The 144,179-nt window shown below is 34.9% G+C and overlaps 7 protein-coding genes, 1 long non-coding RNA gene and 1 pseudogene across 17 annotated transcripts in view; 4 read left to right on the forward strand and 5 right to left on the reverse strand.

Annotated features, from left to right (window-relative positions):
- Nucleotides 1-3,027: 3,027 nt before the first annotated feature.
- LOC128240757 (membrane progestin receptor gamma-like) lies at nucleotides 3,028-24,236 on the reverse strand. Of its 5 annotated transcripts, none has more exons than XM_052957581.1 (2): nucleotides 24,213-24,236; nucleotides 3,028-13,232 (listed from the first exon to the last, which is right to left on the reverse strand). In XM_052957581.1, exon 2 carries the CDS (start codon nucleotides 13,226-13,228, stop codon nucleotides 12,197-12,199), a length of 1,032 nt encoding a protein of 343 aa, XP_052813541.1. In that variant the 5' UTR covers nucleotides 13,229-13,232; nucleotides 24,213-24,236; the 3' UTR covers nucleotides 3,028-12,196. The 5 variants fall into 5 exon arrangements, with proteins under 5 accessions (XP_052813541.1, XP_052813542.1, XP_052813540.1 ...); XM_052957582.1 differs by having other exon boundaries at nucleotides 24,118-24,226; XM_052957580.1 differs by lacking the exon at nucleotides 24,213-24,236 and adding an exon at nucleotides 18,803-19,002.
- A 187-nt stretch (nucleotides 24,237-24,423) lies between these two features.
- LOC128240457 (FYVE and coiled-coil domain-containing protein 1-like) lies at nucleotides 24,424-57,542 on the reverse strand. 4 transcript variants are annotated; one of them, XM_052957100.1, is made up of 25 exons: nucleotides 57,436-57,542; nucleotides 56,209-56,400; nucleotides 55,801-55,920; nucleotides 54,936-55,048; nucleotides 53,898-54,004; nucleotides 53,086-53,229; nucleotides 51,792-51,870; nucleotides 50,719-50,829; nucleotides 49,137-49,288; nucleotides 47,811-48,012; nucleotides 47,081-47,197; nucleotides 46,121-46,285; nucleotides 40,717-45,186; nucleotides 40,342-40,476; nucleotides 39,247-39,318; nucleotides 38,432-38,479; nucleotides 37,724-37,842; nucleotides 36,712-36,850; nucleotides 34,236-34,309; nucleotides 33,600-33,799; nucleotides 32,003-32,195; nucleotides 30,727-30,849; nucleotides 30,039-30,198; nucleotides 29,329-29,498; nucleotides 24,424-28,314 (listed from the first exon to the last, which is right to left on the reverse strand). In XM_052957100.1, exons 2-25 carry the CDS (start codon nucleotides 56,375-56,377, stop codon nucleotides 28,251-28,253), a joined length of 7,446 nt encoding a protein of 2,481 aa, XP_052813060.1. In that variant the 5' UTR covers nucleotides 56,378-56,400; nucleotides 57,436-57,542; the 3' UTR covers nucleotides 24,424-28,250. The 4 variants fall into 4 exon arrangements, with proteins under 4 accessions (XP_052813060.1, XP_052813061.1, XP_052813063.1 ...); XM_052957101.1 differs by having other exon boundaries at nucleotides 57,459-57,535; XM_052957103.1 differs by lacking the exons at nucleotides 51,792-51,870; nucleotides 53,086-53,229; nucleotides 53,898-54,004; ... (2 more) ...; nucleotides 56,209-56,400; nucleotides 57,436-57,542 and adding an exon at nucleotides 51,216-51,231.
- Nucleotides 57,543-60,306: 2,764 nt separating this feature from the next.
- On the forward strand, nucleotides 60,307-85,937 carry LOC128241532 (major facilitator superfamily domain-containing protein 6-like). The gene is made up of 10 exons (XM_052958503.1): nucleotides 60,307-60,533; nucleotides 66,346-67,637; nucleotides 68,835-68,937; nucleotides 73,702-73,809; nucleotides 74,088-74,249; nucleotides 81,293-81,508; nucleotides 81,779-81,835; nucleotides 82,029-82,449; nucleotides 83,803-83,923; nucleotides 84,427-85,937. The coding sequence occupies exons 2-10, from the start codon at nucleotides 66,435-66,437 to the stop codon at nucleotides 84,556-84,558; spliced, it is 2,523 nt and encodes an 840-aa protein (XP_052814463.1). The 5' UTR covers nucleotides 60,307-60,533; nucleotides 66,346-66,434; the 3' UTR covers nucleotides 84,559-85,937.
- Nucleotides 85,697-90,418, forward strand: LOC128241151 (toll-like receptor 4). Its single transcript, XM_052958120.1, has 4 exons — nucleotides 85,697-85,722; nucleotides 86,679-86,696; nucleotides 88,303-89,008; nucleotides 90,080-90,418. Exons 1-4 carry the CDS (start codon nucleotides 85,697-85,699, stop codon nucleotides 90,416-90,418), a joined length of 1,089 nt encoding a protein of 362 aa, XP_052814080.1.
- Nucleotides 90,419-97,750: 7,332 nt separating this feature from the next.
- Nucleotides 97,751-100,789, forward strand: LOC128240582 (toll-like receptor 4). The gene has a single exon (XM_052957273.1). The coding sequence runs from the start codon at nucleotides 97,779-97,781 to the stop codon at nucleotides 100,401-100,403; it is 2,625 nt and encodes an 874-aa protein (XP_052813233.1). The 5' UTR covers nucleotides 97,751-97,778; the 3' UTR covers nucleotides 100,404-100,789.
- A 3,230-nt stretch (nucleotides 100,790-104,019) lies between these two features.
- LOC128240583 (toll-like receptor 4) lies at nucleotides 104,020-107,169 on the forward strand. Its single transcript, XM_052957274.1, has one exon. The coding sequence runs from the start codon at nucleotides 104,142-104,144 to the stop codon at nucleotides 106,764-106,766; it is 2,625 nt and encodes an 874-aa protein (XP_052813234.1). The 5' UTR covers nucleotides 104,020-104,141; the 3' UTR covers nucleotides 106,767-107,169.
- A 3,237-nt stretch (nucleotides 107,170-110,406) lies between these two features.
- Nucleotides 110,407-113,401, reverse strand: LOC128240584 (uncharacterized). Of its 2 annotated transcripts, XR_008262204.1 has the most exons (5): nucleotides 113,305-113,401; nucleotides 112,348-112,477; nucleotides 111,942-112,117; nucleotides 111,602-111,683; nucleotides 110,407-111,146 (listed from the first exon to the last, which is right to left on the reverse strand). It is a non-coding gene; the product is annotated as an uncharacterized LOC128240584 (long non-coding RNA). The 2 variants fall into 2 exon arrangements; XR_008262203.1 differs by having other exon boundaries at nucleotides 111,942-112,477.
- Nucleotides 113,402-127,851: 14,450 nt separating this feature from the next.
- Nucleotides 127,852-138,748, reverse strand: LOC128241152 (uncharacterized; annotated as a pseudogene).
- Nucleotides 138,749-142,607: 3,859 nt separating this feature from the next.
- Nucleotides 142,608-144,179, reverse strand: part of LOC128241888 (transient receptor potential cation channel subfamily M member 2-like) — a 16,688-nt gene continuing 15,116 nt past the window's right edge. For both annotated transcript variants that reach the window (XR_008262502.1, XM_052959009.1), the window contains exon 13: nucleotides 142,608-144,179. This exon is cut by the window's right edge and continues 1,312 nt beyond it. The gene's annotated coding sequence lies outside the window, so the exon portion shown is untranslated.

Consider the following 144,179-nt stretch of genomic DNA (forward strand, 5'->3'; position numbering starts at 1 on the left):
TTATGTCCTTATATACAGCATTCCATTGGGAATAAACACAAAGTGTATCTTTCACCTTAGAGGTAGGGACATGGGTCTTGCACGTGACACATCGTCTTGGTATGTCGAACACATGTGGCAAGTAATTTTAAAATCTGTCCATACAAGAAAAAGTTACAGCCCGGACATAACAACCAATACTCTGTATCCTTATATGCAGCACTCCATTGTGAATAAACACCTAAGTGTGACCTTGACCTTAGAGGTAGGGACACGGTTCTTGCATGCGACACGTTGTCTTGGTATGTCAAACACATGTGGCAAGTTATTTTAAATTCTGTCCATACAAGGGAAAGTTACAGCCCGGACATGACAACCTATACTCTATGTCGTTATATGCAGCATTCCATTGTGAATAAACACTAAGTGTGACCTTGACCTAAGAAATAGGGACACGGATCTTGCACCCGCCACGTCGTCTTGGTATGCCGAACACATGTGGCAAGTTATTTTAAAATCTGTCCATACAAGGGAAAGTTACAGCCCGGACACGACAATCTATACTCTATGTCATTATATGCAGCATTCCATTGTGAATAAACACCTAAGTGTGACCTTGACCTTAGAGGGAGGGACACGGTTCTTGCACGCGACACGTCATCTTGATATGTTGAACACATGTGGTAAGTTATTTTAAAATCTGTCCATACAAGGGAAAGTTACAGCCCGGACACGACAACCTATACTCTATGTCCTTATATGCAGCATTCCATTGTGAATAAACACTAAGTGTGACCTTGACCTAAGAGGTAGGGACACGGGTCTTGCACCCGACACATCGTCTTGGTAATTCAAACACATGTGCCAAGTTATTTTATAATCTGTCCATACAAGGGAAAGTAACAGCCCGGACACGACAACCTATACTCTATGTCATTATATGCAGCATTCCATTGTGAATAAACACTAAGTGTGACCTTGACCTAAGAAATAGGGACACGGATCTTGCACGCGACACGTTGTCTTGGTATGCCGAACACATGTGGCAAGTAATTTTAAAATCTGTCCATACAAGGAAAATGTACAGCCCGGACATGACAATCTATACTCTATGTCATTAAATGCAGCATTCCATTGTGAATAAACTCTTAAGTGTGACCTTAAACTTAGAGGTAGGGACACGGTTCTTGCATGCGACACGTCGTCTTGGTATGTCGAACACATGTGGGAAGTTATTTTAAAATATGTCCATACAAGGGAAAGTTACAGCCCGGACACGACAACCTATACTCTATGTCCTTATATGCAGCATTCCATTGTGAATAAACACTAAGTGTGACCTTGACCTAAGAGGTAGGGACACAAGTTTTGCACACGACACGTCTTCTTGATATGCCAAACACATGTGGCAAGTTATTTTAAAATCTGTCCATACAAGGGAAAGTTACAGCCCGGACACGACAACCTATACTCTATGTCCTTATATTCAGCATTCCATTGTGAATAAACACCTCAGTGTGACCTTGACCTTAGAGGTAGGAACACGGTTCTTGCACGGGACACGTCGTCTTGGTATGCCGAACACATGTGGTGGTCTAATTGTAACACACTTGACTGTCAATACATGGCTCACAGGTTTGTTTTCCCGCTGCACCACTAAATAAATACTAATCGTCTTCCAGGAGGGACTTTAAATGGGGGTCTTGTGTGACAGTGCTATACACTAGCTCAAATTAATTCAATCACAGGAATGGTAACAGATGCTAGGATGACCATAATTGTGAACTTTAAAGCATGCTACTGGTTGACTCTCATAACTGAAACCGAGCATTCTCATACAGTTGCAAGAAGGTTGGACAGAAACTGTGGCCTTAAGAGTCTTAACAAGATTTTCAAGCATTTGACCTTATGACCTACTTTTGAGCCATATTTAGAACTTTACCTGGATTTAATTAAAATTCATTATCTTGACCAAGATTTTATGACACTCCTCATTCTCACTAAATTTTAGAAAGATGGGTTGAAAATGTGGTATTGAGTATATTTACAAGATTTTCTTACATTTGATATAATTGCCTTTTTTATATCGAAAATGACTGCTCTCAGCCTTATATAAAAGAAAAGGCTGGGAAAACTGCCTGGAGTGTCACAACAGGCAAAGATCAACAGTCAACAATAACAAAGCATTACACGTCAACAGCCAACAACCAAATGTCAACCAGAACCTGGTGCACAACGGGCAATGAGCAAGTGTCAACAAGAACCATGCACAACGGGCAATGAGCAAGTGTCAACAAGAACCATGCACAACGGGCAATGAGCAAGTGTCAACAAGAACCATGCACAACGGGCAATGGCCATGCGTCAACAAGAACCATGCACAACGGGCGATGACCAAGTGTCAACAAGAACCATGCACAACGGGCGATGACCAAGTGTCAACAAGAACCATGCACAACGGGCAATGGCCATGCATCAACAAGAACCATGCACAACGGGCGATGACCAAGCATCAACAAGAGCAATGCATGAATACAAGATGCAGACATGAACACAGAAAGAAATACCTTTGATCACAATCATTCGTTCTCATGGAAAAGTACAGTGCCTTCCAGGATAGGCTTCACACAATACAATTTGTAATGACGTAATGATCAAATTAAGTCAACATCCACAATAATCGATTATGGTCATCAATGAATGTTACACTTGACTATTTACTTATTCAAATTGGTGTTGTGAAGAAGTAGTATTTTGCCATTCAATATTTTGCGCTAATTAAACACAAGCTATAAGCCCTATACTTGTAAAATGTATCATACACTCGTTGTCAAGTAAAAATAAAAGTATTTAAATTGTTCATCCAAAAGTCTTATTTCGATGACTAATATGAAAAAGATATTTTTAGATAAACATGAATGCTCTTTTAATACAAATATTTAGAATGGCCCTACACTTTCAACGATGTCAATTTCCACAACAGATTAAGGTTGTCCATCTCAATCTGGTTATTGAAATTTTTCCGATTATCCAACACTATAAACAACATAATTTTCAACTTTATTTCATATATATATTGTGCTATATTAGCTTTTAAGAATACAGATGGTAAACACCTTCATAATAGTACCAGTAACAAAACAATGGCTGTACAGTATATTGTTTAAATTTTGTGAGGGTTTAAATTCTGCTTTATATTGCAAATCAATTAGGGACGCAAATTTAAAATGTAGCGAAATATTAATTTACACCAGCCAATCGTATATGAGGTTTATTCATTGGTTTGGTCAAAATAAGCTGAAAAATTCATTGATTGGTCAATTTTTATCTAATAATAACTAATAACCAATCAAATCATTTAAATTTAAAAATTAACATAAAGATAACTTAACCAAGATTAATACAGTTGTCTGCTGATGTTTACTGTGATCACCAATCATTATACTTAAACTTGCAAAACAAGCCAAAACGAAAAAAAACAACTTGAAATTTCCTTCACAAAATTAAAACAATCAACAGAATACATACTCTCGAGGGCTCAGCACAAGATGAAGATGACTCTTATTCTTAATTATACAATGAAAACTACCAGTACTGGGACAAGCAAAGTTGCCAAAAATTCAAAAATAAACCCTGTTTGGAAGTACAAGCCAAGGGCCCATACAACAATGAACAAGAGACACAAACATATAAAAAACATATATATTTATATAATACAACCACAACAAATAAACACACACTTATCAAGATACATGTATTTTTACCGATAAATGATTGGATTGCTGCCTTGGAATGGTCAGTTAAACATCAATTCGCTGGAACCTGAGGCCCTAATTTCTTGAAACTTTATCATTTAAAAAGGTTTAAGTAGCTTATTTCAATTTGCCAAATAAATACTTAAAATTGATTATGATAAAAGAATCTTTTATTGTGATAAGCATCAAGATATTTCCTATTAAAAGTCTAAAATCTCTTAAAGGAGTAAATATTACGCAACTTATAGAAGATAAAAAAATAGTCAGCTTAGCTTTATCCTGTTATAGGGGAAGTTTCACAAAATTGTGGCCTGAGTCTACTGTGGGCGTTAACTAGATAGAGGTCATAACCTCTCTTGTGCTGAACCCTCAATACACAAATAAATACAAAGTGTAACAAAACAGTAAAAGGCGATTTTATCTATATAATCTAACAAAATGATACAAAACACTAAACAATGCACCAAATAAGTAGTCAGCTGCATAAAGTAGTCAGCTGCATAATGATATAACAAAGATATGATGGCACCAAATAAGTAGTCAGCTGCAAAATGATGTAACAAAGATACGATGGCACCATAAAAAGTAGTCAGCTGCATAATGATATAACAATAATATGATGGCACCATAAAAAGTAGTCAGCTGCATAATGATTTAACAATGATTTGATGTCACCAAAAAAAAAAGTAGTCAGCTGCACAATGATGTAACAATGATATGATGGCACCATAAAAAGTAGTCAGCTGCACAATGATGTATTAATGATATGATGGCACCAACAAAAGTAGTCAGCTGCATAATGATGTAACAAAGATATGACGGCACCAACAAAAGTAGTCAGCTGCATAACGATCTAACAAAGATATGATATCACCAACAAAAGTAGTCAGCTGCATAATGATGTAGCAAAGATATGATGGCACCAACAAACTTAAGGTAGTCAGCTGCACAATGATTAAACAATGATATGATGGCATATAAAAGGAAGGATTCACTTAAAAATCTGAACAATATTATCACAGGGCAAAATTGTATACACACAGGTAAACGGCAATAAGCATAATGATTATGGAATTGAATGAACAAACTATGGCCGAAATGGACACAAGCAAAATTCACCTTATTTGCTGAATACTTGCACTTAAACAATGGATTTTCATTTATTATGAAGTTAATTTCTAACTCAAACTCGGTATCAAAAAATAAATTATTTACCTTATAGTGTTTTGTAACTGAGTGCATAATAAATACAAATAAACTTCAGTTTCATTTCAACAAAAAATTTCCCCAGACAAATCTAAAATAATCATAATAATTAAAACTATAACTATCACACTCATGGCCAAGTATTGTTTCCTTTTCTAATTAATTATCCTTAAATCTCTCCAATACCAATTGCCTTAAATATTTGATAATGCAATTACCAGATAGCTGAAACAATATCTCCTGAACCTATCAGCTAAATACAAAGTTGAGAACAATATTAAATGCACGTCTATTCTACATGAAAGCTAATATCATCCAAACATGATTATTGTTCACATTATTTCTAGAAAATCTATACAAATCAATGCAAAGTAAACATTCATCTACAATAATGCTAATCATCAATGGTGAAATTATTCATTTTTTGTCCTTTGTAATCATTAAATCTATCCAATAACAGCAATAATGATTTAAATTAATAATAATAATAATAATAATATATATATATATTAAAACAATAATAATAATAATTATTATTATTATAATAAAAATAATAACAATAAAATCTGATATACAATATTCAATGAGTGTTTGACAAGCTCTTGATGATAAAAATATCATGAACTTTGCGTAGAATATAAGATGGCAGTGAAATTCTATAACCAGAAATTATCTATGGCAACAACTAAACAATGAATGATAATCAAGAGGCAGTGAAACACTACTGGTATGTGTATGTGTGGACTACTTTTTGTGCACTATGTAATCCTGGGGGTGAATTCAATAACACTACTGGTACATGTATGTGTGGACTACTTTTTGTGCACTATATCATCCTGGGATGAATTCAATAACACTACTGGTACATGTATGTGTGGACTACTTTTTGTGCACTATATCATCTTTGGGCTGAATTCAATAACACTTCTGGTACATGTATGTGTGGACTACTTTTTGTGCACTATATCATCCTGGGGGTGAATTGAATAACACTACTGGTACATGTATGTGTGGACTACTTCATTGCACTATATCATCCTGGGCTGAATTCAATAACACTTCTGGTACATGTATGTGTGGACTACTTTTTGTGAACTATATCATCCTTGGGCTGAATTCAATAACACTACTGATAGGTGTATGTGTGGACGACTTTTTGAGCACTATGTCATCCTGGGACTGAGTTCCATACCCTTATTCCAAGATCTAACTTAAGTTTAAGAGTAGAATCTGTGTGTTTTGATTGAACTGTAAAAATATCTGACAAATAAACTGAATTGAATCACTGGGGCATAGAATAATGATAAGAATACAACTGAATAATGCTCCAGGTATGTGTACATTGTACAATTTCAGAAGGATGTGTACTAACTATTGTAAGCACGAGGAAAATCATTTATGTGAGTATCAGCGAACAGCGAGCCTACAAGTCAGGCATGAGATTGGTTAATTTCAGTTACATATAGCTACAGATACATGTACACATCAAGTGTTGTATCCTCTTTAATTTCTAAAAATGATCTATTCATACAAGTTTTATTGCATAATTTTGCTGGCTATAGCACCCTTCTACTGGTCCCCGTAATTCAGAATGAAATAATTCATCAGATAGTAAATATATACAGAATAACAAGTTTTAAAGCAACACAATTGAACACAATTGTGTACCGGTAAATATATATACCCTTTTTGATATAAAATTTCTATGAATTGAAAAATGACATTCAGAAAGTAGTTCCTGACATACTTTCTAAGACCATAAAGAAGTTCCTGTTATACTTTCTAAGACCATAAAGTAGTTCCTGGTATACTTTCTAAGACCATAAAGTAGTTCCTGGCATACTTTCTAAGACCATAAAGAAGTTCCTGTTATACTTTCTAAGACCATAAAGTAGTTCCTGGCATACTTTCTAAGACCATAAAGCAGTTCCTGGCATACTTTCTAAGACCAAAAAGTAGTTCCTGGCATACTTTCTAAGACCATAAAGTAGTTCCTGGCATACTTTATAAGACCATAAAGCAGTTCCTGGCATACTTTAAAAGACCATAAAGTAGTTCCTGGCATACTTTATAAGACCATAAAGTAGTTCCTGGCATACTTTATAAGACCATAAAGTAGTTCCTGGCATACTTTATAAGACCATAATGTACTTCCTGGCATACTTTCTAAGGCCATAAAGTAGTTCCTGGCATACTTTCTAAGACCATAAAGTAGTTCCTGGCATACTTTATAAGACCATAAAGTACTTCCTGGCATACTTTCTAAGACCATAAAGTAGTTTCTGGCATACTTTATAAGACCATAAAGTAGTTCCTGGCATATTTTATAAGACCAACTAGAACTCCGCGAGTCGGATGTGTCGCCTGACAAATTATTTACTGTCGACATTATAGCTGTTAGATTGGCATTTTATTCATTCATAGAAAATGATGTTGCCATTTAACTTTCAAGTGTAGGTGGCATTTCATTGAATTTGGAGTGGTAGTTTCAGAGGAGATGTTTTTTTTTAAGCAAAACAGGAAGTCAGCCATTTTGTTGTTGTTGCTGTTGTTGTTGATCAATCATGACCCCTTGTTGTATTTTTGTAGAGGGTCACCCAAGGAAGCTTCATTCTTCAAGATATGCCCCGGACAAAACTTTAAGCATGAAAATTAACAAAGGGCAATAACTCTAAACATGTTGATGCAAGAGTCACGGTTTTTGTGCACTGCACTTTCCCTCAATCAGATATACCTACGGAAGAAGTTTCAGGTTGATACCTCTTACAGTTTACGAGATATGCCACAGACAAAACTTTAAGCAAGAAAATTAACAAAGGGCAATAACTCTAAAAATATGGCAGCAAGAGTTACGGTTCTTGTGCACTGCACTTGCCCTCAATGAGATCTATCTAGCTATGAAGTTTCAAGTTGATACCTCTTATATTCTTCAAGATATGCCCCGGACAAAACTTTAAGCATGAAAATTAACAAAGGGCAATAACTTTAAAACTAAGAAAGCAAGAGTTACTGTTATTGTGCACTGCACTTGCCCTCAATGAGATCTATCTAGCTATCTTATATTCTTCAAGATATGCCCCAGACAAAACTTTAAGCAAGAAAATTAACAAAGGGCAATAACTCTAAAAATATGGCAGCAAGAGTTACGGTTCTTGTGCATTGCACTTGCCCTCAATGAGATCTATCTAGCTATGAAGTTTCAAGTTGATACCTCTTATATTCTTCAAGATATGCCCCGGACAAAACTTTAAGCATGAAAATTAACAAAGGGCAATAACTCTATAAATATGGAAGCAAGAGCAACAGTTCTTGTGCACTGCACTTGCCCTCAATTAGATCTATCTACATATGAAATTTCAAGTTGATACCACTAATAGTTTAGGAGATATACCCCGGACAAGCGAAAATGGGACATGGACGCCGCCGCCGCCACCGCCGCCGACAAAAGTAACCCCTATATGTCGTCTTTTCAGGCGACACAAAAATGAACCAAGAATAAACATACCTTTAGGTAGGCTTTTAAACTTGATAAAGCACACACTAAAACATCCAACAAAAACCCCCACATATTTTTTAAACATCTGTCTATAAAAACAATAGGGTCGGCACCTTATCCACACGTAGGGTCAGGTAACCTTGACATAAGTGGGTTTTTTTTTAGGTTTAACCAAAAAGGGAATACCATCATGATTGAGTATTGACTTTCATATGAAAAGATGTAGGTGACATATATTGGTAAAAACTATAATATCAAAGACAATTTTTGCACCAGTGATTTTTGTGTGTGCAATTTACTGCCTTCTAAAGGCTGTTTCTCATTGAGAAAAAATGTCCACTTTTCCCAAAAATCGATTATTTTTTTCCCAATTTAATACATTCACATTATGTGAGTGAATAAAAAGCAATGCATTTCTTGAAAAATAAACACAATCTTGACTAGCTCTTTCACAGTATAAAAATATGCATAAACTGGTAAAAACTTGTATATTTGCCTTTATATTTGCTATTTTGATCTGATTTTGCTCATTTCTCAATCTGAACTTTTTTTCCCAACTTGCAAGGCAAAAAAAAAATCACTGTGCATTATTAATATTGATCTCTCAGAATCATATTGCACTTCATGATCATTGAAATAAACTTTACTGTTTATTTCTGCTAGTAAATTTAACTGATCATCAGTCACTAATTGTCAATCAAATAATTCATAAAAAAATGATTATCCTTCATACATAAATAAATGCACATTATTAAGTAATGTTTTCCACTAAATTAACCGAGATAATCTCACTAAATGATCTTTACAAGTTGCAATAATATTTTTGTCGCCAGTCGATTTCTTGTGTTTTTTTTTTAAATTGAGCTTTCTACCGTAAATGACTGGGTATTAGACGCATTTTTTTCCCTCAGATTTCGATGTAAAAAAATGCCTACGTATAATACCCAGTAACAACCTTTTGAACTTTTTTCTGAGGTCGATTTCAGGCCGAGAGTTTGTTGAGATTTATGTAGAAAGGGAAGTTACTCGCGTCATATTGATTGCGTATATACGGGTTAAAACGGCAGTTGAAGATCGGGATACGGTATATCGCAAGATGTTTATAATTTTAAAAAAATATTGTACGCTTTAAATTATTAAAATTATTCAATATTAATTTGAATAAAACAATAATTAAACATGCATATAAAAAAGCAAAGTTGGGCACTGTCAAAATATTTTTGTCAGTTGTACGATAAGGTGTGAAAAATTCGCACTGCCTTTAGACCTGTTTAACATACCAATACTACAAACTGATGCAATAATGGTCATGATTTTTCGCACTTTTCCATGTTCTTTTCTGTAGTTGTTGACACTTTGAGAACAAGCCCGTACAATATAAAGTTTTTGTATACAGTAACTTCCCTATTCATTCTCGACAGGTTATCGTTTACGATATACTGTCTGAAAGAAATCTTACAAATAGTCATAAAAGGTACATTTCAGTGCCATCCAGAAACAAATTGTCACACTAAGTAATTTTTCAGTGCCTATCCTAACATGAAACGAATAAAAATGAAACATATTTTGCATTATCATCGTATGGTTTTAAAGATAACCATCACCATTTTCACGATTTTTTTTTTCGTCACTGTCAACAAACATGGTGGCCAAGATTAGCAGACAATTTTGACATATTCTCTATGCGTCCTTTAACCCAAAACTTAGATTAAAAGTTTTTTCTCAGATTTTCACGGATTTTTTTGCCTGCGTCCAATACCCCCTATCGTCTTATACCCAGTCATTTACGGTAAGTGCTCATTTAACTCTAGTATACATGTTAATAATCATCAACTCAATAAATAAACTCAACTAGACTCACAAATAACATGTCAAGTCAATTATGAAAGATCAAAATATGCTTCACAGATACTAACCATTAATTATAACCCTTTATGCCATAACAATAAATAAATTCATTTAAAAATCTTGTTCAATATTGGTCCCTAAAATAAATGTTTTACAAATATATAACAAAACCATTTGTAAAAAACATAGAAACAAAAATTGTATAACTACCACACAATATTATGAATGTTAAAGCATTATTTATTCATCTATTTCTCCTAGCCATCAAAGATTGACGCCAACTAATATGTTTAAGTTTACTATCACTTAGTTTGTAATGTGATGTCAAGGATGATAAAATTCACAAAACCATACATGCTTTGTTGCTCTTACTAAATTATTCACTTTAATAATGAAAACATGACATTGCTAACAATACAGTGTGGGAGTTATACTGATGTTACATTCTTACTAGAGTATTGTAACTTCATTTGGGCCACTCTTCATTGATTTTTGCTTCACTGAGCTGCCGACCATAATTTGTCAAAACAAAAGGTTGAACAAAACTGGAAATCCCTCCCTTTTTTAAGTCTACTTTTCTAGCAATTGTCATACTACATAATTATACAATATTTAAAGTCTGAACGATTTTTTCAGCATTTTCTATTTTTCACAAAATGAACTATCTCATGTCAATTCTTGTACAGTATTGAGTTTAATTAACTATGTTAAAGAATACAATTAAGTTGTAAGTCTTAATTGTTTAGATTACCAAAAATCACTTTTCTTACTTTCTTAGTGTTCAGCACCAAATGCCTCGCAAATGCTTCCATACTTTGTGCCCAGTGTGCATGCATGTGAGATTCAAAATTTAACTCCCTTAATTAAAACTAATTAAAGACTAAATGGAAATTTGGTGGTGGTTTTCCTCAGTGGCTTTCTAAATAAATACATGAATAAATATGAACCCTACCGATGACCCCAATGGCAGAGACATTAGCCCGAGAACAAAACATTTGTAATGGTCAAAATCAGTGAAACAGAAAAAAACAAAAAAACAAAAACAGTGGCTTAATAAAAGTAATTTCAACAAATTTCATAACAAGATTGTATATTGAGTATTTAGAACAAAAACTTAAAAAAAAATTGCTATTAACAAGAAACACTAAAATTTGAAAAAATGTAAATGGCAACAAATAATTGATGAAGTGTATGCATTCATAAGTCCTTTAATTTCCCTAGGTAGGTAATCAAAAACAAAAAAAGAAAGATTATCTTTCAAATAATGTTTTTCTTTATTATATGCTTACGTTTCATTTCAGTTTCACTTAAAAATTAATTTAATATTTTTTCCAATACTTTTCGTTGCATTCATGTTAAATTATGAAGAAAATTTATCATTACATGTAATTTAATATACATATAAAAAACAATAAATAAATGTTCATTTTTTTCATAGTAATGATATTCATGTTAGACTACATTGAATAATGATAGAAATGCTGTGTAGCATTTTTTACTATAACAACAAAACATATATAATGTTTTGTTATTTTTTAGGCCAATTTTATCATTTTTACTCATAAAAAATCGATAAAAATTTACAATAAAGCAAATGAGTAAAACTTAACACTATCTTACAAGATTTTTTCAATTGCAGAGAAATCACCAAAAGCCCATAACTTTACAATGCATGGATTATTCATTTTGTACATGAGGTAAACACAGAATAGTTCTTAATATGGTCTATTTATGTTAGTGTTTTATATTAGCTGGATATAAGACAATTGAATATACTGATTTTTACCAATAGAATTGAAGTAAAACAACAGTATTTGAACTTTATAAGTCACAAGTTTTATCAATAAAATATCACTATTTAGGACCACAAATTAAAAAAAGTACAATTTTTTAATAATTAATAACGGAATCATTAGGCACTTTTGAGCTTCTTTGCATCTACACATAGTAGTTTTAAAGAGTATGCAATAACAACCACTGTATTGACCGCCAACACAATCGCAAGCCTTCCAACACTCGACCCTGCACTAGGAAACTCCCAGCCCGGCAGTAGGTTTGGTTCCCTTTCTCGCTTGTCAAGGAGAATAGCGTGCATCTGGTAAATGGTTCCCAGAATTACAGACATATGGAACCATTGGTGACTGTGACCAATGATGTCGAAACTGCCTGGAAACAGTCGCTCGGGAAAATGGGCGCTGTACAGGAAAGCTGATACGTACATTAAAACTATGCTCATCAAGTGATAGTATGTTGAACTTAAGTCACTGTCTTCTTGTGTTCCACACAGTAAGCGATACGCCAAAGGAAGAGTTGCATATATAAAAGGCCAGCCAAGAGAAGTAAGGCGCATAGCTTTCCTTGTTTGGCTAAGAGGCATGAATCTTGTTTTACACGCAATAAAAATGCACAAAAGAGAGTTCACAAAGGCACCTGTCAGATACCAATTTCCAAAACTTGTTGCTCTTAGATCGGAAGGAAAACAATACGCTCGAATTGCAATGGCACCGCCGAAGGCTGAGGCCGATATTGCACTGTAGTCCAGAAAGAAACATATGTGACGAGCGTTGTCTGACATGGTGTTAAATGTGTGGGCCATTGCACTAGCCAGGGGGTAGATACAGCACATGCACATGTAGGCAAGCAATGGCCATGAATAGCTATCATGACGGAAATCCAGTGTCACTGACGAGTCGCGCAGTACCCACATGAAGTACCATGATGGCAAAAAGTGGGTCCAGAAATTCAGAGTCTCATTTGTGGCATCGAACAGGCTCAGGACACACTGGAATGGTGAGCTTTTTGGACTACGGTAACCCTTGACGATGAAAGACTCATGGAAGTGTTCAGGCATCTGGTCCTTGTGGAACAGCGGACCGCTCAGCCCTGTTGACCCCACGACAAACATGGCCGATGGTGACGGAATTAGGTAGCAACCATTGTGCATTAGCCTGAAAGTATAGAAAAAAACTGTCAGACAGGTTACGCCCCCTTTAACTTAGAATCCTGGATTCACCTCTGGTAACTACACATACAATATAAAAGACATACAATATAAAAGAGTTTTAAACAGTTAAATCCATCAGCTACAATATATTGATGAAAAAGCAAAGACATTTGATATCAGTTGATTTACCTGAAAGATTAATGACCCTAAATTTATTTTGTTGCCTGTACATACCCTAATTACTCTATTTATTCCCCAGAAAAAGGTCAACACAATTAGTCCAATAAACAAAGGCTCTTCATATATGAATATATTCCATTTATTTCACAGAAAATTCATCAACAAAATATGTCCAATTATAGCTCTATGCAAAAACTCTTCACATATGAATATTTCCACATTTCACAGACAATTCATCAACACAATGTGTCCAATAAGGTTTAAGCAAAAGTTCTTCACACATGAATATATTCTCCATTTATTTCACAGAAAATTCATCAACATAATATGTTGCATCAGCTCTAAGCAAAAGCTCTTCACTTATGAATATTCTCCATTTTTAATTTCACAGAAAATTCATCAACATAATATGTTGCATTAGCTCTAAGTAAAAGCCCTTCACGCATGAATATTCTCCATTTATTTCACAGTAAATTCATCAACATAATGTGTCCAATAAGCTCCAAGCAAAAGCTTTTTACACATAAATATTCTCCAATTATTTCACAGTAAAGTCATCAACATAATACGTTCCATTAGCTCTAAGCAAAAGCTCTTCACACATGAATATTCTCCATATATTTCATAGAAAATTCATCAATATGTCCATTAGCTCTAAGCCAAAGCTCTTCACATATGAACGTTTATGAAAGTTCTGCATAAAATGAGATAGATAGAGAGGGATAGAAGTAAAAACGCATATCATCATGGATAACGATTCAATTTTCCCGAGCCACAAGAATATTGGAGAAAAAAACAACAAATTGTCATCATATCAGCCCAAGTATCTATGGCAACATTCTCAATTCCAGACATTACCTAGTCCACAGTCACGGAAACATGACATGTCATGACATTCAATCATTTCCAATAAAGGATATTTTGATTTTAGATATGATAAATGTAGAACACTTGATCTATCGATACATGTATTTTTGGCTCAATTAATCATCCTCTTAATAAATGACAATGAGTAATTTCAGAAGTACATAACAGGACATTCTTGGCTTTGGCGAGTTCATTTGTTTATATTTACGAATAAAAAATAAACAACTGGTTGAAATAGGCCTCGTGAAAGCTTCAGTATCCAGCTGTGTTATCAGTTATTTTTTCAGTTTTATCTAAACAAAATGTCTCTCAGGGTAATTGTGTACTGTAATGTTACGGAAAAGGTCACCGATTGCAGAACCAGAATATTCTGGTTTGATTTTGGTATTTTAATTTTATTTACCTTTTTTTTATTACTTTTTTCTATTTGAATACTGAAAACACTCTAATACTAGAAGTGTTCTGGTAAGAACTTGAACAAAACACACACAAATTCTAAACTTAAATTGGTTAGATTGTAAAGTAGTATCATAAGTTGTCCGTCTCTCTCCCAAAAGGTTGTGGGTTAGATCCCCACCATGGTCGGAGTATTCTAGTGGTATATGTGTCCGCTAACCACCAAAGAGGTCATGGGTTGGGTCCCCACCATGGTAGGAGTATTTTAGTGGTAAAGGTGTCCGCCTACCACCCAAGAGGTCATGGGTTCGATCCCCACCATGATAGGAGTATTCTAGTAGACTAGGTTTCTGCCATCCACCCAAGAGGTCATGGACTCGATCACCACCATGATAGGAGTATTCTAGTGGACTAAGTTTCCGCCATCCACCCACGAGGTCATGTGTTCGGTCCCCACCATGGTAGGAGTATTCTAGTGGTATATGTGTCCGCAATCCACCAACGAGTTCATGGGTTTGATCCCCACCACAGTGGGAATCTTCTAGTAGATAAGGTTTCCGCCATCCACCCAAGAGGTCATGGGTTCGGTCCCCACAAGGGGTAACTTTCTCATAACCTCCAAAAAATGAGCGTCAGTACTGATTATACACAGACTAAAACCAGACTCAAGAGAAATTTTACAAGCCATCAGCTTTTTCACTATCAAGCTAAAAAAATTAGTAAAAACTAAATTCCAAATATCCATCTTATAAAATAATAAACATTAAATGAAGTTAATTACTTTAATTGGTGCATTAGAATTTACCAATCCGCCTGACTGGAACCATTTTTTAAAGCCTCTCACTAAGTCAAGGTTTGCCAAGTAATGTTACATTTACTTAAGACGGACACAAGATAGCATTAAGTTCTATTCCAGAACCATTCAATACCAGAAATAACCAACCAAGATAATTATTTATTGCAATTCAATATCAAAATGTCATGATTTATATTCCAGACTCGGAAAACAGTCATAATTCTTCATTGAAATTGACAATAACATATTTTCCCCAAATGAGGAATGCTATATTGGGAGAGATGATGGTTATTTTCCATTATGATTGCATGCATGATCTTTATGATTTGTTGTTGAAACATTTCTCAATTGATGTTCTTTATATACATCTATGTGTATGTCGTAGTTGAAGACCAAATTGTAAACAGGATATTGATGTAACAGTGCCTAAATGTGAATGTTATCAACTTAAACTAAAGTTATTATTATTGTTATTATTATTATTATCTATTATTATTATTATTATTATTATTATAATTATTGTTTTCATAATCATTTTCATTAGTATCATTTGTATTATTCTTCTCCTTCTTCTTCTTTGTATTATTATTATTATTATCATTATTATTATATTATTATTATTGATATTATTATTATTATTATTATATTTTTATTTTTATTATTATCATGATTAATTAATTATCATATTTCTATGATTATTAATTATCATCATCATCATCATCATCATCATCATCATCATCATCATCATCATCATCATCCATTCAGCCACCAGCTCGAGCATCTGGTGTTCAAGTGTTGCACAAATTTAACAATAGTTGTTCAAAACTTAAATTCCCGTGGAAGCTATTAAAAGTATGAGTGAACTTACTTAGTATGACATCTAGGCACCCATTCATTTTGTACATACTTGGCAAAATCAACAAACATTTCATAACAGTACTTGATATACCATTATTCCCCGGACTTCCTTATACACTCTTCTAAATTGTTCAATAGGCGTTCATTAAAACAATGACAATGCTGCTCGACAAAATGAGCTAATCCTTAGACAATCCTTTCTATTTCGCTTTCGAAGAAATATTGCTTAAATTAACAGGAAACAACTGACTATTGATTTTAGTCCATGCATTATCTAAGTTCTTAATCGTTTGTTAAGATCAGACTATTATGAAGCTTAAATTACAAATGTAACTAACGTTATTTGTATGAAACAAATTTGTAATAACAAATGTTACTTTGACGTTCCTATAATCTTGTCTCATTACTATGTTCAGTCAAAACTATATTGTGTTTGTAAATATTCATTCTCATGTATAATATCATGTACATCTTAAGCCAATGAAGGAAGTAAAGCATTTTATATCATCATTATGATGATGATGATGATGATGATGATGATGATGATGATGATGATGATGATGATGATGATGATGATATGATGATGATGATGATGATGATGATGATGATGATGATGATGATGATGATGATGATCATCATCATCATCATCATCATCATCATCATTGTCCATCATCATCATCATCATCATCATCATCATCATCATCATCCTTGTCGCTGATTGGTCTTCATCATCATTACCATCATCATTATTATTATAATCAAATTAAATTGACAAATATTTATAAACATTAAAAATATAATAAATATTTAAGTCTTCATATTCTTGACTTTAATACTTTTTCCGACTAAAGCTGTGTTTTATTCAGATATCGGTAAACTATTCCAGCTCAGTAATATCTAAATTGAAAATATTCTAAAACCTGTCTACATCCTTTTAAACCTTTTACCAATTATGCAGTCTAAACTATATTGTATCCAACATTAGAATCCACTTTCAATAAAAATATGTTTTGAATAAATAAAAAGCTTAAAGCAACCATTCAGTCCAGCATGTTGCAGGGTATTGAGCCGACAAATTGGTCGAGTGTGTTGCAATGTATTGAGCTGGCAAATAAGTCCAGTATGTTGGAATGCATTGCCAGCCGACAAAAAGCATTACATGAGCAGATGGTTTTCACTGTTCAATATGTCAATCTTTAATTAACCGTTGGGCTTACCTAACATAGGATCTCAGGAGCTTTATTTGGGTTCTATGTGAGAGTTTTGTCAGGTGATAACGGGCGATTGTCAATATGGAGGAGCTCAATAACTGTCGCAATACTCTTAATGAACCTAGGAGCAAGTTCAATAATTACAGACGGCTGTCGGATGTAGATTCCTTTACAGAATATAAATGGTCCACAGCCATGCCAACAATTTTAGGAACTTGAGCATTCTTTACTATAAACAGGAACAACAAGAGCAAAACAAGCTCATACTTACACTTGTCTGTTTTTCTAAAAACAGCATTCTCTTGAGATGTGATGAAAGCATAATTTTCAAAATCTATATTATAATTCCATAAGACAAATAATCTGTTTTTGTGGTGAAGCCCGAAACAGTCCACAGTTACCGTATTTATTCACAATTCTCAAACTTGTCAAACAATACAGTGATTTTATCAACCATTTACTTCAGCTTACTATTGCTCCACTTTCGTGAGTGTTTTTAAGCAGAAAAGGTTTAAGTACATTTACCTTGATAATTACTTTCATATACAAGGTGTTTCATAAAAAAGTACTGTGAAATCATAAATATTCATGGGATGGTAATTTTCGTGGATTTCGTGGGTTGGCTTATATCCACAAAATCATGATCGCAACAAAAAATTTACCTTTGATTCTGATAATCATGCTGGCTATGTGAAAGGGTATACTACAATCCATCCATCCATCCATCCATCCATCCATCCATCCATCCATCCATCCATCCATCCCATCCAATCCCATCCATCCATCCATCCATCCATCCATCCATCCATCCATCCATCCATCCATCCATCCATCCATCCATCCATCCACATCAACATCCACATCCATCCATCCATCCATCCATCCATCCATCCATCCATCCATCCATCCATCCCATCCATCCATCCATCAGTCCATCCCATCCATCCATCCATCCTCCTGTACTGTCGAACCCTTTACAGGGACGTAGACATTTCTATGCGCGTCAAGCCACAAAGTATGTATATACTGTTACATGTATATAACCAGATTGCTCTATGTACAAACCTGGTTATCAACATACACAGAAAACAGTTGAACAATTTAATGATTGTTTACCATCAGCCAGAAGGATTATAGATATCTGGGAATACTTATAAAACAACATTACGAGAAAACTATTGATGACTTAATTATTGTTTATAATGTATTCTCGTTTGTTTACTCTTTGCTTTTATAATTCAACAATTTTAAAAGCCAAATATGTACCTGCAAAGGCTGCTTTTAAAATTCCTCCCTATTGAATTCATTTCTTAGCAATATTCCATGAGTGTGTTCCAAGTTATGGCCTATTTTAAAACTTTTAAAACTTTCAGATAGCTTCGTCTTTAAAAGCACATTAGATATATATTTTAAACTTTGAACGTTTTTCATTATATTTTAAACTGTCAATGTTTTTCATTTGTATAGTAAAATGATGATATGCATAAACATCTTATATGAACATGCACTGATGGGTGACTGCCCTTCTTTGAAGCACATCAGTTACAAGCAATGACTGCAGTATACAACAAAGATTTAATGCCCTGCAACATCAATCAAGCCTATACATGTATAACTATAACTAGTCCAAATTAAGCCTGGAGCAATGCATACAATTACCATCATTGATTTAACTTAACTTAAAGATGCACTCTTACTCACCAAAAAGATTTACCACCATTTATTCAATTGTTTTGATATACAAAAAAGGATGAATAAATGTTGAAAACAATGATTTTCATGAAGGATACCGAGTTTAATTTGAAAGAAATGTGCAGAGAACATGGTATTACAGGGCTTCCATTAAGAATTTGAAACTGGAAGTATGAACTTCCTGTCCATCAATTTTGGAAGTTTTTCACTGAAATGTGGAAGTTTAAGTCTCCCAAAAACAAGATCTTTTTCCACTATTTTTCAACTAGTATGTTAAAAAACATATAAATTGCGACCTTAACATACCAAATTCAATGACTTATACTATAATAATTCATTGTACTTAAAGACAGATTGAAAGTGTGACTATAAAAGTAATATTGACACATTATCTTGATATTTTGAACTTCCAATCTTTCTACTTTGGAAGTTTTCTTCAAAATTATGGAAGTTTTTGTACTTCCAAGGAATCGATTTTGGAAGTTTGAACCAATTTCTAGGGAGTAATATACTTCCAAACTTCCTTTAATGGAAGCCCTGGTATTACTTCCTTTAAATGCACCTATTAAATACACCATTACAATCTTGTTATCAGTAAATAATATTTTCCATAAATGATAAATGCATAATTTAGTAAGTAGTTAATGTTTATCACTCAAAATTATGTAGTTTATACACGTGTATGTATTAATTGTGAATAAGACTGTCACTTTAAAGGAATAAAGTCTAGATTAAATTGCACAAAAGAAACATATTTATTTGAATGCATTTAAAATTATGATGAACTCATTTGACTTCAATGATAAAAACAAAAAAGGTATGATTTGTGTACACATAAAAAGATATTGGCCTTAATAAATGGGGTTTTTACTTAAAAGCTACATGGCAACAAAATCCCCAGTTAAAAAAGTGCCAAAATATCAGCCATATTTTTTTTTTTCTAGCATTGAATATATAAACACCCTTCAGCCTTTTCAGAGTACTTTTTATCATCAAGTATTTCTTTCAAACACTTTTTTTTCTCATTTATTTTCAACATATATCATATTTACATAATATATCATAAACACATATATGCCTAAACATCTCTATGCTGTATTGAAACAATTTTCTATCACACACACACACGCACGCACGCACGCACACACGCACGCATGTACACACACACACACACATAAACACACAATAACGCACACACACACAAAGTATATATATATATGTATCAACTTAACATTTTTGGCAGCTCAGCCTGATTCAATGCATATTTTTCTCCTGTGACGCCCTGCTCTTTTTTATATTCTGCTTCTTTTAAAACTGCACTCTCACAGATTGAACGTTTTGACAACATTTTTTTTTGTCTTGGAACGAGCCAATTTTTGCAAAAATCCATGGAAACCAGTGATATAAGACTGCTGACAAAAAATTAAATCACAGATTTTTTACGGTTTAAGCTATAAAACATTAACTTTCGAACAGAAATATGCAAATCTTTGATCTGATCTTTTGCCAGCAATCTTATATCATTGGTTTGCAAATATTTATGCAAAAATTTGCTTTTTCCAAGACAAAAAATAAAAAAGTTATAATAACGGTAAATCTGTGAGAGTGCAGCTTTAAGTGAGAGTCACTGACAAACAAAATGCTTATTTCACCTTTTACATGTATCTCCTGAGGAAGATGGTTTGTCATTATTAGTATCTTTGTGACAACATTGAGGGACTCAAGCATATGTACCACAGATTGATTGACAGTTTATTGTTCCCTTGCTAGATCACTGACCTGCTTTATTCCAGGCATTTTTCCTCCAGTGGTATCACCGTTTATTCTCTCATGCTGAACATAATGGCTATTGCTGAACAAGTACAATGACCTGGGTTGAGTTTCATAAGCTGTTCACTATCAAACCCAATTAATTGATGCAATGGTGCATACTAGAAAGTGTGAACTAGGTTTTTCTTTTCTTTTGATTCAGGTCGTTTCTTATGCAGGGCGCGACACTAATGGTAACCAGGTGCCCCGAGACACCCAATTTTCTGACAGGTTTACCACAGCCAATTTGCTGTGGAACCCACCCGGTTACCAGATAAAAGCTCTTTGCCACTATTAATATCATATATATATATTTTATTTATATATATTTTATATTTTATATATATTTTAATTTTTGTCCAATTAAAAACAAAAATAAATACAAAACTATGCAATATCAAAAAATAAACAATCTCTGCATATGTATTCCAGACGCACACTACATGATCTAATACCATTAAATGTACTCCAGGTCGGGGTTCTCTGCAGTATCTGTTTAATTTAGTACAGTTCATACAGAGAAGCCGGTCTCTGTTAAAAACCCTGTGTTTATCTGATGTTTAAGATAATTGTCAGCCCTTAATTATTAGAATAATCAATAAATAATGACATTATTTTTAATAAAGTCGAACCAAAGTAACAGACCGGTTCCGTTTTTTTAATTTTAGTATGACCGAGGATTCTGCAACACATTTTCACAATGTGAACTATGTCATTTATTTTTTTGCAATGTGGCCATTTGCAGTGCTTCAGTGATATTTCCCTAATTAAAAAAAAGCTTGATGAGGCAAGGCTTCAAAAAGACTCTAGATCAAATTTATTTTAAAGCAATAAATTATATGTTCAAAAACATGCACTTTTTTGCTGAACATTTTCAGGACACCATGGTGACACGGTGCAACTAGATTTCGGGGCAGGTGATCCTGTGGGTCACCGGATAAAAATATAAATGTCACGCTCTGTTACGTAATGAGAACTCTCACATAAAATTATGTAGTACTTTTGCTCCTTTCGTTTTGAAATGTTAAAGCTTCTGAGCGTGGATAACACTACTTTCCAGATTGTTCAAAACTTGCAACAGTTTTTACGAAAAGAGTTCGTAGAATGACCAGTTTTGCACGATTTGACTTGGCAGTGTAACGTGCGAGTACATCAAACAAACACTGTGATAGTCAAGCTTTCTGGCGTAATGAAACAAACACCAACAGATCCCTTCAGGGAAAAGCACGCTCGACCCTGAAGGGGTCCAATGGTCTTTATATACACTTCTCTATTCTCACATAGCCCGGGCTTTGCTAATTTGCATATTACCAACCAAGTTTACATCGGGTATGAATGTACTTCCGTTTTATACGGAACATTATTATGAATGCATCTTCGGCCGCTTACAGCGGACCGTTACATTACTTTCCCCTTCGAGAAGACTCGTCCCGAGTCTTGGTCTGGGACTCTTTAAGGATAAGGCAACTCCGTTCCATGAATTATTTATCTTATCTTTCAACAACAACCCGGTCCACTCGTCAGCTATTAACTATACAATACGTCAAAGCTGAGCTTTTCAGTAAATATAGTTAATATTTTAGATAAGCAACTACAAAGTTCAAGTTGATTAATACCAATTATTTCTTTGATGTAAGCCGGCAGTTGTCTACCACCGCTGCCACTATTTGTAACGTGCGAGCCAAACAAACAAACACCAGATAGCCGAGCTTTCTGGCGTAATGAAGCAAACACCAACAGATCCCTTCAGGGAAAAGCATGCTCGACCCTGAAAGGGTCCACTGGTCTTTATATACACTAACTTTTCTATTCTCACATAGCCCGGGCTTTGCTAATTTGCATATTACCAACCAAGTTTACATCGGGTATGAACATACTTCCGTTTTATAGGGAACATTATCATGAACGCACCTTGGTCCACTGTAGGCCGCTTACATAGTCCACCTAAATGGCCGTCAACCAGTCTTTTGACAATTTTTAGACTATGGCAGACTGGTGACGTCCATCATCCCAGCAAAAAGTAGCAAACGGGCCTTGCGCAGAGGATCCTCGCGGCCACAATTTTTAAATTATCTTTGTAATAAATTCAAATTTCTACGAAAATATCATTGCCTACTATCAAACACACATTTATTTATGTCATTATGCCAAAAAAAACATGTTCAGATACCATAATGCACTTACATGCATCGATTGTATCCATTAATCTGTAAATCTAGGACAAATCTGACAGGTTGTGTACATGTATGAAACAGGGTAGAGGATTTCGAATATTTTGGTCGTTAATAGGCTCGGTTAAATAACACTATTAAAATGTAACCATTTCAATGCGCTGAACGCTAACGTGTTTGATGGGTCAAGTTGGGAGAAGTTGATGATGATGATGTTCGTGATGATGATGATGATGATGATGATGATTAGGTATCACCATTTTTGAACACTGTTGCGTTGCTCTGCACAATACATAGAAAAGCGAGGATAACTGTGACTGCGCACAGGGTTAACCATCATTGACGGATGGGTACAAATTTATTCGATAAAAATCAACATGTATAAAAATGGTGGACTGCTACGCTCATTTCGTGACCCAGAGTATATTTATGTGAAAATAACGACTCTAACGACAAATCCAACCCAGTTAAGATCACTGTTAGGTACATTTGTAACAATTATATCATTATTAATCAACATCGATGCATAATATTACTATATATTGTTTCGTCCAGTGTTAAATGGTAGAGAGTTGTAGCGTTACAGGGATACACATGAAATGTTAAAATAATAAAAATGTATCCCTGATCGCTCATTATTGTAGCTACCGCTTACAGTGGACCGTTACAGCAGGATCTCTTTTTATTTATGGTGTATCATTATTTATTATCAGGATTATTTTGGTTAACTTTTGAAGCAATATTGCCACGGTTTGTATGTGCGTGTCTCTTCCTACTCAACCCTACCTGATTACCGAATATTATACAGCAGCTGTGCAATGCACCCATTTTAATATTATTTTTTTTAAAAACCCAGCATTATTATCACTTTTCTTAAAATCTTCTGAAAAAAATGAATAATCATTTTACCTTTCTCAGTATCTCAATTAAACAGAAATAGTTGAAGTTCAGAGTGACACTTGCCACAAGCAGCTTATACGTGAAATTTAATTACCGGTACTCACTTCTGATATTCGAGATCCGTACCCGGAAACGTTTTTACTTCCGGAGCAGACAACAGTTTCCCCCAAATATCTTACTCAGTGATTTCCCCTGACAATTTCCAGGTACAATATTTTTCATACCACGCCGTTTACCGTATTCAAGATATTGATATGTTGAATGTAAATGCCATTAATAATCTAGCAAACCAGGCAATACCAAAATGAAACAACATCATTGAACAATTTTATTTTTAAATGATTTTAAACATTTGAAACTTAAACATATTTGTAATTTTCTGAACATGGTATAATATAAAATGCCTGTACATACAACACAAATTAAATTCTTTTAATGATACAAATAATTAAATAGAGCAAAGTACTGATAAATGCACAAAACATATCAATAAATAGTACATATTTGTCGCACTTTGTACTTATTGATTGGCTATATTGTTAACAATCCATATGATGTCAATACAACTGGGACACAGCCTTATGAACAGTACATGTACATTTTGTATGTCAAGTCAAGTCAATACTTTTATTCTCTGTGCATCTCACTAAAATAAGTTTTCTCAAAATAATCTTTATTTAAAAGGTGTGTCTCATTTCTACAAACTCTTGATACATAATTACGAGTGTTTTACATTTGTAGTTTTGAGACCACCCATTTAAGACGCTAAGTTATGGCATTATTTCAAAAACAAAAGATTTAACATAATACAAAAGAAACACTGGTTTAAACCCAACATATCATGATGTAAAATTCAGCTTTTAAAAATTTATACCTCAAAAGTAAATAATATTAAAAATATATTGCACACAAAATAAAACACAATCAAATTAACAAATACAATCATAAAATGAAAATATATATTTATGTACATAAATATATGAAAATATTGACAATTACATATTGAGTATTGATTTTTTTTCTTAAAATATATTAGCAAACAAAAATACAGAATAATTTCACAAAATTTAAAAGTTTTATACCATATTTAGGTCTTTTGATCTGTAATCATCAATCTTTGACACTATTATTTAATAATGGGGTATCAAAAATAAAGTGACACGTTTATTTAAAATCAATACATACACATGTTTAACAAACATCAATTTTCCCTGTTAAACCTTTAAATACTTACTAAATAATGCAACTATGGAAAATATTAATTACTGATAAAAAGATTGTTACCGTGTATCTTATAGCAGAAAAAGCAAAAAAATATTAAATGATTGGTGAATGCTAAAAGATTTACTGTGGTCTACTATAGTCTCATAAGGTAGAAATACCATGCTTTATGCTCATTCCGTTCAAATAAAACTCGGTTTCCTTCATATGAACTATTGTTTTTGACCTTTATTTATCTTTTTTGGAATATTAAAACAATATTATTAAATGTGGTAAGTCTTATTTGGGAGTAAGAGTACATCTTTAAAGGTTCAGTTGTAGATGTTAAGGAGCCACTCTAGGAAAAATATCATGATCTGATGCAAGTGTTTCAGTAAGAATAAATAGAATATTTTTTCAGGAAAATCCTATAAGAATTACAATGTGAGAGTGGTCTAGTGGTATTGGTACCCGCCTCTCACCCAACAGGTTGTGGGTCCGATCCCCACTAGGGGTTCGATCCCCACTAGGGGTACTTTCTCATGGCCTCTCAAAAAGGACACAGTACTGGTTTCTGCCCAGTTTAACTAAGGCTAAAATAACATGCATATGCAAAATTAATATTCAGGCTAAAAAAAAAGAAATTTCATTTCATTTATGTCATGTACAAAAGACACACTTCTATTAAAACTGTTGATGTACATTTTTTTATAACAATGAAAGTAGCATATAAATTGGAATATGAATGAATTTAACTCATTACAGGAATGTCAATGATATGTCAATGACTTGACTAAATGCAGACAAGATAATCAAAATACATTCACCAACATTACTTTCAACTACCGGTCTCCTGTTTGACCAGATTAAATTTAGTCAGTCCTCAGGTTATATAAATAAGGGTTTTAGCCCGGATTTAAAAGGATAAGGTGCTGCAGAAAAAGAACATGATGCTAAGAGAGAAAATGTCACATTGAATCAGGCTATGAAGAACTTAAAATTAAAAATTTTGCAAAAAATGTTAGAAATCCTGTTTTAATTGAAGTGATATTAGGTTTCAACTGCCAGATATGTCAAGTGTGTATGTATTTATAATCTTATTCTATTAAAGTATTAAACAATACAAAATAGATATTTGAGAGTCTGGGAGATTTATTTCTATAAAGGAAAAAGGGTACACATGCTGGTCTCCATGAGGGCAGAAGGGTGCTACTGAAGAAGGACAGGGTGCAGCAACCTTCCATAACTCTTTTTCAGCTAAAACCCTTATAAATGAAAAGTGATTTTAAAATGACAGAATCCTTGAATAAAAGTATAAATGCTTCACATTCCAGTGTTCTTAAAGCTGCATTCTCACAGATTGAACGTTTTGACAACTTTATTTACTTTTTGTCTTGGAACGAGCTAATTTTAGCGAAAATCCATGGAAACCAGTTATAACAGACTGCTGACAAAAAATTAAATGGCAGATTATTATATTTAAATTCAAAATTGATGTTTTATGCATTTTTCTTAAAACTGTTAGTAACGGTTTAAGCCATAAAACATTAATTTTCGAACGGAAATATGAAAATCTGCAATCTGATCTATTGTCAGCAATCTTTTATCATTGGTTTGCAGATATTTACGCAAAAAATTGCTCTTTCCAAGACAAAAAATAAAAAAGTTGTAAAAATGGTATATCTGTGAGAGTGCAGCTTTAATGGTTTAAATAAAAACATATCATTCAAAAGCTAAAGATCTGACATAACTGTGCTTTGACATACATTGTATTGGAAGAAGGCATAAACAGCTTAAAGAAATAAAATAACAAACAAACATGCATTTATGTACATGATCACAACCCATTTTCTCATCAACAAAATCATTTTACAAAAATGTCACTTGACTTAAGCAGCCAATGGAATACAACTTTGATTTTCACATGTTAATTTAAGGCTTGTCTAAAGTAAATAAATACTTGATCTGATTGGTCAATATTTGAATAAATATCGACCAATTCATTGACATTTTGGTTAATTTTGACCAAACCAAAGCGTCAACCAGTTTTATACATTCGGCGACAGAAACTAAAGCACAACTATCTTCTTTATATAAACATTTACAATAAGGAAACAGCGGCCTTAACTTCATTATTAACATCATTTTCTTTACAGGTAAACAAGGTTATGGCACATGTAAACTTTTTGTGAGTGTTCAACCCATTTTTTTTCTATTACATATCAGTATTAAACTACTAAGGAACTATTTGGACAGCCATTCCTTAAAAAAAACTCTCACTTTACATAAATAAGCCTCTCTTAAGTCTTTAAGTAAAGTCATGATATTTCATGAAAAAGTTGTGCACTATGCAGGTAACATTTCCTATGAGTAAAATGAGGGGCGTTTTAAATGTAGTCACATTTTCCATTTTCTGGATATAATATCATTACATTTAACTCAATGCCATGCTTCCTATATCAAAGTCAGTAACTTGACTATGTTTACTGAAGAACAATTTTTCCTTAAACACATCATAACACGTTTTAAAAGTCCAAGTCAGTCTTAATGTTTACTGTATTATGACTTTCCATTATATTTTTTTGGTGTTATGGAATGCACCTTGTGCTTGATTAATTTCAATGAGCCTTTCCATATATTGGCTGGTAAATGTCTGCTGGCTACTGTAGAAATGTTTTCCAGATAATAATATGTACATGTATATAGAACACCCCTCATGCACATTAATCACAGTCATTGATCTTTCCAATATATCTTCCATTCACTGTATAACCTTTTCCCCTTAAACTCATATGTTTATAAAATGCCCTCATTCATGGCTACATCCATCCATCTCATCCTTAAGTAGGTGTCTGCCCTTTGTTTGCTGTATAATTTTTCTCCATATACTTATATGCTAATTGAACGCCCCTCATTCATGGCTACATCAATACACTCCATCCTCAGTCTGAGTCTTGCCTCTGCTTACTGGAGAATAGGGAGTAGTTCACACGCTTGGACGTCAGTCTGTTAAGGAAAGGAAGTATGCAAGTTATGGCTAGGCTTAAGCATAGATATGTAAACAGATTCATAAAAAAAAAATATCCTTTGTAAGCACAGAATACTTCCTAACTCATAAAAAACAAGATTTTCATAAACAAGATAAATGATGTTGAAAGCCACAGGACTAAATTCAAAAACATAAAATAAAATCCATTGTTTTCACAAAGCCTAGTGATAGAGTATCCTTTTTGAGTCCATATTTCTTGGAATACCTCCAACACTCTTCAGTATCATATTTCATATAGCTTTATTACTTACTTAAACTTAAATTATCAAGCCCAAAAAAGTTTGTTATTATTATTTTTAAATTATTTAAAAGATCCTTTCAGTCTCAAAACTCTTTTACAGGAGAAATTTACACAATTTATACCAAATTTTTTACTGAGCCTAGATTGGTCCTACATGTATTATAAGGGACTTAACTTTATTCAAGAAATTGAGGCCATGAGTGGGAGGTTTAATCCTTGGCCGTGTTTCAGCAAGTCATACCAAAAATGGTACTGATAGTTCCCTTTGCCAGGTGTTAAGCATTAGAGGATAGTACTCGGTGATAAAGTATACAGGATTGATATGACGGTTCTATCAGCAGACAGTTTTTCAAGTCTCAAAGATTTCTCAAACAATGTTGTCTGTAAATTCTATGTGAAGTTAAAAAAGGCTTCTTTGTCGTTGTAATCTGTATTAACAAATAGAACTTACTTTTTATACATTACTTAAAATAATTTGAACATTTTGAATTTAACCAAAAATGTTAGGAATTGTGCTTAGTTGAAGTCATAGCAGGTTTCAATTGCCAAATATGTAAAGTGAATATTTAACTAATTACAACATATGAAATATTTTTTCACAGTATTAAGTATTGAATAATATGACGGTAGGAAGGTACTGATGGTGGTCTCCATGAGGACAGAGGGTTGCTTCCAAAAAAGGACATGGTGCAGCACCTTTCCAAAACATTTTAGGTAAAACCTTACTTACTTTGAGTAAGTGTTGTCGAACACAAGGGTGTATACTCCCAGCTGTTTGGCAGCCAGTTCCCCTCGGACAGCCTGTTTATGGGAGTCACACTTACAGGGGGGAACTAACTCCTGGCCCTCAGATACAGCCACACCCAGGCTGGGTCGATAGTTCACACTGAATACCACATCCTGAAATTTAAACACAATATTCACATGAGGTACTTTGGCAAATTCTATGCAGCAGTTCTTTATAAAAAAAACAACAGCAGAAATACATTTGAAAATTATCACTATTTTTTTTTATAATCACATGACATATCGTTGTTTTACATTGGGGTAATTTTAGCAGACAATGTCACATATAATCGATATTCAAAAACTCAAAGCCGTAACAATTCATAACAGCCTAAAGGAAATACATGCTAGTCAAACAAGTTATTGCTTGTTTTCAAATAAACACTATTTACGAGAAACATAACTTTGAAAAAGAGAGAATAAAATGTATTTCTTCCACCATTTAACCTTCTTCTGCCTCCTGAGGCAAAACGTTTGCATCAAAATTGCTAGAAAGACATTATGTTTACAGATTATTTTAATCATGAATTTATTTTTTGAATCGGGAGCGGAACCTTCCAGGCAAATCATTACAGGGCAAATGCAAGTGGCCATATCTGTGAAAAGGCCTACATGATGAGGATGACATGACATCAAAAACAAACAGGAACATACCTTGGGGTATGATGTGAACTCCCATCCAAAGAGAGTATTGAGTGTGGAGACAAGGACGGGAACTGCGTATGACTTCCCGGCTTTTATCCAGACCTCATTCTTGCTGTTAATCTCCCCTCGTTCCAGCTCCTCCAGGGGGATACACATACTACTTGTCATGCTGTAATCAACCAGAAAGTCTGCTGTTATATTTCTACTTACGTTGTAAAAGTTTCAGTTAATTTTATGCTAATTTCTTTTAGCTTTATTGTGAGAAAAGCTGATACCTTATAGAAACCGACTTGAGTCCGTTTTTGGGGTAGAAACCAATATTAAAGTCCATTCTGAGACACCATAAAAACGTTCATGTTGTGAGGATTTAGTTTAAACTTATTTATTTATCATTCAACAATTGGTAAACAATATTATTGCAACTTATATTAATCACTCTCATTGGAACAATGTTTCGCAAGAGTGTGGTGTTGTGCTGTGGGGTAAACCAGAGTACCCGGAGAAAACCCACTTGTCCAACTTGGTGACCACAAACCAAACTCACATGCACCTAGGAAGGGAATCAAACCCATGATGCCTAGGTGAGAAGTGAGTTAACTAACCACTGCGCTAACCAAATAACCGAGGATTTAACCCACAACCTCTTGCATTTTTACCACTGCTTAATTAAATGCATGACCATTGAACAAAAGCATACTTGGGATCAAGTGGGGCCTCAAATTCATGGTCACCACTCATACTGATGGATCGCTGGATCTCGTCATCAGACACAAGATGAAATCTGTCTTCACTACTGTCCCCTCTCTCATCACTTCCAGGTCTAATATCAAATAAGATTTATATGAAAATAATCTAAAGATGAATTTAAAGAAAACTAACAACATTTTAACATCAAAGATAAGATAATTAGTAAGAAAAAGATCCAAATAAATGAAATAATACAGGCATATGAATAAGTTTGATGAAAATTAGAGGGTATTTAAAATATTCACTAAAAATATTTTGAAAATAAGTAGGTTAGATATTTTCACTTGATTATAATTAATGATGTATATATAACAATATGTAATTTGGGCCGGGGGATTTTATGTACTGAATAAAGTTGAAGTTGACATAGAAGCTTTATGATTAAGGCCTCTGGTGAGCCCATGTTGTTTTGGTTCCACACTCAAAACATTTTGAAATGATACCAAAACAATGAATCAAGAAAGATGAAAAAAATACAGCGAAAATAGTTTAGCTCATGTCCAAATTCAGTTGAAATAAAGAACAAAATATAAACCGGCAATAACTCTATTTACAATGTATTTTCAGTTATTTATTTGACTTTTACACTTCAGTAATCAAGCAACAACATTTCAAATGATACCAAAATTACAGTTTTATACATTATGTAAACACACAGTTACATTATATTTAGGAAATTTGAATACAAAGTCATGTATATCGTTTCAAGCTTTAATTTTTTTAACTATGTAAGGCAAAATCAAAGTCGCAAATGTGACCCAGACAGCAATTAAAGAAGACAAGATATTATGCTCATACAAATTCTGACCAAATTTGGTGATGATTGGACAAAGGATTCTAAAATTATTGATCAGAAATGTCCAATTTAAGGTAATTTCTATAATTAAAGGGCAATAACACTTGAGTGACTCTAGCTATATGGCTGGTTATCAAACTTGTCCGAGATACTATGCCCATAAACATTCTGACAAAATGTGGTGATGATTGAACAAATGCTTTTAAAAAAATTTAATCTTAAAACATACTGGATGCTGCCTGTCTGCCAGCCCATATGCACAAGAGAAACTATAACATGTTCCATTTTAATAAAATGGGACATGTTATAAAACATTTTGATATGCTTGTTCATAAATTATGAACAAGCATATCAAAATGTTTTAGATCAGATACCTGGTACCATATATTATCAGTTTTATCTTCAATCAGCTAAACATACACAAACATACCCCTGTACTGCCCCAGCTACAGCAACGCTATCCTTTAGCTTCTCCTCATCTGTCTCATTTCCCCCTGTCTCCCCCGACGTGTTCAGCTGGGATGGAGTGGGGTCTGGAGGTAGAGCAGGTCCTTCGAACCCCAAATTTCTGGAGACTCCATTGACATCATCCTGGGGGCTGTTATCGTCCCCTCCCTCACATTCTGAAATGAGGACCAAACTGATGAATAGTGGCTTAATATTCAAGAACAGTTTATTAATTTAAACATTATATATTTTACAAGGATTGTGAAGAAAGTTATGATTACTTATACTAAATCACTCTTGTTTGCAGGATGTTGCTTAGAGTGTGTTTTTTTTTTTGTGGGAGAAACCGGAGTGCCCAGAGAAAACCCACTTGTCTGGCTTGGTGATGCCACTAACAAAACTTGATATGCGCCATGGCTGGAAATCGAACCTTAGTAGTGTTGGTGAGAAGCAAGTGCGCTAACCAAAGCGCTAACCGGATTTATGATGCATATTTTCATTTTATTCAGGGATCTGATCGACTTGGAAGCAGATGGACTGGAACTATTTTGGCAATGGGTTTTTGGCGGCAGTTTAAGCCTTCAGTTGGGGTCAAAGGGGCAGAAGCAAAACTAGCATATAAGAAGCCCTTTGGATAAAATATGGAGCAAACTCGAGTGTAAATACTTACGTGTAAATACTTACGTGTAAATACTTATGTGTAAATACTTACGTGTAAATACTTACAAAAAATAAAGGCACAACCCAAAGTAAACCATTCAGATATGCCTGAGTGACTCCATTCATTTCATTTGCCAGTTATTTTTACAGTCAATCAAAACACTCAAATTCTACTCTCAAAATTAAGTTAGATCTAAGTCGGATACTGAATTAGTGTAAAATCTTATTGTGCTGCTGTAACTAGGCCTGTCCCTGTTGTTTCAAATTATAAGACATACATGCACGAAAATTGACTGCTGCAAAGAAAAACCTGTAATATTCAAGCAAAATCTTTTTATTTCATTTGGCAATGCGTCTGCTTGACTAATTCATTATATCAAACATTGCCTGTACTCTCCATATGGATGTGAGTTTCTTAGAAATAAACAATGTGGTGATGGAGAATGTAATGATGGCTATTCTGTCCTATAACTATATGGAATAAATAAAATGGAAACATTTATGAGAAGAAGATGAAACAGTCTGAAAAGAGGTTTATAATGAAAAGCTTATGGAAGCAGAACTTTTACTGACAACAAAAAAGATATGAAACTACACATAAATGTACATGTATTTGATTTTTTATAAATCTGATGGGTTTTTTTTGGGTCATAAAAGGGACAAAATTCAGCATTTTTTAAAGCCAGAGTTTTGGGTTTCCATGTACATGTCGTCCCTATCTCTTGTAATGTGTGTACCAACTTTCATTTGAATATCTTAACATTTTTAAGTTATGCCCAGGGTTCATGTTTTTGCAGTATAATGGCGCGGTCCAACCAAAGTATGACAATACCTCAAGGTTTTTATCTAAAAAATCTGACAAACTGGGTTGAAGGAAAACTGGCAATAGCAAAGTGTCGAGCAAATGAGACCCCAAGTACCGAGGGAAGTAGCAGACGATGCCATGCTGTCAGAGAGGTTTGAGGGGGGTGAGGCAACACCCAAGACCTGTCGGTGGGGCAGAACGACACTCTCCTCCTGTTCTCCCCCCTCTTCTCCAGGAGTGGGGCTGGGGTTGGAGTGGCCCTTCAAGGCTGCCTGGTAGTGCTCATAACACTCGTGACACGCACGACTCTTCTTGCTGCAAGAAAAGGACTGATCATTGAAGAACATATACACAGATGCCACAACTGATTTGAAAACAAAGGTACAAACTGAACATATTGTACATATGCATGTATAAGCTAATGTTTACATTAAACCAAATTATTAAACTAAATTCTGATTTCAAACATTTCTAATGCAATTGATATCTTCACCAACATATCTTATTTTCTTTAGCAAACACAAATATTGCTGGGATAGGGCTTTCATAAGTTTTTTACTATCTTCCAGCCCAGTCCAATATTTTTTTATTGTATATATGACATTGCATACTTTGTATGTTTCTTTCAATAATAAAATATTTTTAAACCAAGACACAATCTTACATCAAGAAACTCTTCATAAAGATTTCATTTACAATCTGTACCATTATGCACTCAAAGAACGATGGAATATCATAATTAATTCCTCACCTTGATGATGCAGTGTACACCCAGTTACTAGAACAGCTATGGCAGAAGATTCGCCCACACAGACGACAATGGTGCTGCAATCAGTTAACCAAACTTTTTCTTCCCTTTCAATCCAATAATTATGCCATGTGTATACATCAATCAGATCAACCAAAGAGGCATTTGTAAAAACAGGGCCTTCTCCAGCAAGCTTTGGGACAGACCTTCAGGGGCGTAGCCAGCGCTAGGCACTTACGCACACGCATAACATCAATTTGAAAAATGAAAAAACAGAATAAAAATGGCCAAACCAGGCATCAAAGTCGAGGGCTAAGCTTTGTATTGACATCAGAATAAAGGGAAGATCAGCTATAGAAAGCATTGTTTCTCTGTGCTAGATAGCTTACAGAGCCTAAAAAATCACATATTAACTACAATCGGAGGCCTCGGACCTATAAATCCCTCCAAATACACATCAGTGCTCAACATGTTAGTTCCATTTTTCCATTTTTTCCCTACAGTTACAGGGATATCCCCCTCCCATACCCTCCCACATTTGTGTGTATCATTCAGTAAAGCCTGGCTACGCTCCTGACCTTGTATATACCAGTAGGCTTCAAGATACAATGTGATTAGGCCGCCGGCATTTAACTCAAATATCATTACGCTAAGTAGGTCCATTTGATAACATAAATAATGTACTGAAATGATTGATTTTGATTTGTGTCTAATTAAAGTGACTCGCTCATGTTTATGGACCAAAAATTAGTTTTCCCGGTAATGCATCACAAAACAATTATTGTATTATCATTTCATACATTATTTTGAAATCGAAATTGCAGACAGAAAATAAGTAATAGCATTAAAAAGTATTTTGGTTTTAGTGGGGTTCGAACCCATGCCGGTAAAGTCAAGGAAAAAAGTAGAAAACAGCCGGCTAGTCCACACGGCTACCAGGACTTTAACAAAAGTGGTGGATACGTTGACCTTTTATCATCACGCTATAATGTCAATCAACCAATCACGCAACACCACAGCTATAATTAATTTTCAATCGCGTTACTAACGCTTATGAAAATTGTGGTCTCCAAAGACAATATTTAAGTAAATATCAACATTTGCTAAAGGGTTCCAGCTTTTGGTATTTTTGTTTTAACACTCCTTGTGATTTGCCACACTTTATTTCATAATTAAAAAAAAGAGTACATTTTACAAACCATGAGCGAGTCACTTTAAGCTTTGGATAAACTTGAAATAAGATACAATTGAAAGAAAAACAGCTTGATACAATTCTCCCTAAAATATTAAATGAGTCTCTTGATGGTTGAAAACACATACAACATGTTTTCAAAATGGGCGCTGCCATGATGGACTATTTACAAACACCTGCATCAAATTGTATAGAACTTGATAAAATGTCCACTAGGTTTTGGCTTGTTGACTCATTAAAACAATTTGATTATTGGATAAATATTGACCAATCAATATTCATTTTGGATAACTCTGAGCAAACTTAAAACTTAACCGGTTTTATACAATTGGATGCCGTATTATTTCTGAGGCCATATATGTTGGATAATGGCCGAGGGGTTCTGATTGCCAGTGTGAATCTATTTGTTATTAGTTAATCACGGGAAATAACTGAAGAAAAATATATCGGAGCCATGGAGTGAAGGCTATTCTGTTTTTTTCTAACAAGAGCATAACTTGACAGTTATGAAACTCAGAGTTTGTGGCCTTGCTAAAAATGTGTTGATTATCTCCTGCAACATATGCACCAAGTTTCATTTGAATATCTTGAACGTTTATTGAGTTTTGGCTGACCATGGCGCCGCTATCTTTGCTGCTGTGGACAACAAGGAAACCAAGGCTAATACTATTCTTCCAAAAAGACAAAGCTAAAAATGGAACTTTTACTCTTTATCTGCCATAGTTATCATAGTTATTAAGTATAATGCAGCTACCTTGGACATGTTCTGTGTTATAGTGCACTGTCAACATAACAGAAATGTTTTGATACAGAGTGACAACATACAAAACATACTCAATTGGCTCATATACAGTGATTTTATTTAAAAAAAAAAAGGGGGGGGGGGTTCTTTCAAACCATGTGCCTTCCAAATTTGGATATTTCCAACTTTGGGAAAATCCTATAAATGCAAAATGCCAAATAACATCATATAAAAGCAAATGTATGATACATGTTTTGACAATTTTATGCAGACACAATGCTGTACTTGAGCTGGTTTTGTAGATATATTAATTGCTTTCAAGAAATACATTACTTTTTGAATTCGATCACAGAAACTCTGTGTACCGTATTTGGAGATTTTTTTGGAAAAAAAGATATTTTTTCCCACAGGGAAACAGTCTTTAGAAGGTAGTAAATTGCATGAAGAAAAAATCACTGCATCGAGTACAATATAAATTTTATCAGGGACAGGGGTTACATACATCTAGTAGAAATACAGACACTAGCTACATGATAAGCACTTACCTTTCTAAGTGTGAAGGAGAACTCTGTGTTGCAGGTCAGACAGTGTGTGACCTTGCCATCATCCATCCACTTCTCAGACGCTTGCAGACGACGCTGGTATGTCAACAGGTCTGTCTTCTGCCACAGGGTGTCCTTCTCTCTGTAGATTCATTTAATGGTTAGCAATTAATCTTGCAAGCTCAAACAGTTTTGTTTAAAATAAACTTTCTTACAATTATACTGATCTACTATTTGTAAACAAGTTATGTATACAGTAGGTACACTGTTTTCATGAAATCTTAAATGAAGGCACATATCAACTACGCAGTTGGTAATTAAGGAAATCGATTGTTTATCCCATAAAGTATTTACAAGCATTGGACAAGCATCAGAATGAAATCATAGCCCTATTTCTCAAACTATCACAAGACCATGGCAATATCAAATTTGAGAATAAATCATACTCCTTTCTTGAAACTTAAACAGTAAGTCATTTTTAAGATAATGACAAAAAATAGCTATGTTATGTTAAATCAAGGTTATTAAAGACATCTGGCTAATTGGAATAAGACATTTAGCCAGTTGGGCTTAAAGTGACACTCTTATTCAAAATCAATACATACATATGTATACCAAACATAAATTTTGCGTGATAAACCTTTAACTTCTTACTAAATAATGCATTTATTGAAATGTTAATTACTGATAACAAGATTGTAACTGTGTAATTAATAGCTGAAAACGCAAAAATATCAAATGATTGGTAAATGCTAAAAGATTTATTGTGATCTACTATTGTCTCATAATGTAAAAATACTGTGTTTTCTGCACCTGACTTTCAAATTAAACTCTGTATCCTTTAATAGAACCATTGTTTTCGGCATTTATTAATCATTTTTGGTAAAATAAACAGTTGTATAAAATATGGTTAATCTCATTTGGGAGTAATAGTGCATCTTTAAGACATTTTTGAGAAATTGGTACCAAACCCTTCAGTAAATGTTGATCACATTTCAAGAGTTTGCCGTGTTACCGTATGAGCTGTACTAGTTTTTTCTTCAACTGGTCAAGGTCGGCTCGCAGCTGGGAGATCTCATCGTCCTTCTCTTTCAACTGTTCTTCTGTCTTCTCCATCTCCGCACCCAGACTGTCCTGTAGGGGGAGAAATCAGCATATCATTAAATATATTTTTTTGCAACTATCAAGGTCGGCTTTCCGGTGAGAGAATTCAATGTCAATGTTCTTTTTCCTTTAAATCATCATCAACATCAACACCATCATCATCATCATCATTATCATCAACATCATCATCATCATCATCATCATCATCATCATCATCATCATCATCATCTACACCATCATCATCATCAACACCATCATCATCACCATCACCATTATCATCAACATCTACACCATCATCATCATCATCAACATCATCATCATCATCATCATCATCATCATCATCATCATCATCATCATCATCATCATCTACACCATCATCATCTACACCATCATCATCTACACCTTCATCATCATCATCATCATCATCATCAACACCATCATCATCACCATCTACACCATCATCGTCATCATCAACATGTCTTCATCATCATCAGTATTTTATATATATAATATTTATAGTTCAATTCCTTTCAAGGCATCAATTAAATTCTATCACCACAAAAACTAAACAATATATAATAATAGTTTTAAGAATAAAATTAAAATGATTTTGTTTTACCTTAACAACTAAAGAAGAACTCATTTCTTTTTGCAAGTTCTGCTTCACCTGAAAGCATGAATAAATGTAAAAAAAACTTGTATAAAGTGTTCATTTCTACATATATACAGTCATACAACACTTTCATATTTCAGGTTGTTTCAAATGATACAATGTTTCATTAAAACACTCAACAGCATCACTTTCAGTTTTCATCAATGACATATAAAACTGAATAGGAAAACTTATTTCATTGTTTTTATGTTCAAAACTATAGCTTATACACTTTTCTTTTAGCTCAGTGACCAAAACTAGTAGAATCACACTTGAGCCGTGGGAAGAAACTAGAACTGGGGTCCTATTTTACAGACCAGGAGTGAGAGGCGGACACCTTTACCACAAGAATACTCTCACCTTGGTAGGGTCCAAACCCACAAACTCTCGACTTAGAGATGGACACCTATACAACACGATCAATCTCGCTCTGGTGGGACTCAAACCCACAACCTTTAGATAACAGGCCGACACCTATACCACTAGACCACTACCATTTATGTCCTGATTTCAGTCACTAAAAGGGGTTTTCTACGTGATTTTTACAACCATAATTTGGTTATGTTATTTTTTCCACTTGAAGTAGTTCTGTTTAAAAAAAATGTATATTATGGTTGCTCAAAATAACAAAGCCCTAAAACAAATAAATGGTTAAAATATATTAAGTATATTAAACATACAAAATTATTTATCAAAAATTCCCAATTTCATAAAAGAAGACTTTAACATTAAGTGAGTAGGTAATTTTCCCATAAAACAACAAATAAACAACCCTGACCAACCTCATCAATTTGTGATGCCAAGTCCTCATTCTCATCAACTTTCATCTGTAATTCTTCCTTCAGTTGCTCAATCTACAATGTGTGTATATGTATATAAGGACATCATGAGCATCACCAAATATGGTTTAGTTTTACTAAATAAATGTGAAATTTGCTTCTAAAATACTCCTCATGAAGAATTTACAAATTGGGTGTGTCCCTTGTTTGGGTCACCAAAACCTTTGACCTACAGACCAAAAAATCTATATGGTTCGTCCACTGACCATGACCAATGTGTAAACCAATTTAAAGACATTCAAAATTTATCGATTGCAGATAAAGCAATCACTATGATTGTGACTGCCATGCTTTACAGGCAATATTGTTTACAGTGCTACTATAGCAGGAAATAACTCACATTGCTCTATTCCACTACCCTAAAAATATCCATTTGTAACTTTTAAGTGCTTTTAAGCAATATTTACTCCTTTTGAGTGTCTGTGGCAAGGCGTTCATGTATAAGACTCTTAATAGAGAGTCTTGGGTTAATTTCGGCTCGTAGCTTTGTAAATGATTAGTACTGGTTGTCACCAAGGTTTTTCATCACATGCAATGATGTATATAATAGCATATTTAATAACTGTAAGGAAAGGAAAGGAACTTCTATAAGCATTCAAAATGCTTGTCTTCCAATCCGCTCAAAATCATTTTATATTATACATTCGTACGTTGTGTATTGATTTCTTGTGAATGTTGAACTGAATAAATATGTTTAAACTAATAACTGTATTTATGTTTTTCCCTACACCTACCTGTTCTCTACATCTGCCAGTGATCTCCCTTAACCTTGTTATTTCTTTCTGCAGATGTTCTTTGAATGTCTCCTTCTAGAAGACCTTCTACAGTGTTAAACCACCCTGCAGAACTTCCCATCTCTGTCTGTAGTTGCTCTATCAATGTCTCATGCTCTAACACCTTCTAGAGTGTTAAACCACCCACCTGCTGTTCCTGTTCTCTACATCTGCCAGCAATCTCCCTCAGACTTCCCATTTCAGTCTGCAGTTCTTCTATCAATGTTTCCTACTCTAACACCTTCTAGAGTGTTAAACCACCCACCTGCTGTTCCTGTTCTCTACATCTGCCAGCAATCTCCCTCAGACTTCCCATCTCTGTCTGTAGTTGTTCTATCAATGTCTCCTGCTCCAAGACCTTCTCTTTCATCTCACCAAACTGACTTGTCTCAGCTGCAGCCTGCAGACAGAATATTTGTATCATTTAGTATAATTATATTTATAATGTATGAAATGCATGTTAGTGTTTTCAAGCATTTCAAAATATAAAAACAATACTAAAACAGTTTAATATTGTTTCTCTACGTTACTCTATTAGTTCTAAAAATAGTAAATCACATCATTCCATCAAAAAAAGAAAGAATGATAAAACTTCATTAAACTCTACAAAATTTTGAAAAGAGTAAATCATAACACTCACTTGTTGATTTTGTTCAAATTCCAATTGATTAGAGCTCAGCTGAAACTCCAATGCTGTTATCTCTTGTCTAAGTGAGTCCAACTCTGCTTCACTGTCTTGTGCACTTTTCTCTCTTTCCATGGTTATCTCATTCAACTTAGCTTCATTTTTTGTAGAGGCTGCCTTTGTTGATTCTAGTTCATTTTCCATGCTTGCTACTTCCATCTGAAGTGATTCTTTTTCATTTCTTATCTGCTCAAGCTCAGTTTCCAGAGCTTGTATTTTACTTTCAAATTGTGTGATCAAAGTATTCTGTTCAGTTTCTTTGAAATCAGCTTTCTGTACCTTTTCATAAAGCTCTTTCAGTGTGTCTTCATTAACAGTAATTTTGTCAGAAAACTGTTGAACTACGTTTTCTTTTTCTGACAAATCACCTTCAAGTGATTTAATTTGACTTAACAAATCCTCCTTCTCATCTTGATAGCTTTTCAATTCCTTTTGTAAGTCCAACACTGCTTCATTAGTTTCTGATAGTATTGCCTTCACTTGTTCTATTTCTTCTTGATAATTGTTGCTTTCTTCAACAAGCTTGTTTTCCAAATCAGTAATGGTAGTTTCACACATGTTGACAGTTGCTGAAAGTTTGTCATTTATCTCTTCAAGACTTGCTATCTTATCCTTGTATTCAGATACTTCGGTATCTATGTCATTTTTCATGCCCTGAATGAGTTTACCCTTTTCATCATTTTCATCTGTAAGATTTTGGACTTCAGTCTGTAGAGCAGCCAAGTTACCTCTGTATTCAGTGATTTTTTCTTCGTTTGAGTCTTGTTCAGCTTCAAGCTTCATGTTAACATCATCTAATGCTTCCTTCAAATTTGAAAACTTAGACTCAACATCTTCATTTTCCTCTTGAAGCTTCTTATTTAAAGCTGTTAGAGATTCAATTTCTGTATTAAGTTTCTCTAGTTGCTGCTGCATATTCTCTAAATCTTCTTTATATTTATGTGTGTCTGACAAGAAACTGTTCTCTTTTTCATGCACAACAATTTGTAACTGATTTATTTCGTCTTTCAAACTTTCTTTCTCTTTTTCTGCTGATTCTATTCTACTTTTCAAACTTTTAATCACATCTTCTAATTCAACATTACATGTTTGCAATGTCGAGCTTTCTTCAGACAACATTCTGACCTGATTTTCAAAGCCTTTTATTGTAACTTCATGCTCTTCAGACTTAGTATGTAAATCCTCATTTTTTGCCTCGAGGTCTACACATTTATTTGAAAGAGCATTCTTTTCCTGTATTATTGTATTTTCCTTTAACAGTAAATCTTGTATTTCTTGCTCAAGCCTTGTAATTTCTCCTCTGCACTGATCTCTCTGTGCGTCTAATGTCTCTTTTAACTCATTTATAATTCCATAGTCATTACTACTCTTATTTTGCAAAGTGTCTTTCTCAGTTTTCTCTAATCTCAAATCAGTCAAAACCTGTTCTTTGTCCCTTTCCAATTCCTTGATTTCTGCTTGCAATTTTCTTTCCGAAACCTGTAGATTTTCTAGCTCATTTGATTTTTCAGATGCAATATTCTGCATCTCTGAGTACATCTGTTCTGATGAATGTAAAGCTTCTCTAAGCTTTGTTTCACTCTGTCTCACCTCAGAGATTTTCAATTTCAGTTGTTGATTCTCCTCTCTACTTTCCTCAATACCAGTTCTCAGCTGTGCAAGGGAATCATTCTTAGACTTTAACTCATCTAAAAGCTGGTTTACTTTCCCGTCCAATTCTGTAACAGTTTCAGATGACTCACCAAGAGAACTTTCTAAATTTTCAATACAGCTGTCTCTCTCAGATAACCTGTTCATTGCTTCCGTTACTTGCTGTTGTAAAGCCTCAATCTCTGACAATTTTGTGTCATGCTCATGCAATGTGTCATGTAATTGCACTTCAAGCTTTTCTTTTTCAACACAGATAGCATCATATGCATTTTCAACCTTTTTCTTAGCATCTTCCTTTTCTTGCAAAATGACTTGTATTCTTTCAATTTCAGCTGCCAAATCAGCTTTATTTTGTTCAATCTCATCCTTTTCATCTGAAGTTTCCTTTAATTTACTTTTTACTTCATTCAAACTATGTTGCAAACTGTCAACCTCAGCTCTTGCTTCATCCCGACTTGTTGTCATTTCAGATAATTTAGATCTTACAACCTCTTCGGTTTCCTTGAGATCATTGAATGTCTGCTGCAGTAGGTCATACTCCTGAACCAGACACGCATTTTCTGATTGGAAATCATCATACCGGGCCTGTAGCTCATTTATTTCGACACATTTTAGAGATAATGATCCATGAACACTTTCCTTTTCCAGTTCCAGTTTCTGAACACTTTCTTCAAGCTTTTTGATAGCGTCTACATTATTCGATTCTTTCTCTTGTAAAACCAGAATGTCATCAGAAAGTCTCTGACATGTCTTTTCCATGTCATTTTTTCCACTTTCAATTTCTGAATGTATACTCTTCAGTTCCTCATGTGACTGACTAAGAAACGTTATCTCATCCTCCTTTTCAACTAACCTTGACTTCACATCTCCTAGCTGCTTAACTAGCATGTTATTCTCTTCAGTCAGCTGCTTATCCTCAATTATTTTTTCATCCAGTTCATTTCTGCACTCAGACAATTCTTTTTCATACTCCTGTGCTTTGCTCATAAGAGTTTTACTTTCACTGTGCGCGTCTTTCAGCAATATCTCGTACTGATTAATTTGCTCTTTTGCTGTCTGAACCTCAGTTTCTGAAGTGGCAAGTTTAGATTTCAAATCGTTGTTTGATTCATTGCTTTTTTGAAAAGTACTTTCTAAATGACTCATTTTTCCTCTCATTTCCTCATTATCTTTTGTTAAAACATCTAAATTCAGCTCAAAATTGGATATTTCTTCTTGCTTTTCAGCAATTAAAGACTCACTTGCATGCTGTTGACTTTTCAAATCATCTTTTTCTTGCATAATTTTTTCCACTTCCATATTCAAAGTGTTAATTTTACTTTCATTGTCTTTTTGATCATGTTCCAATTTAGAAACTTTATCCTCTAATTCTTCCTTCTCCTTGACAGCATTTTCAAAGTCAACTGTCATTTGATCAATAGTTTTGTTTAAAGTAATATGCTTTTGTTCTATATCGAACAGCTTTTGTTCCAATTTCCGATTTTCCATATCAATGCTATCAGCTTGACATTTACTCTCAATCACAGTCTCTTGAAGAAGTTTTTGTTCATTATAACTCTCCTCAAGAAGATTCTTTTCTTTATTTAGCTCACTAGACATTTCTTCAATCTTAACATTTAGTCCACTAACTTTCCTCAACAGAGTTTCTTTCTCACTATTTAGTTCTGTAACCAATCCTGTTAAGCCATCTATTTTGCTCTCTTTATCATTAAAGCCCTTCTTTAAATATTCCATGTCTTCATTATATTTTGCTAACACTTTTTCCAAATCTTCTTTATCACGTTGTGTTTTGCTATTTTCAACTAACAAAGACTTTTCTATTTCACTAAGCTCAGAAATTCTTTTGTCTTTCTCATTAAGACTATTTTCAAGTGCTTTAAACCTCTCTGAGAGATTAGATTCAGTCTTTGCTGTAGCTTCATAGAACTGTTTTGTTCTTTCAACTTCTTCTTGACTTCTCTCTAACCTTTCATTCAAAAGGAGAACTTCACTTTGTTTTTCATATAGTTTATCTTGATTTTCTTTCAACTCAGTTGCAGTTTTACTTTTATCAGAGAGTAACACTTCAATTTCTTTCAGTTTAACATCAATGTCCTTTTCTAATGTAGCAATGTGCTGTTCCCTTTGTGTCAAACTCAACTTCAATTCATCACCTGCTTTTTGCAATGATTCATTTCCCTTTTTAACTTCTTCAAGGTCTTGTTCAAGTTTTGTTATTGTAATTCTATTTTCATTATTCACCCTTTCTTGGCCTTCTGAAGTTTGTGTCATACTCTGCAGTTTTCGAAGCTGCTCATCAAACTCTTTGCTTTTGTCATCTAACTGAAGAGACAGTCTCTTTATTTCATTTGAGTTGGTTTCAATTTCTTCTTCCTTGGAAGACAACATCTTAACTAAATTCTCTTTTTCACCTTCCAATTTAACATACATATCTTGAAGCTCAGAGGTGCTTCTACTACTGGTCTCACTGCAATGATGAGCTTGTTTTAACTCCTCTTCTTTAGCCTGTAGTGCCTCTTCCAAAGTCGCCACCCTCTTCCTCATTTCATCCTCATTATTCTGCAGCTTTGTCATAAACGATTCCATTGTAGCAACCTTTTCTTTGCTACCTGTTGCCTGCTGTTTCAGTTCAGAATTAGAAGCACCAAGTGCCTTCAATTCCTCTGCCAGTTTGTCCTTCTCAGCAGTTGTGTTAGCTATCTTCTCTTTTATATTCAGAACCAAGTGAGAGACATCCTTCAATATAAGAGTAGAAGTGGAGTCCAGGTCAGGAATCTGAAACATAAAGATGTTATTTTACTGGGTGAAAGCCATATTGGTCTATCTGCTTTTTATTTAATGTCTCTTATAACCTTTTACCTTTCACTCACCAATTTAGAAAAGGAAGCCGTAATGTTTTACATCAATTTCACATGCAAATCAACAGCACTTGAAAGGCAGCCTAGAAAAGATTGATACAAGTACATTTGTATGTAATACCTTTTCATATTACATATATTAAAGGGACTCACTCACAGATAGAATAAATGTTAGCTTTACATATATGCACGCATTGGTAAAGAGTTCAGTAACTGGTTTAAATCTCCAGTGTGTACCAACTAAATTGTTCAGGACCATTGCTGGGCAGTAACCCTAACACTGCACATAACTTGTATATTATGATGTACTTATAAGTTTTTTTGCAATAGTCCACAAAGCCAACAAACCAACAAATCTTATGTTGACTCAAATATACCCCCCCCCCCCTCTACACCCCTTCATACTAAATGAATTAGATCAACGAAGGCAATCAATGAGGTAATATCATATATATTTTGATTGATTTTGAGATATGCCAGAAACACCAATCGCTGGCATACTAATATACCACATGACAAATTTTTGATATTTTTTTGTCTTTGGGTGTTCTATGTCTCAGGGTTGGCCTTGATCATAGTGTCAGTAAACAGAATATTGGTTTAATTTCTGGCTACTGGGCCAGCAGTTATGGCCAGCATTACAGTTTTGGCAGAGCAAGAGCTCAAATGATGGCACCACAGTTTTCAATATATCTTGACTTTTTTCAAAGAAAAAAGTAAAGCGAAAAGAAAGGTGAGTTAAAGGATTTTCCAATAATAATATTAATATATAATATAATATATATATGGAATGCTTGAGATGAAATGCATTCAATAACAAGAACAGTACAAGAATAATTTCTCTGCCACACCTCTGAGAAGTCTGCAGATGTATTAAGCATGTTGAGCCACTGGTAGCCAGTTGTAAGGGCAGACATTTTCTTCTCTAGGCTTGCAACATGGCTCCCTTGTTCGTGCAACTCTTCCTGAACTTCCAACAGATGGCGGGACTGCTCTGAGCTCTCCTCTAACACGGTCTGCAGTAGTAATGTATTCATCAGCAATATGTATAGCAAAATATGTTAGTCCATATTCACCCTCAGTGCAATACGGCTGTATTCCACTCTGCTGATGTCACTACAAGTAATATTGCGCCATGTTCATATATATGATGTCAAAAAATAAAATGGAGTGTCATTTAAAAGTTATTTATTATGTAATAAATGAATGCAGAATGTCATATTTGTTTCTCGTGAAAATAAGCAGATTTTGATTTCACTTGACTGGTGCCTTGTGAAATCTGAATCAGCAAATACCCACTTGAGTCAAATACAACCTCAGGGATCCAAACACAAGAAATAAGGCCTAAAAAAAATTACATTTGGTTCAGATAACCCGGCCCTACCTACGGAATAGGCGCCGACCCTACCGTTTTTATAGTCAGTTTAAAAAAAAACTGAAAAACTGAAAATGAAGTTTAAAACCTTGAATGCTTATACAGAAGATACTTTAACACAATTCTGCTGTGGTGAAAATGACATTCTTATATATATTTCTAGGCCTAACCCTAATGTATTCTAGTAACAAAGATATGAAAAGGAATTGATTAAAGCATAATCAACTTTAGCAAAAATAGGCCAAGGAAGAGAAACAGGCTCTTTTAAAAATGCATAAAATGACTTGTGTACTACAGTCATATTTAAGATTTTGAATTTACCGTATCCTACGTTGAACGTTGACAAAACTTAATTTTGTGTTGAGCTTATGTATGAGATAAGAGATGTTACACTCTCAATGAATTGCTGACTGGGTCTGATTTGATTTAACCTTACCTTAAGCTTTTCCTCTAATTGACTTTTCTCAGCCTGTACTGCCTGCAGCTTGTCCACAGACACAGTACCTTGACCGGCCTCCTCTAGGGATCCAACTTCACCCACGAGCCTGGCGACCTGATCATACCAACAACATTTTATACTGTGTTAATATAATGTTGAAAAAGAGTGATCTGTAACATAAGTGTGAAAATGTAGATCATTACAAGTACATGTGTATTATAACCAGTCATGTCGCGATTGTTTGAGGTTTAAATTGTTGTCATGTATCAACTGCAGGTCTTCACTACACAGATTAACTCTTCCTTCCAGGGCCTTTTTCCTCTCCACACAGAGCCTCTAGACTGGCCTCCAACCACACCACTATTTCTTGTTACTTGAATCATCAGTAAGTTCCTTTCCCTATTCTTCCTTCCAGGGCCTTTTTCCCCATAAATACCCTATAGACTGACCTCAAACCTCACCAACATTTACTGATTACTTTTCTTACCTGTTTTCCCATTCAGCAGTTGTGAGATTCTCCTGTGTCATTCATAGTTTCAAAGCCTGCCCCTTTTTTATCATCTACCTTACATTTCGTCCTGTTCAGCCATGGTAAGATCTCCCAAATCAGCCACAGGTCCTTTCCTCATTCTTCCTTCCAGGGCCCCATTTCTAAATAATCCCCTCTAAATAATCTCCTTTCTACTGACCTCTAATTTCAACTTCATTCTTATTCTTCCCTCATTACCTCTTGTTTTAGGCTATCTCGTTCACTTGTGGTGATGGTGAGGTTCTCCTGTGCCAGCTGCAGGTCCTCACCCAGCTGATTAATCTTCTCCTCCAGGGCCTCTTTCTCCCCATGCAGAACCTCGAAACGAGCCTCCATTCCGGTCTCTTTAGACTGGCTCTCCCTCTGTTGAAGCTCTGTCTCCATTTGCAGCTTGTCATACCTGAATATAACGCAAGAAGAAAGTATGTACAGGCTTTCATTCAACTGAGACATCCCCTCCAAACGGGTGACAAGATTGGTACCACTCTCCTTACTTTTCCCACATATTTTAGACCTAGTTTACTCCTCTGTAAATGACAAAACAGCGTATGTTGTGTTTTATCCTTTGATTGTAAAAAACATCAATGAAACATCAACATTAACATAAACAAGAGGTGCATACACTAAAGTTAGTCTGTTGCTTTTTCTTTATGCACCAGTCAATTGTAACCACGCCCCCCAGGTCCGGGGGTATATCGGGGATAGCCGGGGAAAAGGGCCGTGTTTTTACTTTCCATATGCCCCCGCAGGGCCGGGAGACCGTGATGGTTTTGTCATAGCGTCAAATTTAGCGGAGATTGGGCCTTATATAGAGTCTCTGGGGTACAAGGCATTTGGCCGGGGGGTAACCATCAGTTCGTCCCCGCAGGGCAGAGATTTTACCGGGGGTTTGCTGGACCAAAAGTCAAAGTCCCGGCTATTGCCCGGACCTGGGGGGTCGTGGTTACAATTGACTGGTGCATTAGTCAAACAAAGGGCATAGAAATCAAACCAGAGTTATTGGCTTTGCTATACATATGTGTTCTGTAGTACAGAGTTGTATCCTTTATTGGTACATCTTTTAAGGTTATTGAGTTAATGCAAGGTAAAATGTACACTGCCCAAACCGCCACCTCAACCAATAACAACAAAGCAATCACAATACCTCAACTTCTTTCTTCAAAAAACAGATAAGCTACAACCTGTTTAAAACTACCCGTAGTTAAATTTGCCAAAAATACATATCTCATATATTTATAACATAACTAATGGAGCAGGAGTGATATAACCTATCGCAAAAATTTTAATATAATTATATTATTAGTTGATATAAAGTGGATCATATAGAGTAGTCATACTGACTAGTATAATGGCCCTGAACAACTGCATGAAGTATCATGTCAACTGAATGTTTTCTTTGAGATATGCCTAAAAATCTGAAATTGCAAGAAAACTTGCAGGGGCAAACAATTAGGAACAGCCCTCCTCACTTTTCAAATATTCAAGATAATAAGTAAGTGACAATAAATGCCTGAAATTACTTACTTTTTCTCCAGTGTATGGTGCTCCTGGCGGAGTTCCTTCAGCTCTGCATTTAAAGACGTGAGTTGTGTTTCAAGAGAAGTGACCTGGCCACGTGATTCGGCCACAGACTGCTGATATAATGACTTCTGCTGCTCCAGAGCTTCCATTCTGTCCTGTGGAATGAGAAAATCATTTCAATTCATTTTGTTCAATCACAAAGGTCAGTTGTGTTTCAATTGATGTGACTAATGTTCTTGCATACAGCAAAATACGAACTGCAACAACAGACCTGGCATTCTCAGATACCATGACTTCCTGGGTTAGCTGCTGTTCCATATTGGCTTAACGGTAAAGAAATTTTGATGAGGGTATGCAGGGCTATCACTAGGCTGAAAATTTTGGGAGAAGTGACTTCTCCCTTCAGTCAATTTAGGGAGAAATGGGGACACTTTAGGGAGAAGTGATACTTTTTGTAACATCTGATACAAAAACTATGCCATACCACTCACCTAAGTTTATATTCACATTAAAATTGATTGCTATAACTATATAAAATGTTCATAAAATATTGTATCATTTTTGGCTCAGCAAAAGTGTATTTGTCAATGTCACATAGTTTATCTCAAAAAAGCATCTAAAATGAAACAAAAAAAAGGACAGCTAAGGATTTGAAATAATCAAAATGACCTTATAAATTATCGCCGATTTTTTTTTTTGACATCTTAACTGTTACAGGAGAAAATTACTGTAAGTAAACTCTACATAAAGAAAAAAAAAATTTTTTTGGTTTTAACAAATCAATTTTTATCGTGAACATTTCACTAAAACCAATCAAATATTTGGTGATACGTCATGTTATTGATTTTCTTAGCGCCTACTTGCCGATGGCCGGAGATGGCTATGACCGTCTGCTTCAAAAGAAACAATGTTTAAATGTTTTGCATTGTTTATTCAATACATATTTTAATGCTTGACACGATTTTTCATAATTATGTCGCCTTTTTAACCTCATTTTAACGAACTTATATCATTTGATTAGGGTCTTCTCAATGTACAATTCTGATTGGTTAACTTTCAATAGCTCCGCCTACTTGCGATGTTTTGGTGACACGGCCCAATTATCTGATTAGGAGATGACTATTTTGTATGAATGGCTTATTGCGATGTTTTGACTAATGGGACAGTGACCTTAATACTCACTGTCAGATTGACAGATTTACAATGTGCTAAAATTTTCGGCGAAGTCAATGTCACTTTGATGATACAAATGGGCAAAGTCTGGGAATTTTAGGCGACCACTTCGCCAAAGTCGCCCCCTCTCGAGAGCCCTGGGTATGGGTTTTTTGTGGTGTTATGATTTCTGTATGTCATGTGGTGTGAGTTTTTTTATTTGTTTGTATTTGTGTATGTTATGTTAAAATGTGTGTGTCTATAGTTCATTGTTGTTTGGGCGCTTGCCTTGTGCTCCTAGACAGTGTTTATTTTTGAATTTTCAACTAATGGGATTGTCCCTGTATTTTTCAGTGTATTTTGCATCAATAGTTTAATGCATGAGCGCCTAAGAGGCTGTGTCCTTAAAGGAATATCAAATTATATCACCAACCTCAAGCTCAGACCTGGCGTTCTCTGATATGGAGAGTTCCTGGGCCAGGTGCTGTTCCATGTGGCTTGTCTCAATGGGGGTAGAAGACATGGGCGCCTTGGTTGGGGTATCCTGAAAACAGATTTTTCAATCAGAAAATATACATGCCATATGTCTTAAAGGCTTCGCAGGGGTTTCTATCAGAAAAGGAAAAGGATTTCAACTAGAGGGATTTTCATTGATTTCATCCACTGGTCTAGCTCTCAAAAAAGTTATCTTCGAACCTTTTTTTATTTTCTTATTTACTTTTTGAAACATTATATTTATAAAACTAAGTTTGTGTCTTAACCTATAACCTTAATATATTTTTAAAAATTACAATAAAGTTTTACATTCAATACATAAAAAAACCTAGCTTACAGTCCTTAAAGCGTAACAAAACAAAAGAGAAAATCCTACACACAAAACTGAATAAATGCTACTGACAATGCTAGTGAGACTTGAGGTACTCTACTAACAATGCTAGTGAGACTTGAGATACTCTACTAACAATGCTAGTGAGACTTGAGATACTCTACTTACAATGCTAGTGAGACTTGAGATACTCTACTTACAATGCTGGTGAGACTTGAGATACTCTACTTACAATGCTAGTGAGACTTGAGATACTCTACTTACAATGCTAGTGAGACTTGAGATACTCTACTTACAATGCTAGTGAGACTTGAGATACTCTACTTACAATGCTAGTGAGACTTTAGATACTCTACTAACAATGCTAGTGAGACTTGAGATACTCTACTTACAATGCTGGTGAGACTTGAGATACTCTACTTACAATGCTGGTGAGACTTGAGATACTCTACTTACAATGCTAGTGAGACTTGAGATACTCTACTGACAATGCTAGTGAGACTTTCGATACTCTACTTACAATGCTGGTGAGACTTGAGATACTCTACTTACAATGCTAGTGAGACTTGAGATACTCTACTTACAATGCTAGTGAGACTTGAGATACTCTACTTACAATGCTAGTGAGACTTGAGATACTCTACTTACAATGCTAGTGAGACTTGAGATACTCTACTTACAATGCTAGTGAGACTTGAGATACTCATGGTCCTGGCTCTCTCGTTCAACGCCCAGCCATGGGAACCTTCATTCCCCTTCCTGCAACACATGGTATAAACATTTCAGAAATAACTCTACCTATACATGGTTGAAGAAAAACTGTTGAGACTGTAAAATATTGTAGTGTTTCATCTGAATGGTACAAAATCTTGCATAAAATGAATGCATGCCTATTAGTAAACTTTGCTTACCTCATTGACATTTAAATCCATAAGATTTTATCCTTGAAGCTGTATAATTGTCTAACATTTGATATATTCAAATAAATCAAATAATAGTGGATGTTGACATTTAAAAAAAAAATTGAAACTTGCAAATGGTTACAAACCACTAATATTTCATCGTAAGATGTCACCTTGGCTTCAGGCTCTGTAACTCTATCTTAAACAATGGACTAAACAATTGGTGAAACCCTCCTTCTTACATCAACATGGGAACAAAACAATGTTTACAATTATTAAAGGCTTATTTTAACATTAGGCATAACAAAATATGTTTGTTTCCTGTTTCCCAACCCACCTTTAATAATTTAACTCAAGACCCTTATTCTTTTTTAATTTATTGTCAATTGTTTCTGACTGATAATTATTTATTTTTTTGGATATTTCTTTTTGTTATTTTCACGCTCTGGCAGGACGCATAATTGTATTGTTTCAATCAGAACTTGGAAACAAGCAATTTTATTTTTGAAATCAAACACAATTGGAATGGAATCAAACAAAGAATAAACTGATTTACCAGTGAATATATGGAATGCTGAAAATATAATGTACTAATAAGCATGTTTTTAAAAGCAAATCATAACAGTATCTTGGTGATTTTTCCACAATCACAAAAGTAGGTTTAATAGATATATCACTAAATCTAGGCTTTGGCCAGCTTTTAAAAAGGGCAGGGTGCTGCAGAAAAGGGACAGGGTGCTAAGGGAGAAAAGGGTGCATCCTCTCCGCCTTATATATATTGTTAGCCTCAAACATTATGAATTTGAATGCAACTGTTAGGAATTGTGTTAAAATAAGATGATATAAGGTACCAACCACAAAAGGGGAAAATTTGTGTGTATCTATAATAATGGTATAAGTTTCATCATAGGGAACATTTGATCATCTTTGGAAATTATTCTTTGATAGCAGAAAGGTGCCCATGCTGATCCATGAGGGCAGAAGGGTGCTAGATAAAAAGGTCAGGGTGCAGCTCCTTTCCATTACACTTGAGCTAAAATCCTATTAATTTTTTTATAAAACAATTATTTACCTTGCAAAGGACGGCCAAGAGTTGTCAAGGTCGTAACCTCTGGGTGCAAGGTCGAACACAAGGTCATTGAGGTCATATAGAGCACTGAGGATGGCACTACTTCTCTCATGCTGTAGCCATAATGACTTGGGCAGGTACCAGCCACTGCAGTATCAAATATGATTAGTCATTAAACTAGGATAAAACATGGTTGGCTATAGCCTTTGTGTAAAAGGTCAAACACAAGGTCATTGTCGTCATAGAAGACTGATAAATTTCAATACTGTAGCCCACCTGATCTGGGCGGATACTTGTCAAGAAGTTCAAACAGAAGGTCCCTGAATTGGCAAACATTAATCAATTCAGCTCTTGGGAGCAAATTCCACAAAGCTTGTTTTTTGTTGTTGTTTTTTCCATTTAAAAGGGACATCACTCTACAACTATTTAATTAGAGAGTTACTGACCTTGCTATACATATGCATATTGTCTCTTGTGACATATGTAGCAGTATCATTTTGATATCTTGATAACTTTTTTTGAATTATGGCTGACTTTTAAGATTTTGCACTTTGTTGCCAACGACACCAAGGCGAAAATCATATTGCATGTATATTTGTGTAAAAAGATCATAATTTCAAAACTTACAACAAATAGCAAGACCATTCATCATAATATAATCAACTGTAAATGTTGATCACATAATTTATATGTATCAAAATCTTTGTTCATTTTTCAAATGCTGCAACTTAAGTCCTATTAAAATTTTACACTTTAGGCCACCCATATCCAACCCTTTCACCCACAAACCTCCCCATAGGTAATGTATACTGTACCTGGTGACTTTTCCATTAGTGCAGCAGGCCTGTAAGCTGTCTGCCAGCCTGTGGTGCATCAGGCAGAATCTCAGGAATGCCCTTCCTTTACCAAGGGATGTCTTACACTGTAAAACAGAATGAAAGGGGTCAGACTTTCACTGTCAAGCTCGAGACTTGCTGATTCATACAGTCTTACACTGAGAGAAATCATACATTTTTAAAATAGGGGTTCGGGGATTTCAATGTCAAACAAAGGCACAACAAAGCAAAAACCAAAGCACTTCTGTTTTTGTTTTTTTTTAAATTCAAAAAGGGGCTTAACCCAACTTGTGTATCATTTAAAACAGAGTTATGGGCCTTTCTGTAGTTAATATGTGCGTATGGACTAGATACACTGACATATGTATCAAATTTAATATCATTTTGAGTTAGGTCCAAGGCAACATGCTGACTCTACCATCGAGGCTTTCACATTCTTCTAACTTTTCGTTTCTTCGCAAAACAGAGGAGTTAGCTTTGAAACTTTAAGCACTTCTTCTTTCAGAGGAGAGTGGGTATATTTCAAGTACACACAATGTAACAAGAACCCTGTGGAGTTTAAACCAATGCTCCTTCATTTTTTCACTCAAACAAGAGGCACAACTCAACAATAATGAAAAACATCCATATGGGGCTTGTTATACATACATTTACGGTAAAATGTCTTTAGTAACATTTGTACCAAGTTTCTTTTGAAATTTTTGAACGAATTTCATGTTATGACCAAGGATCAAGTATCTGCAAGAGGACTCAGACTTCACCAAGAATGACAACAATCCCTGAGAATATTTTAACTTCTCTCCTTCTTCATATAAAAAATCTAACAAAAGGGATGTTCCATGCATGTCCATATAATTCTTTAATAATACTGGATACTAATGTGGTTTTTTTTAAATTATATAATAAGTGTAACAAAATAAATACATTTTCAAATCAATGAATGACCATGCAAGTGCATGTATTGTAGATTTTACCTATTGCAAATTTATCAATTCAATGCATGATATTAATACATACATCCCCAGTGGTCTTCACATACTTGATGCCGTCATTCACACCCTTGAGAGGACTGAGACACTCACAGAAGTACTCCCAGTAGTCTTTCTTGCGCCCAGTAAGGGTCTTCTTGTCTGCAAGACAGGAAAAATTGTTTTAAACTTTGTGAAGACAGTAACAACTAATTACTATACTTCTGAGCCCTGTTTGACAGTTTCAATAAAGATTGTTAGGCTTAATTTCCATGCCTAACCTTGTTTTGTGCATAAACTATATTTCAATAAAAATATCTTAAGAAATCCCCACATAGATTCTGCCCGTAACTTTACCACTGTACCTGTGCATTCATAAGCAGTGAATGATTTATGACTTATATATATCTTATTGAAACTGGGGCTTTGATCTTTAGGAAACATATACTTAACTAAAACCAATGCTAAAATTCCATTAGCTAGCATCATTGGCAAGACTTGACTATTCTGCTTACATCAATGTTTAAAGCGTGTTTTTTTAATATTTTTTATTAAATAGGGAAAATAATTATGTGATTAAGTATTTTCTTAATTAATTGTATCACAGTTGCAAAAACAAGCAACTCTGTTTGGGCTGACAAGACGAGTTTATAACAGTCTCGGTAGCAATAACTACTGATCACCAACTACCACTAAACTATGTAGCTTTCCCGCGCTTAACAGCACCTCCAACCATACAGACTAAACCAGCATTAAATTTACATTAGTCACAGGTGAGGGAAAAATAACATTTTAAGTGTGGCATTGTAAACCTTTTGATCACACAATAAAATATATTTTTTCAATATCTGACTCTTTAAAGTAACACTTCTTTATATCAGCTTCTATTTTATTCCATTTTACATTTGCAGTACCTTTCATATCTGCCTGGAGTAGGTACTCTAGTTTTGCGCAAAAACGGTGCAGGGTCTGGTTATTGTCATCAATTGGTGACCCATCATCCTCAAATACAGACTTCAGGCTCTCAATGCAATCTGACAAATGAACAGAGATAACATATTTACCATGTTCTAGCAATTCATGACAAAAGTTACTAATTTCAATCAAATTAAACAGTTATATACATTAAAGGTGAAAATTTATTATCACTGTCATATCAACTCAAATACTTTTGTCTAATTTAATGGGTCAACATATTGAAAACCTCAGCAACAATCAGCAATCAAGGGGATATTGGCTACCATCAGAACCAATTACCATTTGAGGGAATATTTTTAATTCATAAACAGGATTTACTATAATTAGGACCAGTTATTACTAACCAATAACATCCTGCAGTATTTTAGATATCTGTGGAGCGGAGGCAAGCCCCGAGTTTGAGGCTTGAGAAGAGACTGAGTTGTCTGAGGAGGTGTCCCCTTCATCATTTCCGCCAGAGCTTCCAGAAGCACTGAAGCCCTTACGAAACCTGTCGAATGCTGCCAATGACATTGTTGCTCTTCAAAACATCACATCTAAAGAACAAAATATGTAAGCAGTTTTGAGAATGGTTACTAATTACTGAGCTTAGGATATTATGCAAAGTCTTGCAATTCAAATTATGTCACATGATGTATTTTTGCATTCTCTTATTTGATCTCATAAATCACATGCTCAGCCTTCAGGAACTCACTGGCCAGAAAAAAAACCAGGTGCATGTTAGGGATTGTGTTTAATTGAAGTAGAATAAGGTTTCAACTGCAAAGTATGCAATGTGTATATGTAATTATTATTATATCAGATTGTACAGTGCTGTAATAAGAAATATTTGACAGTCTTGGATTCTAAGAGGGCAGAAGGGTGCTTCCAAAAAGGACAGGGCGAAGCACCCTTCCATAACACATCTTCTAGCTGTTGGACCACTCTAGATGTCAATCATCGCAGGTCACGCAGCATTTTGGGTACAAAAATAACTCGTTATACATGTGTACACACAACCTGTTAGATTTGTCCCAGATTTACAGATATCGGGATACTTGATAAACAATCTACACATGTACGTGTTTTATGATATCTGAACATGTTTTTTTGGCATAATGACATAAATAAATATGTGTCAAATAGTAGGCAATAATATTTTTGTAGAAATGTGAATTTATAACGGAGATAATTTCAAAACTGTGGCCATGTGGATTCTCTGCGCAAGGACCATTCGCTACTTTATCCTGAGATGGTGGACATCACAAGTCGGCCAAAATAAAGAAGTAGTCAAAAGACTCGTTGACAGCCATTTTGGTGGACTAGGTAAAGACTGCGATGTGCAAACGCAAGACTTTCAGCTTGTTCTTTATTGCATGTTTTAATGATTTTGTTAAAAAATAAAGCATGACCGGAATAAATCAAAACAAAATTGCTCAGGAATACTACCATAACAGTATGGCCTTGAAGTGATTATTGCAATTGTCCGAAATTTTCTACGAACAGAAACAAGTATCCGAATTATTTTTTATAACAATTGCAGCACCTATCAAGTTTTCTACTTATATTTGTATTTAAAGCATAACACAAACCTTCTGTAATTACTGACATATACCTAAATATCTTTAAAACGAATACAATACGAAAATAATGCATCAAAATATCTTCAGTTGAAAGGTCGTCCCATTTGGGGCAGACAACAGTTCTCACAATGGAGAGTGTCTTTATCGGTAGCACCCGTTCTCTTATTAATCATCAAGCTTATATAAACACAATGTTAATGATTATAATCAAACTTGTGTGTAATACAGACTATTTCAATGATAAAATGTGTAAAGAAAGATATGTTGTTACGTAAATAACTGTATGAATATTAAAATTATTCACTGCAATGGTTGATACGACATCCAAAATTCAAAAAATTGTACATCGGATGCCATAAGGTGCCATGTCTTTTGGTAGCATTTATTGTCATTCTAAAATGCGGTCCATGCTTCTTTTTAATGATGCTAAGCCTGGACAAACATCATTGAAAAAAAACCTGGACGGCATTTTAGAGTGACTAATATAAAAAATGTATAATTTTGAAAATAACATATTGTAACGTGCGAGCCAAACAAACACCACGAAGACTCGTCCGTCTTGGAATTTTATGGGTAAGGCAACTCCGTTCCGGCAGTTGTCAATATCCCACCGCTGCCAACATTTGTAACGTGCGACGCCAGATAGCCGAGCTTTCTGGCGTAATGAAACAAACACCAACAGATCCCTTCAGGGAAAGGCATGCTCGACCATGAAGGGGTCCACGTGTCTTTATATACACTAACTTCTCTATTCTTACAGATCCCGGGCTTTGCTAATTTGCATATCAAGACATACAAACGAACGAATACGTACGAACGTACTTCCGTTTTATACGGAATATTATGAACGCACATCCGCCTACATCGGACCGTTACAATATATATTACCCCATACGTTTGCTAATCATGGAAGCGTCCTATTCACATTGTGTCACGGTCTATGATATTTTTGAGATATGTTGTCTTCTTGTTAGGGACTATGACCAATAACAAATCCTATATCGTTAACACGGAGTTTTAATTATTCTAACCTCAAACAAAACCAGGAAAATTCGAGTCAAAGTTAAAATAATGGAATATCACGAAAAAAAGATGTATACCAAATGTTTATGCGCATAGAATTAGTGATATAAAAATTTTGAAACACAATTTCAATCAAAATCATTTACGCAAGAGGGTATTATAGAAATTTTTGATATCTTTCCCGACATTTGTGTTAATTCTCGTAAAACAACATTTGGCTTCAAAACGTTTCGTAATAGCACTGATAGCAACACTACCCGGGGATGGTTTGGTCCTAAATGCAATAAGGCAATCCTCGGTGTAACATAAAATACAAATTTAATTAATGTTTTTCTCAGATTTAAAAATCTGAATAAATCAAAATCAAATACTTAGTAATTGTTTTGAGATACCAAGTCCGAATAAGGAGATACTTGGTTCAGTGATCATTATCTCGTAATTACGAGATAGTATTTTCATTATCTCGTAATTACGTGATAGTATTTCCTAATAAGGTATATTTCCTTAAAACGAGAATAAAGCGGAGATACTATCTCGTAAATGGGACGTAGTATATCATGATTAGTGCTAAGTATCACCTATCTGCAAAAATACTTGACATTATAAATTAGTATCTCCATATTTATATCTCAAAAATAATGTAGACTTTGTCACTAGGACGCTTCTATAGCCAATTATATATCTTTTGATGCATGTGTTGTATGTCTTGGTTGATTTGTATGAGTTATGTTAATGCTGTTTTGTATGTGGTATGTCTGTGATGTTGTATGTATGTGTTATATCTATGTTGTTTTGTATGTCTGATGTTTTGCATGTTGTTTATCTTGGTTGATTAGTGGTATGTCTTGGTTGATCTGAATGTGACATGTCTGTGCTGTTTTGTAGAGGTATTTAGTCTTTGTTGTTTTGTATCATGTATGTCTGGGTTGATTTCTATGTGTTAAATCTGTGTTGTTTTGAATGTGGTAAGTCTGCTGTTTTGCATGTTGTTTAAATGGGTTGATTTGTGGTATGTCTGGGTTGACCTGCATGTGACATGTCTGTGCTGTTTTGCATGAGGTAAGTCTTTATTGTTTTGTATCATGTATGTCTGGGTTGTTTTGTATATGGTATGTCTGAGATGTTGTGATGCGGTATGTCTGTGGTGTGTTTGTGGTACTATAGTAGTAGTAGTAGTAGTAGCAGTAGCAGTAGCAGTAGCAGCAGCAGCAGCAGCAGCAGCAGCAGTAGCAGTAGTAGTAGTGGTAGTAGTAGTAGTAGTAGTAGTAGTAGTAAGTAGTAAGTAGTAAGTAGTTGCAGCAGCAGCAGCAGCAGCAGCAGCAGCAGCAGCAGCAGCAGCAGTAGCAGTAGCAGTAGCAGTAGCAGTAGTAGTAGTAGTAGTAGTAGTAGTAGTAGTAGTAGTAGTAGTAGTAGTAGTAGTGTCAGCAACAGCAGCAGCAGCAGTAGTATTAGTAATAATAATAGTAGTAGTAGTAGCAGTAGCAGTAGCAGTAGCAGTAGCACAGCAGCAGCAACAACAACAGTAGTATTTTCATTATTATTGTTATGTCATTGGACGGGTTGGGGATGGTTGGGGTGAGTTGGAGGGATGTCCAGTATTGGTTATTCGTTTGTTTCCTAACCTTCGGAACCATTTTGTCTCCCTTCGATCGATTTCTGGACAATCCCGGGATAATTGAAGCATCAATAACGATGCCAAAGCCGACACTGCCGCGCTCAATTATCGGAAAAATACCGTGAGAGGAAGGTAAAACTGTCGTTTCAAACACTTTAAACAGAGCCGTAATAAAACAACAAGAATTTGTTTAGCAAAATGCTTCATTAAAATGAATGACATATTGAAATTGTGCACACATAGCAGCAGACCGAACGGATCTCTAAGAATTGTGATGTATTGAATAGTGTGTAGGAAGTTCCAGGCATTATGGCGGCTGCTCGGGATCTGACAATGTAGCTTAGCTCTATGATTATCTCAAGACTGTGGGTCGATATATGGTTAAGCTTAGAATCAGTAGTTAGGATTAAAGTCGATACGAAGAGAAGGCAGGGGGACTGGAGTTATATTTGATGAGTTACGCATAATCGTAAGTATACTTTTCATAGAAATTACGATACATGTTATTACCATTGAATTGATCAGAACATTTAAATGTACGATGCATCTAATTATCATTGAATTCAGCAGAATATTATTATTTTTTATATTGCAAGCATTGAACATACGAAAACTATAACCGCCATTGAATTAATCGGAACAGCATTTTAATTTATATTGCGATCATAGAATATACGATCAATCATTTTGCCATTGAATTAATCAGAACTTATTCAGGATTTATATTTCAATCGAATAATATACGACAAATATAATTATCATCGTATTAATCAGACTGTCATTTTGATTGATGTTGTAATCATGACATAAAGGACGGGAATGTTCGATCCATTTGGTGAGTAAGTATCATATTGGAGGGGGGGAGGGTACATTTTTACGACGCCACCTTGATATTCATCCATCAGTGTCGGACCCAGTTGAGGGTATTTTTCAAGTAAGGCTGTGGGCATTGGTGCACTAACTGGGTGTTACCCTGGTTCGAGCTATTTTGGTCCTTCAACGTGCGCTGTCACATGGGACCCTCGTTAAGCGTCCTTCCAGAAAGACGGTTACCTTTGTTAGTGCTAAGGAGGGGGTTCGAACCTGCGACTCCTGGATTTACAGTCGAGAGTCTCACCACTTGTCCATGGATCAGCCACTTACAGAGTATATGATCATTTTATAACACATAATCAATCGCTTCAAGCAGGCCAATGAGAGCCTAGTATTTCAAGCACTCTATTTTGGTTATTGGTGTACGTGCCTTTGTCGATTCATAAATTGGGCCTTTAAGTCACTTATAATGTTCGACTTACAAAAGGTCCTAGGATAAACTATAAGTTGAATTCAAACGTACATAATGAATTATAGATTGCTATTGTCAAAATGAATTTTTTTGTACATTCATGGAACCAACTTATACCTCATCAAATGATATTATGCAGATGTATTTTATTAATTTTAAGTAAATATGACAGTCCGATTAAAATCGAGTGGGGAAGATCACAATCGATTATTGACGATGTTGCGTACCCATTGCGATTAATCGATTCCATTCCCATTACTTATATTACACACATTTAATTATGACAAAGTACTTTAATAGAAAAACCAACATGTGTTTGTCACCATGAGTTAAATTAGTGACCACTTTTTCACCAGAGGTAGCAGTATAAATTAGAGATGGTGAAACCAATTAAAGGGACGTAATCAAGGTTGATGCATAAATATATTTTGTAACTCTAATGCATTATTATTTTTAACTCGTTTGACAATAATGACAAAAAACATATGATTTGTGTATAGATTAAAAATATATGCCTTTATATATGTTTTATTTTTAATCTGAAGCTATATACATGGCCACTAATTCCACTGTTATAAATCGCCAAATTATAGCTAATATTTTTTATCTGTACACAAATTATATGTCTTTTTTGTATTGATCATTAAAGTCAAATGAATTAAACATAATAATGCATTTAAATTGCATTAACCTATGTTGTGCCACTAAAACATATCTCAAAATGTAATAAGCATCTCTAATTGATGATGCCAGCCATGGTTTATCTAGCAAATGTGTTGATATAAGAAGCCCGTGAATTCATAAAAGCTGCCTTAAAAATGTACACTTCTGTCGCTTCGTTAAAAGGGAAATCGTACAAAATGTAATGCTAATTTAGAGTGCCTTCTATGGTTACTGGTGTGAAAATGAATCCGTCGCCACATGACGTCGTCATAATTGTAAATAAACGCATTTTTTCCAAACTGTGTTGTACATGGGAAGTATGTTAGTTAGACGTTTAGTGGACACCCGAAATTTCTTAAATACGCATGTCTTTGAAACAAGACATGGCATAACATTCCATTCCATTGGAATTAGATTCCATTTAATTCCATTTGAAATAGATTCCATTCCATTCCACTGAAATTGGATCGCATAACATTCCATTCCATTCCATGGGAATTAGATTCCATTCCATTCCATTGGAATTGGATCACACTACATTCCATTCCATTCCATGGGAATTAGATTCCATTTAATCCCAATCCAATATAATTTGAATCCTTATCATGTCAGTCCATTGTTATTTGATTCATTTTTTCTTATATATAGAGTGTATCTGCAAAAGTCTGTATCCATTTCCAGCATTATAACTATATTTAGAAGATGTTTCAAAGCAACACATATTCATGTATGTTCCTATTAACAAGACTACATGCATAATTGATGTTTCGGCGCTGCGCATCATTGTTATGAACACCTGCACCTGTGCAGGGCTAGGTACCGTCTCATAAAATTTACATCAATATAGTACTTTTCCAAAATGCAAATCTTGCATGGTACAGCGATTCTCCTGTTTGTTTTGTTTAATCCAAACGTTGCCATAAATAAACTTGTTTATTTTAGCAAATGCACTATCATTGCAATGCAAAACTCATTTTTACCATTGTTTAGCTAAAATATTTCTTTATTGTTGACATCCAATCAATACATACACATGTCTACCCGGTCCAATTGTAACAACTCGGCCATCTTCGGGAAGCTTCGAGTTAATTCCTGTGGGATACTGGCCGAGATGTTCCGATTGTACCCAGTCACTTAAAGTACTGTTTTGTATACTTGCCTGAGGTTTGGTTGTCTCATTTATTTTACGCAAGGGAAATGTTTCATTATCCATTAGTTAATTGTTTTAATCAGAATCTGGTTTCTTTTCTCTATTTGATATGCAAAACACTTGTTAAACCTACTAAAATATTAATGGATACTTTATCACATTTTGTTTAAAATTGTTAAATAAATTGAATACACATGTGGCCATTAATATGTGGACACGCCAAACAGCGTAAGTAGAGTCGACATACTCTGAAAGCGGATCGTTCGTAGGGCACGACAGTGTTGCAGAGCACATTTTAAATACAAACACAATATTTTGCACCTTCAATGTCCAGTAGTAAGCAAATCTGGCTTACCCTACAACTGAACTTAATTCACTCTTCACTCTTCAATAGTTGCAAGGGGAGATCAATGCCTGATAAAATGTCAAACATTTCTAAAATAGAATATTAAACATCGAGGTATCGCCTTAAATGTTCTGCAATCTATATGCAAATCTTAAGTATACAACACCCAAACTCAATAATGATTGCAAGGGGAGATCATTACTTAATCGAGTCAAACAACATTCGGAACTCCTCGGCCATTTTTATCGAAAAAAACCTCGGATGTATGCCGGTACATCAGTTGAAGTAGTTCGTAAATTTTTGAATTATATCATTAATTAAATGTAGTGTTTTAGCTCGTATTTATTGATCTAAAATTCAATTGATTGGCAGGAAAGAGTATTATTGCAAACATAATTAAGGTGTATTAGTAAAAGTAGTTCCTAAAATGTATGATAATAGTATTAATTAATTTTACGGCCGTATTCCGCTCTTGTGATGTCAAATCGTTGCGCGATGTTAAAATGACGTCATAAAACAAAGAAGTGCGTCGTTAAAATGATATTTATTCTGAAAACAAGTGGCTTTTAAGTGATCAAACCAGTAATGTATATAATAAAAGGGTTATTAGTACTGTGTTTTGATCCGGAATGTAGTATTCGACTCTTGTGGATTTTTGCAGATTTGGAAAAATCCACTCAAGTTTAATACAACCTCCGGTATCAAAACGCAGTACTAATAACCCTATTGTATAGAAATGTTTATAACTAAGTTAAAATTGATTCACAGTGTAGTGTAGTATTGCATAAATCATGATTTATATGGGGAAAGTCAGAAGGCTAAACTGCTAAATAGAAACTTTTACGCGATCTACTTGCAGCATAGCAAAGAATTCCTTCATTGTAAACCGTCCATTTACACCCGAGGATGTTTTAAAAGAGAGACTTAGTAAAACCAATTATGGGTAGTTCTCAATATTGTGATTTACTCACTGCTTACGTTTCATCATTTCTTATTTTGTATGTATGTCATTCATTTGTGTCATTCATTTACTATGTTCAATATTTTCTGCAGTAAATACTGGTTAAACCAAAGAAAAATTGCCGAGGTGCTTCGATTGTACCAGAATAACACCTTATTTGACGGTATATGACTTCATCCTTATGTTTTATTTGGACAATTTCCATTTTGAAAATTGCCAATTTATTGATCTTTTTTCCATTGTTTCTTTTCATCATATTTAACATTTTATGCGAAGAATCAGGAAATCAGTTAAACGTTTTAGCGGTAATAATTGATACTCCAGAGCAAATCAATTCAGACATGCCCATCCTTGCGCAAATGGAACCGAACTCTTCCGATCAAACTACATAAAAAGAAATCTCCAACAAATATAATAAATCACAGACTCTTTATAAAGGGGAATCGATACGGACCCATTCATATTGGATATGTTGTTTCCTTGTTTTGGGAATCAATGTTTGTGACTCCGCTAGATATGACGAATGGAACACTTTCTCGGAGTTATAGGAAATAAATGAGGTCGGGGGAAAATGTGAGCAATTTGTTTCTTCATATAAGATTGTATCTGAAGTAGATGATTATGCTGAGTTCTTCACACATTCTTTTATCTGATGTGAACATATAGAATAAGCTGTTTGTTCATTTCACTTGTGATCTTTATTTAGATTTGCTTTTACATATGGCAATTATATGTCAAACTGTAAAGATTTAGCGGTGTGCTTGTATGTGACAATTAAGTCTTAATGTTTAATTTTATTTCTCGACAAATTTCTGTATAAGGCACAACAACATTCGGAACTCCTCGGCCATTTTTATCGAAAACAACCTCGGATGTATGCCGGTACATCAGTAGAAGTAGTTCGTAAATTTTTGAATTATATCATTAATTAAATGTAGTGTTTTAGCTTGTATTTGTAGATCTAAGTTTAAATTGATTGCCAGTGAAGTGTATTATTGCAAACATGATTAAGATTCCCGAGAGTTAAGTCATTAAATTTAACTGCTAAATAAAATTACTACGAGATCTACTTTCAGCGGACTTATAAAGACCCGTTTTCTGACATTGTAAACCACATACATCCGAGGTTGTTTTAGATAAAAATGGCCATGGAGCTCCGATTTGCGCAACGACAAATGGCAAACAAAACAGTTTGCATGTTCGCATTTGAATCAAATGATTCATTTTTAAAGTTTCTATTGACTGAAAAGTAACATAAAGATGCACTATTATTCACAAATACGATTTACCACAATTAATTCAATTGTTTAAATATACCAAAAAGAATGAACGAATGTCAAAAACAATGGTTCTTATGAAGGATACCGTGTTAAAATTGAAAGCAAGGTGCAGAAAACTTGGTACTTCTACCTTATAGACAATAGTAGATCACAGTAAATCTTTAAGCACTGACCAATCAATTAATATTTTTGCGTTTTAGCTATTAAATACACGGTCAAAATCGTGTTATTATTTATTAATATGTTCCATTAATGCATTCTTTAGTAAGTAGTTAAAGGTTTATCACTCAAAATTTATGTTTGTTATACATTTGTATGTATAATAGTGTCTCTTTAATGTTCATATTGACAACACGCGTTTTTTTACGGACTCATTGCTTTTTCTTTTTGTAGAAAAGGAGTATGTTTTCAGCGTTCTTAAAATATCTCTAGAATGCAAATTCTTGCTTAAAGATCACGCAACAATATCATTGTATCGATCTTCTCCGTTCTTAATTATATACCGTTGTCTCGGTTTGTTCAGCTAAGTCATATATTAAGTTTATCCCCTTTTAATAATGCGATGAACCATTGAACGAATTTTATGTCTTTTTCAGCATAATCTTTCCAGTGAAAATTGGAATCAACCAGTATTTAATCCGACCATTGATCTACCTCAAGGGAATTTATAGACCGAAAATCAAACATGGAGAAGCTTAAATCAAAGACGTATCGACGAGATGTCATAGACAATTTTTTCACCTATGTCGATAAGGACCTTCTGATTTGCAAGCTCTTCTATTTCTTCTTCTTCGCCGCTTTTGGATCACTATACCCGTTATTGGCCATATATTTCAAACAGTTGGGTATGAACGCAACTCAGAGTGGTATCTTGGTCGGCTTCCGGCCCTTTATAGAGTTCTGCAGCGCACCCTTTTGGGGCGGTGTAGCAGACCGATGGCGCAAGTGGAGATTCCTACAGCTCATGTCTGTCGGAAGCTGGGTGGTGTTTACTCTGGCAATGGCGTTTGTAAAACCTCCACATGTCTTCTGCTTCGGCGAAAATAACATCACCGAAACGGACATTATCAATTACGAAAAAGATTTAATCAAGCCAGCATACAGCACTGTCTATTACGAACGTGGAGCTGTGCGAGACGCCTTTTTCGCTCTGCTTCTCATTGTGGTAATTGGGGAGTTCTTCAGTGCCCCAGCAGTAACATTCGCAGACACTGTTACATTGTCATATCTGGGAGAAGATACAGACAATTACGGCCGGCAGAGAATGTTCGGTTCACTTGGCTGGGGGCTTTCTATGTTCTTTGTTAGCATAGCGTTAGACGGCTCAACTACATTTCCCGGCCATCCGTGCGAGACGCAACATAAAAGGGAGAAAGACTATATTCTATGTTTTGCTGTTTTCTCTGTACTCATGTCATGTGCCGCCATTACAGCTTTCCAATTCAAATTTGCCGGTCAGGACGAGAGTATATCGTGCTGGCCTTCACCATTTGTCAAGGCTAAAAACAAAGTAATGGAACTTGTTTTCGGCCAAGCAAATATAGAAAAAGAAAAACTAGTCGAAGACGACGACGAGTTCAGATTTGGGCAGCCAAAACAGACAACAATTAAAAACGAAAATCAAGAACCAAAACTTGGCGAAAATGGAAAACCTCTACAAATTTCTCTAGAAGAATCAAAACAAGACATGGTTTCTGACGTTGTCAACAGCCCAGGGGCGGCCCCTGCAAAACCTCCACCATTTGACCCTGATGACCCTTTTTTGGGCCGCTGGACGGCTGTTTTGAAGATTCTCGCCCAACTGAAATTTGTCTCCGTTTTGTTCGTGGCTTGGTTCATGGGTTTTGGTGTTGGGCTAATCTTCACATTCCTGTTCTGGCATCTCCAGGTAAGCTTTGTAATTCGTAATTACTATTTTGTGTGAATGTTACAATCGGTAAGTTTCCCACCAATTGCTCACCAATTCTTAATGCGTTACGAGTATTACTAGCTTTGTGTTATTATTGCAAAATATTTAAATGGGAAAATATTTGATAGCTCATCTAAATACAGAGACCACCTGCCCTAACAGACCAGATATTCTTTTCTCCGTTGTGTGTTTGGTTAAGACAGGGTTACTATGTTTACCACTCATCCCGACATTACATCAACTCAGATATTGTTCCACATGCTTAATGTGTAGACTCTAATGACATCGTCAATCGTAGCTACCCCGGGAAGCTTGGACACTATATTTATTTCTTTTAATAATAGCCGAGTTTGTTTCGATTGATGAAATCGTGTTGCAAAACAATTAGAAACCCCCTTTCCTGAACTAACTTTGATGTACAAATTAGTTTTTAGGCATACGTTTCAACATCAAAACAGGAAATTAAAAGTGTGACGAGGAAAAAACTGATTAATTATATCGAAGTCATGTCTGGTATTCGATATCCTCTGTCGATAAGATATCAATATAATAAATCGCAAAACTAGTAAAAGGCGCTGTTAGTATTGGCTGAAAAATACATTAATGGACAATTTTTGATCTACCATGGTAAGATTTGTTTGGTCTTCATGTAAGTGGTCACCGAAACCTCCCTTGGGTTTTCTAAGGATTCCAAAGCCATTGAAGACGACACTATAGCCAATAGTGTCCAGTAGTTTTGTGATTCATTAGTGTAGAGAGTTGTTCTGTATAGTATATATATATCTGATTTATTTTCACAGCTGCGGTCTTTATGCCTTAAATGTAATATTCGGTCGACTATTTTACTCTTAGGCTTGTCCATGTAATCGTATTGGATTGATCATATTTCTTCATTTCTAAACAACCAACAACCTATTTATTTGATAAATATTCTTACGTAACAATATACAGCCCGTTTTGTCTTCCTTTTATACAAATAATCCTGCTATGGAATCTACACGCCCGACAGTGACAACGCATACTAATACTCCACTCCATTAATCATGCTTGCCAAGTTTGTTTGCAAAAGACAAATTAAACCATGGCTGAAAGCAAAATTGTTCGATCTGCTTTTCTATCTTATACATTTTAAAAGATTTTCGGTTTCTACACTTTAATTTTACATGTATCTTGCAGGATCTTGGCGGAAGTCCGACGCTTTTCGGCGTCGCCTCTGTCATCAATCACACCTCCGAGTTGCTCGCTTACTTCCTGTGCTCCCGTTTCATCGCCACATTCGGTACGCTCCTACTTTTTTCTTAAACTTTGAATAGTTTTAAATGCAATATCTATGACCTATTTGACATTTTGTGATTTTAGATATGAAGTTTCTATTAAACTAAGATAACAATGATAGTTACAAAGATGGCCTGCGACCAACGCAATATGACACCAAAGGATGATTTACAATTGGCATGACACCACCTGTCAATCAAACTGTCGGCTGATAACTACAAAGTCAATCATATTGATTGCATCGAAGCCATTGTCTGTAGCTATGTGCACCGGTATTTTCGTTTGATAGTTTATACAGTTTTTTCTCTCCATTCAATAAAACGCATGCCAAAAAGTAACCAGACTGGTCTGCGATTCAACATTTGATAACACAGCTGGAAAATAACACATCACTGAGAGTCATATGACATTATAAGATCAGGCAAGTCAGAGCCTGATGGTGTATATGGACCGAGGTGATAGCTGAGGTTAATTCACCTTTTGAGACTGAGTTGTAGGCCCTTATAACGCCATTTTGCCTGAAGTGGTGTGTTACATTTCTTATATTATACCATACATTTTATATTACCATTCGATACTTTTTTAAGCGCGTTTTATTGGACAAAGTTGTCGTCTGGCCATATTTAGAAATGTGACAAACGCAGAGCCGATCTCAACAGTTTTATGACGCAAGAGGTACATAATAATTTTTTGGATAAGTTCGGACCGGCGCAAAAATAGGCCACCGCCGTCATAAAAATAGGTGTTTTTTATATATTGATAAACTGACCGGTCGCTTTTATATATGAAATAATGGACACATTTATGTAAGATATATTATTTCGATAAGGAGCTACTCGAAGTGTCAATGTTGTTTACTGCAAGATGTCATCGCATTGGGTTCGTTGGATAACGAATCCGACGGAATTGGTTATGAGTTGTTTTGTATTCGGACTTATTTAGAATTTAATTATACTTTGGTAAAAAGTCCTATCTCTTTAGCAATCCTGATACTCGGTAAACTACGACATCGTTTAATTATTCACAACATGTCAGATAATTTTCCTCGCCTTGAGCTCTGTCTGTGACTAAGGATCGAAGCACAATTGTGTACATTTTGTTTTTAAGTCAGATATGGTTGTCTTCTATCTTGTCTATTTCCTGTGAAAGAAGATCGATATTGGTTCATGTTTTCTATGTTGAAACAAAAATAAAAACTTGACAATAATAAAAGTGTTTTTTTTTAAGATTGTTTATCGAAGTTTATAAGTAATGTAAACACATAATCACGGTACAAGGCTATTCATAATGTAAAGCTTAATTGCATACCCTGGCAAATTGATTACAAAAGTCTAGTACTCAAATAATAAATGAACTTCGGACGTTTGATTGGACGCGTGAAATAGTCGATACGGAAACAGCCAAGAAGTTAAATAAAAATATTCAGGCAATATTACTTTTCGATTGCCTATTTTCCGAGGGTTTTCTATAGAGTGATTAAGAGTTGTGAGGAAGAAAAATGGGACACTAAATGTCCATCAATGTTACCAAACAAACACTTTGCTGTTCATTGCATTTTATTAGGTTGACAAGATCGAATCATTGAATGTAAGCGCTGCGTTTGTCATCCCAAAGGAAATCCAAAACATTTTCAGATTGCAATATTGGCTTGCAATTTTCTTGTTTGCTGAACATCGTGAGAAAGTAAACAGTTTCTTTGAAAGTGAGCAGATAGGTTTGCAGTTCCCATTACAAATCACAGAGATTTGCGAATAAAGAGATACGCTCTCTGCACATACGCTGCATGTGATCACATATAAAATTGCAATATTATTCAATTAACACTCTTGTGTTTCTTTTTGGCGACCGAAAAGGTATATCAAGCTTAAGGTGGATGACATATAAGAACCCATAAAATGAAAATAACCAGATACTATAATGCTCTCCATATCTAAGTCACATAAATTGGCAAAAACAACAAGATTTTATTGAATCGTCAAACTTACAAATCACATTAAACATAAAAAAATACACGAGCAAGCCAGGTACACAGTGGCAAAAACAACCAATAATGCAGTGTTCTCTGCCGCGTCACACAATGGTGCAAATGAGCAGCAACCGCTGCTGTGTTCTCTTGTGGATCACACAAGTGTGCAAAGGAGCAGCAACCACTGCTGTGTTCCTTTGTGGATCACACTATGGTGCAAAGGAGCAGCAACCACTACTGTGTTCTTTGGCGGGTCACACAATGGTGCAAAAGAGCAGCAACCACTGCTGTGTTCTCTTTTGGATCACACAATGGTGCAAAGGAGAAGCAACCACTGCTGTGTTCTCTTGTGGATCACACAATGGTGCAAATGAGCAGCAACCACTGCTGTGTTCTCTTGTGGATCACACAATGGTGCAAAGGAGAAGCAACCACTGCTGTGTTCTCTTGTGGGTCACACAATGGTGCAAAGGAGCAGCAACCACTGCTGTGTTCTCTTGTGGATCACACAATGGTGCAAATGAGCAGCAACCACTGCTGTGTTCTCTTGTGGATCACACAATGGTGCAAAGGAGCAGCAACCGCTGCTGTGTTCTCTTGTGGATCACACAATGGTGCAAAGGAGCAGCAACCGCTGCTGTGTTCTCTTGTGGGTCACACAATGGTGCAAAGGAGCAGCAACCGCTGCTATGTTCTCTTGTGGGTCACACAATGGTGCAAAGGAGCAGCAACCGCTGCTGTGTTCTCTTGTGGGTCACACAATGGTGCAAAGGAGCAGCAACCACTGCTGTGTTCTCTTGTGGATCACACAATGGTGCAAATGAGCAGCAACCACTGCTGTGTTCTCTTGTGGGTCACACAATGGTGCAAAGGAGCAGCAACCACTGCTGTGTTCTCTTGTGGGTCATACAATGGTGCAAAGGAGCAGCAACCACTGCTGTGTTCTCTTGTGGATCACACAATGGTGCAAAGGAGCAGCAACCACTGCTGTGTTCTCTTGTGGATCACACAATGGTGCAAAGGAGCAGCAACCACTGCTGTGTTCTCTTGTGGATCACACAATGGTGCAAAGGAGCAGCAACCACTGCTGTGTTCTCTTGTGGATCACACAATGGTGCAAAGGAGAAGCAACCACTGCTGTGTTCTCTTGTGGATCACACAATGGTGCAAAGGAGAAGCAACCACTGCTGTGTTCTCTTGCGGATCACACAATGGTGCAAAGGAGAAGCAACCACTGCTGTGTTCTCTTGTGGATCACACAATGGTGCAAAGGAGCAGCAACCACTGCTGTGTTCTCTTGTGGATCACACAATGGTGCAAAGGAGCAGCAACCACTGCTGTGTTCTCTTGCGGATCACACAATGGTGCAAAGGAGAAGCAGCCACTGCTGTGTTCTCTTGTGGATCACACAATGGTGCAAAGGAGCTGCAACCACTGCGTGTTCTCTTGTGGATCACACAATGGTGCAAAGGAGCAGCAACCACCGCTGTGTTCTCTTGCGGATCACACAATGGTGCAAAGGAGCAGCAACCACCGCTGTGTTCTCTTGTGGATCACACAATGGTGCAAAGGAGCAGCAACCACTGCTGTGTTCTCTTGTGGATCACACAATGGTGCAAAGGAGCAGCAACCACTGCTGTGTTCTCTTGCGGATCACACAATGGTGCAAAGGAGCAGCAACCACTGCTGTGTTCTCTTGCGGATCACACAATGGTGCAAAGGAGCAGCAACCACTGCTGTGTTCTCTTGCGGATCACACTATGGTGCAAAGGAGCAGCAACCACCGCTGTGTTCTCTTGCGGATCACACTATGGTGCAAAGGAGCAGCAACCACCGCTGTGTTCTCTTGCGGATCACACTATGGTGCAAAGGAGCAGCAGCCACCGCTGTGTTCTCTTGCGGATCACACAATGGTGCAAAGGAGAAGCAGCCACTGCTGTGTTCTCTTGTGGATCACACAATGGTGCAAAGGAGCAGCAACCACTGCTGTGTTCTCTTGCGGATCACACAATGGTGCAAAGGAGCAGCAACCACTGCTGTGTTCTCTTGTGGATCACACTATGGTGCAAAGGAGCTGCAACCACTGCTGTGTTCTCTTGTGGATCACACTATGGTGCAAAGGAGCTGCAACCACTGCTGTGTTCTCTTGTGGATCACACAATGGTGCAAAGGAGCAGCAAACACTGCTGTGTTCTCTTGTGGATCACACAATCGTGCAAATGAGCAGCAACCACCGCTGTGTTCTCTTGCGGATCACACAATGGTGCAAAGGAGCAGTAACTACTGCTGTGTTCTTTGGTGGGTCACACAAGGGTTCAAATGAGCAGCAACCATTGCTGTTTTCTCTCGCGGTAACACAACGGTGCAAGTGAGCAGCAACAACTGCTGTATACTTTTGCGGGTCACACCACGGTCCGCCCAAAGGAGCATCAGCTACTACTGTATTCTTTGGCGGGTCACACAATGGTGCAAATAAGCAGCAAACAATGCTGTGGTTTCTGCCGTGTCACACATCTCGGCAAATAAGCAGCAACCACTACTGTGTTCTCTGGCGGATCAAACAATGTTGCAAACGAAACTAATTTGTGTTTTCTAATAGAGTTCCCATATACGTGTCATTAACTAGTACCAGAAATTTCACATCAGGCGCAAACAAACATCATGTACATTTGTAGATTTGTTTCCTAATGCATTTTCGATATGTTTGGAGCTTTAAAAGGTATTTGTTTCCTAACGTAACAGTGTTCGATTTATCTACTTTTCTTGTCCCACTACAACTATGTTTGTAATTTCTACTTTTAGGTCACATCAAGGTCCTGTACATGGGTTTAGTAGGAAACATTGTACGCTTCATCTACATTTCGTGTCTCACGAGTCCCTGGATGGTGCTGCCGTTTGAGCTCGTGCAAGGTTAGCTACGTTGACATAACAATTGTTGACAACTTAGATATACGTTTTTAAATCGACATGGTTGGTCACATATGGTTTTTGAAAAAAGATATACCGAACACATTTGAAGTTAAACTACCGCCAAACATTCAAATGCAAATATTTTTATTAATGTGTATTGTAATCCTGTCGTTTTTTTGGAACAACTGTTGAAATGATATACTATGAGTATTTTGTTAAAGAAACTAGGTTATACTTAATGTGTGATAAAGGTTATACAACACGTTGTACTCTTGCAGGTCTTACACACGCCGCAGTGTGGGCAACGACTTGTTCCTACGTGATGCAGGCCATTCCATTGACGTTACGTTCTTCGGCACAGGGGATCCTACAGGGCCTTCACCACGGGCTTGGGAGGGGATGCGGGGCTGTCTTTGGCGGCATGCTCGTATACAGCTATGGTATTTATTCTTTTTTCATTGCTTTGTCGCAAATTGGTTGAACCACCGAGTGAGCTCTGACATATTTCTCATTGACCTTACCATTGCGGTTTACGAAACATTCACTAATAACGATATGTTAATACCAGATGGCTCTCATCTGTTTATTATCAAACCAAAAAACTTGAAGAAAGAGATAATTCGCCGGTAATTACATTGACTTCAGCTATTATCACCTTTGATTACTCTAAAGATGTAAATGTATCACGAATTCTTAGCAAAATGTAATAGAAATAATTCAAATGCAAATATGCCAGTGCCCTTCTTTCCCCCGTGTTTCAAAGAAACGATTATCATTCCAGTTAAACGCCCAATTCCCTTCTACTCCCACACATTTTGTCACATGGTTATTTAAATGTTAATGTTGATCAGACTCTGGACAAAATCGAAATCTCTCGTTCTATAGCTCATACACAGTTCTTCAACTAACGCTTTGTTTGCATATTTTGTTTTAACATGGGAAAATATCAGTTCTGGTGAAACCAAATGGAATTGACAAGCTGGAACTTCATTTTTCCTGATTATTTCTAAACTTTAATTATATTGCATTTCTTTCTTAATTTACAACATTTAAATTCAATCTCCTCAATATCAAGATGTGAACGCGAATAATTCTACACAAAATTGCGAAACAGATTACCATTTCGTCAGTGGCCTTTGGCATTTATGTTTAGGCATGACAATATTAATATTCACTCTATTGAGCTGAACAATTTGTTAAGAAACTTAATACAGATCTTTCCCTTGGCAGCATTTTGCAAGTTAAAATCCATACAACACGGATAAAAACATAGCAAAACAAACCACACCAAAACAAACTTAAAAATGTTTTCATGACTAAAATATCACTATTAACGCCAGTGTTAATAGTTAAATATGGTTGTTATGTTAAAGGGAAAAAATGATATGTTTACTAAGAATATATCAGTTTGGATGAATTCATAAAAAACATGAGTGCGCGTGTTTGTAAAATCATAATTTGGAAAGTTAAAAGAAATTGTGTTTAGCGCTACCTAATATGTATTTAGTTAAACCTAAAATTCCCCTGACTGTTTCTTTTTTTTCTACGAATTGCGATGACTTTATAACTTGTCATAGGGAGGTCGTTGATTTATCACGACACTATCGTTTTTATTTAAACCTAGTGATACGGGCGCGTCAATCAGTTTTACAAAAAACGGTCGTAATGTCATTAACTCCGAAGAGGCGGTAAATTCGAAAGCCACAACAACGGCATCGAATAATCAGATTTGCCACTTAGAAGGGTTTCGTTTGTCAACGCGCCGTTCATGCAATCGTAATTTCAAGCCACAATTTAAGTTATACTAATGCAAACTGTGCGTGTATTGAAGCTTTGCGATTTGCCCTTATTTTCGACGTTAGTTTCACGTGATACGTAAAAATATACGCCATATCCACGGTGGAGAACCCACGTGACTTATTTGGTAAAGTGCACGGCAACAAATGTCAACAAGTCTGATTCAGGTAAGGTTTTTAAAGATAACTTTCTTAATATTTGGAGAATTTTTGTAAAATAAAGACCATAAACCCCGCATTTAAGAGTTCTATCAACGGTAATAAAGAACTTTCTCTAATTTTCTAAAGTTTTCCTGAAAATCTTGACCAACTGATTTCTCAGAGTTGAAATCTAAGGCAAAGTACACGGATTTTGACAAATCTATCGCTTTACTTCATGTTAGCCGTAAATAATTAATACACAAATGTTATTTTAAGCAATTTTTATGTATTTTATAGTTTTCAGCGTGTATTGTTGAACTTCTTATAGTTATTTCAAAGGCGAAAATGAACTAAAACCAAATTGATAACGTACACGGACATTTTAGGTTTGATAAAGTACACGGTCGTTTACAACCGTCAGTGTATATACTCATTATTTCACTGACTGGTGCTAAAACGAGTTGTTATAGATTTATTTATAATTTTTATTCTTCAAATTCATTATTGAACATTGCTCCATGTTTGAAAAGACGCATTGTAATGGAGTGGCAATGGAAGAATGAACGCGTTTTAACAGTTAGACCGACGGAGTCGCCTAAATGATGGGCTCATTTTCATGAATCATGGAAACAAGTGTTATCACACTAAAAATCAGTCCCGTATTTTAACAATATATTCGCAATTGACATATAAAGGGCTTGAAGTTTTTGTAAAGGGTGTTCCACTTCTTTTTCGTATCGTATATGTAAAACGTGTTTGTATTCATTATACATGGTAAACAGTAACACATAACTGCTTAATAACTCTTCATTTTGTCAATTTTGAAAGAAAAGTGTTCTTGTACTTTTAATGTCTTCGATTGCTAGCTGATTTGATAGACTTATGATTTTGTGACATTTGTTTCATTTCAGAATATGCAGACTCCGACTTTATGCAAAGAATGCGGAATGGCATTTCAAAATAAAAACAACAACACCTAGTAGACCACGATAGAAGGCATTCTGGTCAATTGCCATCGTTTACACAGACACAGGTTAGTATTTAGCTTTATTATTTCGCAGAGAAATAAGAATATACTAAAGTTATACTTTTATTATGACTCCCCTCGTGTAGAGGTTAAGATTTGCCGTCGTCTGACTGTATTTTCAACGTTTTTTAGGAGTTGCGTTTTTCACATAATAATGTGGTCCGTGTTTCAGTGGACAGTGTCGTTTAGTTTTATGATGCTGATTACACGATCAAACACTCATTGCGTGGCAGTAATATAGTGTTTTTTATAAATTATATTCAATTACTGACATTGCCAGCATTTCTCCCTAACTTGTGACAGTGCATGTCTTTTTTATAGGTGCAGCAATCACGGCGAGACAAAGTTGCACGTTTGCAAATATTGTGGAAAAACTGCTCTTGCAAGACTTGAAGATACACGAAAGACGCGAAAGCGGCCAATTGAAGCTAACCTGAGATGTGTGTGGGTTCAAATTGGGTGACGCGACCAATCTCAGTGACCAGATTTCTACTAGACACAGGGGAATAACACGTCGCAAATGTCTACAGTGTCGCTCAGCATTCAAGTTCAAATCTGGACTCAGCAGGCACGTTAAGGCGAAACACACCTAATCAGGACACATTGAAAGATCACAATGGTCTAGTTAAAAGTGCATTCCAGTATGTTGCCGAGTTAGAATAACGTTTTGATGAGTTTAACATTTTATTAAGATAAATAGCAAAACGTACTGTTACCAAATGGTGCTCTTTCAAATTATTCGTTTGTCTTACAGTACTGAAAAAAATGCTGTGTAAAATTAGTATGAAAACGGATTGAGCATAAAACATTTTCACAAGGTTTAGAGATGCATTGTTGTCATTTTCCCATTGATGTCCTATAAACTCTTAACTGCATGTATCTTATATAATTCAGCAAGCTTTGAAACACAATTATTTTGTAATCACATTTCATCCTTTAGTCTAGAACATTCTAATGTTCCATGCAGCTCTTATCTAGATGTTCAAGTCTTCGTCCTAGCCTATAAGTTGGTAATATAGTGTGCTCCCATTCCTCCTTGCTGTTTCCCATCAAACTCCAAGCCTCCATCTTTACAATGAGTTCCTGTCTGTATTGTTCGAACGACCGCAGTTTTACTGATGTGGATCAGATAATATGTGTTCAGACTGAACCAAATAAAAAAATCAGCGTTACCTGAAAGGTATGAACAATATGCTTTAAATGTGGAAATATATATAAACTAATTGTGATGTGCCTATTTTATTGTTTTATATCACATCAAAAAAGGAAATTCATGAAATCTATAATCACCACAAACGGGCTGCTAACTACAGAGATGTTTTATTCGCCGTCAGTCCAGATTATAATTTATAAGTAAAACTATCAGATTTTTGAAGTAATGTATGTATGATTCTGTATTGATCTGCAAATTTAAAAGTAATCGAACTTATAATTGCAGACTTTCTCTTAAATTATCCCATAGACTATCTTTCAACTCCTCATTAAGTATGATTGCTAAATATTTAGTTATTTAGGTGTGCGTTATAATGCAAAATTTATCGATACAACTTAAATAAAAACTAAACACTATACATTCTGACTTCACGAATAGAAAATGCTTATATAACTATTAGTTTGTAAACCGCACTCTACTTTCAAACATAAACTAAAATGACCGTGTACTTTATCATCCTAAAATGTCCGTGTACGTTATCAATTTGGTTTTAGTTCATTTTTACCTTTGAAATAACTAGAAGAAGTTCAACATTACACGCTGAAAACTATAAAATACATAAAATTTGCTTAATATAAGATTTGTGTATGAATTATTTACGGCTAACATGAAGTAAAGCGATAGATTTGTCAAAAGCCGTGTACTTTGCCTTAGATTTCAACTCTGAGAAATCAGTTGGTCAAGATTTTCAGGAAAACTTTAGGATATTAGAGAAAGTTCTTTATTACCCTGGATAAAGCTCTTAAATGCGGGGTTTATGGTCTTTATTTCACAAAAATTCTCCAAATATTAAGAAAGTTATCTTTAAAAACCTTACCTGAATCGAGACTTGTTGACATTTGTTGCCGTGCACATTACCAAATAAGTCACGTGGGTTCTCCACCGTGATATCGCTGAAGCAGGCAGTCTGTTTATTCGATGTGTAAAGTCGATTGACAGGCTATTGATTTTGCACTTGATTCCAAAATCACCAGCAGGCCCCAATTTCTCGAAACTTCTTAAGTCCCTTAAAACAGGATTAAGCTAAACCCACTATCTGTCTTTCAATATTTTGCGTTTTATGTACTCCTTTAAAATTTTTAATACTTTAGATTGGAATTATCGTTACGATTGTCACGATTAAACCATTTTTCATTGATAAAAAATCGCTGAAAATATGTATTTTGGCTTTCTGAAATACGCAACTTAAGGCTGTTAAGCTTAAGAAGTTTCGAGAAATTGGTTAACGACGGAGTTGACGCCACGGTCTTCACTGCTTTAAACAATGAAACGATAATTTCATATGACGTACATTAAACAGTAATAAAATTATGTGAAGTAATATCTTCGTTGCTTCAATATTGTAGAAAAGTTCTGCGAGGATTTTGAGCTGCATAAAACTGACGCCGTCCAGAGACTGGTATCCTTGCCACCGTGTCAAGACTGTCTACACGAGTAACGGGGTGTATTTCAAACATCGCTTAGGACGTAGGGATGTCGCGATACGTCACATTAAGTCGGACTTATCTCTCCATTTCGGAAAAGGCGCACGATAAAAAAAACTGTTTTCAAGTCTCCCCGTTTACTGTTCTTGCAAAAATCTCGTAACCAACTGATACATTATATTGGACATTCTCTGAATTTTGAGCCGGTTTTCGTATGTTATCGTCTGTTCACACCATCCATAAAACATTGCCAAATCATGGGCGACAAAATAAGAGGCGGTGGGGTAACGTACAACTTACTGCGACTAAGTATGCCGAGAAATTGCAAATTAATAATTACAATTATCAAGAGTATTTACCGCAAATGCACGTCGATACACGCGCTTTCTACGAGTAGTATCATATGGAATTCCCAAATACAAGGATCTGCATAGTTGTCAGATATTCATTGTATGCATAGAGTGACTGATGCTTAATAGAATTGATACAATTCGCTTTTTGTCTAAAATATATCGCTTTTTCTTGGGATATATTCTGAAAATGGGGGAAATTCAGAGGCTAATTTGTGGAACAATAAGTGTCCGTCGCGTGTACCGGATACGACAAAGAAGTGTCACAGGGCTCCTGCTATTACGTTAGTGAATAATAGTTTACTACAATTCTTAAACGTTCATTTTGATATTCGAATATTCGATCGAAAGAATTACCGAATATTCGAATATCAATTTTTCCATCCGTTCTCATCCCTACTTAATACACATAGGTTTGAATAATGCTTACCATCTTTTGTGCAAATGCTGAACAAACGTGCAAAACTCGCATTCAATCGTTACGAATGTAACAATGTATAGTGCTATATCGTAGCGACCCTTTACTCGTATAAAAGCACGCTTTCTTGTATAAAACCGTTGTAAATGTTCCTGAAAGTCGTAGAGAGATTGAATCAGTGTCCTTCTTATATCGAAAAAACATGTGAAAAATCGCGTCTTAATTATCCGACACAGTAACAAACATTTGAACCAAACGTTTGAATGAATTCGCGACCACTCTTGGCTATTTTGCAAATGTCCTGACAGTTGACAGGTGTCTTATTTTACGAATCACGCCACTTACTCGTTTATTTTCGCCCTTTATCGTATGTTCTAGAAAAGCCACTGTCAAGTCATTGCAAAAAAAACACAACAATGCGGTTTAACATACGGCGGTATATAAAACATTTGGCGGCATAGTGTTAGGAGTTCTCGCGGTTTCACTTTGACCTTTCTTTGTCGGTTTATGTACGACTGTGCGAGAGTTGTTCGACTACAGTACACGTTTAGGAAGGATTATTATATACTTCCGTCTAAAGTAGTGGCATCGTTTCTAGGCATTGATTTCCAAATGCAGATTGGACCGTGATAACTTATATTAAACCGCATACTTTTTAAATGAGTCTTTCTTTGGTATTTTTAAAGATTGTATTAGCATATCATATAGCATAACATAATCGTACATAACTCAACAAAACTCGTTTATTCTTTTTCATATCGTACAAAAACCTTAAATTTCCACTAGCTGGTTTCGGTAGTATTATCGTTTCCATAGATGTCGAAGACTGTCGTAAAAGTCTCGTATATATGGCCCTAAACAGTTGAAAGATGCCGTTACGTAGAACATTCATACATACGTTATAAACAAACTTTGCGCCGACAATAATAATTATTGTCACCCAGGGTGATTTTTGTAAGGTTTATATTGCCGTTTATTTCGTGTGAAATGTCGTGACAGTGTGACTGGGGTATAACAAATCGAGCATTTTTTTCTATCCAAACTCTAGATGTTTTTCATGTTAATGTTTACCAATTTTTATTATGTCTGCCCAATAAAATTCTTCGACTTGCAGGCAGTGAAATAACTTTCCGCGCCTATGGAATCACGTGTATATTCGTCCTGATTGCTTTCATCGGGGTCGGTGTGTATCTCCGTCGTCAAGGCGTCTCCATGGAGAGTCACATTCCCCACGAGACTCTCGAGGACCAGGCGATGACCTTTAACCCGCATGGCGTGCCTTCCGGTATGGCACGTGACCTCTCCAGCAACAAACTTAAACAGCTAGATGGTAAATTGGAAGGAGCTTTTTTATATCATTCGTTTGAAAAATATGAAAATACTTCTTTAGCAATTGTAAAGATGCACTTACAGCGATGAAACTGCTATTGGTTTGACGAACTGCCCTAATTAAACTATTAACATACGATTGGAATATTTTGTGTTCTTCCGAAGATCTCGATTTATAAATATATGTTGGTGCAGTGAAATATTTTATTCTATTATAACCAATGTTATCATAAATTGAGTTGGTCTTATTTGAAAATGGTTTTAATTTCAGCAGAGCCAGTAAAAAGCTATGGGTCAACCCTTGGATCCGATTTGAAAAGCGATGAAGGTAAGCTGTTATATACCTTATTAATGGAATAGAAAATGCACCTTTCATTGAATAAAGTATTAACATCACTGTCGTTGCCAGACACATTAAAGTAGGATTTTGCCATATATACCGATATTTATGATTAGCTATATGATATATACGTTATTTGAAAGAGTTATTATGTCTCATATGCGTTATTTATAATTCCCAGGCACTCAGCCTGCAGAACAGCCGGTGGAGGACTTTAATCCTCGTGCTGATTATGGCTACGAGTATAACGCCAAGGTGGAAAAGGTGAAGGCAATCGATCCTCGCAATGCCGATACACGCACCGAGGACTCCATCAACCATAAAAGAGGACGGACGGAGAAACAAGTAGATGACACCGACGGATTTGGTCGTCAACACAAGAAACGTGATGATCGCCAACCGCTGACGTCAGAACGTGACGTCACAGATAACCAACCCGAAGTGAAATCCGAGATTGAGCCACATCACGCGAGAACGCATGAAGCTCCACGACGTCACAGTCTTGAACACTCGGAACCGCGAACGGAGCGTCGGGAGCGACGGAGGCGCCAAAGTGGCGATATAGAGGGTCTGCGAGAACGAGAGGATTACTCGGGTCAAAGGTACCGACAGTTTTGGGTGTATGCTTTACCGAATACAACTTATAATGATGAGCTATTGGTATATGCCAATTATAGATCGCTAAACATAAGGATACCGGGTACACGTATTATTTGAGATAGGGTCAATTATCTATTGGTACTTCCCGTAAACATAAGACATATAATTACAAGTGTAAAAAGTTTTAAGACCGTGCAATTTATGTTTCGCTTCTTGCAAAATACACTGCGATTTTCGGTAAGAAAATCATACTTTATAAGCCATTTTATAAAGTGGTTTATATTTGCGAGACATACTATTATTATAATTTTCATCATTGTATGTTTGCCTTGGAGGTTGGAGATATCGCAACTTAAATTAGTTTAATTAGTTTAGTGTAACCGCACATTGTAAAATACAACATAACCTCTGTAATAAAATAGCCTTGTTTTGGATGCGCAGCAGCGAAAACTTTTCAGAGAAGTTTTACAAATTTATTTTATCAACCGCGAACCACCCCTCGACCCTCCATACTTTTTATATGGTTCAATTACCATACATTTTATTTAGGGGCGATTGCCGTCCAACTTTGTGATCGTTTTAAACTTTACAAACCTTTTTCTAATTTGGAACTTAAAAAATAAATCCATCTGGCATAATCTATATCTGCCAGACATTTTCAACCATGAACCGTTTATAACATGTAATGTATTTTCATATTTTTACAGATTACATGTAACGACATAGTAATGTTAATTTCCGCTTTACTTTGTTTATATTGACAATTTAAACATAGCATTTATGAATTGGACGCTTTACTACATGATCGGCATGTTATCGTTCGAGATTCCGTTAACATTGCCACTTTTTGAAATATTTTCTTCTCAAAGACATAGATCTTAAATCCAGGGATTGACATTATGCAGTCGGAGTCAAATGCACTGCCACTTGAACAAACCTTTAAAGATGCACTTTTGCTCCCAAATAAGATTTACCACAATTAATACAATTGTTTAGATATACCAGAAAACATGAATAAATCAAACAATGATTCTTATGAAGGATTCCGAGTTTAATTTGAAAGAAAGGCGCAGAAAACACGGTATTTTTACCTTATGAGACGATAGTAGATCACTGTAAATATTTTAACATTGACCAATCATTTAATATTTTTGGGTTTTGTGCTATCAAATACTCGGTTACAATCTTGTTATCAGTAATCAATATTTTCCATAAATGCATTTTTTAGTAAGTAGTTAAAGATTTATCACTCAAAATTTATGTTTATTTTTATACATGTGTATTTATTGAGTTTGAATATGAGTGTCACTTTAAGTAAAGCAGTTCCAAAATGAGGTCTGATGCTTTGCTTGCAGAGAATCGCGTCGCTATGGAGACGAGCATCGTGACACCGGGCACCACGAGTCCCGTGGCCACCATGGTGGGAAGCGTCACAGCAGACAGAGGCAATCCATGGAGTCTCAACCATTTGAAGATGTGCGTATTTATTTAGCGACTTTACTTTTGTAAATTGCGAAAGGAATATATCCGAAGTATATTTTCTGAACGAATGTGTCTGCAGATGAAACATGATAAAATGTTTTTATCTCATTATAAAAAGTAAAACATATCTAAGAACAAACACGGTCGTATTCAATTCTGCTGAGGTAACATCTACGCGATACCAAATGGTGCCATTGGATACATAGTGTCTTATTAAAGTATTCCATTTTACGTTTAAACGTGTCTTTTAAATGATTTAACACGTGAGTCATATATCTAAAAAAGTTTTAAGTACTTTTTTTGATTTGGGAGGTTTTATTCGAATAGCGCCACGTGAAATCCTAAGATGCAAACATCCACCCAATTGAAATATTACCTATCTACCTCACGAACAAAATAATACTGTAACAGAACTATAACCCCGTTTTTTCTATCCTATAGTTACATTGTTACATGATATTAAAATTGTGTGTCTCAAACACGTTTTTCCCTTCTAGTTTGACCCTAATCCAAGGGAGAAGATTGTGTTCGAACAACTGCCGGACATCACGTCACGTCCACAACGTCGACGTTATTCACGTGACGAGGAGTATGACAATCGCCAAAATGACCCGTATGGACAATATTAACGATAGAGAAATTAGGAATATTGTAATTAAATGAGTATTACACATGCTTCGTAGAACTGTACTAAACGCATAGTATGTTTTGTCGGATTACTCACTATGAATGTTCCATACAATGCTGATCGCCACTTTACCCTTTAAAATGTTTTAGCATAGTCCAGGGGCCGTATTCAATAAGCAACATAGATTGAACTTAAAATCAAGATTAGAAACTAAGTGCTTTGATTGGTCTGTATATTAAGCTGACCAATGGACGGAATGGAATCACTGGCATGTCTTAGGATAGGGATAAGATAAATAATGAATACTGGCCCGGCAAACTTGCCGCGAGGGTGATTTTGTCCCCGTTGTTAATAAATTTGATTCACGACAATAGTATTTTACACAACTTGATTTCCTCTCAAACAACATGGCACCAGGGGCTGTATTCAATAAGCAACTTGGATTGAACTTAAAATCAAGATTAGAAACTGAGGTGTTTTGATTGGCCTGTATATTTAGCTGACCAATAAGCTGAATGGAATGCACTGAGGCATGCCTAAGGATAAGGATAAGATCAATATTGAATACTGGTCCTGGTAACCTTGCCGCGAGGTTGGTTTTGGCCCTGATATTTATGAATTTGATTCACGACAATAATAGTCAACACAACTTGATTTACCTCTCAAACAACATGTTTAAAATTATAAACATGACGCGAACGTCAAAATAAACAAAACATGAATAAAGACAGATCAACAAATACTGTTGTTTCTGTTTGGGAATGGTCAGCGGAACTGGTATTTATAATATAACTAAAGTTAGTTCATAATTTAAGTCCATGCCTTTTTTTTTCATAGAATATTTGTATAATTTGTATTTTTTTTCAATAATGTCAATGGAAATAAAGTAGTTCAAAAAAGTATTAAGTTCGTATATGATATGACCACTGACATATTTAGGGCCGAATTCAGAACAACCACTCTCACACACACTCAATGAGTTAACCCTCTGTAATCACATAGCAGTTCTGATATAAGAGAGGCGTGTAAATACTAACATATCACTTAATGAATACCGATATTCGAACACAAAGTAATGTTATAAATCAATAAGTGACACCGATTTGCACTAAGGTAGCTGTGCAAGTTGCCCACTACAAATGTGCATGTTCTTACTGATATTGATGTTGTACTTAAAGTGAATAGTGACAATACTCGTAGTATTTATTAGATTTATTAAAATATATTGTACCTAAATATATCGACTGTATAAAGCGACTAGTTTACATATTTTATGTCAGCAACAATTCCTTTTAAACTTTGTTTAAATCAAATATTGTATTTACTTAAAAGCTGCACTTTCACAGATTGAACGTTTTGACAACTTTTTTTTATTTTTTTGTCTTGGAACGAGCCTATTTTTGCGAAAATACTTGAAAACCAGTTATATAAGATTGCTGGCATTAAATCAGATCGCAGATTTTTATATTTGAGTTTAAAAATTGATGTTTTATGCGTTTTTCTTAAACCGTTATGAAAGGTTTAAGCCATAAAACATTAATTTTCGAACGGAAATATGAAAATCTACGATCTGATTTTTGTCAACAATCTTATATCACTGGTTTGCAGATATTTACGCAAAAAATTGCTCTTTCCAAGACAAAAAATGAAAAAAGAGTTGCAATGGTATATCTGTTAGAGTGCAGCTTTAATGAACACACAACTAACAGCAATAAGCCGATACCATTTCACATTATTTTCTGCTCATTCAAATTTAGCTTATCTAACGCTTTTCGGCAAAATAGAGCATTATTTGTCATAATTTTTTTTAACGATAGAGTTCTAATGTGAACATTTGATGATTTTTAATCATAAAAATAGCATTTGTTTACCTTTGACATTAACGTTTTTTTATGTCCGACCTTATATCAATATGTGAACAAGTCCCTTTAGTCTAGATGCGTTATGTCTTAGTATTTCTAGGCATAGAACCATCATAACCTTGTGCATAACAACGTTTTGTAGTTCGTTGTTTTGTTTTGTTGTTTTTAAATTGTTATGTTTTACTGATTTTCGTTTTGTATCTATATGAAACATTAATTTAAACGAAACTGTAATAAAAAGCTATGAAAAACGAAAAAGGTTATATGTTTATTTAATGTGGTGTCAGTTTTATTTGAATCAGTGTGTGAATGAGAGTGCTCGGATTTGGGTGTTGAACGGTATAATATAAGAATTGAAATGAACTGTCAGGGTATTCAATTTGTACAAAGTCAGTTTGTTCGACACTATGATATGTTGCTCTTTTGTTTCGTAAACTTGCAAATATTGGATTTTAGATTCTTTATCTTAAAAGGGCACATATGAATGGTCAAGCCTTCAGATGTTGGTTAATATGCACGCATGCACGCACACACGCACGCACGCACGCACCCATGCACGCACATACACACCCACACACACACAAACTACCACTCACACCACCACGCGCACGTGCACGCACACTTTATTTGCATTTTAGACTACGCGGACTTCTGCATTATCATTTCATATGGTTTCGAGCCTTTAGATGACGATGCACTTGAAATGTTAGATAATGTTATCGAAGTGGCCCACGATTGTTTCGAAAATTCTTAAGTACTTTCTTATGTGTATGCCTTAATCCAGTGTATAAACGAACAGAATTTATCTCTGCAGATCTTTAGTTCTGATTTCGTTTTAGGTTTTTTAAAAATTAAGAAGAGAAAATGATGCTTCTTACTAATGAAAATCAGTTTTAAAACGTAAACCAATCGGTAATAAATTTTGAGTTATCACCAAAGTACATTTCGTGCTCTTTTAATAAAATTCTGTGAAATAGTGACCAAATATTTATCTCAACATAATTTATGGGGTAACGCGTTTTTTTTAAGAATCTAAACATTTAGATTTCAAACAATGCCAGGCTGTTCGTGGATTATTTAATTAAATAAAATGGCGTAATTTTTCGAGTATTTTTTGAAAAACTGGGGCATGATGTTTGGTGTTACTATTACCATCTTATAAAATAGATTGCATTAAAGCATGTTTACAAGCCTACTATTCGATGACAGATAAAACCATGGGAGAGTCAATGACAGCAGATATAAACAGCAAATGTAAACCACTTCCTACAACTACTCACAAAAATATCCGGGTTCGCATCATGCCATTGAATGAAGATAACATATTTTCGTTGTCATTATTGTTATACAAGATCCGTGTTTATTAAACTCAGGTTAATCTGAAACACATTGTACATGTTGAGTTATTATTTTCCGGTACATTGCATTTGGAACAGAAAGTGGCACAGTTGTTATTCATTTTTCATTTTATTTCCTTTTTCAATTGAAGGTTCTACCAATGAAACTCAGAGAGCCTTTATGATAACGATTTAGTTGGAACGATAACACACATCTCATATGAAGGCATTTCATTTTGAACAACATGGCACTGAATAATAGTCTTTTAGTTCTTGCATTGCTTATTGTACAGGCAAATATCTCTATGAGCTTCTTTAAATGTGGACCTGACCTAAAATGTTCGTGCATGCCGTCAGAAATGGCTGAAATGGATTGTAAAGGAAGAAGAGTAAACCTTCGCCAGGTTTATGAAAGCATTGCGCTTACATACCCAACTGTTTCGGATCTTAATATTGCACGAAAAAACATTGGCAACTTTAATGCCGAAGATTTGAACCACTGTCGAAACATCAGTAGTATTACAACCAGATCTCGTCTCTGCGTAGTGGTGTCTTAAAGGATTTTCGGAATATATTGACACTGGATTTGAGCGATAACGTGCTCGACATTTACAACAAAACGGCGTTTGACCCAAGTGTGCTACCATCATCTCTGAGAATCCTCAAACTCTTTGGCAATTTTCGAGAGGATAGCAAGCTTGAAAAAGGCTATGCCTACCCAAACTTTTCAAATTTACGTAATCTTGCGATGTTGCAGATGGATGGCGTTGTAACCGATTTCGACATAGACTATGAAAACAGTGGTGTCAGAAATTTAACTCTATCATCAAAAGGACCTCTGGGGTTCTGCTCCATAAAAGAAATTTTCCCGACCACGTTTCACTCGCTTGTAAACGTGCGTGTTCTAGATGTATCCTCGTGCAGAATTGAAAATATTTACAGAGATGCCTTCAAACACATGAAGAGTCTTGAAATTCTGGACCTTTCTTTGAACAGACGTCTTGGATTTAGCTCCCTGATGAATGTTTCATATTCGCTCCAGTTTACAAATATCCAATTTCTGAATTACTCACGGGTTTATACTTCATTTGGCCTTGGAACAATACTCTTGAGCAGAGATATATGCTACCTACGGAATACTTCTCTGAAAGCAATCGCCTTTGATGACAACAGGATAGAACAGAACACGAATTTGTTACTTCCTGAGCACCTTGAAACAATTTATGCACAAGAAAACAAATTCTCTTTTGGAGTATACCTGCTTCAGTTGGGTTGCATGGAAAACATGATACATATCCATGCAAATAACCAGAACAAGATGCATACACCTATTTGATACCTTGCGGAACCAAAACCTAAAAACGACAACGATCGAAGCCGGGATTCAGAAAGTCAATTCATGACGGAAGACAGTTTGAAGTCCATTGCGAAAGATATTCCCAATTGTTCGTACTTCTCAACACATGCAACCGTTACAGATATTGTTCCACATTTTCCAAAATCACTCAAAAACATTTATTTATCTGGCTGCAACATGGCACACAGCGTTGACAATACACAAATGCATATTTATCCATCAAATAACTCACTTGAAGTATTGGATTTTCCAAGAAACGCTTTCAATTCTTTGAACAGCAGGATTGGGCCATTTCCAAATCTAAAGTTTCTGTCACTCTCCCGTTCCTATTGTTCATTTATCAGTTCAGACTTTTTGTCGACAAACAAACTTGAAAACCTTCAGCTTGATCAGAATTATTTAGGAGGAATGTTTGCACATCAGGAAGGAAGAGACACGTTTGAATATCTAACAAATTTGAAAACACTAAATCTTTCGACCAACCACATAACACGCTTACAAAAGCATATCTTTAGTCATCTCAGAAATGTACAAGAAATTGATTTAAGCAGTAACAACATTGAAATGTTTGACGTCCATGTGAAGTCTTTGACAAATCTGCTTCATTTGAACCTTCGAAATAACGCAGTTTCTAAACTGGATCATAAAATAAGACAACTTCTTAAAGACAATTCAAAGCGAAACAAGATGAATTTTACTCTGCATTTGCGAAACAATTCAATCGAATACAGTTGTAGCAATCAGAAGTTTTTGTACTGGTTGCTTGATCATAAAGAAATGTTGCAAGGTTTCGATGAGATGGTTTTCTATAGGTTAAATGGAAGCTCGGTAGATTCAAATGCATTTCTGCGCGAAGTACCCCACTTGCTTTCACAATGTAAATCATATATCGTTGCGATTGTATTGTTCGCGTTTGGCGTTTTGTCAGCCTGTGCAATTATGTTTGGAGGCATTTTGTACAAAAAGAGATGGAAAATACGGTATTGGTTCGACATGACAAAGCAAAATTATTTTGGTTACCGCCGACTCGTAAACGACTATGAAACTGAAAATTACCGATACGATGCATTTATATCTTATTCAGACCATGATTTACATTTTATTCGAGACGAAATTATACCAAGGCTGGAGGACAGAGGGATGAAGCTGTGTGTCCATGAACGGGACTTTCTACCTGGCATATCGATATGGGACAACATAGTGGATGCGATACGCACTAGCAAGAAAACGGTAGTGATTCTCTTTAAAACATTTGTTAAGAAGCAGTGGTGCATATTTGAATTCAACAAGAATGGAAAGTATTGACAAGCGTCTATTGTTGAATTCTTAACTTCAATACGTTTTTAATGGTTTCATAGACGCTTTTATATCTTTCTTCAGCTGATTATTATGTTGAAGTGGATGCTTTTTCACCTTATTTTGAACCATTCCTTTAGATCGTCCAAATCCATTACTAAACTATAAGGTTTTAACCCTTTAATTACCCGTTATTGCAAATAATTGCCAAGGACATGTGCACTGCTTGAAACCAACGGACCGGTGTGCACACATCGTAAGTGTAATATGAAATATCACTGCCTGAATCTGTATTGTTAGTATGAATAATAGGATAAGTCGAAAACTGTTGTTGAATTCTTTATTACGTTTTTAATGGTTTCATAGACGCTTTTGTTTTCTTCTTCAGCTGGTAATAATGTGGAAGTGGATTGCATGTTTTTAAGGATACACATTAAATGATGGAAAGTGTTGATCGAACGTGTGATCGTTTCGCTTAACTTCGATCGCATTTTCGCTCGCATAAGATAAAATTAGTAATTGCAATGTTAAAAAACATGACAATTAGCTGAAACGCATGCCAAACTATTTAAATACTTTAACGCGCAAACATAAGATAATAAAATTATTAAAAGACAATTATCTGAAATGTTTATATTGCTTACTTCATGTAAGCTTTAACAGAGTAACTTCCCTTCGACATAAATTTGCCATATCAATTTAGGAATTTTGCAGAAGCTTTTCCAATTGTATACTGGATACACAGAGCTCTGAGGTTTGTGCTTACCGACAACAGTAAATTTGTTAATTATCTAGCTTAAAGGGAAGGCAATATTTCTCTACATTTCAATATCATTACAGTTCAGAAACATTATTTTAGATTGCATAATTTCATGAAAATAGAAACAAACACGCAGATATTGTGACTGAATGAAAGTGGAAAGTTGCACATAATGTGATACTTTCTAAATACCAAAATGTTCATGGCTATTCAGTACAATGGCAGGGGCGGACCTAGGATTCGACGTTAGAGGTGCGTTACTTAGGGGCGTATCCTTTTGACTTGCGCCCCTCCCTCACTAACGAAATTTATTTGGTTTAAAGTGTTAGAAGGGGGGTTTTGGTGTCCTCCTCCAAGAAAGTTTTAACAATTTCTAGTCCGAAATGGTGCATTTTGGGCGTATTTTATTACTTTTCTTCTCCTTTATTGAAAATAAAAGGTAAACTTGGACGATTTTACGGGGTGGGGCGTGTGCGCCCCCACGCCGCCCTGAATCCACTAGATAATGCAGATGGAATATTTACAATAGCATTGAAAATGTACTTAAAATGGAGGCATTTCACAACCTGCACGCACGGAAATCTTCACGGTTTGCAAATGCAGGTTTTATTGTTTGTGTTTATAGGAGCCCTGCATCCGGGGAACAACATTCCTTTGTAATAAGATTAGTTTAAACGAACACAAATTGCAGTATCTTTAGTCACGGTGGAGAACCCACGTGACTTATTTGGTAAAGTGCACGGCAACAAATGTCAACAAGTCTCGATTCAGGTAAGGTTTTTAAAGATAACTTTCTTAATATTTGGAGATTTTTTGTGAAATAAAGACCATAAACCCCGCATTTAAGAGCTCTATCCACGGTAATAAAGAAATTTCTCTAATATCCTAAAGTTTTCCTGAAAATCTTGACCAACTGATTTCTCAGAGTTGAAATCTAAGGCAAAGTACACGGTTTTTGACAAATCTATCGGTTTACCTCATGTAAGCCGTAAATAATTCATACAAAAATCTTATTTTAAGCAAATTTTATGTATTTTAAAGTTTTTAGCGTGTATTGTTGAACTTATTATAGTTATTTCAAAGGCGACAATGAACTAAAACCAAATTGATAAAGTACACGGACATTTTAGGTTTGATAAAGTACATGGTCGTTTAAAACCTTCAGTGTATACACTCATTATTTCACTGGCTGGTGCTAAAACGAGTTATTATAAATATATTTATTATTTCTATTCTTCAAATTCATTATTGAACATAGCTCCATGTTTGAAGCGACGCATTGTAATGGAGTGACAATGGAAGAATGAACGCGTTTTAACAGTTAGACCGACGGAGTCGTCTAAATGATGGGTTCATTTTCATGAATCATGGAAACGTGTGTTATCACACTAAAATTCAGTCCCGTATTTTAACAATATATTCGCAATTAACATATAAAGGTCTTGAAGTTTTTGTGAAGGATGTTCCACTTCTTTTTCGTATCGTATATGTAAAACGTGTTTGTATTCATTATACATGGTAAACAGTTTCATTTCAGAATATGAAGACTCCGACTTTATGCAAAGAATGCGGAATGGCATTTCAAAATAAAAAACAACATCTAGTAGACCACGATAGAAGGCATTCTGGTCGATTGCGGGAAAGTGTTTACACAGACATAGGTTAGTTTTTAGCTTTTATTTTCGCCGAGAAATAAGAATATGAATATACTAACAGTAATACTTTTATTATGACTTCCCTCGTGTAGAGGTTAAGATTTGCCGTCGTCTGACTGTGTTTTCAACGTTTTTTAGGGGTTGCGTTTTTCACATAATAATGTGGTCTACCATGTTTTAGTGGACAGAGTCGTTCAGTTTTATGGTGCCGATTACACGATCAAACACTCATTGCGTGGCAGTAATATAGTGTTTTTTATAAATCATATTCAAGTACTGACATTGCCAGCATTTCTCGCTAACTTGTGACAGTACATGTCTTTTTTATAGGTGCAGCAATCACGGCGAGACAAAGTTGCACGTTTGCAAATAGTGTGGCAAAACTGCCCTTGCAAGACTTGAAGATACACGAAAGACGCGAAAGCGGCCAATTAAAGCTAACCTGTGGTGTGTGTGGGTTCAAATTGGGTGACACGACCAATCTCATTGACCAGATTTCTACTAGACACAGGGGAATGACACGTCACAAATGTCTACAGTGTCGCTCAGCATTCAAGTTCAAATCTGGACTCAGCAGACACGTTAAGGCGAAACACACCTAATGAGGACACATTGAAAGATCACAATGGTCTAGTTAGAAGTGCATTCCAGTATGTTGCCGAGTTAAAATAACGTTTTGATGAGTTTAACATTTTATTAAGATAAAGAGCAAAACCTACTGTTACCAAATGGTGTTCTTTCAAAATGTTCGTTTGTCTTGCAGTACTGAAAAAATTGCAGTGTAAAATAAGTATGAAAACGGATTGAGCATAAAACATTTTCACAAGGTTTAGAGATGCATTGTTGTCATTTTCCCATTGATGTCCTATAAACTCTTAACTGCATGTATCTTATATAATTCAGCAAACTTTGAAACACAATTATTTTGTAATCACAGTTAAGCCTTTAGTCTAGAACATTCTAATGTTCCATGCTCAGCTCTAATCTAGATGTTCAAGTCTTAGTCCTAGCCTGTAAGTTGATATTATAGTGTGCTCTCATTCCTCCTTGCTGTTTCCCATCTAACTCCGAGCCTCCATCTTTACAATGAGTTCCTGTCTGTATTGTTCGAACGACCGCAGTTTTACTGATGTAGATCAGATAATATTTGTTCAGACTGAACCAAATAAAAGATTCAGCGTTACCTGAAAGGTATGAACAATATGCTTTAAATGTGGAAATATATATAAACTAATTGCGATGTGCCTATTTTATTGTTTTATATCACATCAAAATAGGAACATTCATGAAATTTATAATCACCACAAACGGGCCGCTAACTACAGAGATGTTTTATTCGCCGTCAGTCCAGATTATAATTTATAAGTAAAACTATCTGATTTTTGAAGAAATGTTTGTATGATTCTGTATTGATCGGCATATTTAAAAGTAATTGAACTTTATTCCATAGACTATCTTTCAACTTCTCATTAAATATGATTGCTAAATATTTAGTTATTTAGGTGTGCGTTATAATGCAAAATGTATTGATACAGCTTAAATAAACCTAAACACTATACATTCTGACTTCACGAATAGAAAATGCTTATATAACGATAAGTTTGTAAACCGCTCTCTACTTTCAAACATAAACTAAAATGACCGTGTACTTTATCATTCTAAAATGTCCGTGTACTTTATCATTTTGGTTTTAGTTCATTTTTACCTTTGAAATAACTAGAAGTTAAACAATACACGCTGAAAACTATAAAATACATAAAACATTCTTAAAATATGATTTTTGTATGAATTATTTACGACTTACATGAGGTAAACCGATAGATTTGTCAAAATCCGTGTACTTTGCCTTAGATTTCAACTCTGAGAAATCAGTTGGTCAAGATTTTCAGGAAGACTTTAGGATATTAGAGAAAGTTCTTTATTACCGTGGATAGAGCTCTAAAATGCGGGGTTAATGGTCTTTATTTTACAAAAATTCTCCAAATATTAAGAAAGTTATCTTTAAAAACCTTACCTGAATCGAGACTTGCTGACATTTGTTACCGTGCACTTTACCAAATAAGTCACGTGGGTTCTCCACCGTGTTAGTATGAATTTAATAACTTCACTTAAAATCACTAAAGTTTACTGTAGATATACATGGAGGAAAATAACAATGGTTTATACGTGTGTGCTTCATGCTAATCAATATATCTAGAACTATCAGTTCCCTGATGGAAAATTGGCACGTTTTTGGGTTCTATGTACCTTTTTTTTCGAAGCCAAATGAGCTTAATTTTGTATCTCAGATTAATTGTAAAATGTTTCTTATAATAACTAGACGTTGAATAATTTAATGACGATATCTCGACAGTTGACTCTTTTTTAAGGCATACAGGTACATTAAACAACAGACAGGTTCCTCAGATCTAAATCAAATAAAACTTAATTCGCTCCAGTTCCGGCTGTAAAGGGAATTTTTTCAGAAGCAAAACCTACCAATGTCTAGTACGTGTGTATGAAGTCAATACCACGTGATCATAATTAAAGAACAACGTGATAAGAATATAGATTGTCCCTGAAGTTTGCATTGCATTTATACCATATGATAATGATTATATATAGAAGCATTCATGTTAAAAACTGGTTTATAGAAAACATGATGTTTCCTGCATGCGTTATTTTTTTTACAAGCATCCGAATTTGACCATGTACTTCATAAATACTGGTTATGTTATACAAAGTAAATCATAAATGTTAACATAACACGTTTTACTCTGCCGGTTTGGCACACACTTTGGTGGCATGCCCGTATACAGCTATTATATTTTTTTCATCTTATTTGGGTTGTCGCAAACCGTTTTAAGCCCCGAGTAAGTTCTTACGTTTTTATTCACCCGGCATTTAAAATTGACGATATATTGATATTCTTATAATGATTGCTGTCTAAACTGTTAGTGTCTTTTGTTTTTTGCCCGAATGACGTTGATCCGAGCACCTTTAAACATTAATTAGTATATTTTATTTTTGCGTCTTCTGGCTCTGTCTCTGTATTATCCATTATTTTATTACACATATCTATATTTCTTTCGGCGTTGCATAGGTGAGTGATACTCGGTGATGAAAAACATGGACACACTCATTTAAACCCTGGCGAAGAACCGGTTAGCATGCAACTGTTTTAACTTGTCCCGCCTTGAATATTGACGAAAGTGATAATACTTGTGCCTCTCTCCTTCTCGCGTTAAAAATCCACGATTTGCATTCCAATCAACCGCCCACTATCCTTTTATTCTCACACAGGTTATCAGATGTTTATTAATATGTCAATATTGCACCAATAAGTCCAAACTTGACCAAAATGAAATACCTCACTTTCTTATATACCAACCATATATCCACACCAAATACATATCGCAAATTCGGTAGTCTCTATTCCATGCCAGTGCAATGCGGTCGTATTCGAATCTGCTAACATCACCTCATAAACGTATCGTTGCGCGATATTAAACTGACGTCATAAACAAAATAGGGCGTCATTAAAATGACATTTGTTATGAAAATATTTTAAGTGATGTAACCAGTAATGTATAAAATAAAAGGTTTATTAGTAAAGCGTTTTGCCCCAAGAATGTTGTACTCGACTATTCGATTTTTGAAAATTTTGATTTCAGTTTGATTTTGAAATTCGAATATGCAAAAGTCCACTCGATTCGAATACATCTTCTCGGATTAAAACGCATTACTAATAACCGTACAATATATTTCACACGTTCAACTGATCAAATTAATAAACTAACGCTTTGTTTGCTTAATTTGTTTCAACATGGGAAAATGTCAGTTCTGAACAGAACAAACTGAAAAGCTGGTATATTATCATCCTTATTACTTGTTGCATTTGTCTTTACAAAATACTTTTTCTCTAATGTCAAGAAGTGATTTAAATTCATTCCATAAGAATTGCCGTACAATTAATCTTTTCGTCCATGACATAAAAAATGGCCTTTGGCATTTCAGTTCACACATTACAGTAATATTTGTATCCTCTGTATTGAGCTTAACAATGTCTTATAAAACATGATAAAGATATATTTTACAAGACATCATTTTGCAAGTAAAACTCCATATATGTATAAATACAGAACATAAAAACAAAACAGCAACAAAAAACACTTAAAATGAAATCATGACTAAAATATCACTAAACTAAGCGCCAATATACAATATTTGAACTACGTCGTTATATAAAAGTAAAAAGAAAATGTTTAAGCAAGAAAACATACGCTTATTTTGATGAAATAATAAAACCACTCATAAAAGACCGCCATAAGAGTTATGTGCCATTAGAATTAGAAAGTAAAAGCTAGAGAAAATTGTTACAAATTTCGATGAGTAAACAATGTGTGTCGTGTCGTTCTGAGGTCGTTCATATGTCGTTATACTAACATTTTAACAAGAACGTTGCGAAACACGCCCGTCACACTGTTAAACAGAACCATTTACAACGAAGAAACGGTAACTTCGTGATGACTTAAGAAGTTTATCAATACCGGCCCTGGTGTTTGGTGTATATAACATTTTCGTATAGAATAATTAAAAAAACACATGTTTACAAGTGTTCTTCATGTTCTCAGTTGATTCAAGTAGTGATTTTTAAATCAATTGAATGAAAAGTAGAAAACGTGGGACAGTTAATGACAGTCAATATAAACCACTACATAACGCTCCATAAAACTTTCCGGGTTCCCACCATGCCTTTGAACGAAAATAACATTAGGTCATTGTTATTACTGTTTTACCGTGTGCGTACTTATAAAATTGACATGGACTGAAGGACATTGTACTTGAAATTATCACACAATGCTAAGTCATTTTTTCCGGTGTTACATTGAAATTCAAAGTTATTTTAGAAATTAAACACAATAGGTTTTAATGATAAATGTTTTGTTGAACTCATATCTCATATGAACGCAACATGGGACAGGATAATTATCTATTTGTTATTGCATTTCTTATTGTACACGCGAATATCTCAATGAGCTTCTTTACATGTGGACCCGACCTAAAATGTTCATGCACGACGAGGCCGTCAGGAGCGATTGCAATGGATTGTAAAGCAAGAAATGTCAAACTTCGTCAGGTTTGCGAAAATATTGCGCAAATATACCCAAATGTGTCAGATCTTAATATTGCACGAAACAACATTGGTAGCATCAATGCCAAAGATATGAACCACTGTCGAAACATCAGTAGTTTGAATATGAATTACAACCAGATCTCGTCTCTGCGTAGTGGTGTCTTAAAGGATTTTCGGAATATATTGACACTGGATTTGAGCGAAAACGTGCTCGACATTTTCAACAATACGGCGTTTGACCCAAGCGTGCTACCATCATCTCTGAGAATCCTCAAACTCTACGGCAATTTTCGAGAGGATAGCAAGCTTGAAAGAAGCTTTGCCTACCCAAATTTTACTAAGTTAAGGAACCTTGCGATGTTGCAGATGGATGGCATTGAAACAGATTTCGGTCTGGAATATGAAAACAGCAGCGTCAAAAATTTAACTCTTTCATCCCAAGGACCTTTAGGATTCTGTTCCATAAAGGAAATCTTTCCGACAACTTTCCACTCGCTTGCAAATATACGTGTTCTAGATATATCCTCGTGCAGAATTGAAAATATTTACAGAGATGCATTTAAACACATGAAGTGTCTTGAAATACTGGATCTTTCTTTGAACAGACGTCTAGGATTTAGCTCTCTGAAGAACATTACATATTCGCTTCAGTTTACAAATATTCAATTTGTGAACTATTCGCGGGTTTATACTTCATTTGGCGTTGGAACTATTATTTTGAATAGAGATATATGCTACCTACGGAATACCTCTCTGAAAGCAGTCGCCTTTGATGGCAACAATATTGAAATGATAGAAAAGAACACAAATTTGTTACTTCCGAAGCACTTGGAAACAATTTATGGACAAGAGAATACATTCACTTTTGGATTATACCTTTTTCAATTTGGTTGCCTTGAAAACGTTTTACATATTCATGCAAATAACCAAAACAAAATGCACTCACCTATTAAATACTTTGCAGAACCAACATCAAAAAACGACAACGATCGAAATAGGGATTCAGAATGCCCATTCATGACGGAAGAAAGTTTGAAGTCCATTGCGAAAGATATCCATGATTGTACGTATTTTCCAGCAAAGGAAACAGTTGCTGAGATGAAACCGCAGTTTTCTAGGTCTCTCAAAAGCATTTATTTCTCCGGCTGCAACTTGGTTTACAGCATTGACAATACGGATATAAATATAAGCCCATCAAATAATACTATTGAAGTATTAGATTTTTCGAAAAACGCTTTCCATTCCTTGAGCGGCAGAATTGGGCCATTTCCAAATCTGAAGTTTTTGTCACTCTCCCGTTCTTACTGCTCTTTCATTAGTTCTGAAATTTTGTCGATGGTCAAACTTGAAAACCTTCAGCTCGATCAAAATTATTTGGGAGAAATGTTTGCACATCAGGGTCGAGGAGACACGTTTGAATATCTAACACATTTGAAAACGCTTAACCTTTCAACCAACCGCATAACCCGCTTACATAAGAATATATTTAGCCGTCTCAAAAATGTTGAAAACATTGATTTAAGCAGTAAAAACATCGAAATGTTTGACGTCCATGTAACGTCTTTGAAAAATCTGCTTCATTTGAATCTCCAAGGCAACACAGTTCATAAACTGAATCATAAAACAAGACAACTTCTCGAAGACAATTCAATGCGAATAGGAAAGAATTTTACCCTGGATTTGCGAAACAATTCAATCGAATACAGTTGTAGCAATCAACAGTTTTTGTACTGGTTGCTTGATCATAAAGAAAGGTTACAAGGTTTTCATGAGATGGTTTTCTATAGGTTAAATGGAAGCTCTGTAGATTCGACTGCATTTCTGCGCGAAGTACCCCATTTGCGTGCTCAATGTAGATCATATACAGTTGCAATTGTATTGTCTGCTTTGGGTGTATTGTCAGCCTGTGCAATTATCATTGCAGTCATTTTGTACAAAAAGAGATGGAAACTTCGATATTGGTACTACATGACAAAGCAAAATTACTTTGGCTACCGGCGATTAGTAAACGACTACAAAGATGATGATTACCGATACGATGCGTTTATATCATATTCTGACCATGACTTACATTTTATACGTGACGAGATTATACCAAGACTGGAGAACAGAGGGATGAAGCTGTGTGTACACCAACGGGACTTCCTACCTGGCATACCGATAACGGACAACATAGTGGATGCGATACGCACAAGCAACAAAACGGTGGTGATTCTCTCTAAAACTTTTGTGAAGAAGCAGTGGTGCATATTTGAGTTTAACATGGCAAGAATGGAAAGCATTGACAAGCGTTTATGTGAGAATGGGTGTTTAGTGATTGTACTGTACGAGAATGTTCCCGCGAAAGAAATTCCGCTAGAAGTAATGGATTGGATTGACAATCATTCGTACATCAGGTATACACGCGACCCGGACGGACAACCATTATTTTGGGAAAGTCTGACAACAGCCATAGAACATTGATGTCCCTCATAAATTAAATACATAATCATTTGTATCGTTACTGGTATTTTATTTGAGACATACCTTGATTTCTTTATATGGTTGAACGACAAAACATAGATGTTTTGTTGTAATTTTGATGCTAGCATTGTTCAAATGCATATACATATTGATGGTTTTTATGGAAGGTCCTTGTGGTTTTCATTGTAATGTTTTGAAGTAACGATCGAGAACATGACTGCGTTTTTTTTTTAAATTGCAGATTCATAATTGTAATGTGCATTAATTCGTTATGCTTTATCCAATTTGCATTTTGTAAATGTTTTGCTCTTGTATCCCATAATTGTATTTACAAAGGCGTGTATATAAACTTATTTGTGTATAAAGTGTTTGATAATAAAAATCGAAACAAGTAAAAGAGACTGACTTTGGCCTTATATTAGTGGTACTCAAATGTCTGTATGTTTGTCTTTCACCTTGTTCTTTAGAGAAATAGAACTTAACTGATTGGCATAGAAATCCTTTTTCAGGTGGAAAATATCTGCAATTGTTTTCGATATCAATGAACAAAAATGTTTTGATTTACTCTGATATGAATCATACGCATCAACTTCATAGATCGAAGAGCCAAACAGCCATCCATTAAATGTGTTATTTTAATGCTACAATGATGAAACTGAATAGCCAAAAAAACAAAAAAACATCACGACATACACACGAACAACAAATACAAAACACACATATACATTATCGTAAATCATTAAATGGGGGGTCACCTTGGAACAACTACAAACAAACGGGGTTGACGGTCACTGTTTACATCGATTTTTGAGCGCTCATCTTCATACAAATGTGGTTCTATCATTTACAAATACAATGAAATGGCTCGTCTTGAGCTTTCATGAAATTTTAAGACAATAACCTGTAAAGCTCAGCAGTTCGTAGGTGCGGCTGTTTACATCGTCTGAGCGATACACGTCAAACTTAAAGAAATCACAAGTACTCATTGGATACCTTCAATTGCTCAATTTAAACGATTCCATCTTGTCCATGTGGTTATAACGTGAAGCTTCAATCAGATTCTGACCTATGGATAAGAACAGAAAACGTGTTTCCATAGCATTAACTGATTATTATTTACAGGTTAGAGTTCGTCAGTATGCATTTATCCATTTAAAGATGGCCAGTTTGACACCTTCGTGCGACCACTTTAGTTTTATAAATGCATATTTACAGATTTGAATTGGCCTGCTCTTCGAAGTTATTTCGTATTAGTGTCGTAAAAAGTCGTAAAACTTTCGTATCTATAGCCCAAAAATTTCAGTGAGGGCGAAGAACTCTTTAGCATTCGTTTTGAACACTCTTTGCGCAGAAAACGCATATCCATATATACTACATGGGTTATTTTTTGTCGTATATGAACCGTTCCAAACGTCTAGCGCGGCATGTTGCGAGAACTACCGTGAATTCTAAATTGTTAGTTAATTGTAGACATTTGATTATTTTCTTCTTTTTCAATGAACAGTTTGCATGTTTACCTACGCGTTGTTGTGTTTGATATTTCAGCCGTACAAACGTTCAACTTGCAGGTAGCCAAATGACCTTGCTTTCATCGGGTGTTGCGTGTACTTCCGTCGTATTGACGTCGTATTGCCGTTATTGCTAATGGCCTAGTTTATTGTTTCTTCCCTTCTTTTATTCAAAATTTATTTGGTATGTTTGCATGTTTCCCGACGCGAAGCGTAATATGTCAGCCGTGTAAAAGTTCAACCTACAGGTAGCCAAATGGTCTTGCTTTCATCAGGTCTGGCGTTAACTTCCGTCATCTTGGTGTCTCAATTGAGAGTCACATTACTCACGTGACTCTCGATAACCAGGCGATGACCTGTGACCCACATGACATGCATTGCGTTATTGCTTATGACCTCTCCCGCAATACACTTAAAAAGCTACACTACAAATCGGGAGGAGGTGCTATACATATTTTATTTGAATAATACGAAAATTAAATCCCGCTTAATCCGTTAAAAGATTCACAGACAGCTTTGCATTATACTCTGCTGCCACTATAAATGGCGACATGGAATAAATAGTGCAATATGACAGTATAGCGTTATACAATTGAACGTGTCTTTTAAATAAATTAACAAGTGATGTAAACATTAAATAGGTTCTGTAATCCGAATACGCAAATATCCACGAATTCGAGAATGACAATAGTACGGTACGGTAAAAATGTTTTTATCATATAGGTACATTTACTTTATTCAAATTGTGTGTTCGAACAACTGCCTGATATCACATCACTCGACGAGTGAAATTAAAAATATTGTAATTAAGTATGTACTACACATGCTTTGTAGATTGCACTAAACGCGTAGTATCAAATTCGGTGTAACGGTATTCGAGTCAGTATGCCCTACAATTGAGTGTTGCTGACAATGGACGGTTATTCATGATGTTACGGTATAAAAAAGTGGTTTGGCCTTGTATTGTTTGAAATGCATTTACGTCAACTAGGCATATATTACCGATATGTAACGATTGTCCCCGATGGTTATCAATTTGTTTCAAAACAGTAATAGCAACATGTCTCATTTCGAGCAACTTCGAAATAGCGATGACATTCTGAAATTTATTCATGTTTAAAGGCATAGCTGCTCCTGTTGACACATGTTTTCCTCTTATTTTGGTATGTGGGGGACCAAAATGACTACAGATGTGTGGACCTACTGACTAATAAATGCAGTAAAAAACGACGCAGTAGGATGTACCCGGAAGACACAATACGAACTTGAATGCAAACGAGACTTACGCGCCCTATACCAGTAGAATCCGGGAGCCATGTTAAAACCCAGGTTATGCCTTTAACACGTTTAAACAATGTATTAAGATTGACACTGTGTGCATGTTTTCTTAAAAACCAACTAATATGCGTGTTTACATAACGTCAAAATGAGTGATACCTCAAAAGAGAAACAAAGATCCTAGCTTCCGTTCGTCGCCTATGTTTTTCATATAAAATTTCTTCAATCCTTTTGTTTGTTTGACACGATCGTAAAACGACATATCTTAATACTACTTATTAAAGATTCACCAATAATCTGTTCACTTTTTAAAATGAAGATATTTTCTAAAAATAATTGTATAAAATAAAAAAATTGCTGAGCTATTCCCAACTATGTTTAGATTCTACATCGACGTCAGAAAGAACCCGCAATAGCCAAATGTTGACAGAAAAAATCCATTATGCATCATAACCTTGGAATTCATTGTATAAAACTATCGTCTGTAATTCTTTGCAAAACCTAACTTTTTATTTTTGTTTGGTTTGTTTCTATATCATAGAATTACTTAAACGGGATTGAAAGCGTATTGATCGTGCTGAATAGCCAATGATAGTATTAGAATAGATAACCACATCCTACCACTAAGTTAAAGTTCCGTGCTCGTATAATGCTTTTGAATGAAATAACATTATTTCATTGTCTTTATTGTTTTACTAGATGTGTTAAGAACACTTCACTAAACCGGAAAAACGTGATACTTGGGTTTATCATACAATGTTGAATCCTCATTTACCGGTGGTGCATTGATAATTGATATTTCGTATAGTGGCACGATTTTCATTGTTCATTTTATTTCCTCCATCTATTTATGCGAATATTCTACAAATGAAGCCCAAAGAGTTTTTATATAAAAATGTTCGCATGGAACGCTAACACACATATCATATGAACGCATTTAATTTTCAACAAGATGAAACTGGATAATAATATATTTGTTTTTGCATTGCTTATTGTACACGTGAATATCTCGATGAGCTTCTTTAAATGTGGACCCGATCTAAAATGTTCATGTACGACGAGGCCGCCAGGAACGGTTGCAATGGATTGTAAAGCAAGAAATGTCAAACTTCGTCAAGTTTGCGAAAGCATTGCGATCATATACCCAAAAGTGTCAGATCTTAATATTGCACGAAATAACATTGGTAACTTCAATCCGGAAGACGTCAACCACTGTCGGAACATCAGTAGTTTAAATATGAATTATAACCAGATTTCGTCTCTGCATAATTATGTCTTTGTAGATTTTCGGAATATATTGACACTGGATTTGAGCGATAACGTGCTCGACATTTACAACAAAACGGCGTTTGACCCAAGCGTGCTACCATCATCTCTGAGAATCCTCAAACTCTACGGCAATTTTCGAGAGGACAACAACCTTAAAGAAAGCTCTGCCTACCCAATTTTTACTAATTTACGAAACCTTGAGAAGTTGCAGTTAGATGGAGTTGAAACCGATTTCGGCCTGGAATATGAATACAGTTCTGTCAGAAATTTATCTCTTTCATCAAAAGGACCTTTGGGGTTCTGCCTCATAAAGGACATCTTTCCGACAACTTTTCACTCGCTTATAAACGTACGTGTTCTAGATATATCCTCGTGCAGAATTGAAAATATTTACAGAGATGCCTTCAAACACATGAAGAGTCTTGAAATTCTGGACCTTTCTTTGAACAGACGTCTTGGATTTAGCTCCCTGATGAATGTTTCATATTCGCTCCAGTTTACAAATATCCAATTTCTGAATTACTCACGGGTCTATACTTCATTTGGCGTTGGAACTATAATTCTGAACAGTGATATATGCTACCTTCGAAATACATCTCTGAAAGCAATCGCGCTTGATGGCAACAAGGTGCAAATGATAGAAAAGAACACATATTTATTACTTCCGAAGCACTTAGAAACAATTTACGCACAAGAGAATAAATTTTCATTCGGATTATACCTATTTCAATTTGGTTGCCTCGAACACGTTCAACATATTGATGCAAATAACCTAAACAAAGTGCACGCTCCTATTAAATACCTTGCAGAACCTAAACCAAAAAACGACAACGATCGAAGCTGGAATTCGGAATGCCCATTCATGACGGAAGAGAGTTTAAAGAACATTGCAAAAGATATCCCTGCTTGTACGTATGTACCACCGAATGAAACAGTTGCTGATTGGAAACCGCAGTTTTCAAGGTCTCTCAAAATCGTTAATTTCTCCGGCTGCAACATGGTTTATAACATTGATAATACACAAATCACTATCAATCCATCCAATAATTCATTTGAAGCATTGGATGTATCAAAAAATGCATTCCATTGTTTGAGCAGCAGGATTGGGCCATTTCCAAATCTTAAGTTTTTGTCACTCTCCCGTTCTTATTGTTCATTCATAAATTCAGACTTTTTGTCGATGGGCAAACTTGAAAACCTTCAGCTAGATCAAAATTATTTGGGAGGAATGTTTGCACATCAAGGCGGCAGAGACACGTTTGAATATCTCACAAATTTGCAAACGCTTAATATTTCTACAAACGGCATAACACGCCTCAAAAAGAATATATTTAATACTCTTATAATGATTGAAGAAATTGATTTAAGCAGTAATAACATCGAAATGTTCGCTGTCAATGTTAAGCCTTTGAAAAATCTGCTTCATTTGAATCTTCGAGGTAACGCAATTCATACGCTTAATAATGATTTTAGACAGCTTCTCGAAGACAATTCAGAGCGAATAGGAAATAATTTTACCCTGGACTTGAGAAACAATTCAATCGAATACAGTTGCAGCAATCAGAAGTTTTTGTACTGGTTGCTTTATCATAAAAAAAGATTACAAGGCTTTAATGAGATGGTTTTCTATAGGTTAAATGGTAGCTCTGTAGATTCAAATGCATTTCTGCGCGATGTGCCCCACTTGCGTGCACAATGTAGATCATATACAATTGCGATGGTGTTGTCCGCTTTGGGTGTATTGTCAGCCGGTGCAATGATCACTGGAGTCATTTTGTACAAAAAGAGATGGAAACTTCGATATTGGTACTACATGACAAAGCAAAATTACTTTGGCTATCGGCGACTATTAAACGATTATGAAGATGAAAATTACCGATACGATGCATTTATATCATATTCTGACGATGACTTACATTTTATTCGGGGCGAAATCATACCAAGGTTGGAGGACTGTGGGATGAAGTTGTGTGTACACCAACGGGACTTTCTACCTGGCATACCTATACGAGATAACATAGTGGATGCGATACGAACAAGCAAGAAAACGGTGGTGATTCTCTCAAAAACATTTGTAAAGACGCAATGGTGCATTTTTGAATTCAACATGGCAAGAATGGAAAGCACTGACAACAGAGTGTGCGAGAATGGGTGTTTAGTAATTGTTCATTTCGAGAATGTTCCCGCAAAAAGTATGCCTCTCGAAATTCTTGATTGGATGGACAATCATTCGTATATTATGTATACACGCGACCCAGACGGTCAGGAATTGTTTTGGGAAAGTCTTGCAACAGCCATTGAACGTTGATATCCATTTTTTAAGCTAAATACATACAATCATTTCTAGCGTTATTGGTTTTTGTATTTTAGTAACAGCTTGATTTCGTCATTGCGTTGAATGAAAAATACATATTGTTGTTATGATATTGATGCTTGCATAGTTCAAATGAATATATCATTACGGTATAGGAAGTTCCCGGTAGTTTTCATTGTATTGTCGAATGATTTAACTGTTTTAAAAGTAACGCTCGAGAACTTTCCTATTTTTAATCGCAAATGAATATTTCTTTAGTGTAATGTACATTAAATTTTATAGTATCTTCTTTAGTTTATTTGTATGTTTTAAAGTGTTGTGCCCATGTATCTCACAATTGTATTCAAGAAGGCATTTGTTCTTTAATGTTTAGCGCGTGTATGTAAACTTATTTGTATATAAAGTGTTTGAAGATATGAATCGAATGTAATTAAAGAGATTCGCCGTCATGTTGTTCTTTAGATCGATCGAACTCAACTGGGTTGGTCTGCTTCCGCTCATTCTGATGTGAGTAATGCAAATGATTTACAAGGACCAACGAGCCAAGAAGACATCCATTTAATGTTAGCTTTATGCTACAAGTATAAAAACGGAACGCCAAACAGGCAATCAACAAGAATGACACAAGAAAAACAAACAAAATACGCACATAAACATGACGTCACTGATTACATCGCTCAACTTCACACTATGGCTAGTTCAAGCATTTCAGGGTTTGGAATCACTGTTTACATCTCTCAACTTCACACAATTTAGGAATATAATAAAAAAGACCCACATTGAGCCAAAATAAATATTAAAGACAATAAAGTATAAAGCAAAACAACTCATAGAATTACTTCACTTACTCAAATACCGCTTTTTAAACAATTTGTTCTAGTGCATATGACTACAACCGTAAGCTTCAATCAGACTCGGACGTATGGTTCACAACTAAAACGAAGTGCAATAACAACTGAAAATGATCTAAAGTACATGTGATCGTACAAAAATCATAGCATATCCTGTATAAACTCAAACCATATCATTTAACCCCACTTCAGTTGCTTTCGTTCCTGAAGAAGTCTGTATTAATGTCAAAAGAAGTCTTAAAAGTCTCGTATATATGGCTAACAAATAATTTCATGGCGTAGAGCTCCCATGAATACGGTTGAACAAACTTTGCGAAGACAACTCACTACCACACACCACGGTTTCGGTGAGAGTAATCATGCAGTATTTAAGACTCGTCATACGCATAGTACGGAATGTCGCGAGAAATACCGTGACAGTGCGATGGGGGTATAAACGACACATCGTTCGAATTGAGAATTTGGTGTATCATGTGTCGATATAAACGTTTTCAAACCTTTTGTGTTAATTGATTTTATTTTAATTTTGTCCAATCCCATACTGGCATGTTTACTTACGCGCTTTTGATTTTGTAAAGTAACAAAAGTTTCAGGAAGTCAATTTTGCTTTTATAGGGTTCGCTGTGTACCTCCGTCATCTAGGCGCCTCAATGGCGAACATAATTTCCGACCAGATTCTCAAGAACCAGGCGATGACCTCTAACCTTATAACGTGACTGCCGGTATTGCACGGTGAATGGAAAATAGATTTTATAAATGCTTCATTTGAGAAACGACTACAGCTAAAGTTCAAATGTTAATCATTATTAAAACATATCGAGAAATACGTTTGGTTGTATTCTACTCTGCTGACGTCATGTCCACGCGATTTTAGATAGCGACATGGAATAAATAGGGCAGTATGAGTGTACCGTAATACGTTTAATCATGTCTTCGAGTAAATAAATATAACCAGACGAGTGAGGTAAATGTTAAAAAGGATTTTTTGATAAATTGATTGATTGATTGATTGATCGATCGAGCGAGCGAGCGAGCGAGCGAGGGAGGGAGTGAGTGAGTGAGTGAGTGAGTGAGTGAGTGAGTGAGTGAGTGAGTGAGTGAGTGAGTGAGTGAGTGAGTGAGTGAGTGAGTGAGTGAGTGAGTGAGTGAGTGAGTGAGTGAGTGAGTGAGTGAGTGAGTGAGTGAGTGAGTGAGTGAGTGAGTGAGTGAGTGAGTGAGTGAGTGAGTGAGTGAGTGAGTGAGTGAGTGAGTGAGTGAGTGAGTGAGTGAGTGAGTGAGTGAGTGAGTGAGTGAGTGAGTGAGTGAGTGAGTGAGTGAGTGAGTGAGTGAGTGAGTGAGTGAGTGAGTGAGTTACACCAATAAACTATTAAAATCCAGTGTACATTGTAAAATGAACGAGCAAGAAAACATTAGCGATACTCTCAAAAGCCTAAGTAAAGAAAAGAAGCAATGGTGCATATTTGAAATCAACATGGCAGGAATGGAAACCATTTACAAGCGAATGTGCAAGAATGGGTGTTTAGTAATTGCATTGTACGAGACTGATGCTGTTCCCGCAAAACAAATGCCTTTTGAACTTCTCGATTAGATAGACAGTCATACGTATATTACGTTTACACGCGACCCCGACAGCCAGCCATTGCTTTGGTGAAATATGACATCAGCCATAGAGCGTTGATGTCCATTGTAATTTGAATTTAAAAACTATTTTCTTTTTTTAAATAACTAGATTTTCCTTAAAATGTTAAATGACGAATGTAAAGTGCGTTTTATTTTTTTATAACTTTATTGCTAGCATCGTTCAAATGGATATATGATAATGGTATGATTTTAAACTTTTGTAAAAGTAACGATCGATAACTAACGTGTTGTTTTAATTGCAGCTTAACCTTACAAAATAAGGAGTTATGTACATTAATACATTATTCTTTAGCCCCTTTGTTTGCTTTAAAGTGTTTTGCCCATGAATCTCATGATTGTATTTTAGAGAACATTTGCACTTAAATGTAAAGCGATTGTATGCCATGTGTTTTGTAATGCCATGAGTTTCATTGTATGAATCGAATGTAAAAAACAAGAGATAGAATCTGTTCTTTTGTTTAATGGTGCTCCTGTGTGACATTATGGTTGGTGTTTTGAGCAGTGGAACATAACTGATTGCAATGGTCTTCTGTGTCATGTGAAAACTAACTGCTTTCTTTTTTTCTGATTTTAATATAACAAACATGTTCCCACTCTTTCTGACATGAGTAATGGAGATGAATTACAGAGATTGATGGGCAAACCAGCTATATATTAAATATGACACTGTTAATACCACAGAGATAAAATTGGAACGCCAAACAGAAAATCAAAAAGAAATATACAAGGAAAACAAAAACAGTTAACACAAATAGAAGGATACCGTTTAACAATAAACATTTGGGTTGCCATCTTGGAACGGGTAGGGAAAGCGGATGGGGTCAATGTTTAAATTGGTGTTTCAGCGTCAAATTTAAATATGTATTATCCCAGCATTAATGAATAAAATTAGAAGTCTCATTTTGAGCAAGCATCATCTTTTAAGACAATAGAGTATAAAGGACATCACTTTATAGAATAACTTCACTTACTTATCGTCTGCTTTGTAAACAATTTATTCCTGACCATGTGACCTTTAACGTTAAGCTTCAATCAATCAGACCCGGTAATATTTATGTATTACCACACAAAACTGAATATTATTTACAGGTAGTGTTTGATAATGTACATTTATCAATTTAAACATGTTAAAGACCGATGCAGTCAGGCGAACACTTTATTTGAAAAAATTCGTATTAACAAATATTAAAAGGCTTGGTCTTAAAAGCAATGTTTTGCCTACTGGCCGATCCACTATTTGATACCATTGGGAACTCACAATTTCGAACTCTAAAGAAAACTTGAATATTTTAACTGTTCTCAATCAGCATGTAAAATATAATACAATCATAGCTTGTAAAAGATAAGATCACTGTCATCATTCAAAAGTCCACACAAATTGTCTATACATCTTCAAAACTGAGGTGACTGAAATTACTGCTGAGACGTGTAGAACGTCTAGGAGTGTTCACAAGATGGTCATATGTGTTGTCACTATCTTCGTCTATTTGGCATCTGGCTTCACCCAATATTATTGTCACACACGTTTTGTGTCTCGTTTTTGATGTTTCTGTATTTTGTGTAACGGTATCGTTTTGTTCGATAAAGCTCACAGCATTCTTTTTAATGGTATTTATTCCATCAAAGTTGCACACATCATGATTGTTATTTTGAATGTCACTCCCTGGATTTGTGTTGTTAGTATCCATATTAGAAGTAGACGAAGACTGTTGCTGAACTCTTATTTTCTGTACGTTTTTAATGGTTTTCATAGACGCTTTCATAGGCTTCTTCTGCTGATAAAAGGGTTGAAGTGGATGGTGTTTCGCCCAGAAAGTACTTATTTTTACCTTTTCCTTTGGATCGTCCATATTCTTTTATCTTCCCATATCCCTTTAAGTCACTGAAATTGAAAATGTGATCAAATTAATTCAGCATTATGCAATTAGAATAGTTAAGTAATCAGAGAAGATCTTTTAAGTAATCATCTAATATATCATTGATATGTTGACATAATTCAGTATCACGGAACAAGGACTTTTATACATTTTCCACGATATACATATTTTATCATGCGCAATTCCACAGTATCATAATTTGCATGACATGTCAAATACCGCTCGAAAGCGGCAGTCAGATTATTTATGGATTAAGCTATTTTGATGCATATGCGGTCTGTTTGTGGTGTATGCACGTCTTGTGTCTCTCGTTCATTGCCTTTGGGCCTTTACCTTGTGCCTTTTAAAAAGGGTTTATACTTGGATGTTTGACTACTGAGCTTGTCCCTGTAGTTTACATTGGATTTGTTTACATTAAAATCATCATTCATAAAACAATTGTTATAAAGTGTGGCCTCACCAATTGATAACATTGTAGGTAATTAGTCCTATAAGGCAGATAATGACTATCCCTCCAGCAACCACACCGAACATGAGCCAAACTGAAAAAAACGAAATATGAATCAATGGTTATTTTATCATAAGTTAATATACATATTTGAACGTGTCCGAGCCTTTAACACGTCCATGCAAAGGAGTTATAAATGTTCAATGCAAGATAGTTATAACCAGACTTAATATTATCTTACTAAGCTTGGCCAGTCCCCATTATATTATATAAATAATAACTTTTTACCCTGAGCGGAATACGAGTAAGATTCAATCCAACCGGTTGGAAGATAGCGTTTAGAAAAACTCACATTTAAGTTTTGAATCGATCGAACGTTTCCTGGACGTATGGCGATGGTTTTGGAGTGAGCTAGCTTCATTATCTGCCACTGTGGAACTTGTATTAAGGATGTGTGTCCATACTGTCGGGTCGGTGGACGACTGTTGAAAGATGTGTGCTGTCTATGCTCGTATGTTCTATACATACCTGCAATACAATTGAATAATTTTCTAACATTTTAGAACATCCCTTCTTTTAATAATGTCTTAGATCTAACTGTAATTTCCCGGAATGTAGTAGAACTGTGTTTGAGGTTATTAACGTTTGGGAAACCTTCTAATGATCCAGACAGATCTATGTAATTTACATTGTACACTTTTTTAAGTATATAATTATTAAAGTAGCTTTAGGTGCATCTTCACATCTATTAGTACTACAATTTGCAGTGGGGTCAAATCTCTCGCTCTGTCACGGTGATGTTCGGCGGAGCGCAAAACATCCACTGATGGGCGCCGTCCCCGCAATGTACCGACACGCCCCGACCTTGACAACCTTGACAACCAGCCACTGACAAAATAAAAACTCAGTTTTAACACTATTTATCATCATGTACCTATGTAGGTTTAGTTTGATCGTTCGTACGTCTTTGTCTTATTAGTGTAAAAGGTTAGGACAAACCAAATTAAGTGCGTGTTTTACGTCAGGTTCATATTCAAAAATATATTTCCCTTGCTACCATGCAGAAAAACACACAAATTTATTCATTCAAGATTCTATACTTGCCCTTTGTTCCACATTAGCTGTGAGATATATGACATAGTGGGATATTGCCCCTTTATGCTTTATATGTATACATTTATATACATCATAGTTTCTGTGAGGTTTCGGAAATATATTACGCAGTTTGAAACTAAAACATAAAATACTCACTTATTGATTACGAAGACTTTAAACCCAACAGTAAGATAATACTGAAATTAAATTTAACCAGACTGAAGTATGGTCGTGATCTTAAATAATACGTCCCTTTGAGGTCGTCGACAATGAATGTTTAAACTATATTTATTTTTCAAGTAATTCTCGCATGATGTTGCGCGCGAGTGTTTTGTTTTGTTTCGGGAGCTGGAGTTAAAAGCGGAACCAGACTAGTCCGGCATAAACACAAACATAAATGGACCGAAAACTAAACCCGGGACGCCTTGGTGAGAAGCCAATTTGGTCATGCAAATAATAGCGAGATAAATGACAAATACTTATTACGGAAAAAACGTATATTTTTTCAGTTTTTTACGTTTAGGTTTAATAAAGTATATTTTCCCCTCAAATTTAAGCTTAAGTTGAACTGTCCTTGTAAATGAGTAAAATACCTCAACATAAGAAAAGTAAGATCTTACCAACAGTAATTTGCGCAAGGTGTAAAAGTATTTTCCACATTTTAATAGCAAGCCACGCCACCACAGAAGTAAAAATCCTGTGTTCACAATTTTAAAGTGCACTTTATGACTTATTAATCATATTTCAATTTAGCAAGTGTGATTTACTCGTCTAAACCTGGAAACCCATCAACACAAATGCAGATAAAGACAGGAAGCTTGTCAAGTGGTGGCACTTAGAACTGTTGTGGACGCGTTTGTTGTCAGAGGAGACATCTATATTAGTTCACTGGAAAGTCAAGGTCTTGGGTTTTAAGCTCATCCTCAAGGCATTAGTCAATATTGGCCCTTGGCTCAAACTCAGCAAAATGAATAATTGAAAGGTTCAAATTATCTATAGTATAACTAAAATTAAAAACAAATAAACTATGTGTGCCTGGTTGTAGAACATATAATTTGTAACCGATACAGCTTTTTATTGCCATCTCCTACATTAGCATTTTTACAACACAATGTTTTTGTTTTTTTTATTTTGCATTTCTGAATCTGAGCTTTGAACTCGAATACCCAAGATGTTAGTAAAAATTGACCATGATATTATACAAAGTGAGTCACCTCTTCATGCTCATGGATTGGCAAAAGGACTGATACATGAAATGATCTTAAATGTAGATGTTGTCATATGATAATGCCAACTATGGAAGTGCTGGCTCCGTCTGTTAAAGGTTACTCATGACCTCGTCCCCAGTGTATATATTTTATTGTCCTTCGGAGTCATTGGATGTGTCTTTGTGAGTATTGGAAATATGGTTTGTGCAAGGAAGAATGGAAAGTTTTGAAATTATCATTGATTTCAATGAAAAGTTTTAAATTAAGTTACAACGGGTATCAGGCCTCAACGAAGAATCCTCAGGAAAAAAGAAAAACACGTAAGTAAATTGAGTTATTTTGCTATCACCCTATTATGCAGATCATAAGTTATCAGCAGCAATGGGTATATCCAATATTTAGCTGTCGAAACGACGGTTTTTGCGGCCATCTTCTTTGTTCTATGTACTTTTGAGACAGCTTGATGATCTACAGTGTTTTGGCTTCCATATTACCTACTATCTCCATGTATTGTTTTCTTTCTTTTCGGGAACCAAAATGATTAAAGATCAAACGATTATGCATAGTCTTGTGGTTGTTAACAATATGAGATAATGACTCTCATGTCAGGAACATTGGCAGTCCTTGAACTCATTTCTCTACGGAGCCGTTTCATAATTGAGGAGAATGTTTTAACATCGGCAATATCTTTAACTGTGAAACACTACAGTTAAAAGTATGTCCTAGGTACGAACTCGCTTTTAGTATTCTTGATGCAACGATCCCATGGATCCTCTGGTTTCTATACATTGTTTAAAGTGTACTTCTATATATGTGGATGGGAACGCGATTTTGATCATTGTGGCGCTAACGTGAATAACGAGAAAAAGCGAGAATCAAATCGCGCACTCTTTTCCCCTTGATTTTTCATGGTATTTTCGAGCTAAAAACTTAGTTATTTGTTGTCAACATAAAAAAACACGTCAATTTCAGCAATAAGAGAATAATGAGAAAAAAAAAACATTGGCATTATAATGTGGTACTATGTAAAATTTTATCTAGATCCAATATGTTTTTGCTGTTTTCAGGTTTCAGAGAATTTATCACTGGCATTCTGGTTGATTGTCCCTCACAAGCTGTCAATGCACAATTTACTCATATACTTTGTTAAACTCGCTACCAAGAGGCTAGAAGCATACAGTTATACCAGCCGGCACGACACACAGCTAGACTTTGTTTAACTCTTGCCGAAAGGCTTGGAGCATACTTTTTAAACCAGCTGCATGGGTCACATCTCAAATGTGTGATACTCGCTGCAATGAGGCAAAGTGAACATTTATATAAAAGTTAAATATACATTCAATTAAATATAGACTAATAGATTTTATTTAACTTTCAAAGTAACCAAGAGGAGAAAATATGCATTTTATGAATGATTGATTCGTGTTCTGTATTATTGAATAATATTTACAAGGATGCATAGGGCAAACATGTATATTGTTATTTTTTTTATGATATAAATATTCATCGTTTACTAACTTAAACTATGTCAAATAAAGATTAACATTCAGATATTCTGAATTTCCCCCAAAATGTATGCATTATGTATACTAGTAACTGCAGTGTTTCTGCAAAATTGTCAAAACCACACCCATGATATAAACCTACATTTTACATTGAGTTTGTCTTCGCTGATTTCGGGGATAAGGAACTTCTTCGTATTAGTTTTGTCTGTCACCCGTTTGTCAGGCTTACTTGTAATAATAGTGTTTCTGTTATATTTTGTAAGGCAAAAACAAAACTACGTTTAGTTTCTCAAGCATTCATTTTCTAACATACCAGTCTCTATTTTACTTAACAAAATAATCAACTTAAATTTAAACAAAACAGAATGATTTGGTGGGGTTTATCTTTTTCAACAAAGTCCAGAATCAATCACATAAAAAAAATTTGAATTGTGTAAAAGATATATATGATTTGTTCTACAATTTAATAGGTGTCATAATTACACATTTAAGACCATAAATGGCTTTTAATCTTGATATTGAAAACAAATTATGTGCTCCCTTCCCATAATTTGAAAAGTGTTTATTTGAGAAACTAAAGATGATTGGCAATTACTAAGATGTACTTTTTATTTGTATTTGTTGAAACATCTTCTGTTTTTCTTGGTCTAAATGATAAACAATCAGTTTATTTCTTTGAGCTAATTGCACATGATTTCATTAAAGATATGTAATCACAATGAAGAAACACATTGTTATAATGACCCTTTTTAAATGGAAGATATAACTCAAAATTATCTATACAAAAACTGTCTTTGGTCGCAAATTTCAGCTCAGAAAATCATCAAATATTTTTACAGGTCCATCAATCTAACAAGTTAAACGTTTTTCTGTATATTATATATATCTTGACTCAATATATTGTTATTGTAATCAGGTTTCTTTGCTTAGTTCAGTTATGTTAAATGTTTCATATATATTCATTATTAAGGCTTCTAACGTACTAGAACGGCGACGCTGAACATAGTAATCAATTTGGCATTGCCTTAGTAAAATGAACAATACTATCTGTTTTAACCATTTTAAGATATATTACTTCCAGTCCATGGTGGTGTTACCAGAAATACGTATATATAAATGTTAGGTCATAAAGCAGAAAGTGTTCTATATCGTAGGGAGACCCTGAAATGAAATAAAAAAAACATTCAATTTCGGTAGAAGCCTTTATAGTTATACCGCAGTAAAAGCGAATATTATTATGTTTTTTTTCCTATTCCGTAATAACATACAATTATTTTGTTATCTCAAACTAACAAAATTGGATTTCGTCATAACGAATTTGTTGTCTGCTGTTAAAATGAAATATTATTCTACGAAAGACTTTTATAATTTGTGATCTAATGAGATACTATTGCCATTATAACTGTTTTATGTGTATGAAGTATTGTAATGTTGAAGATCAGTATCCTACGCGGTTGTTTTGCTTGATGAGCTCATTGGAGCTGGTTTTCAGCTATATATTGATATACGAATTTAATTCAATTGTATATCAATGCCGTATTGTTTTGTTTAAATATTTTTATAAAGATGTTTTTTTCATTTTTTTATTTTATCCATAATCAATATCATTATTTCATTATTTCAATTTGCTTCATGTTGTTTTCATGTTTGTAGTATACCTTGTTGATTTCTTATGTTGTAGTACGATGTTTAACTATTTTCAGCTACAAGGACTCTTTGGTATTTGTTTTTATCATTTTTTCTAAATAATTGAACCAACGTGTTTAACAGTTGTAAATACTGACCGACAACTGGATGAGCATAATATTACATACATGCAAATAGTCATTATTGATCAAGACTTTAATCATGTGATGAAACAGTAACATTTCTGATAGCTAATTCATACCTTTCATAACCGCGTCTGGCCGGATTAGTATAACACGTGGTTTATGAAGCAGAGAGACCTAATTGAACTATCATCTGATTTGGTGTATTTATGTTCAGCTTATGACATAACTTATATAAGTCTTAGGTAAAACTTTTTCATGTTTTCTTACAAATAATATATGATTTTTATTCTAATATTTAAAGATAGGAAGTATTTACTTGTTCGAGTATATCGAATTGTTATATACCTATGTCGAATTGTTATATACCTTATGTCATGTTGTCTATATATAGTTATTAAAAATATATCCAACTATTAACAATTTCTGCATTATAGTTTAACTACATTATTTTACTGGCATGTTACTCAAGCTAATGAACACATTTAATAAGAAAACAATTCCTTTTTTGTAAGGTACATCTCACCTATGCTTGAGAGTGTTTTAGTTTTAGGAAAATATGCTGTGTATACAACACACTATTTTTTTATGAATTTCATCAGTCTTCATTTACCAGAAACTGTCAATTTTTTCATTTTGTTTTTATCTTAATTCATTTGTAATTCATAATAAAGAAACAGAAGAAACATCATCTGAGTTTTGTCTTCTTATCAAGGTTGCCCTTCCTATCTTAAGCGCAAATGATCGTGAACAATTTTAAATCTTATCAGCCGAAATAAACAGATATTAAAAAGCAAGTACCCTACTTAAAGGTGTACTTTAAGCCTGCTAAAAACTGGTTGAGAAACAAACATTATCATAGACCATCTATAATATATGCTAGGGGTACCAAATACACGATCAAAAAGGCCAATACCGGAGACACTGAACGGTCAAGTGACAGAAAAAAGAACCCGATCAAGCCATAATCCACTTGCGTCCGAGCCATGAAGAAGAAACCAAGTTTCCATCTCCAACCAACTACTATCAGTTCTCACCACCATGGCTGAAGCTGACATCCCACAGAGTACTAATCGGGGCCTGAAGGAGCTGAGCAAAATGCAATAGGATTTCAAATTAGGCCCCCTTTTTATAAATGTAACCTGTTGGAAAAGAGCCAGAATTGATTTTATAAATTGAACAATAGAACTATTTTAATATTTTCGCAATGTACCTAAAGATCTTCCACTTTTGTTTATGGCATGTATCCGGCCATTGACAAGAGACATTTTTGAAACGGTCATATAAAACTAAATTCAAACAACGTTTCAGTAAAACCACAGATCCGGTTCAAACCTAAGCAGATGTATATCAAATGAAACAAAAGGTCAAAATAAAATGTTATATAGTTTGTTATGAAGTACATAAGAAAGCTCACACCGCTAACATATCTTAATATTTTAAGTGCAGTCGCTACTTCCACATGTAAGGTCTGACTTTCGGCTTAGGTCGTTATCACTTGAGGAATAAATTAACACTGCCGATATGTAAGAAAATGCACAAATTTAATCAAAGCATTAATCACCATAACAAAAGCAACCAATTAAGACATCAACATACCACACAAAATAACATAACGCCTAATTTCACGCAAGGGTCAATAATTTCAAAATAAAGTAACTTTCACGGGGATCATACAATAATAACAAAACACATTCAGAATGTTGAGTCCGAGGAAAAACAAATCCCCACATCTTTTGTGACTGCTTTGCAAAAACAAAGTTTGTCATTTTTGCAGAATTAAGGATCATATCAAACCCGCTCGCTTGAAATTGAGGCTACAAATGAAAGCTTACATATGGTTAAAGGGGGAACCACATGGAAAGGCAAAATTTCAACGATGTTGCATTAGATACTTCCGAGTCAGGTTGTACTAGCTTTCAGACTCACAATATGAAAACATAAGATACACAACCTCAAAGGCAATACATCTACATGATTTTCCCTAAAGGGAAATTGTATCTCATGCGGCTTCCGTATAAACTTGTGTAAAGTTCTTAGAGTTATCAACCTCAAAAATACATAAGTTTACGTCGATGATATTTTTGAGCATTCATCTAAGGCAAATGAACATCTATAGCACTTACAAGTAGTCTTTGACCTGTTGCAAGGAGCAAATTTAAAGTTACAACTCCAGATATGCAAACTAAGTACAGGTGGGATCGATGCCCTGGTTATTTCTTCTCTAGTGAGGGTATTAAAGTTAATCCAAAAATAACTGAGCCTGTCAAACATTCCCAGTTCTAATAAATGAAATACAGGTTAAACAATGGGATTATGTAATTACTACCGCAATTTTATCCTAAAATTTGCAGAAAATGATCAGCCTTTATATTAATTGACCCTGAACTTCAAAGTTCACTGTAATGATAGGGGTCAAAAATCATTTTATTCATTAGGGGACAAGCTAACGTCCACTTAAATCCTAATGTTGCCAACTCTTAATAAACCATTTATTTTTTAAACAGATGCATCCAGTTCTGCTATAGGTTTTGCTCTAGTTCAGGTAGAGAACAAAAGGGTTATTCCTATTTATGAAGAACATTACAAAATAATGAGCGAACTTAGCGATGTTTGGCATAAGAAGAAATAAACCAAATCCATCCATACTCAGTATCATCACATTTTACAGTAAAAACAAACTTTTTTGAGTAAAACATTACCAAAATCTTAAGGCTATCAGTTGTAGGAAAGGACGTTGGCAATGCCTCTGTGAGAATGAAATTTTAAAATTGTTCATAAATCAGGCACAAAAACAACTTTATGCTAACGCTCTGAGAAGAAGACATTTTTTACCTACAATGTACAAAATGACCATAGCTCATTACAGGTGAATAGACAAAATTCTCAATAATTGCAAGCCGAATAGTGTTTTGAATGAAATAGATTGATAGGTGTAAAGGGCATTGTAGATGACAACGAAGGCTTCAAATCTTATGTTATCTCGAACATGTTTAAAGAACAAAAGGATTTGCCAAATGTTCAGTGGGAATGTCCTGATTCAAAACCGAATCTAGCCTATTTGGTAAATGACTTATCTCAAAATCGTGTTAAAAGTAGAAAGGTTATTATTATGTCTGAACATTTTTGCACGGGATAATTTTCTGTATCACATCGTTCAACCAAGCTTTAAGATACACCAAAACCTTCATGAGCACATGTAGCATACTGAACGTCGTAGACTTATTTTAAGAAGTTGCAAACATATTGTTTGAAAAGGTAATCTATAAATGATATACTCCTAGGATAATTGACCATTTCGATAACTTGGTTACTTCCACCGATTAGGCTTCTCCATTAATTACTTCTGGAGAGTTATATTTAACAACATGAGATCAGCGAAGCGTGCATTTAAAAATAATGAATTGAGCGAGTTTCTAATTGTGCCACCAGAAAAGTGTATGTTATGGAAGAACTGATATAATATAAACATAAACCCAGACGTTACAGTTATAAGGATACCTACATATACATCGTCTTCAAGAAAATCTCGAATGAAAGCTGAAGTCGAACGGATTCTATGATGATCGTCGTGTACATAACTTAAAGGTATATTACATATCTATTTAGTAAAGTCCCTTTCAACTAATGTTAATAAGCTGTCATGCTTAAAATACTTCAAATGATATAAACAACTATGTTAACATTGCCCGTTCAGAGAATGATTCATAAGTCGGCCTGATGTCGAATCCATTCTGCCAAGTTGGCAGTTTATAAAGATCAAAACAAATAATTGTTTGTGGATCTTCAATGCAGTTTATGGCATGGAAATGTCAGTGCGGTGTTCATGTCATCTTCAAGAGAATGAATTAATTAAAGAAGTGTTAATTTTGATAATCATTGCTAAAAGCAACAGAATAAGATTTCAAGTAGTGAATTAGAAAGCATGTTTATTATGTTATAATGACATAACTCAATACCGAGGGAATATGCTAATTCCAAAGAGAGACAATTGACAAAACGAGGATGTTATTCCTAATCTGATGAACACCACCATACAAAGGGAAAAGTCCTCTAGTAATTGGTATATACGAGGTTCAGTCAAAAAGTTCCCGGACTGGTTATATATTGCACAATTTTGACGTCGGACTATGACGATTCTTGTCACACATAAATCCTAACGACATTTTTACATTTTATTATAAAAATTAATAACATATAATCCATATTTTAATTGAAAAATATGTTTACTATAACATATAACCTACGCTACGAATCCCTTTGAATTATTAACGACTACCAAATTGTCTTCACTGCTATTAACGCTAGATATGCAATATTTTGGCGCTGTTTTATCGGATTAATTTACATGACGTCATATCAACGTCATTTCTAAACACACGTGCAAAACAAACATCATCGCTTGAAAATCATTGAATTCATGCGCATTGTTTAAAGCAATGGAAGATATCGCTGGTGTAGAAAGTCAACGTCATCCGAGCGAACGGAGCAACAAGCAGTCATTAAATACTGTGCGAGAGCGGGAATGACACCAACGGAATCATGGAAATTTATCAATCCGGAGGACGGATTAAGGAAATGTTCCAGGACGCTCGTTTTTGATTGGCACAAGCGTTTCCGGGACGGTCGTGACGACGTAAGTGACAATAAGAGAAGCGGTCGACAACAGGATAGTGGCAGTATCGACAAAGTGCAGCGCGTCATTTCCGTTGTTCGGCGGAAATCGGTCGACGATATAGCAGATAGTGTTGGATTAAGCCATGGAAATGTATATAATATCTTGACAAAGGACTTGGTAATGAAAAAAGTATGCGCAAGATGGGTGCCACGCCTTTTGACCGAAGAAATTATGAAAACCAGGATAGAAGCATCTGAGAAATTTCTACAGCGCTGGAGAAAGGAGGGTGGTCGATTTTAAAGTCGTATCATTACCACGGATGAAACCTGGGTGAACTTTTATGACCCTGAAACGAAGAAGGAGTAAATGGTATGGAAAAGACGATCTTCGCCTCCTCCTGAAAAAGCGAGGCGATCCAAATCATCAAAGAAAATAATATATATTTTCTTCATGGACAGCCACGGAATGCTTCTGCAACATGCAGTACCTAGCGGCTAGACAGTCAATAAAGATTACTATCAAAAAGTAAGTTACATCAACATATCAATTATGATAACAAATACTATACAATTTAATGTTAAATTCTTATTGATTCCAGGCATTTCGTTTAATGTGATTTGGGTTCATATTGAGTATGTTGGTGACATTTTAGGTCGTGCAGAGACATCTCACGAACGCATTGAGAAAGAAACGTCCGGACTGCGAGATTGAAAATTTGATCTTTTATCAAGACAACGCTCCTGCACATCGGGCTGAAGACACGTTACTAACAATAGACTTGTTGGTGTATGAAAGACTGCAACATCCGCTGTAAAGTCCCGACCTTGCGCCAATTGACTTTTGTGTGTTTCCGAGATTAAAGGCCGACTTACGAGGTCGCAGATTTGAAAGTGAAGATGAAATGCAATTTGCCGTCAGGTCGGCAATAAGAAGCTACGAAAAGGAGTGGTACGCAGATATCTTGGATAAGTGGGTAGATTGACACAGAAAATGTATTGAATTTCAAGGGCAGTACTTTGAAAAACATTAACTAGCACACAAGAGCCTACGTTGACGTAATTACATTAATGAACGTTAACAGTACGTCATTTCCGTACGGAGTGATCCGTACGGTGTGAGATATGTTTATTTGCAGTGTTAAAAATGATTGTTTTATGTATGATTAAAAAGTAATTTATGTACAGTCCTCTAGATAAAATGTTGCTTTATTTCGGTGCAATTTTATGTTTCCTAATCAAAAAAACTGACAACAGTACAAAGGCAGTCCGGAAACTTTTCCGGCACCTCGTACTTTAATACTAAATAATAATAATAATAATAATAATAATAATAATAATAATAATAATAATAATAATGATAATAATATCTTTATTTAGAGAAGTTATAAACACATTATGACATAATTACAGGTTCAACCATAACAACATCATATTTACAGTGTGGCCTTCTATGAAGAAAAACAAACAAACAAAAACAAAATGCATTTGGTAAATCATAAAACATCTGCATCGCACTTATACATTCCTATACAATACCTTTTGATGTTTTGAATATAATTATTCTATACAAATCATGTTTAATTAACATAACAATTATTTCAATATACATCATGTACACTCCGACAGACACTCAATAAAACACAACAATTTATAAAACAACAGTTATCTTTAAGATAATGAAAAGATGATATACCTTTTTGAAAGACTCAAATAAACGTGACCCAGTTAAGTACCGTGGAATTACAGTGAAACTGGCAATTTACAAAGTGTATTGCAAATGTATTAAATGATAGACTTACTAAATGGAGCGAACTAAACAATGCAGTATCTGACACTCAAAATGGTTTTCGGAAAAACAGAAGTACGATCGACCAGTTATCAACTTTAACTAGTATAATCGACGCTAGAAAAAAGACAAAGAAGGATACCTTTGTTGCATACGTCGACTTTTCCAAAGCCTATGACCGGATTAATAGAAGTAAGCTTTGGGCTAAATTGGAAGGGAATTTCGGAATACACGGCAAAATGTTGACTGCTCTGAAGTCGTTTTCATAATCGGTCAAATGTGCCGTGCGCGTGAACAACTATACAACCGATTGGTTTGACGTATCCACTGGCCTGAAACAGGGATGTCTGGTTTCCACGACAATGTTCAACTTTTTTTAAATGACTGCAGCGAACTATTTGGGCATTCATATGAAGTTGTTTTATTTAACGGGAAGATAATAAGTCACCTATTTTATGCGGATGATTTAGTGTTAACTGCCGAAAAAGCGAGGCGATCCAAATCATCAAAGAAAATAATATATATTTTCTTATGGACAGCCACGGAATGCTTCTGCAACATGCAGTACCTAGCGGCTAGACAGTCAATAAAGATTACTATCAAAAAGTAAGTTACATCAACATATCAATTATGATAACAAATACTATACAATTTAATGTTAAATTCTTATTGATTCCAGGCATTTCGTTTAATGTGATTTGGGTTCATATTGAGTATGTTGGTGACATTTTAGGTCGTGCAGAGACATCTCACGAACGCATTGAGAAAGAAACGTCCGGACTGCGAGATTGAAAATTTGATCTTTTATCAAGACAACGCTCCTGCACATCGGGCTGAAGACACGTTACTAACAATAGACTTGTTGGTGTATGAAAGACTGCAACATCCGCTGTAAAGTCCCGACCTTGCGCCAATTGACTTTTGTGTGTTTCCGAGATTAAAGGCCGACTTACGAGGTCGCAGATTTGAAAGTGAAGATGAAATGCAATTTGCCGTCAGGTCGGCAATAAGAAGCTACGAAAAGGAGTGGTACGCAGATATCTTGGATAAGTGGGTAGATTGACACAGAAAATGTATTGAATTTCAAGGGCAGTACTTTGAAAAACATTAACTAGCACACAAGAGCCTACGTTGACGTAATTACATTAATGAACGTTAACAGTACGTCATTTCCGTACGGAGTGATCCGTACGGTGTGAGATATGTTTATTTGCAGTGTTAAAAATGATTGTTTTATGTATGATTAAAAAGTAATTTATGTACAGTCCTCTAGATAAAATGTTGCTTTATTTCGGTGCAATTTTATGTTTCCTAATCAAAAAAACTGACAACAGTACAAAGGCAGTCCGGAAACTTTTCCGGCACCTCGTACTTTAATACTAAATAATAATAATAATAATAATAATAATAATAATAATAATAATAATAATAATGATAATAATATCTTTATTTAGAGAAGTTATAAACACATTATGACATAATTACAGGTTCAACCATAACAACATCATATTTACAGTGTGGCCTTCTATGAAGAAAAACAAACAAACAAAAACAAAATGCATTTGGTAAATCATAAAACATCTGCATCGCACTTAGACATTCCTATACAATACCTTTTGATGTTTTGAATATAATTATTCTATACAAATCATGTTTAATTAACATAACAATTATTTCAATATACATCATGTACACTCCGACAGACACTCAATAAAACACAACAATTTATAAAACAACAGTTATCTTTAAGATAATGAAAAGATGATATACCTTTTTGAAAGACTCAAATAAACGTGACCCAGTTAAGTACCGTGGAATTACAGTGAAACTGGCAATTTACAAAGTATATTGCAAATGTATTAAATGATAGACTTACTAAATGGAGCGAACTAAACAATGCAGTATCTGACACTCAAAATGGTTTTCGGAAAAACAGAAGTACGATCGACCAGTTATCAACTTTAACTAGTATAATCGACGCTAGAAAAAAGACAAAGAAGGATACCTTTGTTGCATACGTCGACTTTTCCAAAGCCTATGACCGGATTAATAGAAGTAAGCTTTGGGCTAAATTGGAAGGGAATTTCGGAATACACGGAAAATGTTGACTGCTCTGAAGTCGTTTTCATAATCGGTCAAATGTGCCGTGCGCGTGAACAACTATACAACCGATTGGTTTGACGTATCCACTGGCCTGAAACAGGGATGTCTGGTTTCCACGACAATGTTCAACTTTTTTTAAATGACTGCAGCGAACTATTTGGGCATTCAAATGAAGTTGTTTTATTTAACGGGAAGATAATAAGTCACCTATTTTATGCGGATGATTTAGTGTTAACTGCCGAAAATGAAAACGATCTTCAACATTTGCGAGACATACTATCGCGATGGTGTTGCATAAACGACATGACCGTTAATATTGAGAAGAGCAAGGTTATGCACTTTAGAAATCCGTCTAGACAGATAATACAGTTTAAGTTCAAATGTAGTAATAATGAATTGGAATGCGTAGAAAAATATCGTTACCTAGGACTACTACTAAACGACACTCTCGATTATAACATCACTGCAAAATACGTTGCCCAATCAGCTACTCGAGCCCTTGGACTTATTATATCAAAATTTAAAGCCATGGGAGGCATGCCATTTAACGTATTTACGAAACTTTACGACACAGTAGTCTGGCCAACCATTAGCTACGGTGCTGCGATATGGGGAATACGCCTGAATTAATGCCGTCCAGCACAGAGCCAGTCGCTGCTTCCTTGGAGTAGGAAAATATACACCAAACACCGCTGTGAATGGTGACATTGGATGGACCCCACCTGTTGTTAAACAATGGAAAGTTGTCATTTCCCATATGGTCCGATTAGCTAATATGGACTGTAATCGACTGAATAACTTTGTATTTAAAGCAATATCTGTTTATAAGAAGTGTTGGACTCGTACTGTAATGAATAAAGTGAAATATATAGCTGATTATAACTTGGATATAAACGTTAAAATTCGTAGATCTGAACACTTTAGATTAATATATTAGTGTCATACAACTATTCTTGACCAAATTCACCATCAATGGCGTAATGTTATAAATGTAAATACAAGCATACGACAGATAAATGGAGGCAACAAACTGTGGCTATACAGAACTTTTAAGCAAACATATAAAACAGAATACTATGTTCAGAGCCTATCTATTACCCGCCTTTACATAAGTGCGTTAGCTAAATTAAGATGTCGAGTGGCGCCATTAAAACTCGAAACGGGCCGCTATGAATCACTCAATGTTGAACAAAGAACTTGTTTTAACTGTCATAACATAGTAGAAGATGAATGTCATGTTTTATGACATTGTCCTTTATATAATAATCTACGATATTTACTGTTGTTAAAAGTTATTGATATTAATGATAATTTCAATTCATTATCGGACAACGAAAAACTTTCATTCTTTCTTTCAAATGAAACTGTTGTTAAACACAGTGCCAAAACCTGTCATGATATCCTTAAACTCCGACGTCAGTATCTGTATAACAAGTAATTAGTGTTTATATGTTTTATTGCATGTTTTGTACAATAATGATTATTCTCACCTTATCTTTATTACTGAATATTTTAAGTTATATTGCATGTTTTAAGTTGATAATTATATTTTATTGTTTTTATTGAGCAAATAGTCTCTCATAACTCCACGAAGAGTGGTTTTATACATTATTATTATTGCATGTTTTATCTGTATTTACCCCATGAATATATAAAAGTGCGACTTGAATAAATGTTCTGTCTGTCTGTCTGTCTGTCTGTCTGTCTGTCTGTAAAAGAAATTTTAACAAAAAATATGATTAAATGTTCCTTCGTTAAAATTACTTATTACACCTAATCATTTTGCAACGGGTGTGAGTTTTCTTTTGAAGAATATTGTACTTCGAAACTAAATTTAAAGTGATGTATCGAAACGTTTTAGTAATTGGCTTTTCCCACCTAAATTTGTATTGTAAAAGGCCCTTAATAGCATTTTTGTTGCACTGGTTGCAGGCAAAACGTAGCATATATATATATATATATATATATATATATATATATATATATATATATATATATATGTGGATGGGAATGGGAATATGATCATTCTGGCCCAAAAATGACATTTTGAGATATTGTAACCTTTATGATGCCAAGTATTTCAAGAACAAAAATCCAAAGTTTCAAGTCAAAATTCACAAAAACTAAAAAAATATAGTACTTTTCGTAACACGGGTGTAGAAATCGAAATGAACAAAATGTATGGTCTAATGTGTTTATTTAGAATGAAATATCCATGTCAGATAAGTATCATGTCAAGGACTATTTACATGTAACATTTAAGTTTTAGCATAGAAACAATAAGCACTCATAGTTTGATTACAAAAGTTAACGAAAAGTTCATAAGTGCATTTGGTTGCTATGGTAACTATTGATAATGCCATTTTCACTCATTTTCTAAATGTTTCTCAAAAAATAATGTTTTTCATAAAGTTGTGTTTTAAGTTATTGACATTTTTATGATACCAAGCAATTGCAGAAATAAAATCTGAACTTGTCTGTCAAATATTAAAAAAAAAAACAATGGATATGGAACATTTCGTAACAGAGAGCTTTAACACAATTTGAACGAAATGTTCGCTAAATCTGTTCTTATTTTGAATGAAGTACACAAGTCAAAATATTAAAATATAAAACTATCTTTACTAGTATCACATTCACTACAAAAGGAAAATAACAAGTATACATTGCTAATGTCCATAATGATAAAGAAACTTACAACAAAGGTCAAAGCAAAATTCAGTTGCTATGGTTACTTATGAAAATGCTATTACCAATCATTTTTGAAAGTCCGCATAATTTTTTTTTATTTATAAGTTATTGACATCTTTATGATACTAAGTATTTACAGAAATTAACTCTAAAGTTTCACGTTAAATTTCACAAAAGTTATAAAACATATGAAACATTATGAAACACAGGGATAAAAAACAATGTGAACAAAACTGTTCTTATTTTAAATATTATATATATGTCAAGATACCTGTTTAAATATATCACTTATCTTTACTAGTGTTACATAAACTTCAACATTAAAATAGCAAGTACACATTGCTAATGTCTATAATGACATAGAAATTGGCCACAAAGGTCAAAGCAAAAATCGGTTGCTATGGTTACTAATGAAAATGCTATTTCCAATCATTTTCAAAGTCTGCCACAAATAATGTGTTCTCAATATACAATGCGTTTTAAGTTATTGGCATGTAAATGATACCAAGTATCTTAGGTATAAAAACTAAAGTTTCTAGTCATTTTTGTACAAAGAAATCAAAAGATATGGATCATTCTGTTACACATTGGTAAGCCAGTTTGAAAACAATGTCCACTAAAAATGTTCTTATTTTAAATGCAGTGTCCATGCCGAAATACTAACTTAACTGTCTGTTATAGCTAACACATAAACTAATTCATAGACACAAAGAGTACACATTGCTCATTATATGTACAAAATGACATAAAAGAACTACATAAAACAACAGTCTGTTGCTATGGTTACATGTGATAATGCCATTTTTTACTCATTTCTTTCATATTTGCCACAAACATTTGATCTACAATCGACATTTCACCAACAAATGAGTAAACTTCGACTTTACACAGAGTTGGTTTAGGGCATACTGCAGATCTTGATGACTCAGATCTAAAGAATGGACCAAAAGAATATTGAAGGTACGATTGACGTTCAGCATCTAGGCACGTTGCGTGCTTTATTTCAGGCAAAACACCACATTCTGGACTCATCCTCAAAAGAATAACTTCAATTTCTGAGGAATCTACAAACTCTTTGCATACTAAACTCCTGGTTTATGTTTTGATACATAGAAATGGTGGTATTTGGTAATATTCTTTAGAGTTTTGAAATATGTATCTAGGAATGATTTCCAACTGTGAACTGTGATTGGCTGTTGAGGGTCATAAACCAAGTGTGGGATGTTGTGGCCGGACTTTGAAGAGGTGAAAACAGTGTGGGCAATTTCTTGAAGATTCTCGGCATTACAACATCGCCACTGGACCTTCCAGTTGCCGAAGTGACAGTCAGGAGCAAATTTGGTGTGCCCAGCCAACATAGTGTTTAGTGTTACACTCTCATGCAATCCTGAAAATTGTTGGAAGATCTGTTTAGTGTAAATAAAACTTATCTATATTCACAAAAAATATAACTAAGCAAATGATTTTAACTAGGGTATAATAAAGTTTTCAAGACATATAAATCTTACAATAATGGAGTGTTAACATATGTTTATTTAGTTAACATATTCCTCATATCAAATTACTGCCAACTACACTTTAACTTCATCCAGTTCTGCATCCTTTAAAATTAAAGCACCAATCGCAGATATCAATGATGTGATTGATTTCAAAAGACAGTGCATTTGTCCTAAAAAATCAGACAAACAATTATCAACAGATAAGAAAACTTACCTGTCATTACAGGTCACATGGCATACCAAAGCACAGCATTGTTCTTGTTTTGGCCGACAGCATTATCGAAATAAACCTGGAAAATTTAATACATTTTTTTTTCTTTTTTAAGCTATATGCAGTACATGAAGAAAGCAATGTTATATTGGTGGACACATTTCATAAGCCATGGTTGAATCCAAATATCCAATCGTAATCAATCATCGAATGTGAAATGGAAAAAAAAATCTGAGTAAGAATGTGTTTCATGGTGTAAAATATGTTAAGTTTCATCATCTTTTATATTCACTATTGATTCTCATAATCTCTTCTCAGCAATAAGGATAAAGTTTGCATAAGCTGTTAGAACCTTTAATCCATTAAAATTCTATAGATAATTTAAATGGGTGAAGCATTAAATACCTCAGCATGTTTTTCACCGACACCATAGTGCTGAAAGTAGTGGTGGGCCAGGCTCACGACACTGTCACTTCCTTTCCCCGGCAATTCGGCCTCGTCCACCAGATAAAATGTCTACTTTCCTGTACAAATAAATGTTAACTATTGTTAAAGGGACTATACACCAGATTGGCACCAAAAACAGTTTTTTTCTGTAACAAATCTCAGGACAATTATTTAATAAAATGTTTTACTCTTTGATATCATAATTGTAAAAAAAATACCAAAATGTAAATGTTCGATCCGGATTCACCAAAATTGCAGTCCAATGTTGTATCTACTGTGCTACGAAGGCTTACTCTAAACCTTTGGAATATCTAAGCTATATACCTAGCTTGGTAATATCAGGTGATAACATCGACAAGCCAATCACGCATACAAATGAATTCTACTAGGTATACATACCTAGTAATCTTTTTTAATGGTACAATACGAAAAAACTGCAAATATATAATTGTAAACTATGTGGTACTTCAGTTACATGTAGTTAGTTTCAATGCATTGTACTCATTAATACCAAGTTTATGTCAGTTTTCGACAATTTTCTTCTTTTTTTCCCGCTATTTCATCATATGGTGTATAGCCCCTTTAATTGATTTCACAAGTAATAATAAAATTGTACTGAAATAGTCAGCAAGAAGATAATGTAGACAACCCAAAATGACACTAACAGATAGCTGTATTACTTTTACAGATCTTTATTTCTAATTAAAATTCATTTTTAAAATCCAAGCTAAGATCAAGAGTGTTTAACTTGTTTACGTTGAATCTTTTAAAAGGATTTCTAAGTATGGCCAAGGTAAAAGTTTTTGAACAGGAATACAAAGCTGACAACATAAAAAATCTAACCTAAAAAATTAATTCTGACTTGGAAAGACAATTTTTACAGGTACATCATTATTGTATAAGATCTGTCTTATTCTGTTACTCCATGTTTAATTCAGAGTGACATCTTACCATAAAAACATAGCTGAACCTAAGGCACACATGCGAAACACATGACACTTCTGTGGGGTGGCGAAATATATCGGCCCAACTTGTTGGCATGATGTGAATAGTGGACTTGCTGGGCAAAATCACATGAGTAGTGGTAGTGCACATCTTGGCTACATGGTTCAGCACCTTCAAAGACAATAATGATAGCAAATAAAAAATCAAATAGTATTTTACTTTATGAAAACAGGTGATCCAAACCGTTATTCAGTAACATTCAAATGATAGTAGTATGCACACTGCAGTTTGTTTACATTTTGAATCTCCTTGACATCTTCAGTTCTCAGAGTACCATCATAATTATTTTACAAAGTAATAAATCATCGTTGAAATTAGTCTCAGAAACATCATGTCCACTATCAGACTCTTGTTCATTTCACAATCAAAATCATCATTATTTATCAAACATAAAATTGACCTTTCATCTGAATCTTTTATATTTTGACTTTGAGAAGACTGCACAAATTCATTTATAATAAAGATTGTCAAGTTAAAGTTGTTCATTTGCAAAATCTGGATCATCATTTTGAATATATTCTTTTTCATAAGGTACCGTCGAGGCCTGTGACAACGTTTAACATTTAACCTTGGCGGTCATTATCGGTTGCTAACAACAAAACAATTCGCAGAATTCACTTCCGGGTTTTGACAATTACTTTGATTGCCATGTGAAAGTACTGTCAAATTACTTATCAAGCTTGTAGATTGTGTTATACTGATTAAAAATAATCATTAATGATTAAATAACATTTTATTTGTACTTACCACTTGCAATTCCACAATTTAAACCAAGAAACGTTGAAGTTTAACACCGGATGTTCCTCGTGATAAACTGGGAAACGGTGTCTCGGTTACTACGTTGTTTGTCAGAATGTTAACAAATATCGGTTATAAACAACCATTTCATGATCAAGCATATTCTGATCAATGTTCTTTCGTTTCAAAAAAATAAAATAATACTGTTTTTATTTCAAAAACGCCTCACATCATCGACCAGAAATGTTTGCACCTTACCGTCATACAAACGTAGTTACCAAAGTCCAAAAGCCGAACAGCTGACCAACTCTTTCGGTAAATTAAACACACGTTAAAAGGTTATGATCAACTAAACGTCAATAAATAGTGTTGCAGAGGGTTTATTGCTGAAATTGACGTGTTTTTTTATGTTGACAACAAATAACTAAGTTTTAAGCTCGAAAATACCATGAAAAATCAAGGGGAAAATATTGCGCGATTTGATTCTCGCTTTTTCTCGTTATTCACGTTAGCGCCACAATGATCAAAATCGCGTTCCCATCCACATATATATATATATATATATGCTACGTTTTGCCTGCAACCAGTGCAACAAAAATGCTATTAAGGGCCTTTTACAATACAAATTTAGGTGGGAAAAGCCAATTACTAAAACGTTTCGATACATCACTTTAAATTTAGTTTCGAAGTACAATATTCTTCAAAAGAAAACTCACACCCGTTGCAAAATGATTAGGTGTAATAAGTAATTTTAACGAAGGAACATTTAATCATATTTTTTGTTAAAATTTCTTTTACAGACAGACAGACAGACAGACAGACAGACAGACAGAACATTTATTCAAGTCGCACTTTTATATATTCATGGGGTAAATACAGATAAAACATGCAATAATAATAATGTATAAAACCACTCTTCGTGGAGTTATGAGAGACTATTTGCTCAATAAAAACAATAAAATATAATTATCAACTTAAAACATGCAATATAACTTAAAATATTCAGTAATAAAGATAAGGTGAGAATAATCATTATTGTACAAAACATGCAATAAAACATATAAACACTAATTACTTGTTATACAGATACTGACGTCGGAGTTTAAGGATATCATGACAGGTTTTGGCACTGTGTTTAACAACAGTTTCATTTGAAAGAAAGAATGAAAGTTTTTCGTTGTCCGATAATGAATTGAAATTATCATTAATATCAATAACTTTTAACAACAGTAAATATCGTAGATTATTATATAAAGGACAATGTCATAAAACATGACATTCATCTTCTACTATGTTATGACAGTTAAAACAAGTTCTTTGTTCAACATTGAGTGATTCATAGCGGCCCGTTTCGAGTTTTAATGGCGCCACTCGACATCTTAATTTAGCTAACGCACTTATGTAAAGGCGGGTAATAGATAGGCTCTGAACATAGTATTCTGTTTTATATGTTTGCTTAAAAGTTCTGTATAGCCACAGTTTGTTGCCTCCATTTATCTGTCGTATGCTTGTATTTACATTTATAACATTACGCCATTGATGGTGAATTTGGTCAAGAATAGTTGTATGACACTAATATATTAATCTAAAGTGTTCAGATCTACGAATTTTAACGTTTATATCCAAGTTATAATCAGCTATATATTTCACTTTATTCATTACAGTACGAGTCCAACACTTCTTATAAACAGATATTGCTTTAAATACAAAGTTATTCAGTCGATTACAGTCCATATTAGCTAATCGGACCATATGGGAAATGACAACTTTCCATTGTTTAACAACAGGTGGGGTCCATCCAATGTCACCATTCACAGCGGTGTTTGGTGTATATTTTCCTACTCCAAGGAAGCAGCGACTGGCTCTGTGCTGGACGGCATTAATTCAGGCGTATTCCCCATATCGCAGCACCGTAGCTAATGGTTGGCCAGACTACTGTGTCGTAAAGTTTCGTAAATACGTTAAATGGCATGCCTCCCATGGCTTTAAATTTTGATATAATAAGTCCAAGGGCTCGAGTAGCTGATTGGGCAACGTATTTTGCAGTGATGTTATAATCGAGAGTGTCGTTTAGTAGTAGTCCTAGGTAACGATATTTTTCTACGCATTCCAATTCATTATTACTACATTTGAACTTAAACTGTATTATCTGTCTAGACGGATTTCTAAAGTGCATAACCTTGCTCTTCTCAATATTAACGGTCATGTCGTTTATGCAACACCATCGCGATAGTATGTCTCGCAAATGTTGAAGATCGTTTTCATTTTCGGCAGTTAACACTAAATCATCCGCATAAAATAGGTGACTTATTATCTTCCCGTTAAATAAAACAACTTCATTTGAATGCCCAAATAGTTCGCTGCAGTCATTTAAAAAAAGTTGAACATTGTCGTGGAAACCAGACATCCCTGTTTCAGGCCAGTGGATACGTCAAACCAATCGGTTGTATAGTTGTTCACGCGCACGGCACATTTGACCGATTATGAAAACGACTTCAGAGCAGTCAACATTTTGCCGTGTATTCCGAAATTCCCTTCCAATTTAGCCCAAAGCTTACTTCTATTAATCCGGTCATAGGCTTTGGAAAAGTCGACGTATGCAACAAAGGTATCCTTCTTTGTCTTTTTTCTAGCGTCGATTATACTAGTTAAAGTTGATAACTGGTCGATCGTACTTCTGTTTTTCCGAAAACCATTTTGAGTGTCAGATACTGCATTGTTTAGTTCGCTCCATTTAGTAAGTCTATCATTTAATACATTTGCAATATACTTTGTAAATTGCCAGTTTCACTGTAATTCCACGGTACTTAACTGGGTCACGTTTATTTGAGTCTTTCAAAAAGGTATATCATCTTTTCATTATCTTAAAGATAACTGTTGTTTTATAAATTGTTGTGTTTTATTGAGTGTCTGTCGGAGTGTACATGATGTATATTGAAATAATTGTTATGTTAATTAAACATGATTTGTATAGAATAATTATATTCAAAACATCAAAAGGTATTGTATAGGAATGTCTAAGTGCGATGCAGATGTTTTATGATTTACCAAATGCATTTTGTTTTTGTTTGTTTGTTTTTCTTCATAGAAGGCCACACTGTAAATATGATGTTGTTATGGTTGAACCTGTAATTATGTCATAATGTGTTTATAACTTCTCTAAATAAAGATATTATTATCATTATTATTATTATTATTATTATTATTATTATTATTATTATTATTTAGTATTAAAGTACGAGGTGCCGGAAAAGTTTCCGGACTGCCTTTGTACTGTTGTCAGTTTTTTTGATTAGGAAACATAAAATTGCACCGAAATAAAGCAACATTTTATCTAGAGGACTGTACATAAATTACTTTTTAATCATACATAAAACAATCATTTTTAACACTGCAAATAAACATATCTCACACCGTACGGATCACTCCGTACGGAAATGACGTACTGTTAACGTTCATTAATGTAATTACGTCAACGTAGGCTCTTGTGTGCTAGTTAATGTTTTTCAAAGTACTGCCCTTGAAATTCAATACATTTTCTGTGTCAATCTACCCACTTATCCAAGATATCTGCGTACCACTCCTTTTCGTAGCTTCTTATTGCCGACCTGACGGCAAATTGCATTTCATCTTCACTTTCAAATCTGCGACCTCGTAAGTCGGCCTTTAATCTCGGAAACACACAAAAGTCAATTGGCGCAAGGTCGGGACTTTACAGCGGATGTTGCAGTCTTTCATACACCAACAAGTCTATTGTTAGTAACGTGTCTTCAGCCCGATGTGCAGGAGCGTTGTCTTGATAAAAGATCAAATTTTCAATCTCGCAGTCCGGACGTTTCTTTCTCAATGCGTTCGTGAGATGTCTCTGCACGACCTAAAATGTCACCAACATACTCAATATGAACCCAAATCACATTAAACGAAATGCCTGGAATCAATAAGAATTTAACATTAAATTGTATAGTATTTGTTATCATAATTGATATGTTGATGTAACTTACTTTTTGATAGTAATCTTTATTGACTGTCTAGCCGCTAGGTACTGCATGTTGCAGAAGCATTCCGTGGCTGTCCATAAGAAAATATATATTATTTTCTTTGATGATTTGGATCGCCTCGCTTTTTCGGCAGTTAACACTAAATCATCCGCATAAAATAGGTGACTTATTATCTTCCCGTTAAATAAAACAACTTCATATGAATGCCCAAATAGTTCGCTGCAGTCATTTAAAAAAAGTTGAACATTGTCGTGGAAACCAGACATCCCTGTTTCAGGCCAGTGGATACGTCAAACCAATCGGTTGTATAGTTGTTCACGCGCACGGCACATTTGACCGATTATGAAAACGACTTCAGAGCAGTCAACATTTTGCCGTGTATTCCGAAATTCCCTTCCAATTTAGCCCAAAGCTTACTTCTATTAATCCGGTCATAGGCTTTGGAAAAGTCGACGTATGCAACAAAGGTATCCTTCTTTGTCTTTTTTCTAGCGTCGATTATACTAGTTAAAGTTGATAACTGGTCGATCGTACTTCTGTTTTTCCGAAAACCATTTTGAGTGTCAGATACTGCATTGTTTAGTTCGCTCCATTTAGTAAGTCTATCATTTAATACATTTGCAATACACTTTGTAAATTGCCAGTTTCACTGTAATTCCACGGTACTTAACTGGGTCACGTTTATTTGAGTCTTTCAAAAAGGTATATCATCTTTTCATTATCTTAAAGATAACTGTTGTTTTATAAATTGTTGTGTTTTATTGAGTGTCTGTCGGAGTGTACATGATGTATATTGAAATAATTGTTATGTTAATTAAACATGATTTGTATAGAATAATTATATTCAAAACATCAAAAGGTATTGTATAGGAATGTATAAGTGCGATGCAGATGTTTTATGATTTACCAAATGCATTTTGTTTTTGTTTGTTTGTTTTTCTTCATAGAAGGCCACACTGTAAATATGATGTTGTTATGGTTGAACCTGTAATTATGTCATAATGTGTTTATAACTTCTCTAAATAAAGATATTATTATCATTATTATTATTATTATTATTATTATTATTATTATTATTATTATTATTATTATTTAGTATTAAAGTACGAGGTGCCGGAAAAGTTTCCGGACTGCCTTTGTACTGTTGTCAGTTTTTTTGATTAGGAAACATAAAATTGCACCGAAATAAAGCAACATTTTATCTAGAGGACTGTACATAAATTACTTTTTAATCATACATAAAACAATCATTTTTAACACTGCAAATAAACATATCTCACACCGTACGGATCACTCCGTACGGAAATGACGTACTGTTAACGTTCATTAATGTAATTACGTCAACGTAGGCTCTTGTGTGCTAGTTAATGTTTTTCAAAGTACTGCCCTTGAAATTCAATACATTTTCTGTGTCAATCTACCCACTTATCCAAGATATCTGCGTACCACTCCTTTTCGTAGCTTCTTATTGCCGACCTGACGGCAAATTGCATTTCATCTTCACTTTCAAATCTGCGACCTCGTAAGTCGGCCTTTAATCTCGGAAACACACAAAAGTCAATTGGCGCAAGGTCGGGACTTTACAGCGGATGTTGCAGTCTTTCATACACCAACAAGTCTATTGTTAGTAACGTGTCTTCAGCCCGATGTGCAGGAGCGTTGTCTTGATAAAAGATCAAATTTTCAATCTCGCAGTCCGGACGTTTCTTTCTCAATGCGTTCGTGAGATGTCTCTGCACGACCTAAAATGTCACCAACATACTCAATATGAACCCAAATCACATTAAACGAAATGCCTGGAATCAATAAGAATTTAACATTAAATTGTATAGTATTTGTTATCATAATTGATATGTTGATGTAACTTACTTTTTGATAGTAATCTTTATTGACTGTCTAGCCGCTAGGTACTGCATGTTGCAGAAGCATTCCGTGGCTGTCCATGAAGAAAATATATATTATTTTCTTTGATGATTTGGATCGCCTCGCTTTTTCAGGAGGAGGCGAAGATCGTCTTTTCCATACCATTGACTCCTTCTTCGTTTCAGGGTCATAAAAGTTCACCCAGGTTTCATCCGTGGTAATGATACGACTTTAAAATCGACCACCCTCCTTTCTCCAGCGCTGTAGAAATTTCTCAGATGCTTCTATCCTGGTTTTCATAATTTCTTCGGTCAAAAGGCGTGGCACCCATCTTGCGCATACTTTTTTCATTACCAAGTCCTTTGTCAAGATATTATATACATTTCCATGGCTTAATCCAACACTATCTGCTATATCGTCGACCGATTTCCGCCGAACAACGGAAATGACGCGCTGCACTTTGTCGATACTGCCACTATCCTGTTGTCGACCGCTTCTCTTATTGTCACTTACGTCGTCACGACCGTCCCGGAAACGCTTGTGCCAATCAAAAACGAGCGTCCTGGAACATTTCCTTAATCCGTCCTCCGGATTGATAAATTTCCATGATTCCGTTGGTGTCATTCCCGCTCTCGCACAGTATTTAATGACTGCTTGTTGCTCCGTTCGCTCGGATGACGTTGACTTTCTACACCAGCGATATCTTCCATTGCTTTAAACAATGCGCATGAATTCAATGATTTTCAAGCGATGATGTTTGTTTTGCACGTGTGTTTAGAAATGACGTTGATATGACGTCATGTAAATTAATCCGATAAAACAGCGCCAAAATATTGCATATCTAGCGTTAATAGCAGTGAAGACAATTTGGTAGTCGTTAATAATTCAAAGGGATTCGTAGCGTAGGTTATATGTTATAGTAAACATATTTTTCAATTAAAATATGGATTATATGTTATTAATTTTTATAATAAAATGTAAAAATGTCGTTAGGATTTATGTGTGACAAGAATCGTCATAGTCCGACGTCAAAATTGTGCAATATATAACCAGTCCGGGAACTTTTTGACTGAACCTCGTATATACCAATTACTAGAGGACTTTTCCCTTTGTATGGTGGTGTTCATCAGATTAGGAATAACATCCTCGTTTTGTCAATTGTCTCTCTTTGGAATTAGCATATTCCCTCGGTATTGAGTTATGTCATTATAACATAATAAACATGCTTTCTAATTCACTACTTGAAATCTTATTCTGTTGCTTTTAGCAATGATTATCAAAATTAACACTTCTTTAATTAATTCATTCTCTTGAAGATGACATGAACACCGCACTGACATTTCCATGCCATAAACTGCATTGAAGATCCACAAACAATTATTTGTTTTGATCTTTATAAACTGCCAACTTGGCAGAATGGATTCGACATCAGGCCGACTTATGAATCATTCTCTGAACGGGCAATGTTAACATAGTTGTTTATATCATTTGAAGTATTTTAAGCATGACAGCTTATTAACATTAGTTGAAAGGGACTTTACTAAATAGATATGTAATATACCTTTAAGTTATGTACACGACGATCATCATAGAATCCGTTCGACTTCAGCTTTCATTCGAGATTTTCTTGAAGACGATGTATATGTAGGTATCCTTATAACTGTAACGTCTGGGTTTATGTTTATATTATATCAGTTCTTCCATAACATACACTTTTCTGGTGGCACAATTAGAAACTCGCTCAATTCATTATTTTTAAATGCACGCTTCGCTGATCTCATGTTGTTAAATATAACTCTCCAGAAGTAATTAATGGAGAAGCCTAATCGGTGGAAGTAACCAAGTTATCGAAATGGTCAATTATCCTAGGAGTATATCATTTATAGATTACCTTTTCAAACAATATGTTTGCAACTTCTTAAAATAAGTCTACGACGTTCAGTATGCTACATGTGCTCATGAAGGTTTTGGTGTATCTTAAAGCTTGGTTGAACGATGTGATACAGAAAATTATCCCGTGCAAAAATGTTCAGACATAATAATAACCTTTCTACTTTTAACACGATTTTGAGATAAGTCATTTACCAAATAGGCTAGATTCGGTTTTGAATCAGGACATTCCCACTGAACATTTGGCAAATCCTTTTGTTCTTTAAACATGTTCGAGATAACATAAGATTTGAAGCCTTCGTTGTCATCTACAATGCCCTTTACACCTATCAATCTATTTCATTCAAAACACTATTCGGCTTGCAATTATTGAGAATTTTGTCTATTCACCTGTAATGAGCTATGGTCATTTTGTACATTGTAGGTAAAAAATGTCTTCTTCTCAGAGCGTTAGCATAAAGTTGTTTTTGTGCCTGATTTATGAACAATTTTAAAATTTCATTCTCACAGAGGCATTGCCAACGTCCTTTCCTACAACTGATAGCCTTAAGATTTTGGTAATGTTTTACTCAAAAAAGTTTGTTTTTACTGTAAAATGTGATGATACTGAGTATGGATGGATTTGGTTTATTTCTTCTTATGCCAAACATCGCTAAGTTCGCTCATTATTTTGTAATGTTCTTCATAAATAGGAATAACCCTTTTGTTCTCTACCTGAACTAGAGCAAAACCTATAGCAGAACTGGATGCATCTGTTTAAAAAATAAATGGTTTATTAAGAGTTGGCAACATTAGGATTTAAGTGGACGTTAGCTTGTCCCCTAATGAATAAAATGATTTTTGACCCCTATCATTACAGTGAACTTTGAAGTTCAGGGTCAATTAATATAAAGGCTGATCATTTTCTGCAAATTTTAGGATAAAATTGCGGTAGTAATTACATAATCCCATTGTTTAACCTGTATTTCATTTATTAGAACTGGGAATGTTTGACAGGCTCAGTTATTTTTGGATTAACTTTAATACCCTCACTAGAGAAGAAATAACCAGGGCATCGATCCCACCTGTACTTAGTTTGCATATCTGGAGTTGTAACTTTAAATTTGCTCCTTGCAACAGGTCAAAGACTACTTGTAAGTGCTATAGATGTTCATTTGCCTTAGATGAATGCTCAAAAATATCATCGACGTAAACTTATGTATTTTTGAGGTTGATAACTCTAAGAACTTTACACAAGTTTATACGGAAGCCGCATGAGATACAATTTCCCTTTAGGGAAAATCATGTAGATGTATTGCCTTTGAGGTTGTGTATCTTATGTTTTCATATTGTGAGTCTGAAAGCTAGTACAACCTGACTCGGAAGTATCTAATGCAACATCGTTGAAATTTTGCCTTTCCATGTGGTTCCCCCTTTAACCATATGTAAGCTTTCATTTGTAGCCTCAATTTCAAGCGAGCGGGTTTGATATGATCCTTAATTCTGCAAAAATGACAAACTTTGTTTTTGCAAAGCAGTCACAAAAGATGTGGGGATTTGTTTTTCCTCGGACTCAACATTCTGAATGTGTTTTGTTATTATTGTATGATCCCCGTGAAAGTTACTTTATTTTGAAATTATTGACCCTTGCGTGAAATTAGGCGTTATGTTATTTTGTGTGGTATGTTGATGTCTTAATTGGTTGCTTTTGTTATGGTGATTAATGCTTTGATTAAATTTGTGCATTTTCTTACATATCGGCAGTGTTAATTTATTCCTCAAGTGATAACGACCTAAGCCGAAAGTCAGACCTTACATGTGGAAGTAGCGACTGCACTTAAAATATTAAGATATGTTAGCGGTGTGAGCTTTCTTATGTACTTCATAACAAACTATATAACATTTTATTTTGACCTTTTGTTTCATTTGATATACATCTGCTTAGGTTTGAACCGGATCTGTGGTTTTACTGAAACGTTGTTTGAATTTAGTTTTATATGACCGTTTCAAAAATGTCTCTTGTGGTAGACCAGTCAATGGCCGGATACATGCCATAAACAAAAGTGGAAGATCTTTAGGTACATTGCGAAAATATTAAAATAGTTCTATTGTTCAATTTATAAAATCAATTCTGGCTCTTTTCCAACAGGTTACATTTATAAAAAGGGGGCCTAATTTGAAATCCTATTGCATTTTGCTCAGCTCCTTCAGGCCCCGATTAGTACTCTGTGGGATGTCAGCTTCAGCCATGGTGGTGAGAACTGATAGTAGTTGGTTGGAGATGGAAACTTGGTTTCTTCTTCATGGCTCGGACGCAAGTGGATTATGGCTTGATCGGGTTCTTTTTTCTGTCACTTGACCGTTCAGTGTCTCCGGTATTGGCCTTTTTGATCGTGTATTTGGTACCCCTAGCATATATTATAGATGGTCTATGATAATGTTTGTTTCTCAACCAGTTTTTAGCAGGCTTAAAGTACACCTTTAAGTAGGGTACTTGCTTTTTAATATCTGTTTATTTCGGCTGATAAGATTTAAAATTGTTCACGATCATTTGCGCTTAAGATAGGAAGGGCAACCTTGATAAGAAGACAAAACTCAGATGATGTTTCTTCTGTTTCTTTATTATGAATTACAAATGAATTAAGATAAAAACAAAATGAAAAAATTGACAGTTTCTGGTAAATGAAGACTGATGAAATTCATAAAAAAATAGTGTGTTGTATACACAGCATATTTTCCTAAAACTAAAACACTCTCAAGCATAGGTGAGATGTACCTTACAAAAAAGGAATTGTTTTCTTATTAAATGTGTTCATTAGCTTGAGTAACATGCCAGTAAAATAATGTAGTTAAACTATAATGCAGAAATTGTTAATAGTTGGATATATTTTTAATAACTATATATAGACAACATGACATAAGGTATATAACAATTCGACATAGGTATATAACAATTCGATATACTCGAACAAGTAAATACTTCCTATCTTTAAATATTAGAATAAAAATCATATATTATTTGTAAGAAAACATGAAAAAGTTTTACCTAAGACTTATATAAGTTATGTCATAAGCTGAACATAAATACACCAAATCAGATGATAGTTCAATTAGGTCTCTCTGCTTCATAAACCACGTGTTATACTAATCCGGCCAGACGCGGTTATGAAAGGTATGAATTAGCTATCAGAAATGTTACTGTTTCATCACATGATTAAAGTCTTGATCAATAATGACTATTTGCATGTATGTAATATTATGCTCATCCAGTTGTCGGTCAGTATTTACAACTGTTAAACACGTTGGTTCAATTATTTAGAAAAAATGATAAAAACAAATACCAAAGAGTCCTTGTAGCTGAAAATAGTTAAACATCGTACTACAACATAAGAAATCAACAAGGTATACTACAAACATGAAAACAACATGAAGCAAATTGAAATAATGAAATAATGATATTGATTATGGATAAAATAAAAAAATGAAAAAAACATCTTTATAAAAATATTTAAACAAAACAATACGGCATTGATATACAATTGAATTAAATTCGTATATCAATATATAGCTGAAAACCAGCTCCAATGAGCTCATCAAGCAAAACAACCGCGTAGGATACTGATCTTCAACATTACAATACTTCATACACATAAAACAGTTATAATGGCAATAGTATCTCATTAGATCACAAATTATAAAAGTCTTTCGTAGAATAATATTTCATTTTAACAGCAGACAACAAATTCGTTATGACGAAATCCAATTTTGTTAGTTTGAGATAACAAAATAATTGTATGTTATTACGGAATAGGAAAAAAAACATAATAATATTCGCTTTTACTGCGGTATAACTATAAAGGCTTCTACCGAAATTGAATGTTTTTTTTATTTCATTTCAGGGTCTCCCTACGATATAGAACACTTTCTGCTTTATGACCTAACATTTATATATACGTATTTCTGGTAACACCACCATGGACTGGAAGTAATATATCTTAAAATGGTTAAAACAGATAGTATTGTTCATTTTACTAAGGCAATGCCAAATTGATTACTATGTTCAGCGTCGCCGTTCTAGTACGTTAGAAGCCTTAATAATGAATATATATGAAACATTTAACATAACTGAACTAAGCAAAGAAACCTGATTACAATAACAATATATTGAGTCAAGATATATATAATA

This window comes from Mya arenaria, chromosome 7, assembly GCF_026914265.1.
Source record: "Mya arenaria isolate MELC-2E11 chromosome 7, ASM2691426v1".
NCBI lineage: Eukaryota > Metazoa > Mollusca > Bivalvia > Myida > Myidae > Mya > Mya arenaria.

Bases quoted from the DNA above. Each gene is read 5' to 3' on its own strand.
- LOC128240582 (XM_052957273.1), top strand. From the start codon at position 97,779: ATGGGACAGGATAATTATCTATTTGTTATTGCATTTCTTATTGTACAC.
- LOC128240757 (XM_052957580.1), bottom strand. From the start codon at position 18,843: ATGAATTCAATAGGGAGGAATTTTAAAAGCAGCCTTTGCAG. The intron at 13,233-18,802 runs GTACATATTTGG...CTATACTTTCAG, and splicing joins TTTAAAAGCAGCCTTTGCAG to GCTAATGCACAATGGTTGCT.
- LOC128241151 (XM_052958120.1), top strand. From the start codon at position 85,697: ATGTGCATGTTCTTACTGATATTGAT. The intron at 89,009-90,079 runs GTATACCTGCTT...TTGTACAAAAAG, and splicing joins AAAACAAATTCTCTTTTGGA to AGATGGAAAATACGGTATTG.
- LOC128240457 (XM_052957100.1), bottom strand. From the start codon at position 56,377: ATGTCATTGGCAGCATTCGACAGGTTTCGTAAGGGCTTCAGTGCTTCT. The intron at 30,850-32,002 runs GTATGTTTGTGT...ATTTGATATTAG, and splicing joins GTAGCTGGGGCAGTACAGGG to ACCTGGAAGTGATGAGAGAG. The intron at 29,499-30,038 runs GTATGTTCCTGT...TTTAAATTTCAG, and splicing joins AGTTCACATCATACCCCAAG to GATGTGGTATTCAGTGTGAA.
- LOC128240583 (XM_052957274.1), top strand. From the start codon at position 104,142: ATGAAACTGGATAATAATATATTTGTTTTTGCATTGCTTATTGTACAC.
- LOC128241532 (XM_052958503.1), top strand. From the start codon at position 66,435: ATGGAGAAGCTTAAATCAAAGACGTATCGACGAGATGTCATAGACAAT. The intron at 73,810-74,087 runs GTTAGCTACGTT...GTACTCTTGCAG, and splicing joins GCCGTTTGAGCTCGTGCAAG to GTCTTACACACGCCGCAGTG. The intron at 83,924-84,426 runs GTGCGTATTTAT...TTTCCCTTCTAG, and splicing joins AGTCTCAACCATTTGAAGAT to TTTGACCCTAATCCAAGGGA.